Genomic DNA, 143673 nt, shown 5'->3' with positions numbered 1-143673 from the left:
AAAACATAATAGCACAAATAGCAATAATGTTGGCAGCCGTCTTCTGCAAACCAGAGAGCTCAAAATAAAGACAGTACTTCATAAAAGAAAGAAACTGTCTGCAATACACGTTCCCCTTCAGCATAAGAGTGGAATTAGTTCATGTGAGGAAGAGGAAAAGGTGATACAGAAGGAGATCAGAAGAGGGAGAGAAGGAGTGTTGCAGCCATTTTACTCACATTATGATCCTGATAAAATGAATCTGTTCAAGCCTCCACTTGCTCCGTCTGTGGCTGTAACTTGACTCCACTGCCTGGGGCTGCCAGCAGAAGTTCAGCTGTTTTGACCAAACTTTTGACCTTTAACCTTCCGTCTGAGGTCACGACCAGCACGGAGGAGCAGCAGCAGATGGACACCGGTCCGACGACAAGGTGCTTCAGAGATGTTTGTGTGTATTAGTCGTTCCAAAGGATCTTTAAAAAATAATAACAACAACCTGACGGGGTCTTCAGGTCAGAAAGGTTCTTACCAAAATAAGAAAAAGTCGATGTTTATTATTTAAAAAGTCTACCTGTTAATTTATCGGTGGTCCATGAACTCCTCAAGTCAACTTTTCATCTGTCTCTGCTGCCCTCTAGTGGCTGAAAGACTGTATAGTAACTCCTGTGACGGTCAGGAAGGAGACACGTTTAATGAACGTTTTATTCTACTAAAATATCTAAAAGAGACTGACACTTTTTTTTTTGTTTGTTTGTTTCTTTGTTTCTTTGTTTGTTTTTGTTTGTTTGTTTTATAAACAGTAGGAGCTATTTTGGTTTTGCAATATGAAATTAGAACGTTTTTGAAGGGGAAATAAGGATAACCACAACTTTCATTTCCTCCTAAATATAATGTAAATCAAGTTTCTTCTCTTTTTAAGATTACTCTAACAAACACATTCACACACATACATTTCAAGCTATTCCCCTATTTTGCCTAATTTAGTTTAATTTATTTCATTTTTTGAGCAGTTTACATTGATCACTTTCAAGATTTACAACAAAAAAATACATGTTGGCTCAAAAAAAAGGAGTAGGCTGAAGCTAAAGCTTATTTATGCCTACCCCCATACAACCAACCGGTGCCCCGAGCATTTCTATTACCATTAGATGATAGCATCAGACAGAATAATAACACAAGTAAAATGCAGATTAAATAAACAAAGCAGCAGACAGCATAATCTCTGGAGTTATTTGGATGTTGAATTCGGGTTGTTTAGTAAGACCTTTGGTCATTTTCTTTATTTATTACTTTATTTTTTAATTTCCTTCCTCCCCAACTTATTCTCTGGATGATTCTTTTCACAATCAATAGTCGATCCAGGCAATTTGAGAACCTTTGTTACGTCGATGAAAACACAGATCTGGGAAAATGTTTATCTTGGTAATGCAATTGAGTTAAAGCTAGGGTCGGCAATATTGGAAAACTAGCATGTAGCACAAATGTAGCATCTCCCAAGGCTCCGCCCAGCTCCCACCCCATTGGAGGAGCTCCCGTTGGCAGCGAGCACACTGGACGCGGAAGCGCCGGGAGCGCCACTCGCATGGAGTTTGTGATCGCCTCCAATGTTATTAACCTTTCTGACTGCCCGCACACAACGCGCATAGGAGCGCAGCGCGCCCGCTCCGCTTCCTTCTATTTTTCACGCGAGCCGCGAGCGCCGAGAGCTCCTTGGCAACGCGCGCGCACACTGAACCAGGGCCAGTGCACGCCATTGAAATGTACGCACAGGGGGCTGGTAGAACGGCGAAGGGATTTGATTGGTTCCTGAAGAGCGGTCCATGCCTTCCGATTGGTCGGAGTTTTTACTGCCCTTTGGCTGCTACAGTTGTCAGATTTTTTCCGCACCTTTTTCCATCCACATAATGTATTGACTTCTCCCAGGGGGCAAGGAGCATTTCACTCAGTATGACTAAAAGTGCTTTTGGACAACATCGTCTACCCTAGCTTTAAATAATATGCCTCGCCATCGCTGTGTGGTTCGTATCCTGTGGTGAAATTTGTAAGAAGTGGAAATAAATGGACATATTTCATTGACGCAAACAATCGCCTCAGCTACGTTATTCACTCCATTCAAGTGCCAGCGTGTCAGCCGAAAACTCCGGGTAGAAGCCGTAGGGGCTTCAAGCGTAGGCTTAGCCCCTACACCCTCCCTAATACACGACACAATAGCAATGTCATCAGAGAACTTCTGCATGGGGCATGTATCCGAGTTATACTGGAAGTCAGAGGTGTAAAGAGTGAAGAGGAGAGGCGACAGCACTGTGCCTTGAGGTGCTCCAATGCTGCAGGTCGGTGCTGAGGACCTGCAGCCCCCCCCATTCGGACAAACTGTGGTCTGTTAGTCAGATAATCCAAAATCCAGGTCACGAGGTGGGGGTCCACAGCCATGATGTTCAGCTTCTCCTGGAGAAGGCTGGGATGGATGGTATTGAAAGCACTAGAGAAGTTGAAGAATAGCATCCTTAAAAATAATAATGATAATAATAATAATAATAATGTAATAATAATAATAACGCACTTTACATTTGAAACCAAATCTCAAAGTGCTACAATGGGCACAGGGTTAAAAACATTACAATACAGCATACTTTAAAAGTAAAAACTTGTCATGATTGAGAAGGCGCTGGACCAAGAAAAAGCCATTTCTCTGGTCCTGAAGGCTGATAAGAAGACGAGGCACTTGGTACCAACATGGCAAGTTACTGATGTGATGGAGTCCAGAAAGGAGGCCCTCTGTCCGCTGAGAGATTTCACTGATGCACTTTCAGGGGAGGATTATGTGAGTGTCTCCTATGTTAACCTCCTTAACCTGGATAATGAGGACAGTGAGCTAACAAACACGATGAAGACAACTATCCTAAACTACCTCACAGAAAAATACCAGGATCCCACCACTGGTGCCTTGCTGGACATGGCATCGCTTCTTGATCCCAGATTCAAATCCCAATAGATTGACAGTGACAAGAAAGAGGCAGTACAAGCCAAAGCTGTGTCTGTGCTGGAGTCCATGCTGGATGCACAAAAATGAATGGTGGAGATTTCATGAAGTAAAGTTTCCGAGGGTTAGCCAACTCGCACCAAAATATCTGTGCATTCCAGCAATGAGCGCTCCCTCAGAGCGAGTCCACAGCACAGGTGGCAACATAGTAACTTGCCAGATAAAGTTGACAAGTTGGTTTTCCTGGCTAAAAATCTTTGACTGTAGTACGTCATACTAATATATTTCCTTTTTAAAAGGAGATGAAAAGCTCTAAGATGTCTGAACAAAAAATTGTTCTCAAGCAGCTGTCATTCACTCAGGTTACAGACATTAAAGTTGAATCATTTTTGTTCTAAATTGTTGCACTTAAAGAGGTAACCAGTTAAGTTTGCTTTTTTATTTACCCTTTTTAATAAGCTATTTGGTGTTTAGTTTTTCTGTTAAAAAAGTGTGCTCTATTGTTTTTCATTACTTTTTATGTTTGTGTTCATTGCGGATCTTGATAAAAAAAAAAAACAGAACTATTTAAGTTAAAACCTGTTTCTTTGCCTTAAATTGTTTTTTTTTTCCTTTAGGGCTTTACATGTTTACATATATTCTACACATTTTATATGTTTAACATTGGGAAAAAATGGTCAAACCTGCAAATTAGTCTAGAAAAATCTATATAAAAAAGAATCATGATAAAATTGTGATCGTAATTTAGATTTAAAAAAAATCGTGATATATTTTTACTAGTGCTGTCAGTTTTAATCGCATTGATCGCAATTTAATCGCATTGATCGCAATTAATCGTGATTAATTCATGGAGAACTGTCAACAATTAACTTTTTTAAAGTTGAGATTAATTGCAATGAAGAATCTAATCCTCATAAATCAGTCCCAATGTCAGCAAAAAACACTATTATCCTCTATTTCTTTTCTTTGACCCAATTGGCAGACCTCAATGGATTAATTGCGATTAAAATTGACAGCACTAATTTTTACCATATCACCCACCCCTAATAGAGCAATTAAATATAATTTCTCCCCTCTTCAATCTGTGTTTTGTAACACATGTCTGTGTCTTTTGGTGCACATCTTGATATTGCTAATAATGATAAATTTACTGTATATGATGCAGCCCTAATAAGGAGCTTTATTTCCCCAGGGAGCCTGCTAAAATGACTTTTAGCTGGTATCTCCCCATAATTTCTTATACACACTTTGCCAGCAAATTACTGCTTTACCTTCAATATTCCCAAGTAATTATTTCTTGCTTTCCAGGATAGTTGTACACACCTGCCTGCTCACCGTCGTGTTCAAGAGTTTGTACTGGACGTTATTTCCCAAAAGAGAAACTAATTTGGCCCAAGCACATTACAGAGCAACAAGTCACCAATTAACAGGGAAACCACATAATCTGTAACACTGGCAGCAAACTCATAAATCAGCTTCTTTCCACACATGTACTGAAGAAAATAATGTTCTGACTACAGCGCAATTCAGAGACTAATGCACGATCGGAGACTGGAGTGGCGTTTAATACTTACTGCTCTGTAAGTGGAGATGAGCTTAATGAATCAAGATAAAACGTGTCTTCTGCTTCTTCAGTTGTCCGGATGAGGCAGACCTGAAGTGGTTGTGCTGCCCCCTAGCGGCAAAAAATTAACACAGCAGGCCTCGTTTTCTCATGCCCCCAGACCTGATGAGGATTTATTGTCTGCCCATTTCAAAAGATTTAGATATTTCAGGACGTCTCCGTGGTGGTTGTGCAATAAAATGTATTAAAAAGAACTGATGAGAACTGATGGTCTCTCTGAAGAAGGTGCAAACTTTAATCAGGTCGTCCCATCATACATTTCCAAGCACAATAAGTGGCACAAATTCTGAATCCTTTGGTCCATCTGTTTTACTTCATTTCAAACATGACACTGCAAGTCAAGAACAGTGGAAAGAAAAAAAAACTTCAATTCTTCAAAAAACTGGCAGAAAGAGGGGCGTAACAAACGTAACAAAATCAAACAAAGTATCTACAACACTCAAAATACTGAACAATTCCTTAATGGCAAACTATGCTCTTTTTTTCTTTCTATGAAACATTTTTGTTTATTTGTTCTTTCTCAGACCAAATTAAAACAGGCTGGAGGCCCACTTTTGGGTCATAAAACTCCAGTTCTCGCTGTAGGTTTGAGCTCAGAACTCTATTTTCTTGTTGATGTATTGTTATATAATTTGTTGAGCGACAGAAGGATTTGTCCTAACAGTGATAACAATTTCATAATAACCCTCTTACTCATTTTTATGAATGAAAATCTTTCAGTGCGAACTGAAACCGGAAGTTGTTTTCTCTTTTTTTATGAATGAAAAAATCTTCGCCGGAAACCGGAAGTTGCGCTTCTCCGCATCTCGGATGTGCAGCAGTGGACACAGAATTGTATGGAAGTAAATCTGTGCCATCTGATTTTGAATTTGAATTTTTAGACCTGAATTATTTCCATCCATCCATGCATCCATCTTCAGCCGCTTATCCGGGGCCGGGTCGCGGGGGCAGCAGTCTCAGCAGGGATGCCCAGACTTCCCTGTCCCCAGACACTTCCTCCAGCTCTTCCGGGAGGATCCCAAGGCGTTCCCAGGCCAGCCGAGAGACATAGTCTCTCCAGCGTGTCCTGGGTCTTCCCCGGGGTCTCCTCCCGGTGGGACATGCCCGGAAAACCTCCCCAGGGAGGCGTCCAGGAGGCATCCTGAACAGATGCCCGAGCCACCTCAGCTGGCCCCTCTCGATGTGGAGGAGAAGCGGCTCTACTCTGAGCTCCTCCCTGGTGACTGAGCTCCTCACCCTATCTCTAAGGGAGCGCCCAGCCACCCTACGGAGGAAGCTCATTTCGGCCGCTTGTATCCGGGATCTTGTCCTTTCGGTCATGACCCAAAGTTCATGACCATAGGTGAGGGTGGGAACGTAGATTGACCGGTAAATCGAGAGCTTCGCCTTTCGGCTCAGCTCCCTCTTCACCACGACGGACCGATACAACGACTGCATCACTGCAGACGCTGCACCGATCCGCCTGTCAATCTCACGCTCCATCCGTCCCCCACTCGTGAACAAGACCCCAAGATACTTAAACTCCTCCACCTGGGCTAGGGTCTCTCCACCTACCTGGAGAGGGCAAGCCACCTTGTTCCGGTCGAGGACCATGGCCTCGGATTTGGAGGTGCTGATCCTCATTCCTGTCGCTTCACACTCGGCTGCGAACCGCCCCAGTGCATGCTGTAGGTCCTGGTTCGATGAAGCCAACAGGACAACATCATCTGCAAAAAGCAGAGATGAAATCCTGTGGTCCCCGAACCGGACCCCCTCCGACCCCTGGCTGCACCTAGAAATTCTGTCCATAAAAATGATGAACAAAACCGGTGACAAAGGGCAGCCCTGCCGGAGTCCAACATGCACCGGGAACAGGTCCGACTTACTGCCGGCAATGCGGACCAGACTCCTACTCCGGTCATACAAAGACCGGACGGCCCTTAACAAGGGGCCCCGGACTCCGTATTCCCGGAGCACCCCCCACAAGACACCACGAGGGACGCGGTCGAATGCCTTCTCCAAATCCACAAAACACATGTGGACTGGTTGGGCAAACTCCCACGAACCCTCGAGCACCCTATGGAGGGTATAGAGCTGGTCCACTGTTCCACGACCAGGACGAAAACCGCATTGTTCCTCCTGAATCCGAGGTTCAACTATCGGTCGGATCCTCCTCTCCAGTACCCTGGAATAGACTTTCCCGGGGAGGCTGAGGAGTGTGATCCCCCTATAGTTGGAGCACACCCTCCGGTCCCCCTTTTTAAACAGGGGGACCACCACCCCGGTCTGCCAATCCAGAGGCACCGTCCCCGACCGCCACGCGATGTTGCAGAGACGTGTCAACCAAGACAGTCCCTGCACATCCAGAGACTTGAGGTACTCAGGGCGAATCTCATCCACCCCCGGTGCCTTGCCACCGAGGAGCTTACCAACCACCTCGGTGACTTCAGCTTGGGTGATGGACGAGTCCACCTCTGAGACCTCAGCCTCTGCTTCCTCCACGGAAGACGTGGCGACGGGATTGAGGAGGTCCTCGAAGTATTCCTTCCACCGTCCTGTGATATCCCCAGTTGAGGTCAGCAATTCCCCACCTTCACTGTAAACAGTGTTGGCGGAGACCTGCTTTCCCCTCCTGAGGCGCCGGACGGTTTGCCAGAATTTCTTCGAGGCCGACCGATAGTCCTCCTCCATGGCCTCCCCGAACTCCTCCCAGACCCGAGTTTTTGCCTCCACAACTGCTCGGGCTGCAGTTCGCTTGGCCTGCCGGTACCCGTCAGCTGCTTCGGGAGTCCCATGAGCCAGCAAGGCTCGATAGGACTCCTTCTTCAGCTTGACGGCAGCCCTTACTTCGATGCAAAAATAATTCAGGTCTAAAAATTCAAATTCAAAATCAGATGGCACAGATTTACTTCCATAAGTATGTGGTGTGTTTTGAATATTTTACATGGTCATTATCATGAACTTTAATCCAGATAATTCTGCACTGTGACAGTCAGTTCATATGTCTGGAACATGTTTCAGTAACGGGGTCCATTATGGAAACACACTGCTGCTGAAGAGTGAAAGGTAAGGTGTGGTGCAGTGTCAGTTACATGTAGGGATCCCTACTTCTCGAAAATTCAGTATTGATGTAATCTTGCCCCATTATATCTTTATACAACTGTCACCAAATAGCCTTATAAAACAATCCTGTCATCAACCAATTCTTCTTTTGAGCTGGCCTCATGGTGACAGTAGCCGCTGTACAATTTCGAAGAGTAACAAGTGGAAACAAGGCTTTTATCTCTATTGGGGAACTACTGCGCCGTATACTGAGACGTGTGTGTGCTGTCTGGGTTTCTCACACAGGCCTGAATCACATCATTGCAGCATTATCCAGGAAACGGTTGACAGGTGGATCTTCTGCCCACTGCTCAACTACTGAAGATGGAAAAATAGACATTTATTTTGACAAACTTCCAGAGGTGGAGAGAGTTCTGAAAATTTAGTAGTGAAGTACAAATACTGCTACACTGATTAATGCTCAATTACACGTAAAAGTACTGGTGTCAGAAAAATACTTCGGAGTACAAACTATGTTTCCAGATAAACTGCTCAGAGTATTATTTCTTTAACCAATGGATGATTTACTGTGTTGTCAGGAGCAGCCATCTTATTTGATTTGTCTGATACAATACTCCGTTTAAAGCCTTTTCTCAGATGAACAATGGAAAAACTCTGCCAAGACAGTTTGTCTTGTGACCAAATGTTAATATAATCAGGAATTTATTTTTATTCAATGAATTCCCCCTTCTTAAAAACATTCATTGTTTTTGCCTTATTTTGGTTTAAATTTTTTAAATCAATATAATTTCTAGATTATTTAAATTTTTAGCTTGCAGAGTGAATCCCTCTCAGGGAATCAATCACATCAAAACCTTTCTCTTTGGTTAAAAACCTGCTTATTTTTCCTGAACTCCCTGTTCTTCCTCCGTATCTTCAAACTCTCTCTCTCTCTCTCACAGTGCATGCTCGGAGTGATTGGCAGTCGGAGTGTGAGAGAGCGTGGTGTGTGTGGCGTTGCTTTTTGCTTGTTTTTTCTGTTTGTTTAAGTTGTTAATGTTCACTGTCACTGTAGTTTATTGATCATACAGCACATTTATTTGTTTCATATCGTTTTGGGGGTTTCTTGGTGGGTTTTGCGGTCCATTTGGGGGTCTGGCTGCTGCCATGACCAACCTCGGACAGCTCACCCACAGACACGGTGACCGGGTTGTGGCCCCGCCCCCTGCGGCATGGAGGACGTGGCTGTGGAGGAGAAGGTGGGCGACGATAATCTGAAGTCGGCCGCGGGGATGAACAGCGCCGTGGTGATCTTCCTGGACCGGGTGGAGCAGGCCAACGCTGTGGTGGACTCGGGCATCACCGTCGGGGACAGGTTCGTCCCGGTCCAGCCGGCTGTCCGGGTCGTTCTGTCCAACGTCTGACGGTGAGGTGGAGGGACGGGTGGAGCAGGATCAGGGAGAGACAGTGATGGAGGAGACTAATGAGGCCGAGTGGAGGAGGGAGTGGAATTTACTTCATGCCAATAGAACTCTTCTCATCAGGCCAGATCGTTTCCACTGCTGCTCAAACATTCGACTGCTGCTCCTGCTAAACGCCTTGAAGATGGACGGAAGGAGTCTGAAACACTCGGCTTGTATTTGGTTTTATTGAAGAAGAGAGATATGAATCGGGAGCCTTTTTTTGAGGCACCTCCAAAAGCTGACCCATTTATTTATTCAGAATACAAAAATACACATCTCAGTAACAAATCGTAATAAGTGGTTAACCATGCATTCTAAGCATAAAAAGGCACAGAAAACAGTCACTTAGTAGTCATAAAAATGATCAACTATTTTACCAAAAATCATCCACATAGTAATACAGGTGAGGACCGTAACATTATATTCCAAATGTGAGAACACAAAACAAATGAAACTGTGTCATTGTAAACGTAATGTAAACAAATGAAACTCACTTTTCTCCCATAGATTCAGGACTACATGCCAGCTCGCCGGTCTCCCTAAAGGTCGTTGCATGGGTTCTCCCGGGGTTCTGGAGAACCAGGCAGTTTGCAGCATTATGTACAGTCCACTGAAAAGACACGGCGAGGGGGGGAGGCGGCCAAACACACCCAGACAATTCACACACACACACACACACACACACACACACACACACACACACACACACACACACACACACACACACGCTGAGGAGCAGCATCTCGGTCACCGTTCAAGCACAAACCAGCACGAAGAGATGGAGACAGAACCAGAATCCGAAATGTTCAGTCTGATCTGACGAGACGAAAACACCTTCAGTCAGGAGCCACGAATCAGGAAACGTCTTTTGATTGACAGACTGTCCATTTCTGAGAACCAAGAGAGGAAGATCCCGTTTACACGACGACGATTCAGGTGAAAACGCAAAGTTTTAGCTTATTTGTTTCAGGAAAGTTTGATGTTGACACGGAAACGCTGAAAACGGCGTGGCTAACCGTTATCATCTCCGCCCAAACGTAGAGTAACAGTAGTGAGTTTGAGGGGTTTTTATATACTGTTTGAAATAAAAAATCAGCAAATCAAGCTGCTCGGATCTCCTCTGATTTTGAGGAAACAATCAATTTAAAACGCGTCATGGAGGTTTGGTATGAACACCGTCAGCTCACCTGGCTCCACCCTGTGTCGCTCCGTCGCTGCTGTCGCTCTGGCCTCCCTTCGTCTCTGCACGTGTTCTGATTCAACAAAAGAGAGAAACCATAAAGAAATAAATTTTACACACAATTTGAGAGAAAAAAAAAGGTTTTTCTTCCATGATGAGTTTCCTGAGCTCAGGAGGAGACCTTACCAGAGTCGCCAGCTACAGACCATCCACGACATCCCTGAGCCCAGAACTCCAGACCCTGAGGGCACAGGTGGATGTCTTCATCCAAAGGGTCTGGTTTGGGGCCGGCGGCCTGGGAAACTCTTGATTCTGCAAGAGATCAATCAAGGAAAAGCCTCATTATCACCATTCAGATGCAGCAGAACATCACAAAAAAAGACAGAAATTAATTGATTTCAATAATACGATGAAAACTGACAAAAAGGAAAAGGCGAAAGCTGAAGTGTACCAGCTTCAGTGTTACATGTAAGGGTCCTGAAATCTGGAATGAGCTTGATAAATCCATCCAAGAATCCACAAGTCTACATGTATTTAAAAAGAAACCAAAAGCAGAATTACTTCAGAAATATGTGTGATCCAAACCCCAGGTGGCTGATGAACTTCATTAGGTTTGTAAGTTTTTTTTTGCTTTGTTTTTTTTTTTTTTTTTGCTTTTTCTTTCCTTGTCGTCTTTTTTTTTTCTAATGGATGTGGGATTCAATTTGTGCAAATCTTAAATGTGAAGGGGTAGATTTAATAAGTTCTTCGAACTTCTCCCTGCTCCTTTTTGAGCACAGTTCAAATATTACTGAACTACTACTACTATAAATGGACAATTGATGCTATTATTGTTGCTCAAATAAAGAGATTGATTGATTGATTAATGCATTCTCAATTGTCCATCCTGTGTTAGTCCATGCTGATCGGAGCCTTAACCTGTCATTTTCCTCTCTTCGAGGCTCTTGCTCGCTTCTCTCCCCCTCCCCTCGGGTCTCGTCTGCATCCAGTAAATGTGTACCGCACGTTTAATGTCCTCATGTTAGTTGCAAAGCTGCAAGCCGCTCAGCTTTTACTTGATCCAAATTAATTCATATGGATCACGAACCAATCGTGATCCATTTTAATGGATGAACGCGGAGACACTGACGGGGGCCTTCCTCTTCTCGCTGGAGTCTCAGACCGCCATCGGCTACGGCTTCTGCTGCATCTCCGAGGAGTGCCCGCTGGCCATCTTCACCCTGGTGGCCCAGCTCGTCATCACCGGCCTGGCTGAGATCTTCGTCACCGGTGCCTTCCTGGCCAAGCTGGCGCGGCCCAAGAAGCGGGCGGAGACCATCAAGTTCAGCCAGTCGGCGGCGGTGTGCCGGCGCCGGGGCCAGCTGTGCCTGATGCTGAAGGTGGCCAACATGTGCGGCTACGAGTTCAAGCCGGTGCTGTTCAGCACGCCCAGCGGCCGCTACGTGGCCGACTTCAAGTTCTTCCACAAAGTGCAGGCGAGCAACGACACGGTTCGTCAGCAACAACACAGAGAAGCTGAAACTGGAGGAGGACTACAAGAAGAAGTAAACCGTTTATCAGGAAGGCAATAAAATGTTTTTTAGGTAACAAAGAGACTGAATACAAAACATGTAAAATACAGGAGAAATTCGTAGCAGCTTGACCAGTGAAATGTGATTTGCTGTTTCATGGAATTATAAGATAAAGTGATATAAAACTACAAAACAGCGTCAGTGGAGTTCACAGAATAGGATCCTGTTGGACGCTTCTCTGCAGAAGAAGACATAGATGTGAAAGGGAATGTATTTAATGTGTTCAGCAACTTTAATCATTGCAAAAACCACACAAATTTACACACCTTTACCACAAAAATGTGTGAGAAATAGAAAAGTTTAAGTTAATCCACCAGAGTTCACGTCTTAAATTTAAATCTCTGCATTTGTGTTTTTTTCTACCTTGAAATAAAAACCCAGTTACAGTCTGATCCAGTCATTTCAGTTGGTACCTGTTTCAGAATGTTGATCATCCTATCATTAAACGTGAAATCAATACCGTATTGGCCCGAATATAAGACGACTCTGAATATAACACGACCCCTATTTTTCAAATATCATTTTGTGAAAATAAAAATATGTTGAAGACAATAAGGTTACTCATGAGAGAACTTATTTTTGTACAATTATTTAAACTCAAAAACTCACAACAGAGATAATATTTCACGTGATTTAAGATTAAAAGAAATATTACTGCAGTATTAAATAAAAATATATTCTCTTTCTCAAAAAAAGCAACAATAAGCTACAATTAAGAACCTCAAAGATAATCATGTAAATAACTTTATAACCATCAAATTCAAGTTCTGTTCAGCTTCATGAACATTAACAATTCAGCCTCCGTGAATGTTGGGTTCAGATTGGCCTGTGGAGAACAGTTCTTCAGAAAGAAAGCAGGAGATTTCAGCTGGTCTGAGCTTTTATTATTTTCTCCTGAAGACACTGTAAAACTGAAACACACCAGATATACACAGAAGTGAACAAATACACAAGATGCATCACAACATACATCACTGTCGAAAAACAGAACAAGTCAGTATTTAAAATCAAAGCCGCTAGCTCAATGCTAACTAATAATGGAAACGCCATTAACATGCTAACGGAATTAGCATCTCCGTTGAAACTTCAAAACAAACTGACAAACTCACAAGTTTCACCTCTATCCTGAACATCAACTAAGTATACTCGAGTACTTACAAGCAGATATTTTTGATGCGCTGTTTGAAATGAACCTTAGAAAAACACACAGCAGCCACACTGCTCAGTCTTCTTCTCACACTGCTGCAGGCTGACACTCTGTCCAGCTCACTAGCTCCCCCTGACGGGGCGGCTGAGTCACTGCATGCAAGCAGAGGCAGTGCAGGTCACCGGGACTTTGGCTCCATCTAGTCCTCGATTATAACACGACCCCATTTTTGAGAATACCATTCCTGGAAAAAATATCGTCTTATATTCGGGCCAATACGGTAATTCATTCAACTGAATTTGCCAAATGTCACAATACAGATTGTGCTTCTTGCCTTTCAATAAACTCAAGTGATTTCAGCTCCTTGATCACGCAGGGGGTTTTGAATGAATGGGTTTGCTCTGCACAGATTAAAAGCAGAAGCCTCTTCAAGGACAAAACTCGTTCCTCCTGCAGCTCGGCTGTTCAGGCTTTCAGGGTTTGTTATGGAAACATGGTGGAGCAACCAGCAAACTGGAGACCACTGTTTCTGATCCAAACAACATCTGATCTTTTCCTGTCAGAGACAATAAACTAAATTTAGTAATAATTCTGTTGTTATTTTGATATGGAACAACTTTCTTTGTTGCTTTTCTATCAGCAGCTACACATCCGATATTTTCTCTGATGGACTGGAGCGACACCAGTGTTGCCAGCTTAGCGACTTTGTCGCTATATTTAGCGACTTTTCAGACCCCTCCAGCGACTTTTTCTTAAAAAAGCGACTAGCGACAAATTTAGCGACTTTTCCTGGTGCTCTGGAGACATGACAGGACGTCTCGTTGCCGTCCTCAATGAGCAGCGGGTGCTGCTGTAAGCCCCTCCCCCATCCCAAAGCACTCACAAGCGGTCAGTCTCAGCAGCGCCCCCTGCTGCAGTCAGAGCAGAGAGGAGACCCACACCGCTCCGCCTCCACACTTCAAATGAATCGAGTGTGCGCAAATCCACCGCTGCTCCCGTCCTGGGTCACAGAGCGGGATGGACATGTTAAATGTTTCTTCACTGTCACACTTTTGTCAGTTCATTTGTAGTTCTAAACATATTTAGGGTGTTTTTAACTCACTGTTTGCTTCTCCCACGACGTTATACCTCTCTCCTACAGCGTCCATTACAATTACATGCAAGTTGCCATTATGCAAATTAGGTGATGACGTCATCTAGCAACTTCTAGCGACTTTTAGGACAGCCAATAGCGACTTTCCTTACTGGGGAGTTGGCAACACTGAGCGACATACACATTCTCACTGTAATTAATGAACGGGTGCAGGAAGCTTTTGGTTTTGTCTGTCAGACTGTACAACTCTACTGTATATGGAGAATATGAGCAACAACCCTGGACAAAATATCCTGCAATCTTGGTCAATTTATAATGTTCCTTTTTTTATTCTTTTTTATCAATGCACAAACACAAACACACACACAAACACACACACACACATACACACACACACACCCATTGTGACATAAAGTCCATTCCTCTTCTTTTCCAGCGTTGCTGTTCCTTAATAAAAGACACTTTTTTTAAACCTATTTGTGCCTTTTTTTTCTTTTTTGGGGGGTTTCATTGAAGTGTGCTGAGATATTAGCTCTTTTTTTGTTTTGGTTTAACCGAATTATGCCTGGAATGTAGCCCTCTTTTTGTCTTTTTTATCCTAAATTTGTTCTGAATTTTTTCTTCTTTCCCTCTGTCTTCTTTATCCCCGTCCCCAGTTTCCTTTCGATTTCCAAATTTCTGTCCAGCTGAGCGAACTGGACAGAAATCACTTCTTCCACCTCTTCCGGCTCTTCCCGCTGAAACAGCTGAACAGTGTCCTCCACCACCTCCACCGGCTCAACTTTTTAACCGGCTCCACCGGCTCTACTGTCTCTACCGGCTCCACCGGCTGTAATGTCTCTACCGGCTCTTCTGGTTCCACCGGCTCTTCTGTCTCCACCGGCTGTAATGTCTCTACCGGCTCTTCTGTCTCCACCGGCTCTTCTGGTTCCATCGGCTCTAGTGTCTCCACCGGCTCCACCGGCTCTTCTGGTTCCACCGGCTGTAATGTCTCTACTGGCTCTTCTGTCTCCACCGGCTCAAATGTCTCTACCGGCTTCACCGGCTCTACCGGCTCTTCTGGTTCCACCGGCTCTAATGTCTCTACCGGCTCCACCGGCTCTTCTGGTTCCACCGGCTCTTCTGTCTCTACCGGCTCTTCTGTCTCCACCGGCTCTAATGTCTCCACCGGCTCCACCGGCTCCACCGGCTCTTCTGTTTCTCCCGGCTCAACTGGCTCTTCTGTCTCCACCGGCTCTTCTGTCTCCACCGGCTCTTCTGGTTCCACCGGCTGTAATGTCTCTACCGGCTTCACCGGCTCTTCTGTCTCCACCGGCTCTTCTGTCTCCACCGGCTCAAATGTCTCTACCGGCTTCACCGGCTCTACCGGCTCTTCTGGTTCCACCGGCTCTACTGTCTCTCCCGGCTCCACCGGCTCTTCTGTCTCTACCGGCTCTACCGGCTCCACCGGCTCTTCTGTCTCCACCGGCTCTAATGTCTCCACTGGCTCCACCGGCTCTACTGTCTCTCCCGATTCTACCGTCTCTACCGGCTCCACCGGCTCTTCTGTCTCCACTGTCTCTACCGGCTCCACCGGCTCTTCTGGTTTCACCGGCTCCACCGGCTCTTCTGGGTCCACCGGCTCTACTGTCTCTCCCGGCTGTAATGTCTCTACCGGCTCAACTGGCTCTTCTGGTTCCACCGGCTCTTCTGTTTCCACCGGCTCGTCTGTCTCCACCGGCTCTTCTGTTTCCACCGGCTCTTCTGTCTCCAAAGGCTCTAATGTCTCTACCGGCTTCACCGGCTCTTCTGTCTCCACCGGCTCTTCTGTCTCCACCGGCTCAAATGTCTCTACCGGCTTCACCGGCTCTACCGGCTCTTCTGGTTCCACCGGCTCTACTGTCTCTCCCGGCTCCACCGGCTCTTCTGTCTCTACCGGCTCTACCGGCTCCACCGGCTCTTCTGTCTCCACCGGCTCTAATGTCTCCACTGGCTCCACCGGCTCTACTGTCTCTCCCGATTCTACCGTCTCCACCGGCTCCACCGGCTCTTCTGTCTCCACTGTCTCTACCGGCTCCACCGGCTCTTCTGGGTCCACCGGCTCTACTGTCTCTCCCGGCTGTAATGTCTCTACCGGCTCAACTGGCTCTTCTGGTTCCACCGGCTCTTCTGTTTCCACCGGCTCGTCTGTCTCCACCGGCTCTTCTGTTTCCACCGGCTCTTCTGTCTCCAAAGGCTCTAATGTCTCTACCGGCTTCACCGGCTCTCCTGGTTCCACCGGCTGTAAAGTCTCTACCGGCTCCACCGGCTCTTCTGGTTCCACCGGCTCTTCTGTCTCCACCGGCTTTAATGTCTCTACCGGCTCAACCGGCACTACTGTCTCTCCCGGCTCTACTGGCTCCACCGGCTCTTCTGGTTCCACCGGCTGTAATGTCTCTACCGGCTTCACCGGCTCGTCTGGTTCCACTGGCTCTTCTGTCTCCACCGGCTCTAATGTCTCTACCGGCTCCACCGGCTTTTCTGTCTCCAATGGTTCCACCAGTTCAACGGGCTCTATGGGCTCCAGAGGCACCACTGGTTCTGCAGACTCCATCTGTGGCGCTGGTACCAATGGCTGCACCGGTTCCACGTGCTTCACCGGCTGAACCACTTTCCCTGTCAACAGAAAATGTAGAGTCACAGTCGTGAGTTTGTTGGGTTTTATACACTGTTTAAAATAATAATCAGCAAATCAGGCTGCTCTGATCTGCTCTGATTCTGAGGAAACAATCAATTTAAAATGAGTGTTTGCATCATGCAGGTTTGGTATGAACACCGTCAGCTCACCTGGCTCCACCCTGTGTCGCTCCGTCGCTGCCGTCGCTCTGGCCTCCCTTCGTCTCTGCACGTGTTCTGATTCAACAAAAGAGAGAAACCATAAAGAAATAAATTTTACACACAATTTGAGAGAGAAAAAAGATTTTTCTTCCATGATGAGTTTCCTTAGTTCAGGAGGACACCTTACCAGAGTCGCCAGCGACAGACCACCCACGACATCCCTGAGCCCAGAACTCCAGTCCCTGTGGGCGCAGGTGGATGTCTTCATCCACGGGGTCTGGTTTGGGGCCGGCGGCCTGGGAAACTCTTGGTTCTGCAAGAGATCAATCAAGGAAAAGCCTCATTATCACCATTCAGATGCAGCAGCACATCACAAAAAAAGACAGAAATTAATTGATTTCAATTCATGTGATTAAAACTGATAGCCCGAAATAGCATGTGTTCTGATAGCATGTGTTCTGATTCAACAAAAGAGAGAAATTGAGGAGGAGAACTTACCAGAGTCGCCAGCGAGAGTCGGTTCAACGGACTGCACCGGATCGACGGACTCCGCCGGATCAACGGGCTCGACCGGCTCCAGAGGCACCACTGGTTTTGAAGCCTCCACTGGCTCCTCTGGCTCCACCTCTGGAACCACTTTCCCTGTCAATACAAAATGTAGAGTCACAGTCGTGAGTTTGAGGGGTTTTTATACATTGTTTAAAATAACAATGAGCAAATCAAGCTGCTCTGATCTGCTCTGATTTTGAGGAAACAATCAATTTAAAATGTGTGTTTGCATCATGCAGGTTTGATATGAACACCGTCAGCTCACCTGGCTCCACCCTGTGTCGCTCCGTCCCTGCTGTCGCTCTGGCCTCCCTTCGTCTCTGCACGTGTTCTGATTCAACAAAAGAGAGAAACCATAAAGAAATAAATTTTACACACAATTTGAGAGAGAAAAAAGATTTTTCTTCCATGATGAGTTTCCTTAGTTCAGGAGGACACCTTACCAGAGTCGCCAGCGACAGACCACCCACAACATCCCTGAGCCCACAACCCCAGTCCCTGTGGGCGCAGGTGGATGGTTTCATCCACCGGGTCTGGTTTGGGGCCGGCGGCCTGGGAAACTCTTGGTTCTGCAAGAGATCAATCAAGGAAAAGCCTCATTATCACCATTCAGATGCAGCAGCACATCACAAAAAAACACAGAAATTAATTGATTTCAATTCATGTGATTAAAACTGACAGCCCGAAATAAAGCATGTGTTCTGAATTCAACAAAAGAGAGAGATTGAGGAGGAGAACTTACCAGAGTCGCCAGCAAGAGTCGGTTCAATGGACTCTACCAGATTGACGGGCTCGACCGGCTCCAGAGGCACCACTGGTTTTGAAGCCTCCACTGGCTCCTCTGGCTCCACCTCTGGAACCACTTTCCCTGTCAACACAAAATGTAGAGTCACAGTCGTGAGTTTGAGGGGTTTTTATACATTGTTTAAAATAACAATCAGCAAATCAAGCTGCTCTGATCTGCTCTGATTCTGAGGAAACAATCAAATTAAAACGTGTGTTTGCATCATGCAGGTTTGGTATGAACACCGTCAGCTCACCTGGCTCCACCCTGTGTCGCTCCGTCACTGCTGTCGCTCTGGCCTCCCTTCGTCTCTGCACGTGGTCTGTTTCAACAAAAGAGAGAAAACAAGGAAGAAATAAATTTTACATACAATTTGAGAGAAACAAAAAAGGTTTTTCTTCCATGATGAGTCTCCTGAGCTCAGGAGGACACCTTACCAGAGTCGCCAGCGACAGACCACCCACGACATCCCTGAGTCCACAACCCCAGTCCCTGTGGACGCAGGTGGATGGTTTCATCCATGGGGTCTGGTTTGGGGCCGGCGGCCTGGGAAACTCTTGGTTCTGCAAGAGATCAATCAAGGAAAAGCCTCATTATCACCATTCAGATGCAGCAGCACATCACAAAAAAAGACAGAAATTAATTGATTTCAATTCATGTGATTAAAACTGATAGCCCGAAATAAAGCATGTGTTCTGATTCAACAAAAGAGAGAAATTGAGGAGGAGAACTTACCAGAGTCGCCAGCGAGAGTCGGTTCAACGGACTGCACCGGATCGACGGACTCCGCCGGATCAACGGGCTCGACCGGCTCCAGAGGCACCACTGGTTTTGAAGCCTCCACTGGCTCCTCTGGCTCCACCTCTGGAACCACTTTCCCTGTCAACACAAAATGTAGAGTCACAGTCGTGAGTTTGAGGGGTTTTTATACATTGTTTAAAATAACAATCAGCAAATCAAGCTGCTCTGATCTGCTCTGATTCTGAGGAAACAATCAAATTAAAACGTGTGTTTGCATCATGCAGGTTTGGTATGAACACCGTCAGCTCACCTGGCTCCACCCTGTGTCGCTCCGTCGCTGCCGTCGCTCTGGCCTCCCTTCGTCTCTGAACGTGTTCTGATTCGACAAATGAGAGAAAACAAGGAAGAAATCAATTTTACATACAATTTGAGAGAAACAAAAAAGGTTTTTCTTCCATGATGAGTCTCCTGAGCTCAGGAGGACACCTTACCAGAGTCGCCAGCGACAGACCACCCACGACATCCCTGAGTCCACAAACCCAGTCCCTGTGGACGCAGGTGGATGGTTTCATCCACGGGGTCTGGTTTGGGGCCGGCGGCCTGGGAAACTCTTGGTTCTGCAAGAGATCAATCAAGGAAAAGCCTCATTATCACCATTCAGATGCAGCAGCACATCACAAAAAAAGACAGAAATTAATTGATTTCAATTCATGTGATTAAAATTGACAGCCTAGGGCTGGACAAATTTTCGAAAGGAAAATACACCGCGGTATATTTTCATTCAAAAACCTTGATATGAGTTTGAAACACATTTCCGAAATTTCGATATAGTGCAGTACAGTATGCGTTTCACAATCATTACTTGCTATTCAAGCCGAACAGAAAGCGCCACAAGAGAGTGATCACGCACTCAGCGTGCACACAACAGCTGGCCGTCCTCAGCTCATGCTACAAGCTAAGCTCCACCGCGGTAAGTCTGAGCTCCAAAATGAGAACTCGTGATGTAAACGTGACTGAACAAGCTTCCACAAGCTAGTTTGTGGCCACGAAATCATAAATTGTGGCCACGAATTGGGTCATTCACTGAACAGTCCACTAAAGTTCGCACAATATTGACAGATACAGACTTTCGGTCTCAATAACTCTTTAACAAAACGTCAGTAACATACAAAGGGCGCCTCCTTCCCACCGTTGTCAGGTGGACTACATGCTACAAGCCCATTTTTATTAAAAGTATCTGTCTATCAAGCATTGATTTCTACGAGCAGCCGGTAGTGCCGCTGGATTAAGAGACTGTCTGCAATTTACAAGATGCTGCAACAGTGAAGACAAATTCCAAAAAAAAGCTTAAAAAAAACAGTACAGGGATTCACTGCAGTGTCACCATAATCACTACAACCTTAAATAACTCTGTACTTCTGAGAACTTTTACTTTTCTTTGTGGCTGAAGAACCTTTCTTTAAATCTATAATAAAAACTGTGTTGTAGTATAAAAGTTAAAGCTATTAACATTGAAAAGGTGAGTGAATGGCAGTTATTTCAATTCCCTGTCCCAGTAATATTTATGTTTGTTATTGCTCACTCTTTTTCTGTTTGTTGCAGTAATTGTAAGCACTTTTATTTTTCTTCCTGGTTGAGGCACCTTTGTTTAAATCGATAACAATAACATAACTGTATTTAAGTGTAAAGTTTAAGCTATTTATATTGAAAAAGGTTAAACTTACGTTTATTTGACGGAGATTTATTATTTCATAAATAAAAGGTAAACATTTAATTTATTGTTGTTTTTTTTGTGCATTTTATACTGGAGGAGCTGCCTGGATAAATAATTTCTGAGGCTTTTGTATTATTTATATCGATATCGGAATTATATCGTATCGACCGAAATTAAGACCTATATCATGATAAAATTTTTGGCCATATCCTCCAGCCCTATGACAGCCTGGATTAAAGCATGTGTTCTGATTCAACAAAAGAGAGAAATTGAGGAGGAGAACTTACCAGAGTCGCCAGCGAGAGTCGGTTCAACGGACTGCACCGGATCGACGGACTCCGCCGGATCAACGGGCTCGACCGGCTCCAGAGGCACCACTGGTTTTGAAGCCTCCACTGGCTCCACCTCTGGAACCACTTTCCCTGTCAACACAAAATGTAGAGTCACAGTCGTGAGTTTGAGGGGTTTTTATACATTGTTTAAAATAACAATCAGCAAATCAAGCTGCTCTGATCTGCTCTGATTCTGAGGAAACAATCAAATTAAAACGTGTGTTTGCATCATGCAGGTTTGGTATGAACACCGTCAGCTCACCTGGCTCCACCCTGTGTCGCTCCGTCGCTGCCGTCGCTCTGGCCTCCCTTCGTCTCTGAACGTGTTCTGATTCGACAAATGAGAGAAAACAAGGAAGAAATCAATTTTACATACAATTTGAGAGAAACAAAAAAGGTTTTTCTTCCATGATGAGTCTCCTGAGCTCAGGAGGACACCTTACCAGAGTCGCCAGCGACAGACCACCCACGACATCCCTGAGTCCACAAACCCAGTCCCTGTGGACGCAGGTGGATGGTTTCATCCACGGGGTCTGGTTTGGGGCCGGCGGCCTGGGAAACTCTTGGTTCTGCAAGAGATCAATCAAGGAAAAGCCTCATTATCACCATTCAGATGCAGCAGCACATCACAAAAAAAGACAGAAATTAATTGATTTCAATTCATGTGATTAAAATTGACAGCCTAGGGCTGGACAAATTTTCGAAAGGAAAATACACCGCGGTATATTTTCATTCAAAAACCTTGATATGAGTTTGAAACACATTTCCGAAATTTCGATATAGTGCAGTACAGTATGCGTTTCACAATCATTACTTGCTATTCAAGCCGAACAGAAAGCGCCACAAGAGAGTGATCACGCACTCAGCGTGCACACAACAGCTGGCCGTCCTCAGCTCATGCTACAAGCTAAGCTCCACCGCGGTAAGTCTGAGCTCCAAAATGAGAACTCGTGATGTAAACGTGACTGAACAAGCTTCCACAAGCTAGTTTGTGGCCACGAAATCATAAATTGTGGCCACGAATTGGGTCATTCACTGAACAGTCCACTAAAGTTCGCACAATATTGACAGATACAGACTTTCGGTCTCAATAACTCTTTAACAAAACGTCAGTAACATACAAAGGGCGCCTCCTTCCCACCGTTGTCAGGTGGACTACATGCTACAAGCCCATTTTTATTAAAAGTATCTGTCTATCAAGCATTGATTTCTACGAGCAGCCGGTAGTGCCGCTGGATTAAGAGACTGTCTGCAATTTACAAGATGCTGCAACAGTGAAGACAAATTCCAAAAAAAAGCTTAAAAAAAACAGTACAGGGATTCACTGCAGTGTCACCATAATCACTACAACCTTAAATAACTCTGTACTTCTGAGAACTTTTACTTTTCTTTGTGGCTGAAGAACCTTTCTTTAAATCTATAATAAAAACTGTGTTGTAGTATAAAAGTTAAAGCTATTAACATTGAAAAGGTGAGTGAATGGCAGTTATTTCAATTCCCTGTCCCAGTAATATTTATGTTTGTTATTGCTCACTCTTTTTCTGTTTGTTCCAGTAATTGTAAGCACTTTTATTTTTCTTCCTGGTTGAGGCACCTTTGTTTAAATCGATAACAATAACATAACTGTATTTAAGTGTAAAGTTTAAGCTATTTATATTGAAAAAGGTTAAACTTACGTTTATTTGACGGAGATTTATTATTTCATAAATAAAAGGTAAACATTTAATTTATTGTTGTTTTTTTTGTGCATTTTATACTGGAGGAGCTGCCTGGATAAATAATTTCTGAGGCTTTTGTATTATTTATATCGATATCGGAATTATATCGTATCGACCGAAATTAAGACCTATATCATGATAAAATTTTTGGCCATATCCTCCAGCCCTATGACAGCCTGGATTAAAGCATGTGTTCTGATTCAACAAAAGAGAGAAATTGAGGAGGAGAACTTACCAGAGTCGCCAGCGAGAGTCGGTTCAACGGACTGCACCGGATCGACGGACTCCGCCGGATCAACGGGCTCGACCGGCTCCAGAGGCACCACTGGTTTTGAAGCCTCCACTGGCTCCACCTCTGGAACCACTTTCCCTGTCAACACAAAATGTAGAGTCACAGTCATGAGTTTGAGGGGTTTTTATACATTGTTTAAAATAACAATCAGCAAATCAAGCTGCTCTGATCTGCTCTGATTTTGAGGAAACAAGCAATTTAAAATGAGTGTTTGCATCATGCAGGTTTGGTATGAACACCGTCAGCTCACCTGGCTCCACCCTGTGTCGCTCCGCCGCTGCCGTCGCTCTGGCCTCCCTTCGTCTCTGCACGTGGTCTGATTCAACAAAAGAGAGAAAACAAGGAAGAAATAAATGTTACATACAATTTGAGAGAAACAAAAAAGGTTTTTCTTCCATGATGAGTTTCCTTAGCTCAGGAGGACACCTTACCAGAGTCGCCAGCCAGAGACCATCCACGACATCCCTTTGCCCACAAGCCCAGTCCCTGAGGGCGCAACTGGACATCGTCATCCAAACTTTTCTGCAGAGGGAAAACAGAGAGATAAATATGCATTCTGTAGTCTGGAAGAAATGTGACACTCAGAAAAAGAGTACTGGTCTCGTTTCTTCACAGACTCCATAAAGCAGTTCTCAGTTGTGTTTGTAAGAACTGAATGCTCTTGTCTTACCCGTGGCCTGTAGGCCTGGTCAGCCTGGGTGGAACTCATGTTCCGGAGAAATGAATTCTCCATAACAGCCGGAGAAAAGTCTTGAAAAGACATGAAAAATCACCAAAAGTTCGCTGCTCGACTCGCTCAATCGCTAGACGGACAGAATGAACCCTCTGATCAGAGAACCTCAGGAAGCTCTCATCTTCTGATGATGTCAACAGTCTCGTTGTCATGGAGACACCCAGCTGTTCTGCGCATGCTCCGTGCTGGGTAGCACATGCATAGATTTATCCCAATTCAAAAAGTTCTTATATGCGGTCTATGAGTGTGTGCGTGTGTGTGCACGCGCACACGCGCATATCTAAATATGCTTTCACTCACCAAAGCTGCGGACTCACTTTTAAAGAAAGGCGCACGGCGGTTCTTTATATAAATAACGACCTTCATCCATTTTGACTTCCGATTGTTAGCCTTAGCTTTAGCGTCTCCCTCTATCTGCCAATCACTAATCAGGACCGTATTACTGGCTGAGATCAGGACCCGCCTGCATCGGCAGCAGCCAATCAGCTCTCAGTTTGGAAATGACGCTGCAGTCTGAGCCCCACTTGTCCAAAAAAATAAAGAATAAAAATTGCTCTTTGTTGTTGTGCAATTTTTGGTGGAAAGAGCCAAAGATGACGAGTCCAGATGTTGACGCTGCACAAGGAGGATTTATTCAGGGTTCTAGAGGAAGCACACACAAACCAGCTGATGAGGAGGAACCACTGAAAGAGCTGCTTTTGGGTTTTTTTCAGTTTACTTTGGAGGGTTTAAAATAAGCTGAAAATTCCTGAGCTCTTTCATGTCATTTTAAAACAGACAACATGCAGGTTAACATTTTTCCAAAAAAAAATTAGACTGCCTTGCAAATACAGATTGTCTGAGTTCTTTAACCGTGAATAATCATCCTGAGGGTTTTCCTCTAACCTCTCAATGGCTCAAGCAGTGACCTCTGACCCTGCACACAGCTGGCAGTCTTGGGGAAATCTTTCCCGGACAGCATACGTACGTCTTCCCGATGTCGGCCCGACGTTCCTCGTTTCATCGCCAAGATGTCGCATGGACAGCGTTTGCTAATTGGCAAGACGTCGCCGAGACGTCGTCATTTGATCGGAAATTACCGCCGGCCGACGTTCAAACGATTATAGCAGTAGCACCATGCTGCTCGTCGCTTCTCCAAAATCAGATATGCGACCTTTATTAATTTAGGTCGGACCCTTAAAATTACGTTAAACACAATACTAACATTAAAAAAAAAAAAAAAAAAAAAATCGCTGATCAATTTCGTGTGCGAGTAATGAAAAGCCACAACCGAAGACGACACTTTTTTTTTTTAACACTTTAATAATTGCACAAGGAGAACAACACCCAGAAGAGAGAGGAGAGAATGACAATGACAATGACAATGACAGAAATTCTGAAATACAATTAAGAGGTGGTGTAAAGGCAGCCAAAAAACACAACAAACTTCAGGGGGGGAAAAAAAAAAAGTAGCATCGCAGGCTATCCGCTTGTTGTGCAGTAGGGAAGACGCTGTCCTGGATGGGAACGTTATTGAAGGGCAGCGCAGAACCTCAAAAACAAAAAACGAAAAATATATAAAAAAATAAAACAATAGGACTCTGTTCCTCCTGAGAACCTGCAAAATGGAAACAAAGACTATTAACATAATTTTAATTAACACCTCACGTCATCGTGAAATGCATCATCATTTTTTCTTGGTCAGAATGTAGCCTACTGCTTGGTATACAAGACTGTAATCTGACAGTTGGAAAAACTATGCAGCTTTAGCTTTTTCAGTATCAGACACATGTCAAAACATGCCTGACGTGTTATTGTCCCGTTATTGCTTTTACTGTTATTCATATCCGGATTTCTGCTGTTTTTATGTTGTTTCTGATGTTTTTATGTTGTTTCATCTTATGTACAGCACTTTGATTTGAAGCGCTTTATAAATAAATTTCATTAAATTATTTTAATACCTTAATTTGGATCAATTAAAGCTCGTGTCCGGAGTTTCCGTTCATTTCCAACATATGTATCATTTTTCAACAGAGCTTAAATGTGTCAGTCTGGTTCGATACTACAATATAATATTAGCATAACGCAATATAAAAATTTATTTATGAGCTCCGCCTTCGTCTCATAGACCCCCATGTTATCCGAAAAAGCGCCAGTCAGCGTCAGCCAATAGAGTTCGAGCTTCCGCATTCTCGTGCTGTCAATCAAAGTGTGCGCGCAGCCAGAGAGCACGGCCGCTCGCCCAGGCAGAGGAGAGTTAGCTCCGCAGCAGCCGCCGCGCTTACCTCGGATATATCCACTGTCTGCTGAACATCCACCGTAAACAGCTAAACATGGAGGATGCTGTAGGACTCGGGAGGCTCTTATTTTCACCCGACAAATAATTTGCATGCACAATTAAGGGGCGTGGCTTGGTCGCTCATGAAAGCAGAGGGAGGACGGAACCAGAGACGTTGGATTAAAAAAAAAGCTCTCTCTTTCAAAACTCCGGACACGAGCTTTAAGTACATCTCAATCTTAACACTTCCATCTTGAACAGAGGCATCACTAGGTGGTGAATGACCTAACATGTCAGGATGTTTGGACAGCTTACATGTCAGATAATAGAAGATACTTTAAGAGTTACCACATACACTAGAATTTCATTGGATTAATGCAGCTTTTATGTAAGATTAACATTAGTGGACACTACTGGGCAGCAGCCAAAACTAGTCTAATGGTGCGTTCACACCGGATGCGTCGTGAGCGGCGCTTTTCTATGCAAAGTCTATGTGGAGGAGCGTCGTGGAGCGGCGGGCGGCGCGTCAGGAGCGTCGCTTTTCGAGCGTCGACGCTCACGACGCTCCTGATGCCGGGGACGCGCGTCGTGAGCGTCGCTTTTTGAGAGTTGGGAAAACTGAACTTTCGACGCGCTGCCGCTGGGCGTCAACCAATCAGAGACGATCCCTCCGCTGCTACGTCACTACGAGTGATCCGAGCACCGATGCGGGCCAGCCAGTGCTGCTAACTTGATGACTTTCTCGCTAAATCTGGCGACTTTCCAAAGCCTCTTGGAGACGTTTTTTTGTCAAAAGCAACTAGCGACAAATGTAGCGACCTTTTCTGGTGCTCTGGAGACGTGACAGGACGTCTCGTTGCTGTCGTCAATGAGCAGCGGGTGCTGCCGCGAGCCCCTCCCCCATCCCAAAGCACTCACAAGCGGTCAGTCTCAGCAGCGCTCCCTGCTGCAGTCAGAGCAGAGAGGAGCAGACGAGCCAATAGCGACTTTTCCGACGACGACGCTGTCTAGCTTTATTTAACAAATAAAGCCGAGCCGCTCTCCTGATGCGATCCGCCATAGCGGGAAACAGAAATCAGCCTCCCGCGCACCGATAAACTGACGCGCGTCGCGAGCTTTGTGACCATCGCGAGCTTTGTGACCACCTGCTGTCAAGCGTCGTGCTCGAAGGGTCACAAGCGTCAGCTTCGAGGCGTCCCAAGCGTCGACGACGCCCGCGACGCGTCCGGTGTGACCGCACCATTAGTCTGCATACTTTCTAGTGGTCTGTAGTTGTAGCTGGTCTCTCCCTCCGGCGTCCTCCAACTCTGTCTTGGCTCAGCCTGAGCCAATTTTGTATGGCAGCCTCCACCTCGGCCTCAGTGGTCTTGATCTGAAGCCCGTTGTTGAGAACTGACACTGCAAGACAAAACACAAAAAAACATCAGCAACAATGGGTGGGGAGGCGGTGAAAGAGTATGCATTTGTAGCCAATGTAGCGCCTCATGTAGGACTTACACAAAATGATTTCACGCACTGGTCGTGATTGTATCCCAGTTTTGTGCCCTCTTCCACACCAATTTAGCTGGGTGGCCAATTCCGGTGCAAACACCTTACTGCAAACCCGCCACACAGTTTTTTTGACAGTGTTTCCCCCTGTCATGGACAGCTTTGTGATCTGTCATGAAACAGAACATAAAAGCAATGTTTATTACACAAAAATCCAAGTCCCACTTTTTTCACATATTCCAGTTACTTCTCACGATGAGGATAATCCAGTGTAAATATATTGAAGGGTTTTAAAGGACATACCATATGTTTCTGAAAATTGTTGTCCTGACAAAGTCTGTCATCGAAGCTGTCTCGTTCCTCCAATGTTGAAATGGGGAGGCTTCTGTCATAGTCGTTGCCCTGAGGTGTTGGATTAGGAGCTCCGTTTCCAACAATTGACTGTAGTGCAGCTGTTAAGCGGTCCACTTTAAGGTGAAGTTCACCCAGCTGTTCAAGAATGAGCCTTTCAACTGCTGTTTAAAACACAGTGAACATTACATTAGGGACCATTGTTAACAAAGCAGTTTACAGACATAAATAGAAACAAGTGAGTAAATGAACCTGTGCAATTCCTTGGGATGAGTTGATGTGTGCTTGTTAGGCGAGATCTTGAATCTAAGGTAAGCAAAAGACAGATACACCAAGATTGATTAAATACATTAACTTTCTTTTAGCAGACATTATATGTATCCCACAGACTCAAATCTCATTGGATAGCTTACGTTCAGGAGAAAATAGTCTCACGGCCGCTGTATGTTGTGCTTCCAGTTCATCTGGGCCCAGCTGATTGGTGTTCCTTGTAAATAGAAGAAAAATTATTGATTAATGTTATTGATCAAACTGTTAAGACTCCCAAAAAGTCCGGATGAGAATGGAGGATGAGTCCCAAAAAGTAATTCTGTACAAGATTAGCTCAAGTCGGCCTAATGCATAGAATTTCTGAAGGGCACTTATGTTCAATGTAAGTTGGCCCTTGATGACAGCCTGTCGGTCTTTCGTCCAGCTCCTGCTGCAAACTCGGCGCTGTGATTTGGGATAAGAAATGTATTGGTGTTAGTTACACAACTCTCAAGACACAATTGTTTTACTTGTGTCTTTGCATTACAGTTTCAGCTGTCTTACACTGAGATGAGTCCATGCCTGGTTGCCAGAGTGGATCTGGGCTTGGGCAGGAGCTGGAATGGAGGTCGTCGGGCCTGTGGATGTGCTGCTATGGATTGAAGAATATAGCACAGAAGATGGTATGCTTTTATTGCCGTTAGTCTTCTAACGAATATAGATTTCTTTAAATTGATCCAACTTTGATTCCCTCACGGTACACTGTACAGCATTGTCCCATAAACACCGTTCCTCATGATAAAGTGGGCAGTGAGTGTACACAAATTCTACAACACACCTCAAAGATCAAAGCCCTTATCCCTTGTCTGAAACTCACCAACTCCGATGACATCTTGGCCATTTTGGGTTTTGACCAGCGGTAAGGGAGGAGGAGCCGGTAACTTTTTTGGAAGAGTTCGATGGACTCTCTTTTGTTTTTGCGGCTGACGACATGCCTTTCCAAAAAGAGGCACAGGAGGGTCTTCTTCCGATGAAGGTGATGACGGTGATGGTGATCTGATCCGTTTTGGTCTATGCACGTACATAAATATAAACATGCCTCGATGGATGCCAACTGTAGGTCAACCCTTGCCCTAGATTTTCTCCTCAATGTCCAGTAGGAGGGTGCATTCGCCATACTTTGCAGGAACAAAAGCCAGAAAAAGAAAACAAAACGATACTCAAAAACTAAGCAATACACACATACACATATTGCATTTGTGTATATAACATCTGTGAACATGTGTGAACAACACAGTCATTGTAATTGAAATAACACTTACCTCAAACTAGCTGGTGAGACACCGTCTTGTCTTCGCTGCCGTTGTGTTCTTCGTCCTTCTCCCCTCTTCGCCCCCCTCCACAGGAACACAAGCTAGAAAGAGAAAACAAAATGATACTCAAAACACAAAACAATACACACATACAAACACTGTACTTGTGTACATGACATCTGCGAACATGAAAGCCAAAACCAGATTTGCTTGCTCTAAATTAGGCTCTAAATCCTCTAATAATGACCTATACTCCATTAAAAGCTCGTCTCCTTTAATGACCAGGTGCATCTTTGAAGAAAGCTCATAAAAGCCACCTCCAAACAAGTTGTTTTTTTTGTGCTTCATTTTCTCTGTGAAAGCGCTACAGCGTTGTACTGACAGTAGTCTGTGCTACAGCGCCAGTCCTCCTGGTATGGCGACTGTCTGTACGTATTACACGCGTCCGGTAAAAATGGCGGAGGGACAGAAAACATAACTCGAAGTTGAGATTTAATTTTTTCACATCGATTGAAAAAATAAATGAGCTCAGTACATTTTACTGGGTTCAAATTGACACAAAAGATCTTCCTGCTCTTTTTGAAAAATTTTAAAAGCCTCTCTGTTATACATGCCTCCTTCCATTAACAGCCTGGTGCCAGCTACAGTTGAGAGAAATAAAAGCCCCGGCTACTATAAGAGGATTTGTCCCGCCTCTGTTTTGACAATGAGAGTTTGTTCCAGTTCTTTGCGACCAGGTCACATGAGCAAACAGCGTCTGTTTGCCTGTAGCTGAGCTCGTCAGCTCAAACAGAAAGCTTCAGGCACGCCCGCAGCTAAGCTGTTGTCAGTTTAACTACAATGGTGTTAGCAGTGGCTTGTCCGCCCTAAAACCACCTCAATATCTGTGAACATGAAAGCTGAAGCCAAATGTAGCTGTAGTAAAGAAAGTAGCTTGTAAAAATGAATTTGTAATGTTCGCTCCGCCCCCGCCCCCACTGCTGCCGCTACTGCGAGTGAAGCAGAGAGGTCGTCACGCTCAGGCAGCGCTTTGTGGGGCCAGATATCCAAAACACGCTGATCAATCGCAGGGTTTCCACCAGACCTTTTCAGTCCGGGCGCCCCACCCGCGCTAAATTGTGCAGCGCCCGGACAACGGAGAGGGGGGAAATAAAGACTTCCGACAGTCCAACACCCCCAGCGTTAGCAAAGTTAGCAGCATTAGCCGTTAGCAGCGTTAGCATCGACATCACACGCTCCCCCTCCCCGGCCAAACTTTTTCCTGCAGGAAACACTGCAATGTGTGATTTTTTTTCTTCACAGAAATATAGCATGGACTTCGTAGTACATGATGTAAAAAGCATGTTTCTTGTCCTGGTTAAATTAAAATCGCGAATAGCGCCTTTAAGCTAACGTTAGCTGGATTGCCGAGGCGAGCCATAGCCTTAATGCTAGCATGTGCCGGGATATGGGCTCTTACTTGGCACATCCGTTACAAAAACTTTAATCTTCTTAAAGTATTGTAATTATGATTGAAATAACGCTTACCTCAAACTTGCTGGAGAGACACTGTATGTCGTTTTTAATCCTCTTCACTGTCGTCGTCAGCTACCTTCGCGTCTGGCTTCTTCTTCTTCTATTAGATTTCCGGCAGCGCGGACGCTTACTGGCGTATTACTGCCCCCCACAGTTCAGGACAGGATTGTCTCGTCTGGCTTCTTCTTCTTCTTCTTCCTTGGGACAATGGCGGGTGGCGACCAACAACTTAGGTGCATACCGCCACCTACTGTATCTCTGGGTAGATGTACTTCCGGTTACATTCTAATCACCGTATTCGCGAGAGAAAAAAAAAAAGGAAACCAGACCCTTATATCTTGTGGAACAGCCCTGTTCCTTTTATAAACCCCATCAATGCCCTAACGCCTTTGTGATTATCTCGTCTGGCTTGCTCGCGAGCAGGAGCTAAATGTACCACGCCGGATATGGTAGGGCGGGACTTGAACACCCCTGTCCACTGATTGGTCCGTGACAATTGCCAGTCAAGCTAGCCCCGCGAAGCAGCAGCCCAACTCGTGTTTATTACTTAAGCTGAAGGGGCAGCATTGTGCTAAACAAGTGTACAGCCTGCCGGAAATCATTAGAAGAAGAAGGAGAAGAATAAGAAGAAGAAGAAGAAGAAGAAGAAGGAGAAGGAGAAGGAGAAGAAGAAGAAGAAGAAGAAGAAGAAGAAGAAGGAGAAGGATAAGGAGAAGAAGAAGAAGAAGAAGAAGAAGAAGAAGAAGAAGAAGAAGAAGAAGAAGAAGAAGAGAAGAAGAAGAAGAATATTGAGTCCATTCAGCCTCCATTTGAGGGTATAAATATCAGAACAATTCAATAATCCTTTCTGGACAGTTTTATCTTTATAAAGAGATACTCCGTAAAAACTGACTCAAATCAGTCAAAACAAGAGATTCCATTCACACAAATTTATGGATCTTAACTGAAATTTAGCCGTGGTGTAGATTTGGCTGTACCATAAACTGAAATGCCTGGTTTTAGGTTTCAAGTTAACCATTTGTTCCGTCACACTGTTGCCACACAGGTGTAAGATTCAGACAAACCAGCTGACATCAACCTTTATTAGGCTCTGTCTGACATCTTTGAGGTGAAAATCAAAATATCTACAAAAATGATTTACATTCAGGCATTTGTCTGAGACTGTCCTATAAAAATTAACATTACCTGATGATGGTTTGACCTTTCCAAAAAAGCTTAGCACACATGGATCTTGAATGTTACTTCAGTATTAAAGAATGCCACAGCTGAGCACAGCAGTGTAAGTGAAGCATATACAATGGAATAATGGATTTTTTCTTTTAGAAACTGTGGATATTTGTGAAGCATAGTTGGACTTAGAGGACATGCAAACATCCCACATTAAAATTAAACACATTTATTTGTTCCAAGGCATCCATGGAATAATTCATACAAACACCGTAAAAAGAGACAATCAGAAAACAGGTGTGTATAAAACACTGGAAATGGAAGTGTGCTCAACACAGTAGGCTACATTTTTTTAACAATAGCTGTTGTGAGAACAGTTTTGGTAGGTGGGGGTTAATCTGACTCTGACAGCCGTGCTCTCATTAAAACCTCAGCTGTCTGTACAGTCTGGTTACCAGCAGCCTTATGACCTGCCTCAAGATTCACTTTGTTCATGACCACAAGGCAGAGCTGGTGAAGATCTGGATCACAGACAAAGTCAGGTTTCCAAAGACAGATGTCCTCCAAGACAATGTTCCCTCTGTCCACTGGCTGGAGGTCGTCCTGTGCTTGGTGAAGTTCTGGTACATGATACAGAGGAAAGGTTTTCCATGGAACCACATCGTGTCCTTTAGTGCCTGGCTGGATCCCCTGGGTGTTCCACATTCTCATCACGACATCCAGCTCCTTCTGTAAAATAAAAAAGACACAAGACATCGGTCAATAAACATGAATGTGTGAGTAAATGAAAGTGAGTTAGTGAGCATGTGAGTGAATGAGTTAATGCAATTAGATGACACCTTTATGACATTAACAAAGCAGAACTGGACATGATATTCAAACTATTACTATTTTCTTTCTTATCATTATCAGTGTTCTGTGCATGTTGTGTGTACATGTATGTGCATATATGTGTCTTTTGGTGCAGGTCTACCAGGTGTGAATGGGTGTGTTTGTGTTTTGAGCTATGTTCTTATGCTATCGTTTTTTTTTTTTTGTTTTTTTCTAACCTTTCCTTATGAAACATGTAAATCAAAAGTATCGGGGGAAAAAAAACAAAAGAAAGCAGAACTGAAGGAAACCTTTGTCAACCATGTCTCCACTGAAGTTTAACACTGATTAGAACTCCTGGAACAAGTTTCTCCAGTAGTTTGCTTGCTGTCTTTGATATAGTCACCATCAGCTTTTAAATCACTGCTCAACTATTTTTCTCGCGTGTCCCACATCTGTCTGCATGTATCAAACAGCATGGAAACAGCAGTATTTACATAAAGCTACCTGGTGAATGTGGTGAGGTTGTTGCCGTTCTTTGGAAGGCTGCAGCTCGTCCTGCTCTAAAACACAGATAGCAGCAAGAGAACACACAGGTCCGTGTATTAGGAGGCAAAACATGGCTACTGCACTGTGCAGATTCTGGACAGATAGTTTTGATTTGCGTGCATCATATAAGTTATTGAAAGGGCAACAGCACAAAATAACTCATTAACAGCGCAAACTCAGCTCTGTCTGCGGTCCGGGGCAGCGGAGCGTCGCTGTCTGGCGAAAGCCTGTGATTTCCGGTTCGCGGAAAAAAAAAAGATCAATCTTGTCCTTTTAGGGCTTCCGTAGGGACGTAGTTACCCGGATGTTGCCTGCGAATTTCTGACTCCGAATTTTGGACACTGAATTTGAGACGTCGAATTTTTTTACACCGAATTTTTCGAGACGTCGAATTTTTTTGCACTGAATTTTTTTAGACATTGAATTTTTTTGCAATGAATTTTTTTACACAGTTAAAAGAAATCAGTGCTGGAAATTCAAACGCTTTTAAAACTCAAAGTCAGATTTCGATGCAAAAATAATTCAGGTCTAAAAATTCAAATTCAAAATCAGATGGCACAGATTTACTTCCATAGAATTGACACATTTCATTCTGTAAGTATGTCATTCTGGTGTCACTGCACTTGCTTTATTTTTCGTTCTTGTTTTATTTGAACACGATGGCGTGGATTGGCGTTATAGGCGGAAGCGATTCCCGTGGTTTAGACTTTTATCAGCATCCTTCATTATCATCATCGATGTCTACAAACACTCCAGAACTACTGAGCTGCTCTCTTTAAACCCGTTTCACCTGCTACATTCTCAAGAAACCCACTGTGATGTAATCTGCTTGGTTTATGAAGCCACTGCATTTGTGTTTTTTTATGTAACCAGATAATATTAGATCATAGAGTAGCTATGAATCCACAAATGACTGATGTATCCCCCCCCCCCCCCCCCCCCCCCTTTCACAGGATGAGCCCACTTGATTGTGCAAAATCACATAAAATGTGAACAGCAGCAGAGATGGAGGCTGCTGCTTCCCCGTGAGCTGCCTGTTGGACCCTAAGCATCCACTCAGTCAAAAGTGTGGAGTCCTGATAGAGTGATCTAACAGAGTTTGAAAGATGCCAGATAGTTGCTGCTCGTCTGTCAGGTGCATCCGTCACAAAAACTGCCCAGCTGTTCAATGTGGCAAGAGGAACAGTCTCCAGAGTCATGACCGTGTACGTGAAGCATGGGCGGACTGCATCAGCCAAGAAGAACAGCGGGCGCAACACCAAGCTCGCCGCCGGCGACCGACAGACACTCCTCAGGATGGTGGACGAGCACCCGGAGTACACAGCCTCAAAGATCACCTCGGAGCTGAACACACACCTCTCCCACAGCATCTCCGTTAAGATGGTACGACGAGAGCTGCACAAAGCCGGTATCATCAGAGGAGCATCCAGTCAGAAGTCAGAAACAGAGACACAGGGGTACAAGGCTGAGTCTGAGAAAGGAAGTGAAGCTCAGAGGACGGGACCTGTGCTGCAGACAGCTGCCACAGACTGTCCCACAAACCCCTGTGAGACATGATGCAGGTCATGAGAACAGGCCACGTGTGCAGGACTGCGTTACAAAAAGATGTGAACCCACAATGCTTGATTAATTTACAGTAAGAGGAGAGGACTATGGGACACAGAAAAAGGTGAAAACCGTCACGTCGTAAAGATCCAGGTCCTGAAAACAAATAACATGAGTTTATTTTTTTTAAATTGGATCACATTTTGTTATGTGAAATCACAAAAATTTTCCCCTTTTTATGTTAATAGCACTTCCATATTTCCAGGTGTATTATTCATCATAAGCATTGTACAATAAACTGTCTTATCACATTCCAATGTGAATTTAATTTACTTAAACATTACCATAATACAGTAAATTACACATATGGTTGGTAAATGATTCTCATCTGATTTTGTTCCGTAAAGTATGGATTGCAAGCATGATTCAAACTTACTGTGATCAAACTGTAGAACCAATGGACAATGGTATTTTTAAAATGTGTTCAGTAGTTTCTCATTAATTTCATTAAGGTTTTTTTTTCCCCCAAAAGCCCTTTCTGCTTTCTTCTGAGTGAATTAGCCCACAGCACATGAGATTCTCAGCATTGTCTGGTGGCCACATGTACCTTAAGTCATATAATTAAAAATTGCACTGCTTGGAAGTAGTAAGATAAGGTGTCAAGAACCACATGGCACATTTAAACTGCTCGTAAGGACATTACAATAATTGGGTAAATCCGTGCACACAGCCTGAACAGGTTCATGGTACGGGTGCTGCTGAGGGACTCCCAGTTCACACATTCACTGACATTTCAAAAAGTGAACTTCAGTAAGTAGTTAAATTAGGTGTTAACCAATTAACCAAGTTATCCACAGTGCATTTAATTGAGGCACACAACATTTTGCACAATTTTGCAACAGTCATTCTTGAATTTGTGTCAGCACTGTGTAAAAATGTTTTAAAAGGCTGGTTTGGATAGGTGCTCTAAGATCTCAGCTTTACTAGTGTCATCAATGTAGCAATACTTGGTCTTTATCTTCACCTTCCCACCAATCTGAACATTAGTCAATGGGTTAGTCATTAGTCAATGGGTTTCCATACAACGTTAGATAAATACAGTTAAACCAAACATCCTCAAGACAAAACTGCTGGCAACTTCAATCATCATCCACCTTGTGCTGATCAAAGACTTTGCAAACTATTGGAGAAAAATACTTAGACAGATTTGTTGGAAAGCTCAGACTACCTCTATATAAAAACAATGCATTATTATTTATTATTATTACCTCTCAGAGAAGTTAAGTCTTCTTGTTTTCTGCTGCCAGTGTGTCATTGATCACAGGCCTTCACAGGTGTTCTGCTCTGACCAGTGATTGGTCAGATGCTGTCACAAACCAACCTGATTGTACTTGACAGGTGTGTGTCTTCTGCAGTAGTTTGTGATGAATTTCCATCAACACTTGTTTACAAATCTCCATGCCAGAAGCAGATCTCACCTTCCCAATGGATGTCACATAGTCCCTCTCTAAAGTACTTTGTGGGGCCTGAGAATACCACATGCGCTATGTTTAATGAGGATCATCGCTGATTGAAAGAGTGTGAGCATATAACAACATATTTAATATATTCTTGAGGAACTTAAAAATACAACTACATAATTGAAAAAAAAAAAAAAAAAACAAGCGCAAAAATCCTTCAAATAATGGCAGTCTCTCTGTGTGGAGTTTGCTTGTTCTCCCTGTATACTCACATTCCCTCCCACTGCTGAAAATCATGTGAGGTTCATTTGAGATCCTACAGTTTCCCCTAGGTCTGTGTGGTTATCTTGGCCCTGTGATGGAGTGGTGACCTGTCCAGAGTGTATCCTGCACTTCTGCATAGTCATCTGGGATTGGCTGCAGCACATCAAGCACAGGGGTAAAGTCTAGAAGGGTGGATTACTTTTGGAAAGTTAAATTATTTTAGTGTATTATTTAGTGTATTCTAAAGATTCCTCATTACTTGAATATATTAAGCATTTTCTCAGTTGATCCTGTCTATTTTTTTTTAATTGAATGTCTTCCATCATTTGATTTTTTTTTTTTTTTTTTTGTAGGTTTCTTTTAACGGGGACTGCGCATGCGTGCATGACGCAAGACCAAAGCCGGAAGTGTATCCGTAAACACAGCTGTTGTGGCCGTGTTGTCAAAGATGGTGTACGTGTCCAACGGTGAGTGCTGTGTCTTGTTTTTCCGTCTTTTTATTGTTAGAAAACGTGTTATACATTTCCAGTTGGTTTGACTGTATGTCGAAGTGTTCGGTAAACGGCTCACTTGGAACGTGTAACGAAAACAGCGAGGCTGCGTTTAGCCAGTTAGCTTGTGGCTGAATCTGCGTGACAGGAAATCCACCTGATAACCACATAACTTGGAAAAGTGAGCGATCGAAATGAGATCACAGAAGGCGTCAGATGTCTAATTGTGTCTCACCTGTCCCTCTCAGGTCAGGTCCTGGACAACAGGTTACAGTCCCCATGGAGGCTGTCCCTGCTGGTCGACCTGTTCTGGGGAGCAGTGGAGTTCATCGGCCTGTTGTAAGTCACCCACTTCTCACCGACACATCAGGGCCAGTCTCCTCTTGAGCTGTGTGAACTTTATCTTCTGAGGTTTGTGGAGTACTGGCACTCCGAGGTTCAGAGCTCCTCCACCATGGTCAGAAAACATGTTTTTTTTTATGTGAGGAATGTTTTAGAGGTTATTTTTCACATAATTAATCTGATTATACTGATTTTGTGGCAGCTTGTCAGTTAATCTTGCATGTGTTGCTTGAAGGGCAAAGTAACACATTGCTCGGTGGATTTGTGTGATGATTTTAAAGTACTTTGGCAGAGTCACAACACACTAAATCACACATTCTGTGCACCACAAATAAGTCACACAACTATACTGACATACATCTATGAACCTACTGGCATATTGCACTATTTTTTGTTGCATAGTTCTATTTGTTTCTTACATTCTATTCATTTGCACTGTGGGAGGAGCAGCTCTTAAATTTTTCATTGTACGATGATGAAAAACAGTTTGTACTCTGTCTACTAACTTTTGAAACCCCATCAGCCTTTATTTGTAATGGAGACCTGTGATAACTTTGTTTAAGATTATCAGTATCCTTTAACACACTCATCTAACAGTGACAACCAAATGTTAGTTTCTCAAACCTTCTTGTTGGTCACATTTTTACTGTCAAGTTTTGAAAATAAAATCCTGTAATTAGGAGGGGTAAATCTACAGCTGTTAACATCCTTTATTTTTCTGTCTGTCAGTTTTAAAACGCTGGTTCATCCTGATTTGACGAAAGATGGACAGAGTGGTACGTCACGCTTCAGTGACGGGAGAGGGTAAGTCCCTAAAACACTCATTTCACGACTGGTAGCAACCCACTGGAGACACCACTGACACGTCCCCTTTATCTTTAACGCTGGAAGTAACTCAATCTGATGGCAGGAGCAGTCTCAACGGTGGCTTGTAACTTTCTCAGGGGAAAAGAACGAGTACAATAGTTCCATCGGGGTATCACGTTCAACTGTGACAAAAAAGAGATGCTTTGTTTGAGATTCACCAGTAATGATAACCTTTTTTTATGTGATCATAAGAGTTTCTTTTTTATTTTCAGTGGCAGACTCAAGTATTAGAGTTATTGTTCATGATCATACATTTCTGTTGCAGCCCTCCTGGGCCACCTGGTGGCAGAAGGCGGATGGGGAGAATAACCCACGGTGCGGGCCCCAATGCTCCACCAATGGGTGGAGGAGGATGAGGAAGGTAAGACTGTTTGTTTGTTTTTTTAACCCCCTGTGATCACTAGAGCTTCTATTACAGATTTTTTTTTAAACAAATTTAATAATATTAAGACTTCATTAATGTCATAAGTCACTTTGCAGCCACACACCGTCTCCACCTGGTACTTGTTAATTTCCCATTGAAACATTTCCATGATAGGCTTCAGTGTTGTATCATTTTCAAGATGAACATTTTTTCAAGAATTGAAAGAAAAATTATGTGACTGCTGTTGAATTCTCTCCAGGTAAACGCCTACACGTTGAGTGTAGGCACGGGGCTTTAAACAGCGCCTGTCGCAGTGCTGAAGCCCCTCCTCACCAGCTGCCGCTGCCACGAGCAGTTTCATGACGCCTTTCTGGGAATTCCTACACGTAGGGGCCAGAACGGCCGATACAGCAGCCACCGCATCACTTCCTTTTTCCTCACTTCTGCCCTTCCAACTAAAAGTCGCTGGAGTCTTTTGGATTGAAGTTCCACCGAATGGTTACATCCAGTCTTCCCTCCTGGGAATGATTACCTTGTTTCTTTGATTTGAACCCTTCTGTTTCAATAAAAATTTAACACCAAATTTGTGTTGTTCTGTAATTATGACTTGATATGGAGTTATACACCACTCACTTTAATCATCTGTATCACAGCCACCGCCATTCATCTGACATAGATAATCTGGTATCTGAAAAGTCAGACATTGGAAGAGCAGTGAGGCACATTTGTATTCATTTACCCTCTGCTGCAGATGAAAAACCTGATTTATGCTGCATGTAACTGTATAAATTCAGTGCTGTTATCATCCTGATGGATTTTACCTACCAAAGTGAGAGAGGTTTATTTACAGTGCCAGACATACCTGAAGATAGTGGGGTGTGAAATACTGCCTGCACAATAACCAGACCTGGCAGTTAAAAACAACGCATTGACCTTAATGCTGCAAAGGGAAAGTTCAGAGCATGGATTTAATACAGCTAAAATAGTCTTTTATACATAAAATCTGTTGGGGAAAAATGTTTCTTTTCCATGAGGTGAAACAATTCAAACACCGATGACTTTCTGCAGTCCGCTTCACCAGACGAAGGCCGCTCTCTCTCGGAGCATTCGGACGCCGAAGCGCTGCCACTCCCTGTGGTGGATCCACATCTCCTGGGTGGTGTCAAGACAGGCTAACACTGCTCCACCCTTCCACGAGATCAGCCGCGGGTCCATGTCCTGCAGCATGTCAGACGATTAAGGTCAACGAGAGCTGCTGTGAATTTTTTTTTCCTGAATTTCTCAAACTTCGGAAAAGATTCCGGGTTACCTTTGGACGCGTGATAACTTCCACGTTGTCGACGAGCCTTCTGAAAGAGGGAGGCATCTTGTTGATGATACGGTGAAGCAAAAACTCCTGAACACCATGAAACATCAGCCCTCCTCCCACCACCAGGATGGAGCTGTACATCTTCCGTTTGGTTTCGTCTGACGCTGTAACAAAAAAAGAAATTGAAGTTAAAAAAAAAAAAAAAACATCTCGAAGCAGCTGTCCTCCTCCATGTCCTTTTTTCCCTCTGCTGTTATGTCGCGATGCGGTGGTTGGAAACCTCAGGCACAGGAGCCACAGCGGACACATTGGAAAACAGCCAGTATTGCATTTTGTTTAAAATCAGCCGTCAATGAGCTGGTGAGTTTTTCATATTTTAATGGTGTAAATACCTCTTTCCATAACAGGAGTGATTGCACCAGTGGGAATCAACCAGGTCTCTACTTACTTTTCCTCATTTTGTTTCATTTGCTGGTGATCAAGGCACACTCACTGAGAAGAGTGTGACAGACTGACAGTTTTACTTCAACTCTGGATTCCAAAATGACTTTCTTACCGCAGCAGTCGATGCTGTGCAGGATGGCCTTGTCCAGTCCGAGTGCTTTGCTCTCAAACTGGTTCATGATGGCAGTCTTCCTGGAGAGGTGAGCAGACAGGGGTTCCTCCACCTCTCCAGCCCCCATCAGACACTCCGCCTGTGCAGGCCCGAGCTCCATCTCGCCCTGGCTCCCTCCTCCTCCTCCTAAACTGCCGCCACCGATGCCGCTCCCGCAGCCCCGGGGCAGGTCTGACAGATCCCCCATCCCTCCCTGGCTGCTCATCTCACCGTCCAAACCTCCACCTGGTCTGGAAATGGCCTTCCGGTCTGCAGTGGATTTGGAAGACTGTTGGAGAAAAAGAGATTTTTAGCCAATAAAATAGAGAAAGACCAGAAGTCACACTTTCAAAGTGTGTGTCTGTATCTGTCACCTGATCCTGTTTGCTCTGCGTGGCCAGCAGGTAGTGCTCATCGTGAGGGTCCTCTGAATCGCCTTGTGAACGGTACTGAAGCGACGTCATTTTTTGGCCAACGATACCAAACGTGGTCGGGTAGAAGAGACCCATGGGCGCCTGACGAGGGGAAACCGCTTTTCAGCTTCAGTCGGAAACAATACGATCATTCGCTACTCTTTAGGAACAAGTACCTGTAACTTCTCATCTCCCAATCGAACCTGGTACAGAAGAGCCGGGGCTTCTGGGAAACGTGTCTGAAATTCATGATCCTGTAGTCCTGAGATATCCTGGAAATGATACGCATTCTGCTATCAGTCTAGGCAGAAACTATTTTCCACGGACTCAAAATGCACAAGTACCGTCCCATAATACAAATAACCCACTTGATTCAGGTGGCAGAAGGTTTCCTTGAGCTGCTGTAAGAGCTGACAGTCCAGTCTGTTGGACAGCTGACAGTCTCTGTAGGGAAATCCTGCTCTTTGCAGGAGCCAGAAGAAAGTGCGAGTCACATCTGAACCGCCGTACGCCAAACACAACCTGAAGAAATAAAGACAGAACTGAACCGTGGAAATCCTTCACTTAAAAAAAAATACTTTTATGTGTCCAGTTTAGTTTTCTCAGCTGTACCTGGAGTTTCGATGGGAAACTCCGTCCTCGACACAGCAGAGGCTGGTCTTCTGGTCGCCTACGTCCACAACGCATGCACTGCTCAGGCCGCTGCCAAAGGTAGCACACACAGATTCCTGGTGCACAATGATAGCTACACACACACACACACACACACACACACACACACCCGCGCAAAAGAGAAGTTGATGGTAGATTATAATCATAAACCCTCCGTCAGAGCTGAAGCATGGAGTCAGTCCATACAGGCTGTTTTCCTGTGTGAAGCTGAACATGTCTGTATGTGTATTACCTGAGAAGTTCATATTGAGCAGCAGCATGTTGACAACCTCTTTGATGTGCTGTCTGTTGTAAATGTCAGGGACCAGAAGAATACACCTGTAATACTAGCAAGAAGAGGTTAAAAGAAAAAAAAGTAAGTTTAATTGTGAATTTCCTCCGTCTGTGCACTTTAATCTCACTGCTGGTTTAATATTCTCGTTGCCTTTCAGACAATAGAAATGAGATGTAAGATGTCGCTCACCTTTAAGTCCTTGAGGGGGATTTCCAGATGCTTCTGAATAACATAGCTCCAGATGGTCTCCAGGTCAGCCAGGACGGCGCTCAGCGAGCCTCCAGGGCCGGCGTGCACATTGAGCTGACCTCTGACCACTGGCCAGTGGATGTTGTAGCAGTCGGATGGATTCACATAGAGAGCCTGGCAGAATGGAGGCGGGTCGGTCAAAGAAGTTAGAAAACCGAACACCAGCGTCAAAACCTCTTTTATCCATAGAGATCTGAAGAGATTCAGACACCAGCACTGACCTCCTCTCCCACCAGGTACGGAGGATGGTGGCCTGTGTTGGTCCACTTCACTCTGGAGCTGCTGTCGAGCACTGCAGGACGGATCTGACAGTTGTACGCTCTGGCCTGATTCACACACAACAAAGCAGATGCATTGATCGTCACTGATATCTGCTGTTTGTGAGGTTTGCACACTTAAATATCCACACCAGGTCTGTTTCTTGAGTAAACCGACCTGTTCAGAGGAGACGGGTGTTCTCCTCACTCCATTTGACATCTTCTTAGACCAGATGGCTTGGTCGACCATTTTGAGTCCATTCTGCCTCTGCTCATTGCTCTCTGGTTTCTGTCAGCAAACACAAAATGATGGCATCGTGAGCTTGATTAGCAAACAGTAGAACGCACACTAACTGAATGAATGCATACCGGCTGCGTCGGACTGTGTGAATCTTACATTTAAGCCTCCTCTCAGAAGCCATGCGTCTTCATATCTAGCCTGCCCGCTTTGCTTGTGTCTGCGTGCGATCACATGGGGGACAGTCACCGGCAGAGTGTCTGTGGCTCGACCGATGCGCAGCGTCCTCGAACCCGGGTGGATGACGACCACAAAGTTGCTTTGTATTTGCTGTAAAAAGCAAATACAAGTGAGAAACGTGTCAAAATGAGGACATCATTGTATGAACCGAGAACACACTGGATCCCTTAAAGTCATATGCATGGAGACATGTGGGGCTCTTTTTTTTTTTTTTTTTAGAACTGATTCAGATTGATAGATCTGAAAGATGGAAGCCACCAGCCGCTTGAAAGACTGACCTGGGTGATAATATTGCATCTTCTCTGTCAGGCCATCTGAGAAATTCTGCAGAGCTTGAGGAGATTTTAGCTCAAGAATAAAAAAAAGTTGAGCTCAAAAGCTACCAAGCGCCCAAATATTCACAGGCAAAATAAATTATTATCTGCAGTTTGGCAGAATATGGAACATGGGACATTTATTGAGTGTTTTCTAATTTCTTTAAGACCGGGGTCACTCTGAAGCACTGTGTTTGACAGGATGCCCCAGCTTCTTACATCTTTTTCAAAGTTCCGACAAAGGGACAGACGGGAGCATCGTGCGGGCCGGTTTTGGCTCACGGACCTGATGTTTGAAACCCCAGTTCTGAGCAGTTCTGTGGCTTTCGGCAGAACCACATCTGTCTGGCTGTGTCAAAAAATGTAAAGTGAAAGATGAGTTTATTCAGTGAGTAAAGAGCCTGACCTCCTGCTGGGGCTCCGGGATGACCGGAGGGGCGATGGGTCTCTTCACGCCGCGCTGCTGCTCCTTCTCTTTCTCCTTCTCTCGATCCTTCTCTTTCTCTTTTCCGTTATCCTGCTCCTTCTCAGCCTGGGTCATCTTCGCTGCCCAAAACCCCGCTGACGATTTTTCAGTTCAGGTATCAAAGCCGTAAAGTCTGAAAAAGACGAAGTTTCTCCTCTGTATGGAGAGCTGCAGCACGCAGACAGCGGCCGACGACACTTCCGTGTTTTGGTCACGTGTCATGAAACGATGATTTCTATTCGTCAAACGGATTTTTGGTGTTTCCTTGTTTTTTGTCCGAAGTGCACAATCTGACGAAAGAGGAATCTTAAGAAAGTATTAAATATTGTCCTTTTGAAAACGAATAAGTATTGAACAGCAAGAAAATAACACTAGTTTATTCAAAACAAAAAGTCTCTGGCCACAGGTCTGTTAACACTTACAGATCCTGAAAAAAACAAAACATGAATTTACATTATAATAATAGTAGTAATCATAGTGTCAATGTAAATATTATTATAATAATAATTGTAAATGGCCATAATGTTATTTTATTGTGTTTCAATTTGTATTAAATGGAAAACGAAACGGGTAAAAAGACAAAGGGCTGGACAAATATGGATTTGAATATTGTTGAGTAATGTGTGATTCATTTTGTATATTTTATATTCTTTGCATTTGAAAAGACGACCCGGAAGTTACCTGCGCGCGAACTTTAAATGCGTCCGCTCAGCTGTCAGCTGTTTTGTTTGACACAGCCGTCAGGCAGCCGCTGCTGCTGGCGGCTTCACTCGGACTTCGCATTCCTTGGAGAGCGCAGCGAGGTACAATCGGGGAACTTATAATTGTGAAACGTTTAATATCTGATTGCACTGTGAAATGTTGATTTAAAATGTTTATCTTTTTTTTGTTTTGTCTGCATACATGTTTTAAAATACAGTTTCACGGTGCCGCAAGCAACGCATCTTCAGTGAAATAAAGAACCTTGCGCATCAGTACGAGCTCACGCCTCATCAATCCAAGGTCTGCTACAGTGAAACTCGACGCTGAAGTGAACTTCATCACTACAAAGTGAGATTCAACGCTACACCTGTGTCTTCTGCCGCGCTGCTGATCTACACGCTGCTGTCATCACAATCTCCGGACGCCGACGTGCTCCTTGTTGATCTGCAGGATCACAGGCAAGATGGAACAACAGCAATCTGAACGGAGGCGGCAGGCGCAGTGAGAGACTGTGGTAAATTTATTTACCAAAACGAGCTGAGGTACTGACTTCATCGTCCTGAAACGGACTGAGTTGCTGCACGCCATGATGTCGTTCAAGTCATTTCCGGTTTCAATGATTGTGAAACAAGCCAAAGGTGCCTGAAACTTTGATCAACTTTAAGGTTAAACTCAGTCTGAAGGTTTGGACATAAATTTTATTTAATGATCTTGTTTAGTTACCTCTTTGGGAGTTTTTCTTGTGAAGCCGATCTGATTAATCTAAGTTGTAAAATATTTCACCTCACTCATGGTGGCTTGTGGAAGTGATACTCAAAGGTTGAAGCATAGTCTGGTGCGTATTATTGTAATCAGCCATATCACAGATTCATCCAAGCATAAAATTGAACAAAATGTCAGCATCAGAAAGGGTGAAAGAAAGTCTTAATGAAAATCAGGAAGACATTCCCTGTAGGGATGTTCGTGAGCGGCAACTTACAGAAAAGGGGAAACAAATGCGGGATGAAGCAGCTAAAAAACATTTAAAGAGCTTCATTAAGGCTTATGAATCCTGGAAGGTGATCGCCAGAGACTCTAGAACAAGACTAAAGAATTTCTGTGGAACTGAGGATTTGGAGAAGATGAACAAACAAATTCAAACTGCATATGATCATGTGAATCAAAATTATGAGCCACTCCAACGCCACTCCTTAAATAATGATAATGTTGTGCAGAAAATGGACGCTTGTAATACTCTCACAACAGAAATATGTGATCTTGTCAGTAAACGGCTGGAAGTGGAGCCAGATAAAACCACCTTTAAAGCTGAAGTTGAAAAGCAAAGAGTGCGCATGATGTTAAACCGTGACGAATATGCTTCAATATTTGGTGGTACAGACACAGATACTGTTCTCTCTGAAAACTCGGACAACTCGTCAGCCATCTCCAAAACCTCAAGTAAGCGAGCAGATGCAGAAGCTGATCTTGCAGCTAAATTAGAACAAATAAGGTCCATGCAGGAGATAGAAGCTCAGAAAACTAAACTCAGTAAGCTTGAAACTGACTGGAAGCTGCATGAATCACAAATGATGGTTCAAATGAAGCAAAGGCAAGCTGAAGTTGACATGAAATTAGAGGAAGAGAAAACAAAACTAAAAATGCTGGAAGCACAGATGGATGTCAACGTGGCTGCTGCTCGTGTTCGAACTTACAATCAGATTGAAGGTGGTGCAGGAGGGGAGTGCAATATCTCGGCCCGTGCTGTCAAGACAACCCCACCCATGGATTTGAATGGACAATGCAGCACAGTAGCCATGTTACCCCAGTCACAGGAGTCTGCACAGAATCTAACAGCCAGCTTAGCTGAAGCAATTGCAAGCTCTCTTACTTTAAATCGTCTGCCCGTTCCCGAACCAACTATGTTTGCTGGTGACCCATTAAAGTTTCTAGATTTCAAAACGTCATTCACCACGCTAATTGACAGAAAGCCCATTCCTGCATGTGAAAAAATGCTGTATCTGAAAAGTTACCTCACAGGAGAAGCTCGTAAAGCTGTTGAGGGATTCTTCTACCGGAGCTCTGAAGACGCTTATGAAGGGGCTTGGTCTGTTTTAAAGGACAGATATGGGAATCCCTTCGTGGTTCAGAAGGCCTTTCGAGATAAGCTCATGAAGTGGCCTAAGATTGATCCAAATGACACTCTTGCACTCAGGGATTTTGCAGATTTCTTGAAGAGCTGTGCAGAGGCTATGCCTCACGTCAAAGGTCTGTCTATTCTGAATGATTGTGAAGAAAATCATAAACTTTTGAGAAAATTACCGGACTGGGTTGTACGCAAGTGGAGTAGGATTGTTGTGGAAGAACTTGATGCATCCGGGGAGTATCCCACCTTTGATTGCTTTACTGAGTTTGTGCAGAAGGAGGCTCGTATAGCCTGCAATCCTATTGCTTCTCCGTGGCTGTTTCATTCCAGATCTTATGAGGATAAATACTCCAAGAGAGCAAAGGCTCTCAGTACCAATGCTAAAGATCATACATCAGAAAGTCCTGTTCAGAGGCCAAAACTGCCATGTCTCATCTGCGCAAACGAGCTTCATGGCATAGCTAAGTGTCCAGTCTTTGCTTCCAAGTCAATGGGAGATAAAAGAACATTTATACATCAGCACCGTTTGTGCTTCAGCTGTCTACGCAAAGGACATATGACGAAGGACTGCAGAACCAAACATATCTGTGGAGAGTGTGGCCGCCGCCATCCCACATGTCTGCATGAGGAAAGGGAGTCTGAAAGTGTGACAAACAGAATCCCTGCCCCTACAGAAGGAGAAACAGGGCAGGAGATCCACAGAGCCTTGTCGCATGCACTGGTTCATCAAGCCTCTGCTACCTCCAGTATTGTTCCAGTTTTCGTGTCATCTGATAAAGAACCTCAGAAGGAAATTCTCACATATGCCCTTCTTGACACTCAGAGCGATTCAACCTTTGTCTTGGAAAGCCTTGCCAGAGAGCTGGAGGTTGTGACTCGACCTTTGCAGTTGAAACTTAGCACAATGACCGCTGTTGACACCATAATATCTAGTGAAAGTGTGTGTGGTTTGCGTGTTAGAAGTTTTTATTGCGAGAATCGCATACCGCTACTGCAAGCATACACCCGTGACTTCATTCCTGTTGACATGTCCTGCATTCCAACTAAGACCACAGCCTTGCAGTGGCCTCACCTTAAACATCTTGCAAATAAGTTACCACCACTTCAAGATTGTGATGTGGGACTATTAATTGGGTACAACTGTCCTTCAGCTTTAGCCCCACTCGAAGTCATCAGAGGCAGTGATAATGAGCCGTTTGCACAGAAGACTGAGTTGGGATGGAGTATAATAGGCGCTGCAAATCCTCATCTTGACAGACAGGGGAGCCAACGATATGTGCACAGAGTCGCGGTGCGAGAGTTGTCAGCTCCATCAGCCTCAGATGTCTTGAAGGTTCTTGAATCAGACTTCAGTGAGAAAAATTATGAAGGCAAATATGTTTCGCAAGAGGATGTGCGTTTCATTCAGCTTGTCAGTGAGAACATTCATTGGAGAGAGGATGGTCATCTAGAAATGCCCCTTCCATTTAAGGGCTGTAGTCAGCCCATACTGCCCAACAATAAAAGGTTGGCAACCATTCGCTTGCAACATCTAAAGAAAAGGCTTAAGGCCGATCAGCAATTTCTTGATCATTACAAGGCCTTTATGGATGACGTGATCAGTAAAGGGGACGCTGAACCCGTTCCTGAAGCTTCCCCTGGAGAGATTGTTTGGTACATACCACATCATGGTGTGTACCACCCAAGGAAGCCTAGCAAGCTGAGAGTCGTTTTTGATTGTTCAGCTAAATTCTGTGGCATCTCCTTGAATGACACCTTGCTGACGGGCCCTGACCTCATTAATTCCTTGATAGGAGTTCTGTGCCGTTTTAGGAAAGACGCAGTGGCTGTCATCTGTGATATTGAAAGGATGTTCCATCAGTTTTTTGTGACACCTGAGCATCGCACCTACCTGAGGTTCTTATGGTGGGAGCACGGAGACCTTGATTCTGAGCCCAGAGAGTATCAGATGGCAGTTCATCTCTTTGGAGCCGCTTCTTCGCCAGGGTGTGCTAATTTCGGCCTTAAATATCTGGCACAGCAGTATGCATCAGACTATCCAGCAGCAGCAGCATTTGTTCAAAATAGCTTCTATGTCGATGATGGGCTTGTGAGTGTCTCCACAGTCAAGGAGGCTTCGGATTTGATCATGGAAGCGCAAGAGTTATGCAAAAGGGGAGGTCTGAGACTTCATAAGTTTAACACAAACGTGAGCGATGTCCTTTTCTGTGTGCATGCATCTGAAAGAGCAGGAAATGTAGAATGCCTCGACATAAACTCAGATTCAGCCTCGGTAGAACACGCACTGGGTGTCCGGTGGCTGATTGGAAGTGATAGCTTTAGCTTCAACATAATCTTGAAAGGCAAGCCAGACACACGTCGAGGAATTCTGTCCCTCATAGCTTCCTTGTATGACCCACTGGGATTTGTAGCTCCATTTATTCTGGGTGGAAAGCGTATTTTGCAGGAGCTGTGTCGCAGAAATGTTGGGTGGGATGAGCTGCTGCCTGAAGACTTGCGTCCACAGTGGGAGGAATGGAAGATTGGTTTGACGAACCTGAGAGGAGTCTCAATACCCAGATGTTACTACCCACAAGACTTCGGCAAGGTTGTAGGAGTAGAATTGCACCACTTCTCTGATGCCAGCAGTGTGGGTTATGGTGCATGCTCCTATTTGAGGTACAAGAATGATGAAAACAAGGTTCATTGCAGTCTAGTAATGGCTAAGACCAGAGTTGCTCCAACAAAGATCGCTACCATTCCTCGTTTGGAACTGTCTGCTGCTGTAACTGCGACGAGGTTGAGTGTCCTGCTGAAATCAGAACTCCAGATGAAAATTGACAAGGAGTTTTTCTGGACAGATTCTCAAGTCACTCTGGCATACATCAACAATGATGCACGGAGATTTCATGTGTTTGTGGCAAATCGTGTTCAACTGATAAGAGAACATACTCGACCAGATCAATGGCATTATGTTGATTCAGCTGAAAACCCAGCTGACCATGCCTCTAGAGGACTCAGAGCCTCTGACATCCTTTCAACAAACTGGCTACAGGGTCCTGGCTTCTTATGGAAAGAGAACATTGAAGAAGAACTCAGACCATCATCAGACCTGATGGTTGGCGACCCAGAGGTCAAAAACATCCAGACCTTCGCCACAGCAATCTGTGAGTGTACAGATATTCTCGATCGCTTATCAAGATTTTCTTCCTGGGTTACACTTCTTAAGGTGGTGGCAAGAATTAAGAGACTGTCTTCAAAACAGAAATGTCACACGAGTGTTGTGACTGTCAAGGAGCGTGAAGCCGCTGCTGAAGAAGTGATAAGGCTTGTCCAAAACCAGGCATTCAACAGGGAGATGAAGTTACTTGAAGCGGGAGAAAATCTTCCTTCCTCTAGCTCTCTCTTTCACCTTAATCCATTTGTGAAGGAGGGCCTGTTGCGTGTTGGTGGGAGACTTAAGTATTCTTCTCTCAGTGAAGAGTTCAAGCATCCGTTAATTCTCCCAAAGGACAGTCATGTCACTCAACTCATTATATCTCACTATCATCTTCGAGTGTGCCACCAAGGCAGAAGCCAAACTCAGATGGAGCTCAGGTCAAATGGGTTTTGGATTGTTGCCTGCAGCAAGCTGGTTGCAAGGTTGATTCATAAGTGTGTGGAATGCAGGAAACTGAGGCGTCCAGTTGAAGAACAGCGGATGGCAGAACTTCCACAGGAGCGTGTTGAAGCATCTGCTCCATTCACATATTGCGGAATGGACTGTTTTGGGCCGTTTGTTGTTAAGAGGAATCGTAAAGAATATAAGAGGTACGGACTGATATTTACCTGTCTTTATTCTCGAGCCGTCCATCTTGAAATGTTAGAGGATCTGTCCACCGATTCGTTCATCAACTCATTACGCTGCCTCATCAGCTTGAGAGGGGCTGTGCGCCAACTTTATTGTGACCAAGGCCGGAATTTCATAGGAGCAAAAAATGAACTAAAGGAATCACTCCAGCAATGTGATTTTCAAGCGCTGCAAATGTTTTTGGCAGATCGACAGTGCGAATTTGTATTGAATGCTCCATCAGCAAGCCATGCTGGTGGAGTCTGGGAACGTCAGATACGCACTATACGAAATGTGCTGAATGTCACCTTAACTCAAAGCGCAGGACGAATGGATGATGCCTCCTTGAGAACACTGTTTTATGAGGCCATGGCTATTGTTAATAGCCGTCCCTTAAGTGTGAATGGATTGAACGATCCCAACTCTATTGAGCCTTTAACGCCTAATCATCTCATTCAGATGAAATCTAAGACAGCTCTGCCACCTCCAGGGGAATTTGTGAAGGAGGACGTGTATGGTACGAAGCGCTGGCGTCGTGTGCAATACTTAATCGAACAATTCTGGAACCGATGGAAGCGAGAGTACCTTCTGAATATCTCCACCAGACAGAAGTGGCATGTGGCTCGTCGCAATCTTAGGGTGAATGACGTGGTCATCATAAAGGAAGATATCCTCCCACGCAGCCAATGGCAATTGGGACGGGTAGTGGAAACAACTGTAGATGGCGATGGCCTGGTGCGAAGAGTGAAGCTACAAGTTGGATTAAAGGATTCAGGAAAGCTTGGGACAAAACCTACAATCATAGAAAGACCAGTTCAAAAATTAGTGCTGCTTCTTGAGAGTCAATAATAAAAGCACATATGCACTTTACATTTTAAATGTCTAGCCCCGCATATTATGTAATCTATAGCGCGAGTTGCACAATTTGAAGATTTTAAGGGCCTTCTTTTTCTTTTTGTCCTTTTCATTTTGGGTTAGAATCATTCATAAATGTATTGGCTGTTATGAATGATTGGTGGGAGTGTAAATGGCCATAATGTTATTTTATTGTGTTTCAATTTGTATTAAATGGAAAACGAAACGGGTAAAAAGACAAAGGGCTGGACAAATATGGATTTGAATATTGTTGAGTAATGTGTGATTCATTTTGTATATTTTATATTCTTTGCATTTGAAAAGACGACCCGGAAGTTACCTGCGCGCGAACTTTAAATGCGTCCGCTCAGCTGTCAGCTGTTTTGTTTGACACAGCCGTCAGGCAGCCGCTGCTGCTGGCGGCTTCACTCGGACTTCGCATTCCTTGGAGAGCGCAGCGAGGTACAATCGGGGAACTTATAATTGTGAAACGTTTAATATCTGATTGCACTGTGAAATGTTGATTTAAAATGTTTATCTTTTTTTTGTTTTGTCTGCATACATGTTTTAAAATACAGTTTCACGGTGCCGCAAGCAACGCATCTTCAGTGAAATAAAGAACCTTGCGCATCAGTACGAGCTCACGCCTCATCAATCCAAGGTCTGCTACAATAATAATTAGTAGTAGTAGCAGTAGTTATAGTAGTAGTAGTATGAGTTATATTAGTTTTAGTAGTATTATTAGTATTATTAATATTTATATTATTATTGATAAGAACTGCAAATCATGATCATTGTGATCTGATCAAACTGTTTTAACCACGCGCGCGCGCACACACACACACACGCACACACACACACACACACACACACACACTTGTTGCCAAGATCACACACTAATACATGTTACAATGACTTTATGAGCTGCACAGTGTACTGATGACTGTCACAATGTGACATAACAGAAGTATAATGTAATAATTAAAACAAAATTCATTCATGTATTCATTTTTTTAGACGGGGGCTGGAGCCAATCCCAGCTTCATATGGGTGAGGGCGGGATAGGCTACACCATGGACAGTTCGCCAGTCTGTTGCAGGGCCAACACGTTGAGACGGACAACCATGCACTCTCACATTCTCACCTCGGGGCAACTTAGAGTCATCAATTAACCTGATGTACATGTTTTTGGATAGTGGGAGGAAGCAGAGTACCCAGAGGGAACCCACCCACACACGGGGACAACATACAAACTCAAAAAGAACAAAGTTTAGATAACAGAAAACACTTTATGTCAGATTTGCTGAGCAGAATCCCCCCCATTAGCTTTTGCACTCTATTAAAGGTCACAGATTCTCACAGAGTAACTTACATTTGTTGTTAGATGCTGAGTCGCAAATAAGTTCACATTTAATAATTTCAGGCACCATAAACTCGACTGAATATTTTACAGCTATAAAAGAGCAGTGTGGGAGTGTTCACACCACCTGTGTGTTTTGTTGTGCTGCTGTGGTGAAGCACTTCAGAACATTTCATTTGAACAATAAAACAAGGATAAATACTGATAAGCCATATTTTACATTCAGGAAGAACACGTTACAGGTGAAGGTGTCTTTTTACACTAACATGGGATATGCATAAACAGAAATCAAAATTTTTCTTTTAGCATAGATAGGTCTTTACAACCAGGCTCTACAATATCTGTATGAAGCTGCTTGTCTCAAACGTCCACTGGACTCTCAGGGTTAAAAAAGCAAACTGGGAAGCAGAGTTTTTATCTCTCAGGCTCCACTCAGTGAAAGCAGCTCCCAGCTTCAGTTATGTTACCAAAACAGCTTGTACTTGGAGATAAGGCTTAAAACTTTCCAATCTGATAAAACATTTTCTAGTGAGGCTGTTCTCGGTCTAGAATGCCAGGAGACTTTGTTCAGTGCATCGAGCTTCTATCTTTGTCTCACTTTCCATTCTGGCACCCACTGAAAGTCGCTGACTTGTTGAGTCTCCCCCCTGTAGTCTGAGCTCTCGCTTCCCGGTCCAGCCTCTCCAGACCTTCCAGCAGGAGCTCTGATCCTGCACAGCAAATTTTCCAGTGTTGAATTAACTCTGAAAGTGTTAAAGAGCGGTCTCATATAAACACTTTTGTAGTGTTAAAATCTCAACATTGACCAGTGTTAATTCTTAGAATGAACACTTTAAAGTGTATATTTTAACACTTACATTTAACACTACAACAGTGTATATATGAGACCACTCTTTAACACTTTCAGAGTTAATTCAACACTGGAACGTTTGCTGTGTGTAACGGAAGTCTGTCGTCTGCGTCGTCAGACCTGGCGTGGCTGGATTCGCCTGTGGTCTGATGACAGTGTTTTTGACTGCCGTCTGTTTTTGTTCTGTCCTCTCTTCTTCTACTATCCAACACATGTTCCTTCTCAGCTTTATCAAGGTTTTTACATTAGATTTAGTTTGTTAATCTGACCTATTTTGGCCCTGACAACTGATCTGGATCTCAGTTTAGAGCGCTTCAGGAAATACAGTGTGAAAGACAACGTGATGGACACAACTTCACAACATGTTTTCTCAGTCACTGGGTGAGCCATATTAAATGTATAGCTTTTTAAAATGCCCTTTAAACAACTGTAACGCTGGCCACTTCAAACATTGTGAACCCCAGATTTCAGTGTTTGATGCTGACCAAGCTTTTCTACAGCCTCTCTTAGCTTCTCTGTACTCTTTTCATTATAGGAAACTCTTGGTTTGAATATCAGGCTAACTCTGCTTTTGCTTTTCTCCTTCCTGGCATGAAGACTGTTACTCAGTTTGTTCAAGTCCTCCATCAGGCAAAATGTCTTGCAGGCCCTCAGCTCCGACGGCAGCATAAACGTGCTCTTCTTGGCCCGGGCAGCCAGCTGCACCACGTAGAACTTCGACAGCTGACTGGCGCTCTTCGCATGGCTTCCCACCATGTTGAGAATCAGAGGGTAAAGGTCATACGCCGCAGCTGGGACTGAAGGTGCAGGGAGGCCGCGGTGAGGGGGAGCAGGGCCGGGCTGAGAGAGACAAGACAAGACAAGACGAGATGGGAACATACGCCAACATAAATACATTTGATAACTGTTACAGTCTGTAACAACGGTTGAGCCGGTGGCTCCAAACTGTGACGATGTGCGGAGACTTGAGGCGGTTTGTACCTGCGGGGACACGACGATCACCCGTTCTGCAGACTTGACCTGCTCCGCCAGCCATCGCATCGGTCCCAGCTCTGCAATCTTTCCCTGCTGCCACATGTCCAGGGCCACGCTGCAGCCGCTGCGCCACTGCAGGAACTCCGCCAGCGCCAGCACGGCCTGCTGGAAGGCGGAGTCTTCGGCCGGGTACACCACAAGAACAGGGACTGTGGAGGCCGACTCCACGTGGTGGAAACCCAGAGGCGCACCGGTGCTGCACCTGAAGACTTTATCCAAGACGGGATAAAAAAAAAAAAAAAAGGAGGGGTTAGCAGAGAGTTCAACTGAAGCAGGACGACACAAATTCAACAGTAGTTAAAGGCACACAGAGAAAAGCTAGACTCAGCTTTACTCCTGAATTAAAAATACTTATATCACAGCTTTGTGCTTTTCGAAACCACTGAGTAAGAAGAACAACCAGCAAATATGAATATCTTTGCCCAAATATTGTAGTTCTCCGCAATAAATTTTGAAATACGAACATATTATTCAACATGTTCTTGCAGAATCCTGTTAATAAGTATCCTATGTTTTTATTCATAAGGACTTAATTTTGTTTAATTTATTATTGTTGGCGTGTTTTTTGTTGTTTTTCGGGAGGATTGGTGGTCACACTGGTGGTCATCTAAGCTGCTTTGGGAGATATCAGTAATCTGATTATTCTTTCAAATAATCATATCCAGTGATTTTCTTTGAATTCAGATGTTTTTCAATACCAGGTAGCCAATAGGCTCTCTGTGAGCTCACAAGGAAGGTCATCGCAAAGTGCACGCAAAGAAGAAGACAACAGTCTGTCCTCTTCGTATGAAATGAATCATAAAGTTTTGCACTCACACAGCACGTAGCAGGAACTCAGCAACATCAAACCGGCCAGTCCTCCAAAAATGATGAGAGTGACGTCTTGAACTGTCAGGGCTGCACGGACAAACACAGACACGTAAAACATTTGTTTTCTAACTTGATGAGTTTTAGGAATGTATGTCAGTGTGCGTGGAGTTCATGCTGCATTGAGTCTCACCTGAAGCAGTGGGTTCAGCAATGAGCGCCGCTGAGAACAACAACCAACACCGATGGTTACAAACAGAATAACAGACGTTTGTCAAGCTTATTTGTGAATTTCATACAGCATACAGTGACCTTGCACTTGACATGTGTGTGTGTTTGTCGTGATGGATTTTGTTGTGACTCCAATGACTTGAAACAACACCCATTTGACAGCACAGCAGAACAAACCGTCTCTTCTCATTGTTCAAATTGTTTCACTGTTCATTTGCAGTGTAATTTATAGTTTGAATAAGAATGGTGAGAGGACAACGGTGTTTCAGAAAAGCCACACAGGTTGATACAAATGCATTTCCAAAGAGAACATCTGTATTCTCTCGTTTTCTTAGGAAATGCTTGAACATCCCATGAATAGAAATCCATAATCAAAGAAAGAAAGGACGATGGATGGATGTTACCTGTAGTCGTGGGAGGAGCTTCTGTTGATGATTTTGCTAAAAAATTTAAAAAAAAATTTAAAAAAACCATGAGAACATATAACCAATCTCATATATAAATAGGATGAAATAGGTATAAAAACAGTAGTAAAATCTTATACATCTATGATATCAAAGCTGATATGTGTAATTGTGAGTCCTATTCCGTGAGTGATTTTGAAGAAATTGAGCTCATTGCAGAGACCTGCGAGTATCGCACATTTCTAACATGGGTAGGTATTCAGATCAAGTGATCTTATAAAAAAAAAAAAAAAGTGCAGAAACAGTCACTAATGGCATATTTTCTATTGATTCTACAGACATGCAATCAAAATAAACCTTCATGTTCTGGTGCTAAAATTCTTTCTGAGAAGTGGAAGTGCAGTGGAGCGATAAGTAAATTACAAAATTTACACTTCAACAGCAAAAACGAGTTGGCGGAATTGAAGAACTGACTTACATTTCAGGATGACAATGGCAGTGTCTATGTAAGATTGGCCACTGCCCAGCAGAGGCAGCGGGATATTGGAAGCCAGGATGACATTGTAGCCGTAAGACGCCTCCACCAGGAAATGAAACCATTTCTGAATGTAGGATAGAAAATGTAAGTAGATCATTTTCTTGAATTTAACAACACGGGTAGGTTTTTAAAGTGGGTTCTACTTGATCTGATCCAGTCAGCTTTGCTTTGCTCAGATGTGGTTGGTATTCACAGTAATATGGTTCTCCGTTGATTTGTATGTGAGTTCCTTCCAGAGATGCAATACTGCCTGCAGAGGTGAAACCAAAGGTGAAATTCGGAATGGTCAGTCGGTGTCCTTTACAGGGATCTTTTTGGATTAAACTTTGAAACTGCAATGCAAGTCAAGTATTAATGCTTTTTACGGTACATAAGGTTTTCCTTTTTTTTTTAAATCTGTGGTTTATTTAGTTGTCTTTAGGACTTCTCTTTGTTGGTGCTTATATTTGAATGATGAGAATAATCTGCTATCTCTGTTAAAGGGCAGTAAAAAGATAAAATAAGACAATGCAAAGTCTCCTACCATCAATATTGATGGCCCAGGTGATGTTCAGCATGTCGTCTCCTCCCACTGTCACCTTCAAGTCTGCCAGCTGAGACGGCGCTCGACTGCTCAAAGGCGGAAGATCTGAAGCAGAGAGACAACAGTGGAGCTCAGCTGTTATGTAATAACACACAGGCAACGTGTGAAGGATCGTCTTTGCTCATTTAGTAGCCAAAGTTACGCAAATTGTCTGACTGTCTGATGCCAGTCACGTACAAGGATATTAATGCAATAAAGGAAATGTTTCTGAGATTTATTTAAGGGAAATAAACTGTGTGAAAACTGAATGTTTAATGTTCCTTCTTTTGCAGTATATTTTCTTGCTTTCCAAAGAATAATAGTAAATTTTCCTTTCTCCATCTTTTTTTTTTGAAACTCTATTCCATCTTACCATAGAATATGAAATGTGGCTGTAGTGAGAGGGGAAAAATATAAAAAAGTTTCAGGGCTATTACTTGAATCGGGGGTCATACAAGTCACAAGACAACATAAGAAAACTGGGAATCCACCAGAGAAAAGATTAAAATGACTTCAATCAAAAGCAAGCATAATGGAGAAAGCAAAAGTGTGAGAGTGAAGCAAACTGAAAGTGTGATCAGCGTCTGGGCAAAAACAGGAAATGAGATCAAAGCAGACAATGGTCAAAACAACACTTTCTAAAATGTACAAGTTCTGTGCTCGCTGTCATATTTTTCTTAGTGTTTTTGAAATAGACTGTAATTGTTGGTTAAGGAGAATTTCTCCTTAGTGTTCTTTTGTTATTCCATCCATCCATTTTCTTGCAAATCCCACCAGAGACAACCACTCACTCACACCTATAGGGGCAATTTAGAGTCACCAGTTAAGGTGTGGTCCTTCATCATTTCTCACAAAAAAAAGAAAAAGAAAAGAAACATCAACAGACAACTAAGTTACTGTAAAGAGAATGAAATGTCTGAGAGGTCAATGACAAATGATGGTTAAGAAAGTGAGGGATTTTTAAATCTTTTGAAAGCAAAGTGCTGCATGGGCAATTAGAATTTCAAATTGAAGTGACATTTTACTGTTTTGAGGAACAAAAAAAAGACTAAAAGTACCTGAAAATGTCAATGGCGCAACCATAAAATAAAAGTAACAACGTTAACCATAAATTGAAATTGTCATTCTCGAAGTTTAAAAGATTGGCATGCTCTTTTACACACAAATATATTTTTTTGTCAATGAGTAAATCTGTACTGGGTTACTCAACAGCAGAGTTGGTCCAACATTATCTAATAAAGCAGTTAATGAGCAGATCCATGGATCAAATAATCAATATTTATTCTGATGTTGGTTTTTCAGTGTTTTTCCAAATTCCTGCTACATTCAGGTTTATAATTTATATGAAACTGTATATTCACAATTTTCAACTTCAAAACCAATTTCAAAAATCTTAAAGCTATGTACAGGAACAGGATGAAACTGACCAGCTATTTTATAAATCAATGTTTTTTATTCATATAAACATATACAGACAACATATCAGATGGCAAAAGGAATTTAAGTCAACATCATTGTATAAATAATGTTATTTCTAAATCTCAAATAGGCTTTTATCAACATTTTCAGCTTTTGAATCATATATTCATGCTTAGAAAGAAATGCTCAACAAAAACACAAGCTGTGGGGTTTGGTTATGTCTGATGGATCATCTTAAGACAGGTTTGTGAAAGGTTGATGATCACTATTGATCACAAACGTTTGTAATGACATGCAATCAAAGGTATCACCCACAAAATGACTAGCATGACTTACCATCAGATTCATAGCATTCCACTTTCTGGAAATGACAAAAACAGAAGAAAAACTTAGCAGAAACAAACAAACCACAAGAAAAACGCCACAGATCTGAATCACTTTACAGTAATATGTTTAAAGCAATCAGACATGTGACTGTAACACACTGTCAAAATTTTGTATACATATATTTTCCCTACAGTATAGCTACAGTTTATTTATCATAGTGTAAATATAGTTTTATTGCTAATACATCTCTTCTACATTTTCTTATATTAATATTCATAAAACGTATTATTCGTTAATATCCTTATTTTCTTCTCTGTACATTGTAGAGCTGCTTTCATGGCTGAAGTTTGTCGTGTATATTTCATATGGATAGATAGATCGATAGATAGATATGCTTTGAAATGAAATTTCACATGAAAAATTACAATAACTTACAATTTCCTGTGATGCCACTTGAGAAAGGAGCGACCAGAAAAAGATCAGAGCGACTCCCTGCATCATGAAACAACGATCGTCCTGTAGCAGGTCTAAAAAAATACATCAGAACTCAATGAGAAAAACCACAGACAGGTCAGTGTTCGACTGGCTGTAATGTTGTCTTGAATGAATGAACTCGTGGAAAGCTCATAGTTAAATAGGAGCCACTCAGGCCCCGCCCACCGCCGAGCCCCTAGCCCCGCCCACCGCTCGAGCGCAGGCCCCGCCCACTCCAGTCTCACAGCCTCAGGCTCGGCTCAGTCCAGTCTCCCGTTACAGTCCAAAAATAAAGGTAAGACACCCGTTATTCACTTTTTTATTACAGCACTTCGCCCTGCATCTCCACGTCTTCGTCATCAAACTGATCGAGCACCGCTTGGAGTCACGGCTGGTGAAGTTTTATTTGGAGTTACAGCAGATTTGAATAAAGTTTTGCACGAAGTCCCGTGCGCAGCTAACCACTCAGTAGCTCCCAAATAATCACAACCCCGAACAAATGCGGGGTTTAACACTAGACTAATGTCTCTGCAGCGCTGCCACCTTTAGCTGGAGTTCTTTAAAGACGGTGAGCGGAGTCTTTCTGGTGGTTTGAAGCGTTTCCAAAGCGTTTTCAGTGCAGCAGACGCGCAGTTTGACCTCTCGACCATAAAGACGGGGTGGAAATGTTCAACAGACACTGCAGAAAATTAAACACCTTAAAGATTCCGAACAAGTGTCGCATCTCGAGATGGGTACTTTTATCTGTGGAGAGGATATTAAACACTTTATATTTACATTGCAGACTTATTGCTTATGCTCTGCAGTGAACTGATAGTAAACAACTGACCTGACCTAGATTCATACTGCACTGGAGTCATGACAACAGGTTTACATTTTCTCCTTTACTTTGAACTATACTCTCATTGTGGATAAAGTTCGAGAGCCGAGCAGGTTATTGGAGTTCAGTTAACACACACACACACACACACACACACACACACACACACACACTCAAACCAGATTTATCCTCCACGTTATGTAGTTGTTTATTATTTGAGTGAAGCTGACTCAGTGTTTCTGCAACAGTCTTATCAGTGAAATACAATCTAATCTTCAACAACTGTTTCTCCAAAAGACAAACACAAACACACACCTCAGATATTATCAGCAGCTTGGAGTCATTTACTGACCTTTTGCTGATTTAGAAACTTCTGAGACTTTTAAGTTCCATACACATTTGGACAGTGCAGGTTTCCTTTTCACTTTTCACTTCTTCTGTTATTTTTAGCCACCCATGTTCCTGAGATACTGAACTTTTACTTGCTACAAACTTCCCAAATAATTAGAGCGATAAATCATGTTGTTTGTAGTGACTCTTTTTTAAAACACTCCCTGTTTTACTCGAAAAAGGCAGTGCGGCTCACGTTGTAGTTCTTCATCTGATGTATCTTTTATTGTTCTGTGTTTTGTTCTCTTATTCAGTCACAAAGGAAAAACTTTCCCAGAATGATGTCCTTGGCCACGCTTGGCCAAACTGGAGCCCGACAAGCTCTGTCATGGACCCGGGGCCGATTCATGAAGAAAGAAATGCACTTCTATTCCAGAACGTCTCTCTTTTTGTGTTCCCCATCCTCCTCCTCCTCCTCCAGCTTCCTCAGACACTTCAGTGTCTCCCATCGGAACGCTTCCCCTCCGACGGGGAATAAAGCGCCGTCCTACAGCTATGTTATCGTGGGCGCGGGCTCAGCGGGCTGTGTACTTGCAAACCGCCTGTCTGAGGACGCCCATGAGTCTGTGCTGCTGCTGGAGGCCGGACCCAAGGACCTGTGGCTGGGCAGCAAGCGTCTCACATGGAAGATCCACATGCCAGCCGCCCTGACCTACAACCTCTGTGATGACAAGTGTGGCATTTTCTCTAAAAATAATTTTCATATATTCTTTTCACACCAGATTCCTAAAGTGACGTGTTGTTAAGCTGCTATTACCGTGTTGACGTCCATCTTTTCTGCTCAGGGTGAACTGGTTCTACCACACTTTACCTCAGGCCCACATGAACAACCGGGTGATGTACTGGCCCAGGGGCCGCGTCTGGGGGGGGTCCTCGTCGCTTAATGCCATGGTGTACATCCGCGGCCACGCTGAGGATTACAACCGCTGGCAGAGAGAGGGCGCTGAGGGCTGGGATTACGACCACTGCCTGCCGTACTTCAGAAAAGCTCAGTGTCACGAGCTGGGAGAAAACAGGTAGCTGAGAGACATGGAGCAAAACTTTCAGAAGGGAGATCTTTAAAAAGTATGTGTCAGAATTGTGTGTGTAACATCTTTCAGTCTGGTATTTTGTACTGCATATTCCAGGAATGGAAAATGTGTATTTGCTTTGTTATTGAATGTATTAGAATGTAATCATGCAAAACTAACATGACAGTCATTCTGTGCTGTCGAATTGATGCATTTTGAGAAGAATCCTAAGTTTTGTTATTGTTCTTATTCTAAAATCTGGTATTAATCAGTGAATCAGTGATATCTACGTCTCAGGATGCTCATCTGTCAGCAGTGACATTCAAACCTGCAAACTTCCAAACCCCAAACCTGCTTTTCCAACCTCTGTTTCACTTCAAGTGGAACCGCCTTCGTCTTTGTTTGTGTTGCAGGTATCGAGGTGGGGACGGACCTCTACATGTTTCCAGAGGGAAAACCAACCATCCCCTTCACGCTGCGTTCATCGAGGCGGGGCAGCAGGCGGGATACCCCTTCACCGACGACATGAACGGATACCAGCAGGAAGGCCTGGGCTGGATGGACATGACCATTAATAAAGGTTTGGAAAACAAAGAACGGGTGCTGAAAGGCAGTTTTCACAGGCTTCTCAGCACAAACACTCTTTTCAGAGCCTAAAGAATAGAAAGTGTATTACTGTCCGAATGGTGTCTTATATAAATCAGCTTTTCTACGTCACTGACCACATCTGTGCAGGACAGAGGTGGAGCACCGCCAGCGCCTACCTGAGGCCTGCCCTGAGCCGACCCAACCTGCAGGCAGAAGTGCGCTGTCTGACCACCAAGATACTGTTTGAGGGCAGCCGAGCTGTGGGAGTTGAATACACACAGAACGGAGAAAGCAAGAAGGTGAGACGGATATTGACATTAGTTCATGATGTAATTCTGGCATCTTCTACTCATATTTATCTTGAACTGTGCCCGATCTGGGAGCTGAGGTGAAGTTTGTGTCATGTTCAGGTCTTCGCAGAGAAAGAGGTGATCCTGAGTGGAGGGGCAATTAACTCTCCTCAACTTCTCATGCTGTCCGGGGTCGGAAACGCAGATGATCTGAAGCAACACAGCATCCCTGTGATCCAGCACTTACCAGGTGCAGTGTGTGTGTGTGTGTGTGTGTGTGTGTGTGTGTGTGTGTGTGTGTGTTATGCTTAAAAGGGCTGGAAAGAGCTAAAACAAGCAGGAGACAAAGTAACCAACATATCTAAAAACAACTCAATTGTTAAAACAATCACCTACAAGCAGTAAAACAGACAAAATAGCTGAAACAAATTTGGATTAGCTGCCCAAGGCAGCTAAAATTGTTTAAAAAAGAAAATACTAGCTGAAACCACTCTAAAGGCAAACAACTGTGGGCACCGAAAATTTCTAAAGATGGACAAGGTTAAAAAGCTCAATGACAACTAAAATCATTGGAATTAATCAAATAAATTTAACTACTAGATCAGGTTAAAGGAAAAAAAATAACTCAAATGACTGAAACAGGTTAGTCCATTCGGAAGATAAAAACCATTGAAAGAAGCTAAAATAATTCCTGAAATATTCAAAATTATAGTTGAGAAATTCTATAAATTCCACCTTGAACAGAGTTTTTGTATCTGCTGCAGATCAATGAGCTGTATCCTCATTTTAAAGATCCAGATGGATTTTATCTGGTGGACAAAACGTCTTTTTTGGTTTCAGACGTCTGCTCCAGATGAATCTGTTTCATAAAGTTAATACTGTGAACACCTTTGTCAGTTAAGCGATCGCTTCTTTCTCTTCACTGTGAACCGCTGGTCCTCTCCTTGCCGCCGCCGTCTCTCAGGCGTTGGCAGTAACCTGCAGGACCACCTGGAGCTGTACGTGCAGCAGCAGTGCACCAAGCCCATCACCCTGTACAAGGCCCAGAAACCCTTCCGGATGATAAAGATCGGCCTGGAGTGGCTCACGATGTTCACAGGTAACCACGGGGCGTGTGCCAGATCTTCACGGACGCCCGGCCTGACAGGTTGCGTCACGCCGTCTCTCTTTCATCGACCCCGCAGGCTATGGAGCCACGGCCCACCTGGAGAGCGGAGGCTTCATCCGCAGCCGGCCTCATGTCGCCCACCCCGACATCCAGTTTCACTTCCTGCCCTCACAAGTCATCGACCACGGGCGAGTTCCCTCCAAGATCGAGGCTTATCAGGTACCCGGCGCTGCTGTTCAGGAGAGCTCTGGTGTGAATGGATGGTGAGAATTTTATTGCATGTGCCGCCGCCACTCTGTTACGACTGTTCCGCTACCTGGGAGGGAAAAACCTGCTAAGACACTCCGGAGAAATCCAGTTTATGTGCAGTTAATTCCACTGAGCCTGATAAGGACGTCACGTGGTGCACGTTTGCCAGGGGAGTACCTGCAGAGCTGCACGTACACTTAATGTAATATTTAATATAAAAACGATCACGAGTGATCGAGAATTACCAGATAAACCTCAGACATCCTCTCGAGTTGCTCTGTGTGAACTTGATCCAGGGGCTTCCCGCAGGGCTGCAGGCCTCACATTATTCAGGAGAATTCACTCTTTGTATTTTATGGCCACTGAACTCGTCAAGATGGTTATAAAAGAATCATCGTGTCCCAGTGACTCACCTCAGGGCCAGACTATGTGTCATTCACCCACCTGTAGTGTTTGAGTTGCTGGAGATACAAACATCACACTGAGTGCAAAACATTCAACAGTGATTACACAACCAACGATCTTAATCATAACCAGTATTTGTGTATCACTTTTTAAAGTGCTTCACGTAACAGAATCTTTGTTGCAGGTAGAATTTAAACCAGTAGCACTGAAATGCTGAATTTAGAAAGAATTTTATTAGACAAGCCTGAATTTAGAGGATAAATGCAGCAAAAACTGAATAAACAAATATTAACTAATTTCGTTTTGATAACGCAGCAGCCTGAATAGACTCCAGCTAACCAAAGCTGATTGTTATTAACAAAAAAAAACAAACAAAAAGAAATTCTTGACTCAGTATAATGTTGCTCACATTTCCACATTTCGGAGAACGGTGAGGGTGGAAATCATTCAAGGTTAATCTGAAGCTTCACAAATCGGGTCAAAAGGTCAAAGATGGTCAAAAGGAATTTAGTTACTTCAAACTCTACAAAGAAATGCTTCCAAATATCAGTGTGAGGGAACCGCTGCACCGCTGCAGGGCCTGCTAATAATTGCAAATTGACTGTATTGACTGATTGACTTCCTGCAATCTTACTGGACATCATGATGTATATATAATCAGAAGCATTGATCACAAGGATAGGTAGATTTTATCTCCTGGGTATTTTTCTCATGAAACAGGATGATGTTGGGATTGAACGGTTGCTGTTGCAGGTTCATGTCGGACCAATGAGAAGCACCAGTGTCGGCTGGATGAAGCTGAAGAGCGCAAACCCTCTGGACCATCCCATCCTGCAGCCGAACTACCTCTCCACCGGTAAGCTGCGTCTCTCTGAATACCTGAACACCTTTAAAGCCGCTCTGGTCACCGTCACCTGATCCCCCCTCAGAGATCGATGTGTGGGAGTTCAGGCAGAGCGTGAAGCTCTCCAGAGAGATCTTCGCCCAGAAGGCCTTCGATCCGTTCCGTGGCGCCGAAGTCCAGCCGGGCCCTCAGGTCCAGTCCGACGCCGACATCGACGCCTTCGTCCGGCAGAAGGCCGACAGCGCCTACCACCCGTCCTGCACCTGCAAGATGGGCTCGCCGTCCGACCCCGCGGCCGTGGTGGACTCTAGCACGCGCGTGCTGGGGCTGGAGCGGCTGCGCGTGGTCGACGCCTCCATCATGCCCAGCGTCGTCAGCGGCAACCTGAACGCCCCCACCATCATGATGGCCGAGAAGGCGGCGGACATCATCAGAGGACGGCCCCCTCTGGTGGACCCGGGCGTCCCCGTGTACCGACCCCCGACGCTCGAAACGCAGAGATGAACCGCATGAAGGGAAAGCAGTGAAGGAGGAGGAGCTCGCCGGTCAGAAAATAATCAGTCGCCTCTAATCTGAACCTCATTCACTTACAGGTAGCTCATGGCCAACTGGCCTCTGATTGCAAAACTGCCACTTGATTCAAATCGTAAAGATTCGCTAATTTTCAGGTTTAGTAGCTTTGATAACCATCTAAATTTTTACATCGACATGAAATCCTCAAACATCAAAGTATCTTTTTTTTCAAGCTAATGGATCCCAACAATGAGAAAAAATGAGTCAGTAATAGTTATTCCACAGCTGCGTTGGCCGCGCTTTCTGTCAGCAGATCAGTCTCTCAACGCACTGAATGACGTTACGGTCACGACTTCTTGCCTGTTTTTAAATTGGTCAATTTTATCCAGTTTTGGTTATTTTCTTCATTAGCACTTTTACATGGCAGTAGTCCAGGATGAATCCAATTTGAGACGAACAATTCATAGTTCTAACATAAGGTGGAAAAAGAGTTAGACTCGCTGTGGTTTTGTTGTATTTTTTTTTCTTTCTTTTTTTTTTGCCAAAGATTTTAAAAAATTTAGCTTTGAAACAGCTGCATTGTTAAACATTTCTCAGTCTGCTGTTTCATGACATTTAGCAACAAAAGCATCTAATGATTTATCCACAAAAGAGGAGAGTAAACGTTCTGCCTCCACTTGCAAAATGCTTTAGCGGAAAAATGTGTTCACTATTTAAATTTCTCAAAGAGATTAGATGAAGAAAGACACGACAGAATTCCGTTACTGAAGATTTAATACGGCCTCGGAGAGTGACGCATTCGTCTTTATCAGATACTTCATTATATTGTAACTTAAAAGTGATACTCTGATGAACTTTGACAACATTTACACTATTTATCATGGATTTAACAAAAAGCATCTGAATGCAATTGCAATTGCCTAAAAGTTGGCACGTTGCCTTTTAATGTACCTTGAAAACCAGATGCAATGCTTTGTAATCCTCATAAACCTTTTTATTCCCAACAGAGTAACAGATTAGGTGTTGAAACTTTTAGTATTCAGTGGTGAGTATGAGTTCATTTTGAAACTGAGGAACGCCTCCTGAAAGCGCGGGGACAGGATCGTGTTACCTTTGAATCCTTGTGTTTGTAAATGTGTGTAAAGCCAGCACATGCAGCGGAGAGGCACGGCGGCTCTCTGAAACGCTCCTTGTCGTGCAGTCATGTAACGGCCTGTTCGGACAGAGGCGGAGAACGCCGTCGGAATGTGTCGGGAAGGTGTCTTGACAAAAGCTTTCTTGCCCGAACAGAAGACAGATGATTAATAATAGAAACCTGTTGTCTGGTTTGCATGAATGCCCAGTTTAGTGCCTCTAAACTGACGGCAGTCTCATTTCTTGTCAGCAGCCGTTATTTCCCGACAGACGATAATACTCATTTAAAATAGCGATAAATATAAATATAACTGACATCCACCCCGATCCCAGCTGACGATGGGTGAGAATCCTCAAACACTCACATTCACACCTACCTGTAGTTTAGAGTCATGAAAAACATGTTTTTGGACCGAAGTTTCTACCTGTGTGAACAAACAGGGAACATGAGCCTCGGGACTCGGACTGGGATCCTCTCACTGTGAGGGGGCAGTGCCAACCACTACACCACTGTGCAGCCTGAAGTGCCGTAACACTACAGGTCCCATCTTTCTATTGGGAACTAAATCTGTTCAAGGGTGCAATTCGTTCACGGAAACCTTTCAAACCAGATTTTAGATTAAATGTGATAATGAGAGGATATTCCGGTGTCAGAAATGACTTCTCTCCCCCTGTACCCTGTTAAACCAGTCCGGCCTGTCGGCTGCCAGCTGCTCACGTCTGATTTAAACTCTAATCTGGCTCCCAGCCGCATTCTGAGATAACGTTTTCCTGTTCAGATTTAATGTTTACGTCCGTTCCAACCTGTTTGCAGCATCATCTCTTTTACCGACACATGTGAAATCTGTCCGAGAGGATTAGATCTGATTCTTAATGTTTTTTGGAAATCTTTTTTTTTTTTTAATGTTTACAGGAAGAGTTTTGAAGATAACTTTGACGCATTACACCGTTGTTGCCTTTAAGCTGACTGTCGTCTGTGCTGGTTGCAATATAATTGTATACATTACATGAATTAAGCATGTTTCAGTGTAATCCAGTCAGAAACAAGTTCAATGTGAAGATTTTTAAAATGCAGTATTAATTAAATAATCTTACAGTGATGTTTTATTGAGCTTTGCACTACGCTGTAGAGTTGAATTACTGTGATAAATGATGTTTACGTGCTGAAGCAGTCTTACATGAAGGGACCCAGCGTGTTCAACGGGCCGTCCTGACCTTGTCCTCGTCACTTTATTCAGCTGTCATTACAAAAAAAAAATCCACAGGTTTATTGTCTCATCAGGCAAAAATCCAAATGTACAAAACAAGAGTTTCGTTTTCCATTGGTAGAAAATCTAGAAGGTACTCGTACTTCTGCTACAAAGTAGATAGAGCTATGCTTTATAAGTTTCATACAACAAATGGGTACAAAACAGAAGTCTGTAAGATCATCTCTTACTTTTTTTACAAACACTGTACAGATTTTATACATTGTCGTAAAGCAGTGGAACAGTCCAAAAAAAAAAAAAATAAAATAAAGCTGTGTTGCACAACAAAGCGTCCTGCTCTCTGTTTCTGCGTCTCTCTGCTGATAAAAATCTGAAATTCGACGGATTTGAAGCGTAGATCTGAGTGTAGATCTGTGTTTTGTCTTCATGGGCCGAGAGGCTGCAGGCTAAATCTGAACTTTTCAAACCCATCTCCCAGATATTACTTTGTGTGTTTGGGCTTGTTGATTGTAATATTTGCAGGGAAATCATTTGCTTGTTCCCATAAAACAGTACAAAACGTTTGCAGGCTCTAATACCTTCTTCAGAAATACATACGGAACGGTTCCATCTAACCTTGACGCACATCTGTGTGACTGACTGTGGAGAATTAAACCTGGAACACGTCAACGTTTTTAACTGATGAAGAATAAACACATGGAACGAGAACATTAGCATTTTGTCATCATGGGTTTTTGAACAATAACAATTGTAAATTCGATCACTGATGGCAGTAATTTGAAATAATGTGTTCCTCCTTCCCCTGCCTGCCTCATCACTCAAGCTCGCCGGAGTGGGAGAACGGAGAACCTTTCAAATCTACATTTTGAGGCCTGGTTTTGATTTTCTCCACCATCCAATCAGGAGTCTGGGGCAGGAATGTTTTGCTTTCTTTTTCCTTTTTGTGTAAAGCTGACTTTTTCACAGCTTCCATAACAGAGCTGTATTCATCATGAGCTGTTATTATAACCTGTAATAACCATAAAAAAAACTCATAACAGTGGACAGTTTTACTCCAAACAGCAGTTGTAAAGATCCGACACGTCCCGTATAATCACTGATGTTTTGGTTTTAAATCTGAAGAAGCCCTTGAAACCCTTTCAGTCAAGAAAAAATAAAAACAAGGTTTGGCAGCAGTGACACAGCTTTTCTCTCTTGGCATGGTTCACGTCAAGATGTCACAGCCGCGGGCAGTGTGTGTGTGTGTGTGTGTGTGTGTTTGTGTGTGTGTGTGTGTGTGTGTGTGTGTGTGTGTGTGTGGTTTTGTTGGGGGGGGGTTTCTGAGGTGTTTCATCTCTTCTGGGTTTTTGCTGACTGGCGGGTTTGTGAGTCACGGAGCTGCTTTTCAGAAATGTTGATGATTCAATGAAAAGAAATGAATGAAGGTGGCGTGATTAATGATGGGCAGTGGGCAGTTTTTGTTTTCAAGCAGCATGACTTCTCGTGAGAAAAAAAAAGAGGTGAAAAGGGAGTAAGGTAAGGGTGAAGGTGATTCGTCAACTGAATTTTTTACATTTTCTTTTACAAAATGTAAATTAAAGGTCATGTAAGACCAAAACTTACAGTCAGTGACTCATGCCCAAAGTAGAAATGACAAAAATTACTCATTTAATTACTGATTACTATGAGTGTGTGCAGTATGAAAATGTTAACAGCCTCACGTATTGAAATACAAATGCTTGATGCGTTTCATTGTGCTGGTTCAAAGTAATTTTAACAACTGTGAGGAGAAACGGTCGTTTCCACCCTCTGGCACACAGGCCAGATGGGGGTGTAACGATAACAGCCTTCCTGTTGTGTTGCGAACGTCTTATCTTTGCCCTTTATCTGATTTATCGTGAAACGGACGCTGTGCTTTTCTCGAGAAATTTGCTGAACTCAGTGAGCAACACGTGAAGAGGGGAGGAGGAGGAGGAGGAGGAGGAGGAGGAGGAGGAATCAAACGGGTGATCCTGTCAGCGTGCCATTCATCAGTCCTCTCAGGTTATTCATTTATTCAGTTTAAAGTACCTGATCTGCAGATCTAGTGGTGACACTTTGAAATATTCATGCTTTCAAAGAGATCAAAACGTGGCACCAGTGTAATTTCAGTGTGTAGATTTTGTGTCTTTAGCACTGACGTGTGTGTAAATGGCTTACAGTGTGTGTCAGTCTGCACATGAAGGATATGCCTGAGGACAAAGTCTTTTTCTCCTTTGATATGTGATTTCATTTTCAAGTTAAAAACAGAGACGGGCAGTGTTGAGCCCTGAAATCCAGAACCTGAACCTGAACCTGAACCCGGAGCAGCTTCATTTGAACAGACGAGCTGTGATGGCTTTGGAGCGGCCCGATCGTAAGGAGCTGAAACACACCAGTAAAACCAAACAAAAAAGATTCCCATAATTATATCAAGGTTGTTTTTTTTTTTTTTTTTCTTCCATAGGTTGAATCACGGAGGTGAACTGGCCTCTGTTATTCTGGCCAATGAAAAGGTTAAAATCACACATCATCTATACACAAAATTCAACTGAATACAGGGAGTCTGGGAGCTGCTGGACGGCCGGAGACATTTTGCAGCAGGAAAAATAACTTTGCAAAGTCAGCTCACACGTTTCAGTCATGTTGCTCGCTGGGCTGTCGCTGGGTGTTTGCATCAGACGTCGGAGTGGAGAAGCAAACGCTGCAATGTTGATTTTAACTATAATTTAAATAAAAGAGAAGGACTCAGTCTATTGTAGGACTTTACTAAAGTGTGTTGTATTTACTCAACGTCACATATTAAAACAAAGTTTCTGAGTTTTTCAGGAGGTGACTTTTTGACTGGAGGGTGAGGGTTCAAATCTCACCGCTGGTGGGTCACTGTCAGTTCCTCAACCCCAAAATGCTAACTTACTCCCAAACACAGAGAACCAGTTTCAGTCTACTACAAGGAAAAGATCCTGTTAAAGTTTGCTTTGCAGTCATGCCGGTTTTCCTTTTCCCACAACACACCATGTTGCTTCTTCCACAGCGAGGCTGGGCGCTGCACTAAATGCAAGGCACATTCACGACTCTCGCTGGTGGAATCTGTCCAGCTCTGTTTGGCTCAATCACAGCTTCCCGGACCGAGATCTATGTTTAAAGCTGTTTGTTTGAGGTGCTACAGGGGGTGGACGGCGGCCGTCACTCTTCCATGAAATGACTGCACGGAAGCGTTTATCAAGGTTTCTTACAACACGAACGTTACGAGACCTGGAGCTGCTGAACTGAGCGCTAAGGAATTATTTCATCAAGAGTCAGCCAGTTGATCAGCTATGTCTTTAAATGCATGTGGTTTTACACTTTGGATCATTGCAAAGATGGTTTATTGACCTTTTCCCTGCATTGCTGTTTTTGGAAACTGTCTCAAGGCTGCAAAAAATAAAACAAAACAAAAAGCCATGTGCTCCGAGTTACCAGTTCTCCATGTCTGCAACACATGGCTGACACGTGGCGCGGCCTGCTTTTTATAGATTTGTGGTTGGGATCGCATCCAGATCCCCGCAACCCTCACTGTAGACAGTTTTTCAGTGTTTTGCCGTTTATCCATCCTCTATTGCACTTTATCCATCCGAGGGATGCAGGATCTCAGCGGACGATGAGTGAAGGACAAACTCTCATATTCTGGGTCACCAATCAGCCTCATGGTGTTTTTCAACTGTACCAATTCTTTTGGGGTTTTTTTCCAATGAAAAATGTCTCAGTAACTTCTTTTTACTGTATGTCAGTGTAATGTGCTTCTCTAATACAAAACGCTTTGTAACAGTTTGGTTCCCCTGGTAGTCTACATCAAGAACGCTCAAAGGTTTGCCTTCAGTAGTTCAACAGGCCGACCGTCCCAACGTTGTTCACCCACGACTGTGCAGATGCAAACACCCTCATAACTGAAACCAAGCTCCCAATATCAAAGAAGAAAAAACCACAATTTCCAGATTGTGTCTTAAATTTCTCCAAAGTGACAGACCAGCTGGCAGGCTGCTTGCTTTACAGGTTGTTTTTTTTTTTTTATATTTACTGATTTCATCTTCATTTCAACACACACCTTTTCTGCTCTCCACTCACACAAAGAGAAAACAAGGCACTTCGCTCTCTTGTCCGTCCCTGTTTCACGTCGTGTCTCTCCCGCAGGATGCCGCTGAGCGGAGGCGCCGCCTCGCCGCCACACAGTAGTGAAAGTTTAATTGGAAAAACCTAAAAGTAATCCAGTGTCGGCCACTGCTATAGGGATGTAATGCATATCATCTCGTCTGTTAGGTCCTCCTCACACCGGACGGCCACGTACGGCTCCTCGTCGCTGTAGTCCCGGATGCTATTGTCTCTCAGGTGCGCGTCGTCGTGCGAGTTGGAGCCGGCGTTCTCCGCCTCCCCGGCGCTGCCGTTGCCCATGCTCCCGTTCAGCAGGTTGCTGGCGGCGCTTTCCATTTCGTCGATGGTCATCTCGCAGGCGTCTGCGATCTCCTGCTTGGTCGCCGACACAAACTTGGGGTCGCGGGCGTATCTCCCCAGACCCTCGGAGATCAGCACCTGTGCGGAACAGGAGAAAATTGTGAAATCCAAAAAAAAAAGAGCACAAAAAAAAAAAAAAAAAGATTCAGGCCGTCCTTGTTGGTGCTGGAGTGATTCAGTGCGCACAACTGGTTTTCACTACTCCGTCACTTCTCTGGTATGTTTTCTTTTTTCTGGACCAGAGCAAAGCGGATAACAAAGAGAACAGAGCTCCAGTTGAGTTTACATTTGCACAGACATTTTTGTCAATAAATTAAAACAAAATAAAGAAAAGACTTTGTTTGTTGTGTTGGTGTTTTTACCAGCTGTGAACTCAGTAACAGCTCATAAAATGTAAAAAGGCCTCATTACAGTTCCTCCACCAGACACATTATTCTGCTTTAAAAATGCTTCATCATTTTTTAACTGACTTGCACTTCATCCATTTAGAGATCTTTGGTCCAAACTGTGTTCAAACTTCGACTGAACTCACTTTTCAAGAAAACGCTGTTAGTGTTGAGAAGTTCACATCAACTGACCACATTAAAGAAGCAAATATAAAAATGATGAGCACGCCGTCATCATAATACTATGGAAAGAAGCAAGAAAATCCTATCAAACGAGGCCGGTCTTCCTGATTTCCACTTACAGCCTCCACCAAGCTGCTGGCGCTGCCTCTCTTTTGAAGGAAGTGTGAGCAGCTGTCCGCAGGCAGCTGCAGGCGTGACGGAGACTGGCTGCGGCTGGCAGGTCCGTCCAGCTGATCCGTGTACCACGAGCTCCTCTTCACCGCTCCGGGGAGGCTGCTCACGCTGCCCGAGCTGCGCCAGTCCACCTGAGTGCAGAGAGATGCACGTCTGATATCCGATCGCCACATAACAAACCATTTACGGGAATGATTTACGTCTACAACCGTGTATTATTGGATATCAGTTAATTGTTATTGCAAGATTGAGATACTGACCTGTATAAGCGGCGTGTAGCAGGGGGAGCAGTCCCGGGTGATGGGGGAGGCGGGGGGCGTGGCCCAGGAGCGCAGCGACCTCGTCGGAGACAGTCGATGAAGTCTGCTGGCATCGAGGCCGGCCACGGCCATCACCTGAGGAAACACAGGGCGTTCTTACAGGTGATATTCCTACTATTGAGAGTGTGTGTGTGTGTGTGTGTGTGTGTACCTGCTGCTGCACCAGGTGCAGTGGAAGCGCCGTGCATGACGGAGAAGGCGGAGACTCATCCTCACTGCTTCTTCTGCGAAGACACTCAAAGCTGAACGTGGGTCTGTTGGCGGCTGAGAAAACAAGAAGAGAGTCAAACTGCTGGGTTAGAAAGAATTTAAGCCTTCATGCTTCATCCCGACAGCGGGAACCTGCAGCTGACCTTGAGGCGAGGGTAAAAACCATCTTCGGGGCGAGCGCCTGCTGTCCTGGCAGATGGGCTGCTGGTCATCGTCACAGAAACTATCAGACTGCCGCTCCGTCCTGGAGATCTCAAGATCAAAATCTGCCTCTGCGTCATGCTGGCAGTCTTTACTGGGCAACCTTTGAGATTAAAAATTAAAAAAAAAAAAAACAATCAAAGTGGTCGTTATGGATAAAACGCTGAGATCATTGCGTTCAGGAGGGATTAATCGTGTCTCTACCTGTCCTTCGTCAGCATGATGTCGTCTTCATGGAACTCCTCCCCGCTGTAGTACTCCCCTGAACCGGGGTCGTCGTCGCTGTCCACGCCTCCCTGCTCCTCCCGACGGATGGTGGGGTAAAGACCCCCGCCACTCTCTGACCTGACATCCCAGGAAAAAGACAAGACATGGTCACGTCATTACCAACACACTGCACTGTGGAACTGGCTCAGAAAAGATGTAAACACTGATACTGCGAGCAGGTAAGAAGCTCCGACTCTGTTTTGTTTTTCAGATTGTTGACACTGCGAGGTGAAGCTCGGCTCAGCTGGAACATCGTGCACGTACCTAATATAGGCCTCATAGTAACGCGTCCTGCTTCAGGGGGACATGGATCAGCCAGACAGGCAGGCGAGCAGGAGACGAGCGGGAAGAGGGGGTCATGCAATCACAAAACACAAGAGGATTTAATTAAAATGGTTTATACGAGCTGGGAAGTGAATGTTTCATCATGAGAATTTGGCAGCATAGTCCAGAGTATAACAGGGAAGTTGCTTTTTTAATGCTAAATCCGAGAATGTACAGAAATTCACCAGCTTTTCACTAAACTCAGAGAGGAAATACCTCCAAAGACCACAGGATCAGGTGTAAAACAGGAATGATGTTCTAGAATCAGTTAGCATTAATTAGCAGCCTAAAAAAATCGATTCTGAATTCAACAGGTGAAATTATCTCTGGGACGACCACAAAAATCCAAGGCTAATACATGCATATGAAGGAAGCAGTGCATGCTGGGTACTTTCAGGGTCAGGATATCAGACATGCCTCTCTTCAATCACTCTGTTTTTTTTTCAGTTTGACATGTTGTGAAGGCTTTCTGATTTAATAAACTGTGCAATGGTTGAATTTTTTCAAGGAATATCCTCATAATATGGTAAAATGGTAAATGGTCTACACTTATATAGCGCTTTTACACTGCATTGACAGAGCCCAAAGCGCTTTACACTGCATTAGCATTCACCCATTCACACTCACATTCACACACCAGTGGAGGCGGCTGCCATGCAAGGCGCTCAGTCCACCCACTGGGGGCAATTTAGGGTTCAGTGTCTTGCCCAAGGACACTTCGACATGCAGACAGGGGGAGACAGGAATCGAACTAACAACCTCATGACTGCAAGACGACTGCTCTCCCCACTGAACCACAGCCGCCCCCAATATGTCAAATTAATGAGTCTAAAACATGACAAACTCAACAGCAGCTGTTTTGATTATCTGTTTTTCACCATTTTCTTTAGTTCTTAGTCCACCAGAGTTTTCAGAACTTCTGAGGTGTATTAACAGATGTGGAGACGACATTCTCCTCCACCACCGTGAACAAGGAGCTGATTCGGATTCCTGGAGCCGCTCCGAGCAGTTTGCGGACTGACCTTAAGGAGTTTGACTTCCTGGGCTTGTCGTGAACTCCTTTACTGTTCGCGGTCGCTGAGGATCCATTTTTAATGGAGGACGGGCGACTCCGCCTCAACAAGCACTTCTGCGGCCTCCCGACGGTCATGGAGAGAAGCGAGGGCACGTTGGCGTTGTTGAGGTTGGCGTTGGAGGGGATTGGCGATTGAAGACCAGTGGAGTTGCAGTGAGGGGGGTTGTAGGGATGAGCGGCGTGATGATGATGATGGTGATGATGGTTGTACTGGATGGGCGAGGAGTTCATCTCCGCCTCTCCGTCTCCGTCGACGCTGCTGGCTCTCCGGCTGACCTGCGACGGTTCGACGGAGGCGCTGCAGGAGAAGGGCAGGATCTGCAGGGGGCGCTGCGTGGCGGTGGTGGGGTGGGACGAGCCCTGCTGCTCCCCGCCGACGTGGTTGACGTGGTTTCCAAAAAGGCCGCCGTTACGCTGCAGGGCGCCAGAAAGACAAGCGACGGCATCGAAACAGTGAATGTCTGCAGACGCACCGGTCGGTGTGTAACGGTGTCAGTTCAGTTCCACGTTTGAACGAGTGAAACTTTACGGCGGTTACCCTGTAGATTTCCTCCTCTTCCTCGCCGTTTGCATCCACCAAACCCTCGTCCTGTAGGTCACACGATATCGCTCGGCGGATCTCCGGTCCGATGTCATGCAGCGTGCGCAGGCCAGCCTGCAGACAGAGCGCCGATAAAACCCAACCTGAAAGCTTCATTCACAGCTCAGCCTCACGCTCTGCGCGTGAGACGTCAGGACTGCTGAGCTGAGATCGAGAGTGTCCAGGTCTGTCCAGATTTCTACAAACACACTAACACAAAGAGCATTCAATAATACTTTTGAATAATGATTTGAAAACTATGACAAATTTCATTATTGGTTTGTTTTAAAGTTGTGCAAATTTCTTTTGAGCGCAGCTGTTCAGTGTGGGTTCCTCTGTGTAATCCTTGACGCAGTTCCAGATGTTTGTACAGTCGTTCCCATGCTTCCTGCAGAGAGAGTCACTGCTCCATAATCTGACATGCAGAAACATCTGATTGCACTGACATCCAGGTGTTAATTGGGACTTTAAAGGAAATTTAGTGCATAGATTAAATAGTAGAAAATTATCTATTGTAAAGAATATTTTGCAATAGTTTACAGATATTTACATTTTGAACCATTTCAAAGCTTTGACTTTAGATATTTTGAGCATTGCGATACTTTCTAATTATTTCAATACATATAAAATGCATAATATAGTTTTACAAAATGAAATTTCCAACTATTTCAGAAGATCTACAAGGATTAACATAAGAATTAACCAAACCTTTCCATAGACTGAACAAATGCAAGGACTTTTTCAAGGACTCTTTTGCAGTCAGTAAATGACATGTCTAATCCCAATCTGTGTGCTCACTGGATCAATACTCGGCTATGAAGTGGAACATTAGATGGAATCTATGACACTAACTCCACTCACCTGCAGAGCCAAGGTAGTGTTCAGCTTTTCCCATGAGCGCCTGCCCACCAAGCCTTGCTCTTTGCGCCTCTTGAACTTTCTGAAGTAGTCCTGTATCAGGAATGTGGCATAGAACTTCCCCACTGTTACCTCGTCATCTGAGTGAACAGACCAGACACACCGAAGCCTCCCAGATCAACACCGGATCAACACCGAAGCACCGCTGCACCCAAACCCACGGCCAGAACATAAACCTGCTCTGTGCAGGACAGGTTCATCGACAGTGTCAAAAACAGATCACAACACTAAAGAATTTAAAATCCCCGTCAGGTTAGGAAAAAAAACAAAAACGAAAAATTAAACATTATTCTTCAATACTACTCAAACTACTCAACAAAATCCAAACACACACAACCTATGCAGCATGAAATTACAACTCTACCTACAACTACAATCTAGCTTCATTTCTGTGTCACTCAGGAAAAAAAACAAAATTATCATTACAATAAAGCAAAAATGTGTAAAAAGTCCGGTAACACTTTACTTGAAGCCCCCCTGCATAACACATTATAAGTACATTCATAAAGCATTATAATACCATTATTATAACACGTGTAGCTACAGTTATGAACATTCATAGATGATCACAATGCCAGGACCAAACCCTGACCCTAATCCTATGCTGTATAGTGCTGTATAGTGAGTTATAAAGCATTGTGATCATGTATTAGTGCTTATAACTACTTATAATGTGTTATAAAGGGGGGCTTCAAGTAAAGTGTTACCAAAATTCCTTTTACACAACTGCATTTTTTGACTTGAAATAGAGACAAACTCGTGGTTAATTCAAACAGGTTCCATTTCTGACACACACCATCATTTAACTACAGTAATACACAGATTGCAGAACCATTTGTTCGCAGAAAGACAAAGCAGAAGAGCCTCAGAAAGTCCCACAACAACACGACCTGCGATAAGCAAGAAGCACATGCAAGAAAGCAGCTGAGCAAAAAAAAAGTCAAAGAGGCGAGAGTCAGATCTAAAGATCCTCTATTCACACAACACACACACTCACACACACACACACGGCATACAGCCAGACAGGAAGCTGCAGCTACACACTATCTGCCATGCAGGAGGCTATAAGCAGGTCTGATTGCCTCAGATTAGCGGTTTGCTGAAGCAGACTGGGGAGAAAAGCTACATTAAGAAAGAGAGACAGCTGAATCGTGACGTGTTGGAAATGTGATTTTGATTCTTTGAAGGCCCTCTTTCCTCGACTCACTGCAGCTGCAGCTGAGTCGGTTAAAGACGACACACATGAGCTGGAAGGACGCCTCAAGACAAAAACATCATTTCTTAAATGGATATGACCTGAACTTAACACAGTTCAGCCTGAAAGATTGTCACACATTTCCCAACATCACCAGAGGCAGCTGAGGATAATCTATAACAGGCAACTGTTCAGAAAGAAACATCAGCATCTTTAATTCTAACAAGCTGAGAGCAAAATGTCTGCGAATGTGTAAGAATCTGTCTGTGTATGTGTGTGTGTGTGTGTGTGTGTGTGTGTGTGTGTGTGTGTGTGTGTGTATATTTACTTGTGTCTGTTTTCAGCTTATATTTATCCAATTAACTTTATATAATAAGCTATTTATGCCCATGGCCAATGCAGCAATAATTCTGCCCAAACGACTGTGTTCATTACAGAAAACTGCTCATCGGGGCTGGAAAATACGAGACATTATTATTATTATTATAGTCATCATCATTATTATCATCATCATCACCACCATCATCATAAAATAGACTGATGAATTCAAACTATATGAGTGTTCAGTAATATGAACCTTTTAGACTTACTGTATGAGTGTTCACAGCAGGGACTAAATTAGCTTAAACTTCCTTTTTTGTGCATGTGGAAACATTCAGAGAAAACAGATGACCTTTCATTTGTGTTTTGCTGTTCAGAATGAATAAACACATTATAGTGGTTTGACTCAAGTGTCTCACTTGTTTAAACATGTTTCCTTCCAGGAACTGGGCGCTAGTTACGGGGTGTTTCGTCAGCGGCGGGATCTCAATCGACCAATTTCCCCGAAATATTCAGCCCTGCTGCTCCTTTATGTGCTTCATCAGTGAAAAATGCCACAAATAGCCGGTGAAGTTTCTCTTCTTTAGTAATATATTAAATAATCGGATGTATTTTGGTGCATTTTGTCCTAAAGCTAAGTCTTCTTTTTGTTTAGTTTTCTTTCTGAACAGAGTCTGATGGAGTTTTCTAAATCGAGGTGTCAGTAGTTTCATGCCAGCAGACTAAAACAGAACTGCTCCAAAGAGCTTAGGACGGCAGAAAGAGAAGACGAGGCGGCCAGCGACCGAGAGCAGAGCGAGCTGTGGCAGAAAACACTCAGACAAAAGAGGGTTAGCGAATAAATGCACACAGAGACATGCAGCACTAAAAGAAAGAACCAGCTGAAGCACGTCAGGACTCTCGCTACGAGAAGAAAACAAGAAAAGGCAACACAAGGACACACAAAGAGAAAAGCCCCTAATCATGAAGATAAGCACTCTGGGGAATCTCTACATTTACCAGGTGTGTTTGTCTGGTTTGTCCTCTTGCCGTTAGCAAAATACTGTTCTTGAAATATTCATATTTACTGTTTTTGTGAGTATTAAACTGTATAAATGCTCCACTATAATAAAATAGCTGTAATTTTATATGAAACACGTGCAACTCTTTTCTCCTGCCATATAAAGCCAGTATCAGTGAAACCAGGCAGGGTTTTACCTGGAATCATCACATCAGCACATTACTAATGATGAGTTTAGTATCAAGACAGAGAGAAGTGTCAAGCCAAGGGCATCTTAAATCGGATCATTTTCAAAATGAAACACTTGATGCTGAGACTCTATTTCACATGATTCATTAATGTGGCTTCACGCCAGATTAAACTGAAGTGTGACTAAAAGGAGTCTGACAGCTCGACACTTCCTAAATCTTGTAAATAAGAAGTACCATGTGTTCACATCACATAAATCCTTGAGATGCAAAGGAATGTGTGTGAAGCAGCGTCTGCAGGAGTGTGAAGACTGACCGCCTGCAGGAGGCACCACTTGGTCCAGCAGCTTCATGCTGGTCCTCTTCCAGATCTTCTTGATCACAGCCCGAAGCTCCTCGTTGGCTTGTTCGAGGTTACCTGAGACCAGGCGGCAACATTTTAAGCATCACTGATGTTACAAGTGAAAAAATACTCTGGATTAAACAATTCGAACCGTATCTGATGGATGAACTCAGTGTACAAAGTTGGGATTATTAATAAAATGCAAATTAACAACACAGTGTTTATTTTTAAACTTTTAACAAACTGGAAAAATAACTAGGATTAAATTGCACCTGTGATAAGATGTTGATAAGAGCTTTGTTTTACCATGAGATTCTGAGGAGAGACTGGTTATTGAACAGCTCCCTCTTGTGGTGAAATGTGTCAAAAGAATTACATTTTTCTGACCTCAAGTTTTAAACTGTGAGAAAGCTGTAGTTAAATTAAAAATAATTTAATAACACATCACCTGTGTTTCAGCAAATGAGACAGTCATTTATGCATGAGGACTGCTTCATTATACCTCTCCTTTGATCAAATAAACAATATGATTTTTTTAATGATATTAATATCAATAACACCATACCAGTACCCCTGAGAATGGATGCGATGGTACTGAACATGTAAACACCCACTGTGCACACTCACCCTCAGTCTTGATCTTGAGAGCGGTGCGAACCAAAGCAAACAGAGTGGCGTTGAACATGACGGTGCCGTCGCTGTTCAGAGGCATGTTCATGGCCACCAGCCGCTGCAACAGAATTCAGGAAGCAGGTTCACAATGAAATCCAGCACAAACAGCAGCGAGCGTGAGGCAGAAACGCTGTAATATTCATCCTAACAGAGCTTGATTCTTGCTCTGCGGAGGCGAGTGTCTCGCCGCTCTGCTGAAACTCACCTTACAAGCCACTCTGTGGGGGCAGAGTTTGCCAAAGCCCAGAGGAGGCTGGATCCGTCTCAGCAGGGTCACCACATCCAGATGCTTTATTCTGCCCCTGACAACAGGAAGAGACCGTGAGCGCCGTCCTCGCTTCACCCGATCCATCCCTCTACGGAGCAATCAGGACGGCTGAACACGGTCTCTCACGGAGCGGATCAGCGTGTCCTCAGTACTCACTTGGCTTCTGGGTCGTACTCTGACCAGATCCGTTTGAACTCATCCAGGTGATGCGGCCCAAGAATGGACCAATCACGAGTCAGATAGTCAAAGTTATCCATGATGACGGCGACAAACAGGTTGATGATCTGAAACCAGAACGCGACACGGGGATGTGAGAGCTGAACGTCTGCGTCTCGCTCGGCTCGTCCGGATGAGCGAACTGTACCAGAAAAGCACAGAGCATGTAGAAGCTGATGAAGTAGATGATGGCAAAGCCGCTGCCGCAGGTTCTCTCCTCGCCCGGGTTGTAGTCCGACTCTGAATCGCACAGTTTTCCGGGCAGACAGGCCAGCATGATCTCCTGCCAGGCCTCCCCGGTGGCACACCTGGAAAAAAGCACACAAGAACATGAAGACAGCTGATTTTGTTCATTCATGTAGCTTTGAAGCTTCGTGGGTGTTTGTGAACAACAGCTGTAAACGTGTGCAGACCTGAAGAGCATGAGGACGGCCTGGGGAAACGTCTGAAAGTTGTTGTTGCGGTTGATTTGGGTCCCATCCACCATTGCTATTTTCCCAAACACCTGAAAAAAAAAAAGACATGAATCATCGAGAAAGTGAACAAATGAATCACTGATGGCCACAAACTGCAAGAGAAAGCACTTATGTATATGGTTTAATATGTTATTACTGCATTGTTCGAATGTAAGATCTTAAGATCTACTTAAAAATAGAGATCTGTGTAGAAATAGGCCAAAGCTGCCCGTACGTCTGCCTGTATGTGTGACCTTGTCTTGTCTTCAAAATATCAACAGATGTTTTAATTTCATGTCTTTTCTTGATGTTTTCACAAAAAACAGAACTGGCCAAGAAAACCTTTTTTATAAAAACGACCCGATGCAATAAGAGTCACATTCGTTTTATATTTGGTCCGATTTAGTTGATGAGAGAAATTTCCTCACCTGCATTCCAATAACAGCGTAGATGAAGAACAGCATGGCGATCAGGAGGGCGACGTACGGAAGAGCCTAGGTGGGGAAACAAAGAAGATAAAATATCACTACACTGTTTAAATGCACTTCAATCATCAGTATATAATTCATAAAAACACAGAGTCATATTAAAGTTATAGTCTGATCCACTGGTTTGATTAAATACTTTGAATATCACATGGTTTCAAACTCTTTTCATCACTGTTTTGAACGTAAACACTGCTAACACCGATGGCACGCTGAAAAGGTTTGGTTCGATGTTTGTGGCAACAAAATGTAACATGATGGAACAGTGCCTGAGCATGCTGGGTTACAGCATCGTGCTGCGCTCTCACCTGGAAGGACTTAATGAAGGTCCACAGCAGCGTGCGGATTCCCTCGCCTCTGCTCAGCAGCTTGACCAGCCGCATCACCCTGAACAGGCGGAAGAAGGTGATGGAGATGCGAGCGCTGTCCTCCGTGTTCTGACGTGAAGGAGCAGTGAAACGTTCATGAGAGAAAAAGAAAAAGCCGCACTGTCTCTCTTGTTTGTTCATGCAGTCGAGCAGACATGCGATCTTTCTCACAATAAAGACGTCTGAGTTCAAGCAACACGGACGAAGAAATCCTTTTGAATATCGTGGCGTCTGTGAACCTCCTGTATCTTCACAGTGACAACAGTCGACGGCCATGCAGACTGACTGTGCAACACACCATACACCATGCCACACAGCACACTTCACTGTGCACGACTTATTCAGAAACAGACGACAGACAGAAGCGCCCAGTGGCAGAAGAATCCAAACAGTTTTACACCGAATACAAACACGAAGGTCGTCTTTTCACAGGAAATACCAACGTCGACTGTAGACTTTAGTAAATCTACATTAAAATGAGGAGGGAGCTGAGAACATTCAGTGTTATCACATCCGCTGCGTCATGCCATGCGCTGGGACAGGACGAATGATGTCAACAAATTCAAACTGGTACCAAACCAGGCGGATTCAGAACAGGACTTTGACGAACATGAAGAATTCAAACACCTTAAACTCGGACGGATAAATGAAAAGCATCCCAGTGTTACAACACAGATGTGTGGATGCTTTGGTTCTGGATGACCACAGACAGGTGTGGGGGTCTGAACAGAACAGGCGGGGCTTCTTCTTACCCCTGGCTCCACTATCACCTTGACAACAGGGATGGCTGCCGACTTAAAACCAAAAGCCCAAAGTTAATGGGAGTCAAACAGACCAGCCGCACGGCCCCAAACTATCCACGGGTCAGTGCTGCTGCGAACATCACAAATCAGCGTCACCTCAGCCTCATTCAACACCCAGTAACACGGAAACGCACGCGGGAGCGCCCCTCCTTCACAGCAGCACGCCGTCCAACACGAACATCAGCAGCAGCGTGAATCCTGTCATGCAGAAGCTTCATTCTTATATTCTCAGATATAAGAGGCATGCACACAAAGCCGATGGAAAATAAACTTAAACTACTACTGCTGGTAGTAACTTCACTGAGTTAATCTCTAACATTGGGATTCAGTGTGTTTCTCGCTGACAGCTTTCAGTGAAATTATAGTTACGAGATTGCTTTTTGTTACCGAGAAATACCGACCAGCTTTTACCGTCATGTGCTGATATGCCTCGATAAATATTTAAATCCTGCCTAACTCAATTCATCATATTCACCCAACTACATGAGTTTTAAATTATATTATCATTTTGGGGATTTTAACCAACAGAGACTGGGCATGCTTCACTTCAATACCTCCAGGCAGTTCAGGACAAATATGCATTTAGAGATGAAAAAGCTGGAATAAAAAATGAAATCGGAATGCGGTGGTACAGCAAGCTCTGCTGGGAAAAATGACAAAGTGGAAATTTGACAATATACAAAACAAAACAACTAAATAAGAAGCATTCAAAACATCCACCTTACCATTTTACTATTTTACTATTTTTACAGTACATAAAAAACATTACTGACTTAACTTCTGCAATTTTATTCCTAAACTGCTTGAAATAGCATCGAAATAATTCAACATCAGTGATATTTTAACATATTTGAGCCCCTCAGCCTTACCAACCACTTCAGGTAGAAAAATTATTAAAGTTGATTAAATCTGAATTCTGAAATCTCAAACCGATATCTTAGACCTGACGCTGAAATCATTGCGTTTAAAAAGGCCTTAAAAACAATCTGATCTATGAAATAAAAGCTTGAATAACATTATTTTATCCCATCAGCATCTTGTCCCATCAAAATCAATTAGCTGGATTTGTGTAGAAAAACAAAAGGGAAATAAAAAGTTGCGAGCTTGAGAGCAACTAAGACACTAAAGCAAGGCACATAAAGGCAGGTGTGATAAATGACTACTTACATTGATCTCAGTGATGGCAATGTCAACCACGCTACCCACAACAATTAAGGCATCAAACGTGTTCCATGCATCAGCAAAATAGTTCTGCGAGCACAAGCGACAAAGACACACAGAAAAGAGGAAGAGAGACAACAAAGCAAGAAATGAAACGGAAGGAAGAGGTAAAACAAAAAGAGAGAAAGAAAGATAGAAAGAGAAGAACATCAAAAGTTCGATACAACAGAGTGAGGCTGAAAGTTAAATCCTTCCTTCCACAGTTTGTGGGATGATGAATTCATATTGCTGATCAATAAATGGTAAATTGTCAATTTTAGTTATTTTTTATTCAAATAGGTTAAAAAGCAGCTCCAGTAGACATTCATCCCGATGATGGAGCGACTTCTTGAAGTAACACATTAAGAGCTGTTCATTTTGACTCTGAACTATTCACCAGACTTCCCTCTGAAACTGGAGCTGGCCGACACAAAATTAGGACAGGAAGGAAAGGAGGAAGGGAGGAAAATCTGGAGAGAGTGGCGGCAGCAGTGGGAGCAGAGGGAGAGGGAGTGACAGGTCGGTACATACTGACGTCTCTCTACCTGGCTGAGTATGATGTCGACTACACTGCCAATCACCACCAGAGCGTCGAAGACGTTCCAGGCGTCCCCGACATAGCCCTGAATGTGGCGGCACACGCAGCCAGCAGGAGGAGGAGGAGGAGGAGGAGGAGGAGGAGGAGGGGAGGCGGGAAATGTTATGGAGAAAAGGAGGGTGAGTCACAGTGAGAATCAGATCGAGGGGGAGTCGGAAAGCAAGCAAACAGTCGAAACAGGGAGGTCAGAGGAACAATTAGGGCCGGGATACGGGGAAGGGAAGGATTTGGTTCGAGGGCGTTGTGCACCTTTGCACATGTCAGAATATAATTTGCTTGAATGTCTGCAGGAGGAGATGAGAGGAGGGGGGGGGGGGGGGGGGGGGGGTCGCAGATTTGAGACTCACTCTGGGTTTGAAGGCGATGAGCTTGAGGATCATCTCGACGGTGAAGACGCCGGTGAACACCATGTTGAGAATGTCCATGGCGTAGTTAAACAGGTGGGACTGTCCGTGGTGCTGAAGGGACAGGGAGATGGAGTGGATGAACACGTTTAAGAAGAAATGCATTCATGTGTCTTTCACACGCTCATCAGAAGAGGGTGAATCTTTCTCACACATCGACACGACAGTTCATAGAACCCAACGTGTTTTTGAGTTTGCAGATTCACTTTTAGCAGAGCTGTTGACACCAAGATGATCTACCTCCCCGTTCAGTTACACAATTGTGTTATTTGATGGCCAAAAAAGTCTACTTAATGTTATTTCACACACTTGCTGACACTCAAATGTAGCCGTTACCGATTTTAGGAGGTGTGACAAACTAAAAGTACATTTATCTCACAGCTTCTGGGCAAATAATAACATGAATCTGTATTTCATAACTGCACAAATAAGAGAGAGGCTGAGCGGAGCCCCTACCTGAATGGCCAGACACAGAGTGTTGAGGATGATCAGGACGAACATGACGTACTCGAAGCCGGTGGAGTTGACCACATACCAGAACTTGTACTGATACGGGTTTTTGGGAATGTAGCGTCGCAGGGGCCGGGCTTTCAGAGCGTACTCCACACACTGGCGCTGCGGTGGTGTTGAGAGCCACGTTTCAGATGTAACGAAGAAAAGAGAGAAACAAATGCAGTACGTCCACTCGAAGAGAAAGCCTCGGGCCTCGCCCCAAACAAACCAGAGCTCTATTGATGTGCTTCATCACAAACCATGATTAAAAAGACAATCGCTACCTGGTTTTTATCCAGCTCACAGTTTTTATACTCTTTCTCTCCTTGCTCCTGGAACGTGACGATGACGAAACCGACAAAGATGTTCATCATGAAGAAGGCGATGATGATGATGTAGATGATGAAGAAGATGGAGATCTCGATGCGGTAGTTGTAGATGGGGCCCATGTTCTCCCTGTTGGAGTCAATGGCTTTGTACAGCAAACTGCAAGGACACAGAAGAAGCCGAGTGATTATTTGAATATGAGATTTAAACCTACAGCTTGTCTTCAGATCAACAATATTCAGCCATCCTCTACACTGACTTCAGCAGCTGGGATCCTTCTATCACTCCTGAAACCAATCCTCATCCCCTCCTCACCTGTTTCATTCACTCCACTGTTTTTTGAGCACTCAAGAAATTGCTTTGAAGCAATAAATAACTCCTCATATCAGACTGGATGCGGTACTTACGTGGGCCATCCCTCAAAGGTGGAGACGGTGAAGAGAGCCATCATGGCCATGAGGACGTTGTCGAAGTTGAAGTCACTGTTGTACCAGATCCTTTCCTTCACCATGGGCAGAGCTGTGTCCCCGTTGTTATAGAGAATATATGTGCCTCTAAGATTTAAGGACAGTGTTAGATAAAGAGCTGCGAGAGATAAAGGCCGTAAGCAGGAAGTAGGAATCAGGAAGAACTTACTTGCACTCGTCTGGGCTGGACTTGGCGTCATCTGTGCATCTATAGAATTTTCCCTTTTTAAAGAATAATGAGAATGTCAGAGGTGCATATTATATAAAGCCTTTCTTCTGCTGATCAGGTGAGTCTGCAGGGGCTGCTCTCTACTCTGGTACCTTGAAGAGCTGCACTCCGATGCAGGCAAACATGAACTGCAGCAGCGTGGTGACGATCATGATGTTGCCGATTGTCCTGATGGCAACAAACACACACTGGACCACATGCTGCAAGAGACACGGGTGGAAACGATGAGGGGAATTACACAGCAGGCACTATCTGAGATCATACTTAACTTTACAAGAGAGCACAAACCAGATCTGCTCATTCAAAGTGTTTCATTCTCACCTTGAGGCCCTTGGCCCTGTTGATGGCTCTCAGTGGACGAAGCACTCGCAAAACACGCAGAATCTTCACCACAGAGATGGCAGACGACCTACAGAGAACAGAAAAAACATTTTGGTAGGAAGCTCAAGATTCTGCTAGCACCAGTGTTTTCAGTGTTTTCAGCACAGGGAATGTTTACCGTATGAGACAAAATGAAATTGAATGACGTCGCTTTAAAATCACGACTTCATTTCAGTAGCGATACGTACTGAATGCCAAAAGACACCAGAGACACGCCGACCACCAGCAGGTCTAACAGGTTGAAGTAGTTTCTGCAGAAGGCCCCTTTATGAAGGAAGGCTCCAAATGCCGTCATCTGGACAAAACAGAGGAAACTTTCACACAATAAACCCACAGAGGGGGAGCAGCCTTTAAGAAAGACCGAAAAGACTGTGAAGAAAAGCTCTTTGTAGGATTACAGCGTAATTCTTTCTAATGTGTCTCAGAAAAAATCATTTGAAAATAAACAAAAGTGGAATTTAATTTACAGTAACATACACGTAATAAGCACAGTGTAGCTGAAAACAAACAGTTTCTGAATGCAGACACACACTGTAGATGACAGACCATGTCAAACATATTTAGACACCTCACAGTACGTTATATTCAATAAACTACTTTAAAACCAGTGCAGCCTGAAACATACATTTGCAGTGCAGCACACACACACACACACACACATACACACACACACATACACACGCACATATCTATACATATAAATGATATAAACAACATTCCATGGAACATCATAAACTGGGTCATTAATGTTTTCATTAGTTGGTCTTAAACTGTGAAACATGAAAATTACCTGGTGCAGACATGCAACAAGCAATGGAGTCACGAATTAATGATGAAATTCAAACTGTCGTAGTTATGCAATATTTTTCAAGAACCTTTTGTGTCTGATTTAAACAAAACATAAATGTCTTCTTGCGTGTCAGATCGAGGACAATAAAAGTTATCGTGGTCGAGGGGATCTGAAAGTGTGGGAGGAGGAACAACCTTCACCGAACTTAAACCATTAGTTTCATCTACTTTTGTCTCATAATTACAGAAAATCTCTGGAATGCAAGACTTCGCAACTGCAACAGCTGCGACACTTATGGGTTCGCACTAAAGTTTATTTTACCATTTAATTTGTGTGTTATACAAATTCTGCAAAAAAAAAAAAAAAAAAAAAAAAAAAGTGTATCAAGAAAAAAATTCCTACAAATCCTTTCAGGAAAAGTTTACAATCTGACTTGGAGATTCATCCTTCTGCTGCAGCCTCTTTAAACTCTCTGGCGCCCCCTGTAGGAGCCTCGCTGCACACTTTGAGAACTGTTGCCTGGAGGTACGTATGCACATCACATACTAATCAGAAAGTTGCAGTGTGATTTTTTTATTGATTTATTTTTTTAAATAACAGACTCGACTAGTTCAGATTCATCATTTAGAGAAATAATTCAAAAATTCAAAAATTCTAAAGATAGACGAAAAAGAGGAGCTGTCGTTGAAATTTGACTGCTTCAAAGGGAACGGACCGCAACAAAAAGTAACGAACAGACAAAAATTAAAAAAAAAAACATCTAACGCAGACGCATGATTTCCATGTTGGCAGACTGGCTACAGGACAGGCAGGGAGGCCAATTGGACCAAACATCATCCAGACAAAAAAATGGAGGGGGGGGGGGGGGAGATGTATGCGGCAAGCTTGGAAGTGTTGGGTTGTTGCTGTGGCAACGCAGCAATTTTTGTTTACCTTTATAAGGATCTCAAATGTAAACATACTAGTGAAGACATAGTCTGCATAGCCTAGGATCTGAGGAGGCAATCAGAGCGACACAAGCACGCAGGGTTACTAAAGCTCTACCCGGCACAGCACAGCACAGCACGCAGCGGACATTTACCTTCAACAGGATCTCAACAGTAAAGATTGCGGTGAAAGCATAGTCAAAATAACCAAGAATCTGCAAAAGGCAATGCACAAATTCAAGTCATTTCAGGATAAACGGCACAGTATTTATTGTCTTTATCATACATGCAGTTAGCACATCGCTCATGTATGTTATTATGAAGATTCTCCCGTTTAAATTTAGTTCAGTTTCTTACCCAGTGAGAATCACAAAGTACCAAAAACAAGAGTAAAGCTAAAGCCCTGTTCGAAGAGATTCAACCTGAGGCTAAAACACAGGCGGAGAGGTGGAGACTCGCCGTGCAGACCTTCTCAGATCGATCATACCTGGACGTAATCGACTGTTTCATGTTAAATGGCTGCGGTGAAAAAGCATGTCACCACAGCTTGGTGCAGCTGAAGGTACCGGGGCTACCGCAGTGAGTCAGTGCATGATGCGACATTATATAATGTTCATGAAATGATCCCTTTACTGGAATGACCATAAGAGTTCAGTTATATTAAAAAACGCCACATAAAGAGAAGCATGGACTGACAGCGAACAAAACGAAAAACGCCAGTTACAAAAAGCATGACTTTGTTTCCCTCAGTTTTGCTCCTGTTTAATTGTCGTTAACTGGAATTTCTTCGAAAACCGTTTGAGTATCGGCAGCATCACTTTACTGAAAAATAACAGATTGCTACCATATCCACGTCAGTCATGAGAGTGAATCAGCACTTTACACACACATAAAAGTCAGAAACAGCTTCTGTTTTTTATATATCCCTCTAATTGATGCATATTCTGGACACAGATTATATTTACTGCAACGTAAAAGTGTAATGTTAGTCATTTGCATCATAACTTCATTTTTACATATTTAATGTATGTGCTGTGTCCAAATCAAGTTTCTCTGCTCGAGCAAGAAGGAATATTACTTTAAATTTGCTTCAAGCAGTGTGAGGGGTTAATGTCTCTACAAAGAGACAAATATGTATCTCTGGAAATAGATCGGATGCCTGGAGTTAAACTCTCGGAGGCTGTTTACGTACGATGTTGCGGGCGGAGAAGTTGCGGATGGGGTCCTCGGCAGCCAGAGACACGGAGCTCAGCATGATGAAGACCAGGATGAGGTTGGTGAAGATCTGATGGTTGATCAGCTTGTGGCAGAACACTCGGACCCTGCAGGAAACGTCGGTGAACGTGAGAATGCTGACGGGATGCAGGGCTGATTTTTAACCTGTTGTTTTCGTCAGCCTGGGTTCAGACTCACGGGTTGGTGCTGCTGAAGATGAAGAAGGCGCTGCCCTCCGGGATGGGCGGCGTCTTCTCTTTGATGGTGAGTTCAGAGAGCCGCTGAGGTCGAGGACCCGAGGGGGCTTCTGGGAGGTGGAGGACAGGACATCATCATTATGAGACATTTCAGACATCTGTTCTGTTTGAAGGCTACTGCTGCTTATATCATACACACACTCAAATGAATCTACTTTTGTAGATTCAGTCTGGATAATAGCTGTTACTGTAACCAGTCAGGAAGAAGAATGCACGATAAATAAAGCACAAACGCCTAAACCGTACACCCGAAAGTTGTAGTCATTATAATGACCATAAAACTGTGATAACCATTTATTTCTGTCGGGTAAAGTTTCGGACAAGTCACTTTACCTGGAGAGTCAAGGGCAGGATATAACTCTTTGTCTTCCTCCAAATCCTCTGCTGGCACCTGCACAGAGCCATCAGTAATTACTGCATACACTGCTGTGTGTTTACTGAGATTAACACTGAATCTGCAGTGAAATTCGGCACCCAGACGGCCACAGCGGGCCCGATCTCTGAAGAACAGCGCTCACCTTGGTCTCACCGTCGTTCACTTCAATTATTTCAATCCTCTTCTTCTCCAAGCTTATTTCCCTTTGGGGACAATGAAAACAGTGCAGAACTCATTAATACGCTGTCTTATCCTGCAAAAGGAAAATGTAATAAATGTATAAAGGAAAAAAAAAAAACTAAAAATCTGCCACAGCTTTATCAGTACTTGGCACTATTCTTCCTCTTCTTGGCCTCTTCTTCCTCCTTCTGTGCTGTGTTGAGACTCTCTGCATCTGCCAGGTTGTCAACGGCAATGGCCAAGAAGACATTCAGCAGGATGTCTGGTCCAGAGATTTAAGGAGAAAACACTACGAACCTGATGCAATGTGACGATCACACACCTACCTGTGATTTAAAAACAGAGTACGAGCATTAATGGTTATCTGAAACTGAGCGTGTGTGTGTTTGTGTGTGTGTGTGTTCGTGGCTGTTAGGATACAGTTTCCACAGATGAAGAGGATGATGAAGTAAATGCAGACCACCATTCCAGAGGAGGCCGGCCCGCCGTACGCCATGATTCCGTCGTACATCACTGTGTTCCAGTCTTCTCCTGTCAAAATCTGGTCAACGCAGCGAGGAGGAGGAGGAGGAGACGATGGTCGTAATTCCTGTAAATATTCAGCTGAACTAACCCGAAGCTGTGATCGCAAACCTGGAAGACGGTGAGCAGAGCCTGGGGGAAGTTATCAAACGTGCTCCGTTTGGTCACGGTCTCGTCGAAGTTGAACTTCCCCCCGAAGAGCTGCATGCCGAGCAGGGAGAAGATGATGATGAAGAGGAAGAGCAGCAGCAGCAGGGAGGCGATGGACTTCATGGAGTTGAGCAGAGAGGCCACCAAGTTACTGAGAGACGCCCAGTGGCTGGAGGACAGAGAACAGGCACGTGAAAAGAGGGTGAAGCTAATGTAGCAGTTTGTGTTTAATATATGATGTATGTGACGACGTGAAAGTGAAGGAAGCAGCGATCGAGGCTCGTATTAATGCTCACCGGGTGACCTTAAAGATTCTGAGAAGCCGAACGCAGCGGAAGACGGAGATGCCCAGCGGAGACATGATGGCCAGCTCCACCAGGATGGTCTCCACGATGCCTCCACACACCACGAAGCAGTCAAAGCGGTTAAACAGCGACACAAAGTAAGCCTGCAGGCCCAGACTGTACATTTTCACCAGCATCTCCAACGTGAACAAGGCCAGCAGAACTTTGTTGGCTGCGTCTGTTAAGAAAAAAAAAAAGGAATCGCATAAAATACACAGACTAACATCACCAGGTTTCAGTTTTTCCAGAAATGCAGAACGTGGATACCCTGGACTTCAGTGAGCCAGTCCGGCTGGTTGTAGTGCTCGGAGGCGATGGTGAGAGTGTTGAGAAACACCAAGATGATGACCAGCCAGTAAAACGTCACCGATTTAACGGCTGCACGGCATTTCCTCCGGCAGAAACGGTTCCACCGTCTCCACTGACGACTGACAAAAAGACAAACAAACAATTTCAGAATCTTAAACTTTAACAAACCGGTTTAAGTGTAAATGCCACAAACAATTAAACATTCAGAGAAATGGAAGAATGAATGAAGGTCAGAGCAGGAGTTCATGATTTCAGCTGTGGAGAAGCTGAGTCAAGTGGATTCCAGGTGTCAAGAAGGAAAAAAAACTGGGATTGGAACGATGCAAATGCAAGACAAAGTTAACCGGTCATGCAGGATATACGGAGTAATGTGAATGAAGAAGGTCCGGCATGCGATGTCACAACAGAGTACTAACCTGCACTTTGATTTAGTAATTTTTTGACTGGAGAGAGTAAAAAAAAAAGACATTAAATAAAAGAAGCTGGGTAACATATAATTGTGTGCTGTTATGTTTGAATCGGTGTCTGCCGGATATGTCTGCGCACTGTTTCACTCACCACAGAGGCCCACAGCAGGGGGATTTATCTTCATCGCCATTGTGATTGTCTGTGTTCACCGACTCCGTCTCACTCGTGGGCATGCTCGCTGCGGGATCACACACAGACACACACACACACTCGTCAGTACTTGAAAAAGTTGAGTCGATGAGCGTTCTGTGTCCTGAAAGAAGCCAGTTCCTTCAAACAACATCGATTTAATTCATTATGACTGATTCTCCTGATAATCAGAGACATGCAGCGTTTGGTTTGGCTTGGTTCAAAAATCACAAAATGTTCCTTCAATCAATTGTAATTTTCAGAATCTGAAGAAAAAAAGACCCATTTATGCTCGAGACTATAATGCACTGAGTTATTGTCCAAAGTCAAGAAATAAAAATAAAAGGTAGATTTTAACTGGTGGTTACTATATACTCTATGTCAAGGGATTACTCATTGTTCTGCAGACCAAGCCAAAACCCAGGGAAAGAAAATGAAGCTGTCAATATTACCATGATGGCTCACAAAAAAATCCCCCCCATTGAAAAAAAAATACAAAATTAGATTACAATTTGTTTCTCCAAGAAAAAGACACTATAATAAACCAACATGTCTTGTTTCTGGATCTCTGCTGATTTTCTGCTTTCTCGATAAACCAAATCACAGTGAACACATAATGAATCTGATCTGAATCAAAATCAATTATCTCTGTCATTATAAAAGAAGAACCGTCATCAGTTTTATTCCCAATGCCATAAAAATGCCCATTAAGCACCCTTAACAAACCAGGTGGAATGTATTTCCCTACTTATTTAACTCTTTGCTCTGTGTTCTGTAATAAGTTTTTTAAGCAGAGGTTGCAACATGAGATAAAAAGCTAATGATAAAATTTCATAAAACACATGCAGAAAATAGTTTATTGACAGATGAAAGGGATTTAAATGGCGATGACTGGATGAAGGACACAAACACTGGAAATTCACTTTATTTCTGATTCAATTTACACATGAATAAATGTCAAATTTGTTTCTTTTAACCGACTGTGAATCTGTGTATCTTTAAACACCAAGAAACACACCTAATCGTAACATTTCAGCCTGAACTATCTGAGGAAATACTGTTGGCATTTCTTGGTATATGTTTCATGAAATTAATGTGACTGTGTAAATTCTAAATAATGTCAATATTAATAAGCCAATAATGCTGGAGGGAAGAAAAACCTGATCCGAAACACAGACACAGTTTGAGTTATTTTGGTCGTGAGCCACTGAGTACAGAAACAAAACACATTTGACATTTTTGTGGTGAATCCCTTGTAAAACTTTGTGTTTTGTCATTTAATTGTTAATTACTGTGTCTAGGCTTTTTTAATCCATGAACAAAGTCAGTTTTGTGGCTCGTGAGTCACAGTATATTAACCTGTTACCAGTTTGATGTCAGTCTGAGGTCATTTGCGATGCCCGTCACAAAACGGGACAAAGTGAGGACACACACGATGGCGGTGAAGAGGATCGGCTGCTGAATCATGACAGGATGCGCATGCCAAGAGCAAAGCTGATGCAGACAGACACACCCACCGGGATGAGGATGAGCTGCTCTCATGAAGACACACACTTTCAGGCACTCGCAGACACACACACACACATTTACCCTGTGTCTCTGTTGACTGGGTGAACCAGCCAAACTTCCCTTTCTTCTTCTCAGTGAGGTCAGCCAGTGTGACCCCTTGGTGTTACAACATGCAGTTCACACAGCCAGACAGCAGAGGAAGCAGTGAGTCAGTACACAGCAGAACAGGAGAAGGAAAGACAGCTGCAGTACAAGCTACTGGGACAGCTACCATGTCCAGAGAAGACTGAGAAACACATACAGGACATCCACATTCCAGACTTATCTCATATATATATATATATATAAAAGATGCTGCTACAGAATATTTACATGGACTAACAGGATAAAATCAATCCTCACATTTGCTGGTGACAATGAATTAAAATGAGGTTTTCATGCTCTTGAAACCAGTCTGCAGTTTACAGTTTACGGAGGATTTACACATAACTCTTGATATCTTACAAGCACAATCAGTTTCTGATGAACAAAACTGTTTGATATTTATCAGCTTGGTTTATACTGTCATGGCTTGTGGGTGTATTAGTCATTATGTAAGCCAATATAGAAATGTCAGAATATTTTGGAGGTAGTTTTGAAACTGTGTTATTATTACATTTTCCAACCAAAACCATAAAAAGTTATTCTCCATTCAAATGAATGAAGATCAAGTCTCTCTCACAGTAAATCTGCTGGCTGTATGAATTCTGGACAAAGTAACTGCATAATACACTGTAAGACTGGGGAATTATTAACATCAACATAAAACAAAGTAGGATAGAAGAGAAGAATTATTAGCTACAAGTATAAAGACAGCGAAAGGAAAAGAGGAAAAGCCTACAGAGAGCTGTAGGAAGGCACACACACACACACACACACACACACTGCAGGATTCAAGGAGAAAAAGTTAGTGTGTTTTAATCCTGCTGTGGTCAAAGCAGGGCGACTACTGGGGAACAAAGAAAACAGACAGACTGATAGACTGACGGCACTGTGGAGGATTATAAGGCACTGCAGGCTCCAAACAGGCAGATGGCTTCCCAACCACATCCATACCCATTCTGAACAAAATTACTACAGTCCTGGAATTCAGCTTCAGCAGGTAAGAAGTTAAGGCAGCAATGGCAGGAACAAAACCCGGTGAAGCCGATGGACTCACGATTCCTCTTGCCCTCCTCGTCTCCCTCCTCCTCGTTCTCGGGGTCGATGTCCTCTGCCTGCGTGATCCAGTCCAGGTAGCCCTTCAGGTCTTCTTCCAGCTGCTGCTTCTCACGCAGTTTCTGAAAATCCCCGCGAGCCTTGGCCTTCTCTCGCTCTTTGGAAAACTCTCTGGAGAAAGACGAGCACAGCGTCAATTCCTGATTACAAAAAATACACACTCTGATTAGAGGGTATACACACAAAGTTATCAGATACTTTTTTCTACATCTGGAACATTCTGTCAAATATTCAAATTACTCAATGCAGAAACACAGAACTTACCCACTCAAGACTCCCAAAACCAGGTTGAGGACAAAGAAGGATCCAAAGATGACCAGACTGACGAAGTAGACCCACGGCAGCTCAAAGCCCATCGCATCGTTCATCTAGACGAAGACACGCGAAAAAAAAACACACAAGTCAAGTTATAATTTAAGGAGTGAGAACCAGAAGAGCATTTTGAGCTGCATTACCAAATTAGAATGTTACTATAGATTATGTTTCCAGTTAAAACAGGATTCAGTGGCCTCGCTTCTGACTGTCAGTTTCTTTAAAAACTGGAAAGTTAATGAAATGTTGCAATCATCTTGGTTCTATTATCATATTCCACTATTTTGCAAGCATTTATGAACAGGTTCACTACAAAAAAATGTGATTCTCTATGGCTTGTGTAAAGTTGACCTGCAGATTTCTCTGTTTACTGATTCAGTTCTCTTCACACAGAGTAAAATAGTGTGTCTTTAGTAATCTGGAGTTCAGACCGTGACCAGTCGAGAGAACCATGTGAGAAAGAAGCTGAGGAGCTCTGAGGAAGAGGAAGTGTTTCCACGAGTGAATCTCAGCGACGATGCTGTGAAAAACGACCACATGGCAGAAGAGGAGAGAGACACTTTCTCCGTTTATAACAATGTGTGTCTCCAAAGTCTGACTCTATTATGTCCCATTCGCAACCTGGAAATGATTTCTGCATTTGTCGCATCGCTTTTGATGTTGCTGGTGTCTCCTTTACTTATGTACAATATTGCAATCCTGGTAATGTAGCACAATAAACAGGAAGGTCAAAGGTCACATTTAAATCATCCATCTATATAATTATTTATCCTCCTGTCCTTTCAGGTTTGTCTGCTCTCCTCCCTCCACTTCCACACAGCAGGATCATCACTGCATTGCCATGGCAACACATCCATGCATAAGAGCAGCGAGCAGTGTGTGTGTGTGTGTGTGTGTGTGTGTGTGTGAATGATGTTCTCCATGTGGGTAGACTGAGATGTAAACTCATTCTCGATGCTGAGTGTTTGAGATAATTAAAGCTGCTGGTGGCTGTTGCTCATGAGCAGCCGCTCAGGGTTTTTGGACCAAAAGACGGTGACGGTTCACCTGAAAGCTCTCAATCAGAAAAGACATCCCATAGCTTGAATTTAACGGTTGATGAGGCGAATGAGCTCCCGCTTCTTGGTGACCAAGATTTCAGTGGTTACCCAGTAGAGGACGTCGGTCCAGCCCTCCATGGTGATGCACTGGAACACGGTGAGCATGGCGAACAGGAAGTTGTCGAAGTTGGTGATGCCGTTGTTGGGGCCCTGCCAGCCCTCCCGGCACGCCGTGCCGTTGAGCAGGCAGTGGCGGCCGTGGCCCGATACCGCACACGGCGTGGGCTCCTCCTCTGCCAGGGCGCCTGGAGGGGCGGACAGACATGATACTGCTAATTGAAAAAAACAGCAAACAGCAGAAGCAGGGCTTTTTTTTTTTCTCCATTGTTCAATTGAAGCTTTTCAATAAACTACCAGACTTAAATTGGTACTTCTCTGTGTGGTACACTGATCCACGAATCCCCCACATTCCTTTTGAGAGTGGAGAAAATCTATTCCTCCCCTCATAATGATCAAAGCTCCTTCACCAGTTGACCAGACAAAACTCCTCAAATGAAAGCTTTTCACAAACTCTGCCGAGCCCTCACCTCTCAGCCATCAAGAGGGAAACTCTACACTCGCTAAATGCATTTTGTCTGCCTCACAATGAGGAGCACACTTTGTTTAAGTGCAGAACTTCCTGTACTTCCACTGATAAAGTTATTGTTACTAACAGCTTCTCCTCAGGCAGTGAACGGCCGTTTACGCCTGGTGCTCAGGGAAAGTTATAGAAAGCAAAGGAATCCCACTTCATTATATCTTTTTTCAACTATTTTTACTGCCACAATAAGTTCAAAATCTTTGTGTTTTGTTTATAACTAAAGTACATGTCAGTCTAAAATGAAGCAAAGTGCCTTAAAGCAAGGAAGCAGGACTGATTGGGATTAAAAGCAGCTCCCATCATGACCCCCTGACTGAAGTGTAAAATGAGTTTCCTGACATCGAAAAGAAAACACACAAGAAGGACCAGGAGGAGATTAGGTAAACTGGCTGTGGAGGAGAGAGAGATAACAGAGAGGTTGATCCTCGATGATAATTGCTGTTTGAAGCCCGACAGGCTCTGTGATTTAAGCTGCTTTGCTCTCCTCAGTAAGCCTTTTAAGAATATGGATGTGGTTTTACATATTGCACACACACACACACACATACACAAGGTATACATACTCCACATTTACGACTAACAATGTCTCTCAACTGATCTTTACTTCTTGAATATTTGTACCACGCAGAAAGCAAAACGAAGAGTAAAGGTTGAGCTTGTTTACACAATAGCCAGAAATTAGTCATTCAATCTCGGGACTTAATCCGCCATCTGTTGTTCTGTCCTGTTTTCAGCAGCTTGTTAGCGTTCGCTGACAAGGTACATGTGTTCATTTATTCCCAGGGATTAAAATTGTATCCCTGCTCAGCATAAATCTGTGGCTGTTCGCAGCGAAGGCCATTTGTGGGACTCTATTTAAAACAAGCTTAAAAAAAAAAATCTCTCACAAAAACAAATGTTCAAAGTCAGACGCAGTCTGTCAGGGAAGTATTATGACTAAATCACAAGGGAAACACTGTTTGACCCTCTTTGAGTGATTTTACCTGTTTGTATGACGTAGCACGTGGCGTGCATTTTGCCAATGAAGAGCTCCAGACCGATGATTGCGTAGATAATAATTACAAAGAGAACCAGCAGAGCGATGTGGAGCAGAGGGACCATGGCTTTAATAATGGAGTTCAAAACCACCTGTAAACCTGCAAACAAACACACCAGACAAAGTCACACATCAAAGTGATTCCATTCAATAATTATTTGATGAAGTGTCTTTTATTCTGATTAAGAAGATTTAACACATCATTCCTGAACCAGTCAGAGCTGCAGCCAGAGACCGCGACAGGGATCAATCAGGGCCAATAATGCAGTTTTTAAAATCCAATAAAGCCGATAACTTTTCAATAATGTACAGTAATATATGAACACAGCTTTTCATCTCAAGGAAATGTGGCTGTGTGCAGCCATTTTATTTTTTTTCTAATCAGCTTTTCACATATTCATACAGTCAATTATGTTTATGTTGATCTATATTTTCTTTTGACAATGTTATATATTTGTGATATCGAATGCTGTATTGTTTCAGTAATAATATGAAATGAATACATGTAGACTGACTGGACATTTCCTCAACAGTTAATAAATATTCTAATAACTGTCAATTATAAATATATAAAATGAATCTTCTTGCAATATTGATTTTCATATCTTATTACATTATTTTCTCGATTACATTTAAAATGGCTCAAGTATCACGTTATCGATTGCCACAGAGCATTATGGTCTTACAGTGATTAAGAAGTTCAACATTGAAACACTTGAGCTAAACTGAAGCTGTCAAACATTAAAGACTGCAGAAATCAGACTTATTACAATAATGTCAAAACTAAAACATTTACGTTCACTTTGGACCAGGAGGCATAATTAAATAATACCATAATGTTGAAACTGTATTTATATGTCTTCAATGATTTGAACCAATGTACTTAAAGGAGTATTTCTGTTTTGTCTTGTTGAGATAAAATTCAACCCCATAAATAGAATTTGTCCATTAGTGTTTTGAACAGGAGATTTCACCAATTTGAAAAACTCAAAATAAATCCCCACAGAAGCTTCATAGTATCTGTGAATAACGCCTACAGGTTTTCCTGTTCAGTGTCAGTAATCAATACGAAGTATCACAGCCAAATTAAAATGTGCATACCATTCTAAAGTAAACCAGAAGAGATGTGAAAATGTCATTACAGCTCCGTAAAACTTTTCTCCTCCTTAAGACCTGCGGATGGTGCGTTGCCATGGAAACTCAAAGGATGCAGACGCATTAGGGCATGTGTTGATGCGAGGTCAAATGTGTGCTGAAAACAGAAACAGTGAAGGAAGAAATCTCTCCCGGGTGGAGAAGGAGCTGGAGAGACCAGCAGGGAATCTACAGATGTGTTTTTGGCAGCAGGTTTTTTTTTTTTTTTAAGCGATAATTATTATAATTATATCTCTCTGACCGTGAAAAACTTAGAGCTGAAAAATGTAGACTACATACCAGTTGTGTCTCTCTTTGGCAGCAAGTGTTGCATGAATATTTATCTGTCAGACCATCGCAACTTAACTAATAGCTGAAGTTTATTATTTGTCATCCATCAGTAACAAGGCTGCATTGCATTAAAAGCAATACAACATCTATTTTTTTCAGGAACACGATTCAATTGTCGGGAGGGGAGATGATTGGGGCAAAAGCACCGACTTCAGAGAATCAAGAGGCTCAAATGGCTTCAGTGAGTGACTCAGAGGAATCAAAGCCCAGAAAATGAACTGAGCTGACCACATTTACACAGCAGTGAAGTCTTGAGAGCTCCCATAACCTGAACACAAAGCTGTAGTTCTCTGTCTGTGGTAGTTTTTGATACTTCTAGAAATCTATAATCTATATGGATTGTATCAATAAAGCCTATAAGTTATGATTATAAGCGTGCAGGTCTGTCTTGCTCCTCTCACTTTGTTTGTTGGACTCTCCCAGAACAACACTTAGTCTCCAAAACAAGAAGAAAACGCACTATTTTTAGTTCTTGGGAGGAGTTGATGTAGGTTTTCATCAGTTCAGTTGCCATGACAGAAAATTGCCAATTAAAACCAGAAAGTAGAGCCAACAGCTAAATGCTTCAACCTGTGGCTGCTTCCTCTGGTAAATTCACTTCTTCCAATATATGCAACATGAAAAGACCAAATGATGACATAGAAATTATTTTTTTCAGTTATTTACTCAATGTTTCATGAAATAAATGGTCATTTTGCAGGATATTTTTGTGCATCACATGATAAATATAAAGCATCCTGGAGAAATTCACTTGTTTCAAAGACAAGTTTTTATATTCTTCATACTCCAGATCCAGATTCGTTTCAGCACTCCTGCTTCTGATTCCAGGCGGTTCAAATCCAATCCACTGATAGAGATTTTAGTCTAATTTAAAACCACTGCTCGCCCTCTCCAGCCTCGCTGCCCACAGCATCCATTCACCAGCCTCACATACTGTATATTAACACGGACCAGAACAAACATTTCATTTCAAGGACAGCTACTTCACAGGAGCTAAAACATCTTTGAGCTTGGATATTTTAAAGTTGTCATAGTAACTGAGTTTGCACTGAAGTTTCTGACTGTGGCTGAATAAAGAAAAATAACATTATCACACCACAGAAGACCTATTCACAAAAAACACTCTGTCACATTGAATATATAAAACACATCAAGTATAATAGTTATCTAGCTCCTTTTTATCTGTCTTCAATTGACTTAACCTTTTTAGAAACAAAATGTCAAATTCTAAATTTATCATCAAATTTTACAATCTCTCCTGTTTAGGTGACTTCTTAATTTACAGGACTGAATGAGATTTACATGCAACATGTGTTATCAATCATCCCTTTCTGTGACCCAGCTGGTTTCTGGAGTATGGTCATTTATTCGCTCGATGTTCAGGTTGTATATTACTGTTACTGAGGTTCTCCTGTTCAGCTTCCACATCATCAGTTTTATCTTAGTGGCAGAGTTTTCTGTCTCTCACTTTAAGTGAATAAATGATCATATGTAAATCAAGAAATGAAAAATCACACATCAGGTTAAACTGGATTAAAAACACCCACACAGCTGTTTTTTTTTTTTCTTTATGTCTCCAACTGTCACTTCATTCTCAAAGCTGCGTGGAAACACACTCGCCGGACTTTTACTTACTGTACTGTTGATTATACACCAGTGAATGTCAGAAAGTATAGTATGGAGCTTTTTTTTATAAGGTAAAACATCTGATCTCATGAAGTGCTGGAATATTTTGGGACGTTGTGTGTTTGATGTGTTTGATGTTTAGTTAACGTGGAATGTATCTCAACTGTTTGAAAATGAAGGTAACAATGAACTTTTACATTCTGTATTAATTCTTTCAAATCCACTTGTATATAATTAAGTAATATCAAGAGATCAGAGAACTGATATCTGGCGTGTGTGTGTGTGTGTGTGTGTGTGGAGTTCTTAAATTAAGTCAGAAAAAGGTTAAAATGGCTTGACTGAATTGCTTCACGTTGATTAAAGAGAAATATTTCTTGCTGGACTCACTGGGAACTCCAGAGACAAGGCGAAGGGGGCGGAGCACGCGGAAGGCTCGCAGGGCCTTGACGTCAAACGCCCCGGGTTTGCCTCCAGACTGGCCGCCAGAGTCAGCGTCTTTGGTTATCATCTCCAGAACCACACTGAACAGCCTGCAGAGCAGCGACGGAGGGGAGTTCAGAAACATTTTCATATCTATCCATCATCGTCATCTGTCTACTGGACTTGATTCATTTTATAAAGTGTGAACATTTTCCTCTTTTGAAGGATTGTTATTGAAAAAATTCCAAACTGAACATTAAGAGGAGATGTAATTGACTGTAAACTCACCCCACTATGACAATGACAAAGTCCAGCATGTTCCAGCCGTTTCTGACGTAAGAGTTTTGGTGCATGACCAGGCCGTAGGCAATAATCTTCAGAAATGTCTCTATAGTGAAAATGATGAGGAAGGCATATTCTACTGTTTCCTACAAAGAGAGAGAGAGAAGACAAAGAAAGTTTCGTAAAGTTATTTAAACTTCATAACACTCAATGTCAAACTCAATTCCAGTGCAGTGATATCAAACCAAATTCAGCTTTATTGTCATTAAACATTGCGTATGACTGTAGTGCAGAGAAAATGAGGCGGCGTTTCTCTCCAAGAGGCTGGGATGCAGCTGGGATTGGATTCAGCACATCACGACCCAACCCGACCCACAGAGGCAGATTTTTTAAGCAATTACTGAAACTGGGAATGAAGAAGTTGAAATAAAATATATAAAATAGAAAAATAAGATAAGTAGGAAAATAAATATGAACCACTTAAAGGTGTAGCGGACGATGTTCTTAGCCTATGGGATGCGTGACGTGAATCTCAACTATTGGTCCTCAAACATGTCAATCACGCTGGAGAAATGCTTCCGTCAAGCGCGCTCGTTCCCGTGATCTGCGCATGCGCATTCAGAGTGTTTATGTGGCCCGTGAGCTTCGGTTTCAGCCAGTACTTACCGATGGCGAGTCTGACATAATGAAACTGTGACTGTCTCGGAAAATAAGCTTTATGAGCGAAGCCGATCGCAGAAACTGTAAACAGAGCCGTGCACGCCCGGGGAAGATGAGCTCGCACTCGCACGCTTCCGACATTGATAGGCGTTTCCTCGGGAGGAGCAGCAGAGCGGGTACGATGGTCTGGAGCATGCACGTTATTCAAAAAGCGAGTCGTTTGGCTTCGACTTTTGAGAAAATCGTCCACTACACCTTTAACGTTTTTTGAGTCAACAGTTAATATTTCTTATTTCGATTTAAGGAAAAGGTTTTGAATGGAATGCTTGCTGCTACCATCTGCATTCTGCTGTTATATCTGGGCCAAGATCTATATTTCCAAATGTTTGTATAATGGAGAAAACACACCTCAGGATTGGAAAGGCCCTTTTTTCTAACTTCATCTAGAAACACATTTGTACAATCAAATATGTGCCTCTCCTCCTCCCACACTTTGAAAACCTCTATTTTAAAAGGAAAAAAAAAATCCTTTTTTTTTGGTTCTACTGACATTTTCAAAGAAAAACACGCATTTAAATCTTCAGAAAAACTTAAAACAGTGATGGCTGTCACTTTGAAAACAAAAACACACAAAGAGCCTTGTGGAGGCTTTCATCCAGCACCGAGGACTGTGAAACGTGTAACACTGGCTTTATGAGAGGAGACATGACTGTGGGTGGAAAACACTCACTGGGCCACGTAATGAGACATTCAGGTGACCCTCGGCTCATCAGCACAGCAGAGGAGGGAACGCTTTTCATCTGGCTTTCACCGTTCACATTCAAATGATCCAAAAAAAAAAAAATCATTTAAAAGTCATAGTATTTATAGATTAATGGTTCTGATACTAATATCCAAAAGCATTAAAAAATGAATAAATAAATAAAATGAAAATAGGCGTCATCTGACAGATGAAAACTCTTGAGTCATACTCGCTGCATCATCCGCATGTTTCTATGGAAACTAAATAGCTGGTAATGCAAACATGTCCCTGATATTGGATGTTTCCATCTATTTATTGTGCCTACACAATATTCCACTTCTTTTTTTTTTCTTATTTCAAGCTTTCTTTCACTCCCCTACATATCTCACTTCTCTCTCTCCCACACACCAGCTTTTTTGCTTCTCTCTCTCTCTCTCTCTCTCTCTCTCCCTCCAATTCATGAAGCGAAAGGTTAGTGAGTTGGCAGGTTTTAAAGCCCATCACGCTAAGCGCTTCTCGTGTCCATTTAGAGGATAGAAACATCACAAAGCGCCGCTCGGATGGCGCACACAAAGCGGCGCAGTCAGTGAAAGACACTGACGATACCGGCGACGTGTACTTACAGACTTCACACCCACACACACGCAGATAAACCTCCGCTGGTGCACAGTCTCTAACCACGCTTCTGAACGGCAGCGGGCCGCCCAGACACACTGCTTCACTGGGGGATTACAGAAACGCCTGGCGACAGAAAGTACAGGAAGGTGCTTCCTCCACAGCAACCAGCATGGAGGGACTCTTTGTTGCACTGTTTTTCTATGAATGTCACCTATTAATTAAAATCACTGCTTTGGCATTGTGTGTATACTGTCGAACAGCTCACTAAATGCTGGTGTAAAGTGAGAGTGTGTGACTCGGTGACGACCTCTTAAGGTCAACAAGCTCCATGAATCAGAGGTGTTTCTCACTGATGAGAGCCCAGACGGAAACACACCTGCCCCCCCATCCACTTCCACATCCTGGGTCTTCTGCTCACTGAACAGTATTTCTGACTCCTCCTGCTCTTCGAGGACATGAAACAGGTTTGTGCAGTTTGAGAAGGTCAACTCTGTGAGGACGGTGATCTCCAGAGAGCTCATAAAACACTCTTGCTTCATGTATGTTTATGTCTTTTCAGAAGATGTAAAGCTGTTCCCATGCATGATTTGTTCTGACTTGAGTTAGTCAAAAGTCCTAATAAGGACCTTTTGTTCAGATCGTTTTGGTCTTGAGATGGCTGGACCTGTGAAACGGCACCATGACAATCTTTAGATTCTAACTTTTCTTTGCTGTGGCAGGACGTAAACAAGATGGAAATGTCTTTATTTTCACAAAACCAAACAATTACTATGGAAAATTAGTAAAAAAATAAATGTTAATGATACATTGTGGTGTGAAATACAGTGAAATATGAAAAAAATAACCTTCCCCTTTAGCTGTAACATTATGTTTTTACAAACGAGCATCATGGCAGCATCAGCGACATCTCAGCTCAGGTCTCAGTGTTTTGTTGTGTCTGGTTTAAAGAAATTTGTTTGAAAATCACTGGTTCCTTTGAAACTTTTACAATTTACTGAGCAGTTTGGCTGGATTTGAGTCTCTTGTGGGTCAGTTTTGGCTCATGGACCTTATGTTTGACATTCCTGCATAAGAAAAGAGACAGAATTGGGTTAAAATAAGGGGGTTTGTATCAAATTAACACACAAAAGTTGTCTAAACAGACACACAGGGAAGCACGGCCACACTAACAGCATGTCTTTGCTTGAAAAGGATCATTCAGATTTACAAAGTTGCATCTGCATGCATTGGATTTTGTGGTTCATTCATGTCGAGTCCAAAACACCTAAAAGCTGTTAACATCGTTTAAAGTGCATAAAGACCTACTCAGATCTCAGCTTAAAAATTAGCCTATCGTTCAGGATTAAGGACGATACGAGGAATAGACACGCTCTGATCATGTAACTTCTTCATTTCCTCGTTGGGTTTAGGAATGGACCGAATAAATTCAGGCAGAAAAGTAAAAGTCTTTGACCTTTGCCCCGTCACATGCCTCGCCAGCCCTATAATACATACGACATGGTGTTACATAAATCATATTTAATCTATTTTATTTTGGAGGTGGGGGGGGGATTCCTGGATAGTACGTAAAGTAACACATCGGAACAAGAACAATGACCATCAGCAGAGAGAGTGACGGCGGGGGGGGGGGCACAACATTCAGTTAATCCTCTGCTCTGATTCACCTTTTCATCATTCCAACCTGAGAGGAAAAACCTGTTAATCTGAAGACCAGGAGCGAGCTGCTGGGCTTGGTTCACTGTGGCATTATGTAAACTTTTCTTTTTTTTTTTTTTCTTTTCTGAGAATGATGGAGTCCCCCCCGTTCTGCTTTCCTGTGTCCAAGCTGAGTGAATATCACTCCTTCTGTGTCCATAGTAGGGAGAGCGTCGCTATGGAAACCAGGCTTGTTTCAAGTGTGGGAAGAGACGAGAGACCTGAAGAGTGAGGGATACTCAAGACAACTGCCTCGCTGGTTCAGACCGAGAAGAAGAAACTCCATTAACCAGATAAATGGCTGTCCTTCAGAAGATCGAAGTGACGCTTGAAGATGGTGAAGCTATGAGATCTAACATCCTGGGCTCGAGTTCTTCCTGGCCGCAGTCCACAAACACGTTAACTGGTGGCTCTGATTTGACTGTGGATGTGAATGAATGGCGGCGTGTGCGGTAATCTGCCTCTCTGAGCTCCATCACCCGCTAACCCCACCCGCAGCCCTGAGTGGGACGAACAGGAAGAGAAAATAGACAAACGAAGGAGCAATCAAACTATAAAGACAGCTTTCACACTTTTCTTAGGGAATTTCATTTGCTACGAAAACAGGAACAAACGTTAAAAACGTAGCTTAAGGTCTTTTGAAGTTCATATTTAATGTGATAATAATTATATCTGTGCTTCAGATCTGATTATTGTTGTTAAAGCTTCACCTACAGTGTGCGCACACACATTTTCCAGCGAGATGAAAAAAACAAAACACCAAAAACTCTGCAGACAGACAATGTTAATTCCCAAATTTAAATCCCCTTGGAAACCATCGTGAAATTCCAGGAAAACCATAAATACTCTGCTGTTTCATCACTCTAAGATATATTTCCTCTGCACAGAGCTCAGCAGAACAGAGGCTCGGGCTCTCAAAGTGAAGCAGATTAATTGATTTAAGGAGGAGCACTGCGTCCTGTAAGCTTCAAAATCCCTGCTTTTGGGAGCGGGACAAGAAATTCGGGTAAGTTGAGATCAAGCCAAAAGAGCTGCCAGTCTGTGTGCAGAGGCTGAACAAAATGTCCTGGATGAGGTTTTTTTCAGTTTCATATTTTCCGTTTCAGGACATTTCAGGGTTAAGAATACTCGGCTTGAGCTGTGCTGTTACAGTGAAAGCATTCCGAATGTTTCGGCTTCATGTGGACTCCCTGATTGCTACGGCACGGACAGATCACCTTGAAAACATCAAGTGATTCGAACCAGATATGAGTGACGGACTCTGCTGCTCTCGGCTGGACGTGCTCCTGCTTTTAACCGCGTCCTGGAGACACCGAGTTCTCCTCCACTGTCACACAAAACGCACTGAAGATGAGAGACGGCCGTAAACGCGCTGAATCATTCTCCAGACTGATGATGTTCATTCTCTCCACTGTCTCCAAACCAGCAGTGTTTCACATTCACTTCATTTGTTCGCTTTATTGACAACGCCTTAGCAGCATAGCTTCACATGCAGCAGAGACGGAGCTGTACGAGTCCTTGAACTCGGCCATAAACTAATGATGAGAGCCACAAGGCATAACCAGCCTGTGCAGGGGTATCCCCCATTACTAATGTAGTCTTAAAAAAAAGACAACAAGAACAAAACAGCTTCTATTTTAGTGAGTGAGTGTTGTGTGAGCGCATGATGACTCAATGTAACGCTGTGCTGCATGAGTGATTTCCCCTCCTACAATAGTCGTCATTTGATCTAATCAAGTTCATATTTTAATCTTAAAATGTGAAAAACCTCTGCTCTGCATGTGAACAGTCAGTCTGAGCTGAATCACTTCAGTGTGTGTTTGTATTCAAACAAAATCCCATCTTTTCCACACATTTAAAATTATTACAAATTTTAAAAATCGTGAATCTAGAAGTTTTAATCCAGCAATTTAAACATCCTAAAAATAAAAACTTAACATGATCTGGATGAGAAAAAACAACTTGTAGGAGCAGTTTGCTGGGTGTAACTAACCGCCTGAGTGAAGCAGGTAGGAGTGACAGAGTCTATGTCTGAACCGCTCATGTGGAAGAAATCCCATAGCCGAGATAAAAGCTGTCACACACACACACACACACACACACACACACACACACACAAAATCAGTGACTGGCCTGGTGGCACATCATTTAGTGATCAGCCAATCACAAAATGGGGTCAGTAAATGTCACTTTAAAAAAGACACACACAAACTGTGTTTGTCGAGGACAATCCTTCCGGCAATCAGAAAAACTTATTCATTATATAAATACTGCATAAAAAGCTTCAAGCAATGTCTCTCTTTGAATGTCTGATAAATTACAAAATATCAGAGGAGCGAAATGAGGAAGAATGAAAGAGATAGAAAACAGATCTGTAAATAGGGTCCTTTAAGTAATAATCAGAAATATTTTGTTTCTGAACCCTCAAAGTATCAATCATGAAATCAAGTAAATAAATTAAATTCCTGCACAGGCATATTAAACTCCTTTAAAACCAGCTGATCAACAAACAATATTTTCAAACTTGTGCAATAAACAATCAAATCCTTCACCAAAATTCTAATGACATTTGTAAATGAAAACACCAGAAACCACTTTTAGCTGTTTAGTGTAAGTATTCACATTTATAACCGAGTAGAGGTAGCAGTACTTACAGTATACATGAGTAAAAAAAGACTTTTGTAAAACTCAATGAACTGATTTCACTATTTTACTCAAGCAAAAGTAAAAATTACACCAGTTTAACAAATGTAAGAACAATTACAACAAAATGCTTTGTTACTTACTGCCTCTGTTCAATACCGTATCCATACATTTAGTGGCTGAGCTATTAAACTACCACAAACGTCATATTTTGCTCTGTAGCACACACACACTGGTCGCAGCAGTGGCGAGTTGGCTGTCCTGTACTTTGCAAGTGTCACATTATGTTGTGTGAATCCTTGCAGTTATACTTGCAAGTAACTTTTTTTGCGCCCTCCCAGCACACATGACCACCTAATTAATGAAATGATAGTCCTACTGAACTCCAACACTGCAGGATTGGTCGGATTGGTCGGATTGGCTTGATAAGTACAATCCGATTGATCTCAGGGATCAATTATAAAGAAATCATTTCTATTCATGTAATAATCCACATTGACAAAGCCAGTATTCACAATACTAATATTTTATGTCATCACTAAACACAGACATGGGGGGTTGGGAAGGCGGCATTTGGTCGCAGCGCTGCCAGACGTCATGGATTTCTAGTACTGCTGGAAGAAGCAGCTGAACCACTGGATTTATGAATCTCTTCAACCTTCTTTAACAGCAGTAACCTCCATGAAGCTGCTGCTGCAGCTTCCTATCAGAGCAGCACCGTGTCCACGAGGCATTTTATCTCTGTCGAACCCAGTTTCACAGGCACACTCCAAATAATGGCTTTATTAAAGGTGCTGTAGGCAGGATTCGGCATCTCCGCCATCTTGCTTAGGCTTACCTAAGCAAGATGGCGATTTGACCCATCTAAGATGGCGATATGAAACCCAGCACAGCCAATCCTGTCCTGTTTTCTCTGACATCACGCCTTCACGCAAGTTAAGCCCCTCCCACAAGAACGTGCGACGAACGCCCCTCGACCAATCACGGTTAGAGCCTCAGGGGCTCTTCTGATTGGTCAAAGATACCTGGAGCTGTCGAGATTCCTTTTCAGCTCAGAACAGAGAGATGAAAACGCTGCGCCCTCGCGGTAGTGCAATTATGCCACACTCCTAAGAGATTATCAATGGATACTCTAACATTTAATCCAAAGAAAACACAGAAAAATTAGCATTGACTAGCAAAATCCTGCCTACAGCACTTTTAAGGCTATGCTCTTGTAGATTTTATGCTCAGGATAAGTCTTTTCTTGCATCTCATATCTTCCTCTTGACTTCAACTTGCAGAACCACCTGGATATTACTCAGCAGTATTACTTCATAAACTCGAAAATTCCTTTGCCCTTTAAGTAAGACAGCGAATCAGCCCAATATCATGATGCAGCCGCCAGTGAAATTCATTAAGGGAGCATGTTCTATACATTTTCCACGGTCATATTCACAGCAAAACAAGAGACACATCTGGCCAAATCAGGGACAGAGTTCATCGACATGAGGTCAGGTAAGAAGACCACACAGACATGCTGACGGATGAGAGGAGAATGAGACACAGGTTTGACCAGACAAGAGCAGACAGCCGCCGTCCGGCTGTCCTGTTGTTCCCCGTGAGCTGCACCGTGCACGGCGCTCAATCACGTTAAGTGAGAGTCCAAACCGTAGGGAGGGGAAAAAAATGTTTTCAGTTCAAAGGAAATGAAGAGAAGAGGTGAACAACAGTGCATCACTTCACAGGAAGGAGACGAGTGAGAATACTCATCAGCCACCTGGGCCTCAGAACAGAAGAGGGAAAATGGAGCAGCAGCAACACAAAATCCCCGAGGAGTTCATGAGTCCTGGCTCAAACGCTTCACACTGACTCTTGAGGAAAAAAACAGTATTTTTAAAGGTGGTTCTACATTTTACCGAATAAGGAGAAAAGCCCTGCCATCTGTCACTCTATTTTCACAGTTTTCTTTAATAATGTGACAAAATTTTGCTACAAGACTGCTTTATTTTATTTTATTTTACCAAAATAACACAAAAGACTGTTCAGTTTGAATTGTCTCCCTTAATTGATTGTGGGACTGTTCATTTCAATAATATCTCTCACCTCACTTTGGAAATAAGAATGATATCAGTATTTTAACTACACTAACATAAATATCCATCCATTCATCTTTTATTAGCCTGGCATGCCAGACTGACCTCATATGTTACACACAGAGACACACGTATCTCCGTGTATCCCTGAGCATGGACAGACAGTCTGGCGTGCCAGGCTAATCTTTTATACCACTTAAACCAATTCATGGGGGTGTGGAGAAGGAGCTGGCCCAGCTGACAATAGCCAATGGCACATTACACCACATCACAGGGCAAATGCAGAGAGACAGACAGTCTCAGTCTCACACACTCACATTCACACCTACTGGCAGCTCAGAGTCACCAATTTACCTCAAGTGCATGTTTTTTTAAACTGTAGGAGAAAAATCCCGGTCATGCACAAGGAGAACATGCACAGTCCACAATGGAAGCGCCACACTACGCTCCAACTGTGGATGTTCTTCTGAGAATGAAGCACTAACTGCTAAATCACCGTGCAGCCGAAATATAGAGCAACACAGATCCAGCCGTCCAATTACCAGAAAGCTGCAAATAATGTGACAATCCGGGCTGCCAGGAGATACAGTAATGTGAGAGTGAATGATTGGAGGTGACAGGGGGTGGAGGCGCCAACTGTGTAATCGCCCAGCAAAACAAGCAACAAACCTGCAGTTTGGTCTCATGTCCGACCGCTCACACTGCGAATACAGTGGGGATCTCTCACTCTGCATATATTACTATGAAAACACTTTCTTTTTTTTTTAGCCTGCAACACACCACAGCAGCCTCAAACACACAGACTCAGGAAGAACTGTCTTCAGCGACCAGATCGATGAGATGGAGCGACCCTCATCGAGCCTTCAACACAGTATTGCGGCTTAAACGGAGAGAGAGGAGGAATTCACGACCAGCTGGATCCACTGAGGACTTATCTGACATGTATCATGTAAAATCTGACTGAAACAACTGAAATGAGACTATTGTTGCATTAAAGAATAATAATAATCACCCTGAGCACTCAGTCAGAAAAAAAATGTATTTATTTCCATTTTCAGCAGTTATAATTAAGGCACATTTCGATTTGTTATGTGTGTGTGCGAGTGTGTGTTTGTGTGCGCTTATATTGATCGGAATGAGGGGCTGGCCCAGCACCACCATCAAGCCTGACCTGTCTAACAAATCAGCTGGGAGCCACACACACACAAACACACACACACACAGGTTCAGTCGATGTCACTTCCCTCTGTGAGGATAACATGAGCTGACATAACACTCGATGCCGTGCGGCCCGGGCGTCTCTGTTTCTGGTTATCCCCCCTCCAGCAGGTAGTGCGGTATCCCCTGTGTTGATGTCAGTTTGGAACTAGATGTCCTAAAATGATAACATGCGTACACGTTTTTTGATTGTTTGGCAAGAAGAAGCTGTGGACTGCATAACTGTGAGGAGCCTAAAGTCGACACAGATCTGAATTTCTATAGGATGTGCATGAAGATGAAGAAGGTTGAACTCTGATCTTTGATTCTGCGTCGACCTCATTCAGCTCTCTTGACCTCTGAATCATTTTTCTGTTTCTCTTGACACTCTATACTGCACTTCCAGGAAAAATACAAAGGCAGACACCATAAACCTTAACATATACCACGCTGAGAGAGAAGCATTTATCATTTTTGAGTAAACATGGCTAAATATATCATCATCTGGACCTGATGGATGAGCGAGGCTCCTTAAAGAAGAGAAAACTATCTACGGTTATAGTTTTAAGTTTGACATTTGCCAGCGATGCCTGGATGTTTCTGAGAAACATGCAGCGTCGACTCCAACTCAGGCACGCAAAATATTCTTTGGCAAATACAGTACCACCTCTGCGAACCAACTTTATGAGAGTGTTTATGCTGGGGAATTTTTTTGCGGATGTCTGTGTATACTCTTAGATGAGAGCAAAGAGCAAAAGTGTTTTAACAGGATTCTGTCAGTGTGTGAGCGTGCATGGCGTGCGGGTGCGTGCGTGTGTGTGTGTGTGTGTGTGTGTGTGTGACCATGATGTGTATGTGGGTGAATCAGCCAGTGAGCCAGACACAGGCTAATCAGCTCCTATTAGCCTGTGTACTCTTTGGTCTTAATGAGATTAATGAGGGCCAGAAAGGCTGAGCATGTGATGCTCATTGCTTCAGAACACAGCCTCTCATATCACAGCTGCTCTCTCACAGCAAGATCAATGCTTTTCTTCAACACAGAATATTATTTCTCCAATCTGAATTGATATTTGTTGATGCTTTCTTTAGGGGAAAAAAAGAAAACTAAGATATTAAGTAAGATGGTATTAACATGGAAAGACGTTACACTGCTGTGCAGACGACCGTCGTTCTCTCTGCATGTTATATTCATAAGAAAACCTGGACAGCTTGTGTAACGGATGCTTGAATGGACCATTAATTATTTTCACTTTTTGTGTCTTTCTGTGGCAGGTGGAGGCGACACAGGCTTGGCTGAAAGATTTCTTGCATAAACAGTTGCAAAACCCTTTTTAGTGTAGTGGTTTGTTTTGTTTTTAATAAAGACACTGATAGAGACGGACAGGGACGCCGCCCGTCTGAGGTGCTGCTCTTTTGGGTTTAACCTACATGTCAAATACGAGGACTATAAGCTTGTCACCTCTTCTCTGTAACCTTTTGCTAAACATTAGCAGAAAAGGAAGCTGGGACGCTTGCGAAAAACCCCGCTTTGACCTGCAGCGCAGACTGGAACAGTAGTAGAGAAACACACGGATGTGATTTATCGTGTCAACCTCCCACCTCCCCTCTGCAGCGTGTTCCCATCCCTCAAGTCTCTTTCACTTTAATGTTCCTTCTCCTCTGGCTGCCTGTCTTTTTTTCCTCTCCTTTTGTCTTTCTTTCCTTTGGTCGTCTCCCACAGATCTCTCATCTCCAGAAATAGAGGTCCGTCATGTGGTATCATGTCAGGTTTGGATGACACAGGATGTGAAGACTTGGAGCTTAGTAATTTCTGCTTGCTAATAATTTCAGGCCTGATGGTCTTTCCGAGTGCAACTGGGAAAGACTGAATATCAATCCACGGATTCTTTTTTTTTAAGACGGCTTTTCCAAACTTGTCTATTGATGGGTGATCGGTCCAGCAAAGGACAAATACAGACAGGCGGACAACCCAACCCAGAAGAAAAACCCCTTCTGAACAGGAAATTTCGCACAGAACAGTCCTAAAGCTCAGCATTTATCCAGGGAAACTCCTGCTATGAGGCAACTGCACTCCGCCATGCGACCCAGAATAGTATATACCGCCACCTACGTATTACCTGTGATAACACCCAACTCCAACAACTTGGCCTACATTACACTGGAACTCGAAGCCGAGTTTAATCCAGTAAGAAGACGAGCAGCAGGCAGGAGAGGTGAGTTCAGGAGAAGTTCAACCAAGGCCAGGCCAAGAAATGTGCTTCAGAATCAGTGTTGAATCGTTTCAATGAAAAGTAATACTTTCAAGTCAATCAGGAAGAAATCTGGAGGTTTTTACAGCAAAATGATGAAACAATATTAAAAGGGAGCAAAATCATCAATTTCTCAATTAGTTATGGCATTTCTTCCTCCTCATCATAAATCAATTTGGAGTCTTTGGTGTTCTGAGAGCAAGAAAGAAAGACAATATATACAACTAAAGAGCCTTCAGGGAAGTTACTCACAGCATTTAGATTTTACATGCAGCTTACAAGTCACATTTCAAACTGGAGGGTTGTACTTAGAAACGCCTCCAACTAATCAAGATATCGTATCATACGAGTAAACATGTATGGATTTAGGACTTCCTGTTTCTGAACTGAATTCCTCCCCTCACTGCAGACACTGCGCCCGGCTCCAGGTCCACTTCATTGAAGAGGTGCTGGACGGAGCTGGAGCCGCAGCTGTCTGCCTGTCAGCCAGTCCAGTTATTCCATAACAAACTGTCCGCACATACTTTATAGACCTCTCGCTTTGTGTACTGCGGCACTTTCCGACTGGAAAATGACTTTCGCCAAGCGCTTCCTACAAGAGCTGGCAGCATGAGTGCGAGAGGATAAACCATCTTTCCTCCGCCAGCCGATGCAGCCGATGCTCACAGGAAGTCTGCAGTAATCCAGCGTAACGTTTGACACTGCATCTCACTCGGTAATCCTACTGTCTAACTTCACCTATTGCATGATTGAACATAGAAACACTTCATAAAGACACCAAATTCACTGACCAGGAGGAAACCGGTCACGTACAAGAGTATATCTTGTTCTCATGATAATGTAACCGACATGATATTATAACTTTATTAAATGTCATTAAATCACATTGGTCATGATATTAAAACTTGCTTCAAAGAGATTGAAAGTTGTCTTCACAAGATTATAAATTGTTACAACAACCTTTTACCTCGTTCAAACAATATTATAGCTTTTTTCATAGAGTGCAGAAAGATTTTGTTAAGAGAAAATGTGAGAAATATTCACAAAAGGAAATTTTATTGAGCTTTTAAGGGCTTCCTAATCTCACTTGAAAATTTAAATAGTAAGTATAAACACTAAACTATAAATTTTGAACCGTGTTTCTTTTAAATTCAGATCTAAATCTATACTGGCAGATGCAAAAAGACAAATACAATCAAGTAAAACTCAGCAGCTGAATTCAGCCCCTGGCTTCCTGTCCCCTCTACCAGTTTTTTAATCAAGCCCATACAATTGGAGCTATAATCTATTTTTAGACGTGGATATTCATAATCCAGATGTCAAAAGAGCGAGCGTGGCCACCAACGCAGTCAAAACAGCCAGCGCTGGCACTGGACGACCGCCAAATGCTAAGTACTAATCCAAAGTTAAGACGGCTGCAGAGATCCGTCTCACTACAACACGTGAACGGCCACATGTGCGCATGATCTGATTCCCGTCTCCACTGGGGACCACACCATAAAAAACTATGCTGTTTCTTATCAAAGCAGCTTTAACTTCATAATCAGAGGAGTAAGTCAAGTCAGTAAATCCCACTTCTCAGTCAGAACGATGAGGAAGAGAAGTTTCTTAATTTTTGTTCTTTAGTTTCCCTCCATCTTGCTCCAGTTCTGATTCCATCCATTTCATCTCATTACCTCTTCTCAATATCATCCTCTGCTCTCCACCTTGGCCATTTTGTCTTGTTCTCATTAGCTCCTCCTTGACCTCGCCGCCCTCTCCTCCCTTCTTTTGTTCAGATGTCACCTTCTCTGGACCACTTTCCTGCTCCCTCTGCTCTTTTCTCCATTTCCTCCCCCTCTTCCTCCTCTTCCTCCTCTCACTTTCCTGTCGAGAGCCTCCTCCTCTTTACATCTTCCACAGATCTCCATGGTCACAGTTGTCACGGCAGCAGGCCGTACTGTGTGTGTAACGAGGTAAAGGAGGAACCCGATGAGTATTAACACCCAGCGAGTTATCTTACATTTATGCAAAGCACATGCGAGGAAACCTGGGACATTCAGATCATGCATGATGGAAAGACATTTAGCTGTCTTGTACAATAAAAACAACCAAACTTAAGAACTTTTTTGGATTAAAAAAACTGACTACACGGCATCCTCACTGCCGGGGTCACTCATGTGTCTTCAAACCAAATCCAGCAGGTTCCTCTGGTTTCTGAGCCCCCATTCCCGTCTTTATGCAAAACTTGACCAAAAGTGAAACTTCCTGATCTATGTTGAGCTCACTAAGACCGAAGAGTAGGTATTTTTACTTCCTTTAGTTCATATCACAAGCCAAGAAAAGACTAGTGAAAGTAATCAGAGTAGCATTCAGGCAGTGTAGTGAGTTCAGTCAAACAGCCACGGCGCAGATCAGAGGTGGTTCAACGCCTGCAAAAGTGAAAACTGGCTGAAAAACCGGGAGAAACCGGGTGAACAGGGTAGATTTAAGTTCTCATTTATCCCACCAGCCATAAACCTGCTTAGCTGTAACAGATAATCTCTTCATCACATTTCGTGGTCATTCAAACCACCGACACTTCCATCATTTATGTCAATAAATCAGTTTTCATTTGACAAATCTGGCGAATTACCACAAGTAAACAAAAAAAATATGTAGAGCTTCTTTTTCCAAAGAAGAGACATGAGAAAAATGCATCACAGTTGCAACAATTAAATTGACTTCATAATGGATTTGATGTGAACGGCAGTGCATTCATGACACCTTGATTTTCCTTCACTGACATTGGTTTATTTGTTATTTAATTCATTTAGAGTGTTCTGTGGATGTACACAAAACAAATTGATTATTATCTGATTTTTTGCTTTACGTTCAGATCGGATGTGAGGAACTGACACTCAGCAGACAGATATTTGGGTCAAGTGAAGCAGAACACTGTGTTTTGTCTGGTGTGCACGGCTTAACGGCGCATTCATTAAGCGTGCTCCGCTCCGCGGCTCACGTCTGGGGGGGGAGAAAAAAAAAAGTGTCGTGTTGTAGCGCAAAGAATTAAGACAGGCGTGTGTGTTTGTGGGAGGGAGAAAGAGGGAGTGTGTGTCTGCGCCTCGTATTCCCTGCAGCGTATTTGCTCCCTGGGCCTTTGGGTGCTAAGCATTCAGCTGAACAGGCCTCCTGACATCTGGGCATCTCTTCATCCTACGGCCTGAAAAAACCCCTAAAGCCCCTGGGCTCCTTTTAAAACGCACAAACACTTGCATAACACTCAGACTCACTAGCCACAGAGGCTTCATTACAATTTCGATTACATCGATAGAAATATCAAACTAAAGGGGCACATTTAGAGTATCAATGACCATAAAATGATGTGAAATGCTCCCTGTTTCCCACCATTAGTGTTTAACGAAACATCATTGTCCCACTGTCACCCTGACTTTCCATTTTGTTGAGCTTAATAGCACATTTTGGAGGGAGCTAGCTATATTTAACACACGGTAACGATGAAGAGGAGTGACAGCCTCGAGGAAGAATGAAATGACTCACAATGATGGAGCTGCTCTCTAATAAAGCTCCATGATCAGAGATATCTGGAGGCAACGTCGCATATCGTAATAAAGGTGAAACAGTCTGATAAGTCACCAGATAACGGGACGCTGATAGTTTAAATTTTGTTTCCATAACTTATAGAAATATGACCACAAGCATACTTTTTACACCAGGATGAGTGAAATCTGCCTTTCAGACTCACTCTCTTTAGACATTTGACAGTACAATATTTTATGCATGTAAAACAAAGAATTGCAGCAACTAATAAGCAGCAAAAATAAGAGAACTTCAACCCACCAGCCTTCAGGCAGAGTTATAATCAATTACAGCAGTTTCTTCAAGTGAAGACTTCATGCACAAAGAAACTAAAGCCAAGACATGAGCACAACACTCGAGCAACGAAAAATATCAAATCATGAAGATTAAAACAAATATTCATAGAAAATGTGTTGTTTTTTTTAACAGTTGAAGAACTACTGATAAACTTAACGTCAAACGTTTAAGTGACGTTTTAAACAGAGATGCAACAGGAATGTAGAATCTACTAACAGGAGGCAACCTTGATATAGAGTTCAGATTTAGAAACAGGACTAAAATGCTGCCTTTCATTGTGTTGGTGTCCCGTTTCTGTCATTTTGTCCATTCCCACCAGATCTGATTTGATTCGGCAGCATTCCCTTGTAAGGAAGGTAAAATCGCCTGTCAGTGAAAACAGACAATTAAATTACGCCTGTCCCACAAAACCATCATTGTCTGAAATAAATCTGAATTAATTTACAATTTATTAAAATCTGACAACAATAATCCATCCCACAACCCACAAAACACAACCTGACACCTTCAGATTTCTTTGTTGTTTTCTCAGTGATCAATCCACTTTGAAAGCTTTTTGCTTTTGACTGCAAAGAGAAGAGATGTAGAAGAGCTGAGTTACTGGAGGAATAAAAACAACAACATGCAGACACAGACGGATAACCTTGTACATGTTGCAGCTCCTCTGTTAACACACAAAGGTTATGAAACACGTTTGTACAAGATTCACGCATGAACCCTGCTTCCTGCTCAGGGTGTTACAGTCCAGTAAACAACACTTTGCTTCTGCCTGGCAATGCACCCTTTAAGAAGATGCACGCACACACACACACACACACACACACACACACACACACACACACCCGTAAGCATGGAACTGCTGTTGACATTTTATCAGACACACACGTGGACAGGGAGTGAGCCTGAACAGAGTGTAAACCAACAGGCTAAATGGAGCTTTAAGAACAATCACTCCGGTTCTCTTTCATCTTGCCTTTAATCTCTGAGCACCAACGATCGGTGACAAAATCACAGGTGACGACTCCTGTGAACTGACTGATTAAAATTAATAATCAAAGTGATGATGAATATAAACCAACTTTTCGGAGCCTCACTGTACTAGAAGATGCTACGAATCTAAGGAAAAGCCGTACTGAGGGAAAGGCCGGCGTGTGGGCAGTGTGATGGCTCGAGATCTGATCGCAGTGCAGTAAACACAGCCTGTTGTTCCATGGACTTTACGGGTACAAGTGCAACAGGGGTGCAAAGGAGGATGGAGCAACATGGACAAGAAAACATGGAGGATAACGAGACTTCAGCAATGCTTCATACAACACACAGCCTCATGCTGAAATTCACTGTTGAACAAGTCAATATCAACAGTCAGAGCAACAACTTGTGTTCTTATTAACAATGATGGGAAGAAAGAAACAAGCTGGATAATAGAGGAGGGAAGCTTTTATAATCTTTCTCGTCTTATTTTTTGAAAACACACCTTAAACTGACAGTGTATTTCAGAGGCATCACTTTGGTAATGAAGGTAAACTAAGAGTCTGCAAAAGCATGCTGGACTGGAAGTTCACACCAGATCACGTTCCCGTTTCGCAGGTGATTTACTAAGAATGACAGCGTGCAGGACTTCAGACACACACAGAGGTATTTAAATAGAGGGTCTTTAATACGTTAAGCCTTGTTTACATGAGAACAATCAGCTGGAAACCCGATCACAGCCCCAGCCTCCCGCCAGCAGAAACATGTGGAGTTAGAGATTTACAGTAAACAACTATAAATGTGACACACACACACACAGACACAGACACAGACACACACACACACAGACACACACACAGACACAGACACAGACACAGACACACACAGACACACAGACACACAGACACACACACAGTATTGGCGATGATCTGTTACAAAGTCAAAAAATGAGGCACAACACAACAAATAGCAGCAAACCAAAGTTGTGGCAAATCAAAATAACAGCCACAGTCAAACACAGTAAATCAGAATTCACTCGGTACATGAATAACTGAGGCCTTTTTCTAACCTCATCAGACCTATAGTGTCTTTACAATTTATACTGGCCCCAGAAGTCTTCACCTTGCAGATTACTTTTGATTTTCTGAGATATGAGGATGAATTTAATGGAGGATATTTAGAAAAATACTGCAGGAAATGGTAGCTGGAATATTTGCTCGCAGTTGGGATAATATTAGTCTGTTCAATCATAGCAGGTGTACGGTGTATATCTGATTGTAAATGCTTGAATCTAAATTCTGCCCTCGGGCTCGACCTCGCCAGGTCACTCGCAGCCTGCATCCTATACGATCAACTGATCTCTTCTCTTCTCTTCTCTCAAGCCAGCTGTTTATATACCGTGATTCTCCAACATGGTAGCGACTCATGCCTCTCGACTGATCTGGGTGTTGTCCCTTTCTGCAGAAATAGCATGTTCTCGATGTAACTGGTCGCCATAGTGACGGTAATGACCGCTAGCGCTCCACAATGTATGAGCTGAGGATGAATTCCAATAAAAATATATTATTTTGCACTTGTTCTACAAAATAGAGCATTTAAGTCGACTATTATAACATTAAAGTTTCTCAAATTGTCGATTTTTTGTTATTAAGTGAGATGTTGAACAATGAAAAACTGTTTTTAATCAAGTAATGTAATTGTTTCCTGAATTTTTAATCTTATTTAAACAAAAAAAAGAGTAATTTTGTCAAGTGATGCTACTATGACAGAACTCTGCTCAGCCACTGAAGTCAGTAATACACACACTGCTTGAACACACACACACACACTCAGACGACACACCCCCTCACACACAGAGGCTCACGTGCTTGATGCACTGCTTAGTGTGAGTCTCATTTCCTCTCCTCTCTAAACCTTTAATCCCTGACTGAGGAAAAAAAAAGAAATGACGCAATCTGACATTCTGTTCTCAAACCTGCAGCTGAACACGCAAAAACTTATAAAACAATGAGCGCACGGCATGCACGGCTGTCTTTGTGCACGCAGACCCTGCGCATGAGCAACATCTTCTGACTCTTGTTCGGTGGATTTAATGCTCCAAGTCTGAAGCAACGAGATATTTTGGCAATTTAACAATGTATTCGTTTAACAAGCCGGACCCTGGGTGATCGTGGAAGAACCGAACACAACGAAGAGCCCGACACCTCCTCCTCACGGCAGACACCAGCCTGCTCACATTCTGCAAGCAGCCATCATCCACCGTGAAAAAATACACCCAAAACAATCCAACTAATGTTCAATGAGGTTAATACGGAGACTGCTGGCAGCCTGTTTTCACCCAGAGTGAACGGCAGAAAATGCCGTTTGGCACGAAAGATTGAGATAACTTCTCACAAGCGCTCCCACAAATGTGTGTTAATGTGGCACGATTTTAAAAGGACATTACAATTTATTCCCAACAAACATTGTTACACCAAAAGACGGTGCACCGAACACAAACTGCCTTTCTGTTTTATGGTTTACAATCTACCATTAGTTTAAAAGTATTCATGCTTGCTTCAATAATTCTGAATTAATAAATACAATATTTAAATCCTAATGATTCAATCTTTTCAACTGAATTAATTCCATGGTTGTACAGAAAAACAAAGATAAAGAAAAGTGCTTTAAGATCAGATTTTTTCATTTGACTGAAAAACTGAATGAAATTCAAGTGGTACTGGGATGTGCTCTGCTTTGCGCTTTGACTTACCGGTGAAACACCACTGCTGCAGCGTCCAGCCGAGGTTTTCATCATATAAATTATGCTTCCTGTTACCATGGTTTTAACTTTAATATCCCACTGTGCATTATCCAAAAGCTTATTTACCCTCTGATCTCTGACTCATGCTGTTCACCCACATGCAGGTGAAAGAGACGGCTATATCGAGGACAAACTGAATAAACAGCCAGTCAGGTCAAATGGACATGAGCTCATGGTGCAGATCATTACAAAGTACAGAACAAAGAACAAACATGAATCTGCATTTACACACTTGTTCCAGAGCTCATTGTCACATCTGCTGCCTTCATTTCATGGCAGCTTTCTGAACAGGTGCTCAGATGCAGCAAAGGAATGAGTCAACATCTTCCTTCCATAAGAGCAAATCTGCTCACTTCATAGAAAAACAGAATAAAGCAGAGTGTAGAGAAAAGGACAATGGAAAGTAATTAACTTCGCACGACTACAGACAAAAGTCATCGAGGCACCGTGAGAAAAGAGCAGCCTTCCTCCTCAACAGTCACACCTTCCAATGGCTCCAAACAACGATTAGTCAACGACAAAGATGTATATTATCGTCATTCTTTTTTTTTTTTTTCCTCTTTGGAATTAGTAATGGAAGCTTTGCAGCACTTTAATGGATCTACTGATGTGATCGGACAAGACCCGTGATCTGATAATATTGGTTTAATTGCTGGATCCGGAGAGGAACTCACTGAGCTTCCAAGTCGCTTCGACGCTGTAAAGAGTTGTGGCGGGAAATCATTAGCAAGAAGAGCAAAGTGACAAGCATTTCTAAAAGGGATGAGAATGGAGCTGAGCCGGTCGTGACCATAGACGACCGAAGTCTTGGAGAGGAGAGAAACTTTCCAATAGCTTGGGTTTCTCATTGCTGAGGAAGTAATATCGAACAATGAAAACACCTGGACAGCTGACGAAACTCAACACATTAATGCAGACCCAAAACATGTCTCTTCACACCACAGTCAGGTTCTTAAGATCATTCAGTGATTGTTTTATATACATGAACACATAATTCTACACTTCAAAAGGCATCATGGCTTTCGGAATGCGCTGCTATGGACAACTTATTGAAATAACTTGGAAGCAGCGTATCAGCAGTTAACTAATCAAAGACGATCTCCACTGAAATCAATGACATCTTGGTTAACTACCATTAAAAGAATGGAGCGTAGAGAGCATTGCCACTGTGTCAGAGAAGCTGATGATCAAATGAAGTAGTGGAGAACGGCGCAGCTATCAAAGTGTCCCAGCGATCGGAGGACTATGGGAATGACATGACATGACTTTATATAACTTGCTTGATCTTGCACCAACTAAAAAGTTATATCTATAACATAAAAAATGTCCTTTTTAATCCAAGAAGTGCTGAAGGCCTCCTCTCTGCTTAAAGAACGTCATGCGACTTGAAGATGTTCAGTTTCTGATTTGACCAATTCTTATGGTAACAGATAGTTGTATCTAGAATGCCTTATCACCGTTTCCTTTGAGATACGTAAAAATAATTTTGGCAGCCTCGGTGCAGCGCATTAGGCCTTGTCTGGGATCTCAAGGTCCTGAACGCAGTTTTAAGTAGAATCCGCCTTATTTTCAATTAGACAGGAGCAACACATGGAAACAACATGACAGCCGAATCTAAAGAGGCACATTAAAAGAATGTTCCAAAAGACACACACACACACACACACGCACACGCACACACAGAGGGGGTAAGATGTGAATTCAAACATTAAACCTCTGAGAATCGGCAGTATGACGGGGGGTTCAGACATTGATCGGTACAGTTGTAAATAAAACATGAAATTGTGGGTTTTGAGATGTTCTCTCATTATAAAGATGCTTCAGCTTCTATGAAGCGCTGGGAGGTCGAGACACATCATGTTCTATTCCTGTACTGTGTATTTATGGGCATGTCATACATGACACAGGGTGGAATATGGTTACTGTAACCCATTAAGCAGCTTTTCTGACCTTTGGTGACGTAACGAAGTGCAATTTAATTTATTGGCAACAGGGTTTTTTTTTATCATTTTTTATTTTTTTATTTTATTCTGTGGTGAGAGGAATATTATGTTTTGACATATAACATGGAAACATTAACAGATGCTTTCTCCACTGATAGAGTTAAACAGTCCCACCAAAGCTTCTCAGTTCAAATCAAACTCACATATCACTGGAATAACAGTGACTTGTTTACATGTGCCCATTATTTTGGACAGGTCTGTATTCCTGCACATGGCATCGGGAAAATCAGTTCTCCATCATATCTGTGGAGTCCAGTGACTCATCTCAGCATTACCGGTACACACACTCTCACACAGTATGTTCATATAGGACTCTTATGGGATTATGAGATGATCAGATGTGTATGTTGGTCAGCTGGCGGTCAAAGGGGCCGTCATAAGTCCGCTAAATCACTAACCGGCTCAATAAGATATTAACCATTTTCCGCTCAGTGAGGCTGAGGACAGGCGACGTGGTTGGATGAATGAAAGACAGAGGAAGTGAACGTGTGAAGATAACCGGGGTGAAACGGAGGCACCTGACAGGCTGACATATTTAATAATCCGTGTGAGATGAAGGGGAGAGAGTCGAGTCATGAGTAGAAACAAACAAGACAAAGATATGAAATGACTGAGCAAACAGTCGGACCGTGGGCCATCCTGCCCACTTTCAAATGGCCATCTGATTGTTGAATTTGATTTGACTTCTGATATCTTTGCGGTTACGTAATGCTTGTGTAATGTCAACACGGGACGACAGCGATGCCAGAAGGTTTGCTATCCTTATATCACCTTTTCCAGTTGTGTGCTGCAGTCCTGCTGATGGCAGTCCTGACTAAGAACACAAGAAGATGAATTAACACGGTTCTGTTTTTCAATACATGAAAAAAAAAAAAAAAGTTGGATTCACCACTTAACCCTTATTGTTTTATCTCATCAGAAAATCACATGGCAGCAATTCAAGATATGTAGACGTAGAGATGAAATCCACCCCAGACTCAGACAGCAGATTGATGAAGGTGGTTGATTCATGTGACTTTAAATGGAACTTCTTCAGCAGATCACCTGAGAACTTAATACATACAAGAGAAAATCTCAGGACGAGCTCGTCTCCTTCCGCCTCCATTCAGCCTCTTTTCCCTGCTTAAAGGACAAAACCCTCGTCTGTCTCGGTTTCTCACTGAGATGGCTCGCTGAAGCACCCATTCCTCATCCTGCCCGTTCTGCTCACTCCGTCAACCTGGCTGGAACCATTTTATCACAGATCACGTCCGACACTCATCCCCGTCCAGTCCACCCTGTCTCCGCTCTCTTCTCCATCTTTCTTTCACACCTTCCACTACCTTCATTTCAACTCCTGAGCTCCATCTCCTACCTGCATTCCTTCCTTTACTGATATTACTTTTACTTATTAAACAGTCATTTCTTGTCAGGAAAATGTATTTTAATCATATTTCAAAGACTTAATAAACTTCATAAAACCTTTATGTTTTAGTATATTACGTTTTTGGACAGTGGTGGACAAGAGGTTACAGAAGTGGACGAATGATTCACAGGTTTGAATCCCTCCCTTGGCCCCGCAGCTCCCCGGATGCTGCTCATATAATATGATTACGGTTCACTGTGAATAGAAATATGCAATGTCTTTATAAAAAGTCATGATTCCAATCATTTCTTACAACTGGACTGAAATAAAGTGAGCCGGTCACATGTCAGCGTTCATCTAAAGCTCCTTCGTGTCACAGGACCCTCCCACTTGTAAGCTCCCACCCGACATCTCGCTGCAGCCCATCCATTCATCCGTCTCTCTCTCTCTCTCTTTCCCTCTGCAACCTCCCTTCATTTAGTGACGAGTAATCCGTTGCCCAGCTTAATCCCTCAACCTGCTCACACACACGCACACACTTTCGCTCTCCTCCTGCTCACTCGTACTGCCACAAAACACAACTCAAACACACCGTTACATAAATCCCTGCACACGGTGACATTTCCTCACTGGAAACACTCACACCTCTAATCCTAATGATATGCATCCCCCTTTACTTTATTCTTAATATATATAAATATATCAATCACGCAGACGTTAAACCCAGCCTGAAAATCGACACACTGGTAGAATCATTTCCAGGCTGCAGCTTGTGAAATTGAATAAACTAAGCCTGAGCAAACACCACAATCCACAGCTGACTTCTAAATCTGGAGTTACTGAAGCGTAACGCAAACCACTTTAACTGCATCTGGATCTGGATACATGCTGGGGAACGGTTAGAAAACTTCTTTCAGTGTGTTTTCACACCGGGTTCACATGAGGTCCCACTTCGGCTTCAGCGCTGCCGTGTTCCCTTCCCTCCATCCTTTGCCATGAAGGAGCCGATCAAACGACACCTACACGCTCTCTAAAAAAGGATGAAGCTGGAGTTGTGGAAATACTACAGCGGTGAGAGCGGCAGCCCGAGTTCCCAGAACTTGAATGGAAATAGAGCATCTTTGCCTTTTTCAGCATGTGGCTCTACATGCAGTGATGCCTGGCAGCAAATACAGTGAGTCCCTGACACTCCGTACAGCAAGAGCTGCAGATGCTCAAACAAGCACAGTTTGGTGAGATTCTGTTTAATGATGGCGCCGCAAAGTGTTTGGATCGATCAAAGGAGGAATCCGTAACACTGCACAGAGGAGTCACTTGTCAAAGCAATGAATTACTGAGGCCAGAGGTCAAATACACTGCTTCCCTTATTCACTCAAATCCACCGGTGAATGCTTCGAGTATTTCTCACAGACTCTTGTTTTTTTTTTTCTCTCTCTCTCTCATTGTATTCCCACCACGACATCCACACATTAAACAACCACAGTTTGAAGGTTTTAACCAAGAGTTTCCATGTTCTTCCTGTGTGTGCACCAGCTTCCTCCTGGTTCTCCTTTTTCCTCCTGCAGTCCATAAACATGCTTTTTATTTTCACTGATGTCTCTAAATCACTAAATCCCCCTTCAGTGTGAGTTTGAGTCTTTTTGATGTCTGTCTCTCTGTGTTTTCCCTGCGAATTAATGGATGGATGGATGGATTCCTTAAAGATATTCTTCTGAGGTACATATGTGATTTTTTTTTTGTATTGAGTGAGTTACATTTAGTTAAAACATATTGTTTTCACAATTATTCTACTTCTACTTTGTTCTTTTCTACTTGCAGCGTCAGCAACAGTTGTGTATCCCCCCCCTTGAGTCACTCATTCATTCACTCATTCTCTTCGACAGACCTTCTTCTTCTTCAAACACACACTCTGTGCATTGTGCAGTGAGAGAAGAGCATGGACTTGAGAAGCGTGAATAATCCCCATCTGTTGATGGAGCAGGCTTCGCTTCTGTGTCCGTCTCTCACTAGCTCGCACACGTGTAGACACACACAACACACACACACAAAAACAGAGACACACACACACACGGACACAATTCCCCATGAAGCAAAGAAGGTCGTCTGCCAGCCTCCAAGGAAAAAGGAAAACAAATGTTTGCTCTGCATGAAAAGTTCAGTGAGGACACTGCAGACCTGAGCTTCGATCAAAAACATGAGCCGCTCCTTCTGGCAGTAAAGAATGAGGTGAAAACAGTTTCAGCAAAGGAAAATGAACAAACACATGAATTCACATGGGTGAAGCGATCCTTGACGATGCCTCTGATCCCTGTTTGGAGCTGCCATGATCTTAACTGAAGTTAACAGTGTTTCACACACTAACAATTAAATACAATAAATGAGATTAGTTGATTTTTTTTATCTGGATTTTCCATCAGTTTGTCTAAAATATTCACACTCAAACTCTTCCAAGTCGCCTTCATGTGGAGCGAAGCTCGAACCAAGTCAGACTGATCTGGGCAACCAGACGCCCGAGGTTTATATATCATCAAAAACAAGTCGCACAGAGCGGGAAAAGTCACAGCGAGGAGCCCGGCTGTCAGCGTTGGAAAGATTAAACCAGACACTGACAGTGGTGGTGGACGTGGAATCTGTTGGTGCTCCTTCACCTTCTTTACATATCGTCCCTCGGGTTCGCTGGGCTGGACACTGATTCACTCAGGTCACTGTTTCTATTATGGAGTCGATCCAGGAGCTCAATTCTGAGACAAGCTTGTGATAAACGATGAGTTTATGCAAAAATTATGAATATCAATTCTGGCATTCCAATATTTTTGCACACATTTTTGAACAAAAGTATAAAAAGCTAATATATGAACTCATTATATGAATGATCATGCTTTATATATTACATGGCTTTTTGTACTTTTGGTCGAAGACGAGGTAATTCAAGCATTCTCTGATGCTTCTCTGAAAAATGCCCAGGAACTGTTTCAGTCTTTTGCATTTTGTTTATGTCTGCAGTTATGAGCTCTTCTTCATAATGGAATAGGATCTGGTGCGATATGAGAGCATTTGGAACAATTTACCCATCATAACCTTCATTTCATAACAACATGAGATATTGCATGAATATTGAAACTTATCCAGATCAACTGCTTGTCAACATTTGTATTTTTCCAACATAATTCTGATTTAAACCGTCAAGCTGATGTGTACAACAACTCCCATGCACTCTCACGCCTCCGTACGAATCACCACTTAACCTGACAGAGCCAAAACACACACTCACACAGGGGAGAACACACACACACTCCACACACGAGCTTGAATTCAGATCTCTGTGATGAGTGTGTTAATCACTGCTTTACTGAGCATCTCATACCAGCCACAAAAAGCACATTGCTTTATACAGGAGGCCAAACTGTAACAATGGCTCCAGCATGATTAGAGAGAAGCAGACACTGGACCACACTGGTGGCACACTGGACACAATCCAGCTGATCTACTGAGTCCTTTGTCACAACTCACCAGTTCTTGGTTGGTAGAATTGGAGTCGTCTCCAGGAAAGGGGATGTAGATGGCTAAGGCCACACAGTTAGCAAAAATAGACAGAAGTATAAAGATATCAAAGGGTCTGAAAAGCAATGGTTAAGGAAAAAGAACGATCACAGAGAGATGAAGGTAAAAACTGACACAAAATAAGATTCCTGAAGTTAGAAAACGTCACTATAATGACAGATGTGCTGATTTCAAATTCCTGAATGTGTAATTTAATCTAATAATCACTGGTGACAATCAGAAAAGATGATTTAAAAGTCATGAATACCTACTGAGAGCTTAAAGTTAAAGCTTCTTCATCTGCCTGGAAATTGTACGTGCTTGCTCATGTTATCAATATCCTCATTCGTTTGACCATCTATCCGTTCACCCGTCAGCAACCAATCATCGAGAATTTGATTTTTCTCCGAGTGAGCTTTTAAACAAGCCTACTTTCTATTTATAGCGCGGCGTTCGCAGCCTACACGCAGCGTCCGATCCAAAAATGAAGTTCAGGTTCACTATTTCACCGACTGACTCACTCCCTCTCTCCCAGCCATTCACCAACTAATCTGTGGGAAAATCTTTCCATACAAAAACCACACAGAGGCACCTGTTTCTCCAGCCATCCAACCCGTGTGTGTGTGTGTGTGGGTGTGTGTTTCACGGGTAAAGGATACTTCCACTCCACCAGGCTGATGCAGGCCCTGCGAATGGGGTTGTTGAGAGTGAGGCAGAACAGCGCTCTGGGCGGCCTGCTGTTGGTGGATCCTCCCTGCTTCTTGCTCTTGGCGTACTGCTGCCTCTTCCTCTGCGCCAGCGAGCCGACGGGAGCCGGTCCAGCGGTGCAGACGGAGGGCCGCGAACTCATCTCGGGCTTCTCGGTGTCGCCCTGCGCTTGGCGAGCGGCGCTGATGGCAGCGTGCCAGGCCAGGACCGGGCTGACCCCAGAGCCGGGGCCGCCGGGGCCCTGAGCGCCGCCGCCGCCGCCGCCACCGCCGCTGGCCCCCAGGAGGCCATGGCAGGAGCCCACGGGCTTGCCGGTGCTGGCCGGAGCCTGCAGGGGATCCGGTGCGTGGAGCTGGTGCAGACGGGTGTGGCTTTCTGACCAGAGCGCCGAGGTGTTGGCGGAGGGAGAGGTCCTTCTGTTGCTGGCATACTGTGCCCCTGGGGAGGCAGGAGGACAGAGAGCTCAGCAACGCAACAGAAAGGGACAGCAACACAACACACCTGTGCAGATTGTATCCGTCTTACAAGAGGTGGGATTTGTACAAACAGCAAGACATTTTACAACCTAGTCTTTCAGCAGAAATCAGTGATCAATATAAAGACATAATGCAGAGCAAGTTAAATGCCAGACTCGCTGTGGAGTTTCATTTTGAAGTGACACCCTCTAACCAGGACCCATCAACAGAGGTACCTTAATGAATACTATCTGTCATTCAAAATGATAAATCATGTGTTGGAAATCTAAAATTTGACCAAAACATAGTGTTTGTTGTGATAAAAAATATGTGAGTTTCAACATTAACTGAGAGTTTGCGTCTCCTTTCTGACTGCTCTGCTTTAGACATTTTAAAACAACTTTTCCTGATGTGTTTTGTTCCACTGACAGATGAAGCAGCTTTTTTTGATATACTAGTAAAATTCACTTGTCTACACGAAACCAACAAACAGCATTTCATTGTTTTCACACATATTGCTTCCCTCTTGAAGAATCTCTCTAAATAGAAATAACAATAAGTTGAGATCTTTGAAGGGACGTCTGCTGCAGTGCAACACCGGGACACAAGGTTACACGAGGGCAGCAGTATAAGCAAGAAAGTCAACAATATTATATTGAGCACGAGCAGATGCTGTTAAAAAAGAGAGCAAAAGTTGAGTTTGGGAAGAATGGATGTGTCCTGAGCTGAGGTTCGATTTTACAGTCGAAAAATAAACCCTGTCAGTGTTCTCAGCAGAGAAACTTATGTAACGCAGTTCTTTTCAAATGCCTCAACTATGTCGTCTTTATTTCTGTTCAACACTTTCTTGTAACTTCTCAGACAACATGCCACGACACAGGAATTAATCAGGCATGACTCAAAATGAGCCGGTGACAGCAGCCATATTGACACCGTCCATCCTGCATCAGCATCTTCCATGGGTTAGTTAGTCTATTAATACCACTGTACAAACACCATTCACACCAGATTTAATGTAGTTGGTCATGTTAGAATCAGCAGAGTCTCTCATGAGATTATTCATTCAATTTATTTCAGTTTATAACAAACTGATCTGTGTGGAAATGTTCATTTCACAAGTTTGTTTTTTTTTTTTCATTTTGATTGATGTATTAAAAAACTATGACGCCCATCAATGAGGCCATGGATTCTGACATGCAGGAAAGGTAGGAGAGAGAGAGAGAGAGAGAGAGAGAGAGAGAGAGAGAGAGAGAGAGAGAGAGCAGGACAGCCTGCATGAATGGGAGCAACAGAGAGAGTCATTAAAATCAATGCAGACTATGAGTGAAAACGACAGTGCCCTTGACACAGTCACTTTGATCCAGTGCAGCTCTGCTACAGACTCACATCAAACACTGCAGTCCACAAATTACTGACCAGAGTTCAGCGTGCTGTGCTGCACAGCTCTCACACTGTTCTCTAACAGCAACACAAGTGACTGTATGTGAGCACTGCCAGCATGGGAAACACACACAAGCAAACAAATGCCACGGAAAAGTTATTGGAAAGAGTCTGATGAGGGATCGTTATAGAAAATTGGCATGAGATCCTAACTGGTTCACAGTTATCAAGACTGTGACAAGAAAAAAAATACAGATTTCCAGGAGTATTGATCCTCTGTTTGAAAGATGGAGATGCCATGCTATAGACATCAAAAAGGTCACAAGTGAATTCCTCTTTATCCAGCTTTCCCTATGTTTAACTTGAACTTTATCCGATGACACAAAATGAAGATTAATCACAATTTCAACACAAGGTCACAATTTCTGTGAAAATAAAGACAGCCACAATACCAAACTCTAACTAACAGACCTGACTGACATGTGAGCTGCTGTTCTGACACCTGTCACACGGTGTTGGGTAACTGCTGACTCCGGGCTTGCTTTAAACCACAACATCTTGTATTTGGACCACTTTCTTCAACCTAAAAGTTATATTGAAAACTGACAGAATTGTATATAAAAGTTATTAAGACTCGGCTCAATTCATCCTGGAGGGCGGAAAAACAACAACACATCCTCCACAATCTGAAAAATGCTTCTAAAACGACCACTTGATCAGAATATTAGACCTAACACGGTCATCCATTTTCGCAGAACTGGCCGCAACTCGCTTCCCAGTGGATTTTATAACTGCTGTCATCCCCCAGTGAAAAGCTTTCAGCGGGCGCTTACGGCGCTAATACACAATCTGTGCTCTGAGATAAGTTTGGGAATAAACATATTCGCCGCAGACACGACTCGGCCCGTATAATCACGGGGATTAAGCGGACATCCATCCAGAGAAGACCCCAAACGAGCGCTCCAACTCCGCGGCTGCGCTCCGGGTCCGCGCACGGTTTTTTTTTTTTTTACCTTCAGACTGTTCGTCCGCGTCTTGCATCCTCGAATCCACATCGAAAAGAGCCGCTTCAAACCCAACTCATGGTTGGAGAAACCACCCGGAGATGTCGACGGCGTTAACCTGAATTATAAAATGTTTTCCGAGCGCAGACCCTGAGAGGAGCGCCAAACATTTTCGCCACATCCGGGTGTCTGCGTGCGGATTCACGGCGCATCCGAGAGGACGCGCAGGCAGCAGCAGCAGCAGCAGGAGGAGAAGGAGCAGGAGCAGGACGAGCAGATCCCACTCTGTCAACCCACTGCTGTCAGTCACTGGAAGGACTGGAAACCAGACAGACCGCAACACTTCACCCAGAGCCGCGCGCTGGAAATGCACCTGTTGCCTGTTTTTTCTAACGGAAAACCCTGAAGGAGCGAGTCAAACATCTCCAACAGCTCCAAACTTATCCCCGACAGGATTTCCACATTTTTTCACATAAATGTCGTGAATGGCGAAAAAAAAAATCTTCACCGGTCAATCCAGCAGTTCCGTTTAGAAAGCCACGGAGAGTGTGGATGACAGCAAACAGCTGCCAGCGGGTCGGGTCGTGATTAAATCCAGTTGCATAAATTGCATTAGCAGTGTTTGTCCGGTACTAAATTAAGAACGTGACAGGGCCGTGTAAACACAATGAGAGACGCCTCCAAATGAAATCCTCCTCTTCCGAAGCTGCTCCTTGCAAATGAAGCTGCCAACAACTTGAAAGGTGTGAGACGCACGTGACATAGCGTCCACTGTGCGGGTGCTCCACTTAAGTGTCTTATTTCAGTTTTAACGCAACTGTGGGAGTTTAAGATGAGTTTGTTACATTAGTCCTTGATAAACATGTCGCTCGTGTATAACTATTTTTTATCACTGTATCTGAAGGAAAAACAGATAACAGGAAGTAGCTGACAAGAATAAGTGTATCCTGATTCTCCATTAAAAGTTAGAAGCTAATAAATTTCGAGTGTGCCCGTTTATGAAAAGTTTTTATGGCGCAAATAAAAGCAGTCACGAAAACTACATCAAAGCAGACCCAAGGAACTGCTCCGACTTTCCCTTTCGGCTCGTTCCCAGGCTGCAGGATAAACCCCGGGCCCTCGTCCAAGCCCTCCAGCCACCCCTCCTGAAGCCCCCAGCCCGGTGCACTTACCCCTCAGGGGTCTTCCCCTTATAATGAACGGCATTCTGTCACCTGGCTCTCCTCCGGGGCCTCATAGCGCCGTTTTTCTGCCCTCTCTGTGCGGCGGTTTCACAGAAAATGAGTTGGTAGAGCTGAGCTGGAAGGTTACCAGTGATTGGATTACCTGTGCCTGTATGGAGGATAACAGTTTCACAGTAGCGCGTAATCCTCCGATTATAATCCCAGCTCCAATGTTCTCTACACAGAACAGAAGCAGGTGAAACAGGCAGCTGCAGCTCTACTGGGACAGTTGATAAATAGTAATATGTATACTTCTCGTAAAAGACTTTATGTTATTTTTACCTGCCATTTTGGTGAGGTTTTGTGAACTCCAAAAGGTCAGAACTTCAACTGACCTCCAAAATCAAGTGTTTTGAAGTGTCACAAACAAGATAAACTTCAACTTGATGCGTTCAGTGGATCTGATCTACGCTGGTATGTTTGTTTGTGCAGACACGGGGTTTTCATGTATATTTTACAATAACATTAGATTCATCCAAAAACTTAAACTACAAATAGGAAGTGTTAAAAGTTTCATGCAAATTGTTTAATGTATGAGTTTGTGTTGTATATCGGACAAAGCTGAACTCCTGGACCACTAAAATAGTTGTGATTTTAAAGCACTCTAACAAATTGGAAATTATCTAAAAAGCATTTCAGATTATTACTCGAGGGGATAAAAAAAAAATCTCTCAGGAACTTTTTTTTCTTTCGCTGTTTTCCCCGGAAGTTCAAGGTGTCCGCAGAAATCGGTCCGTAGGGAAACATCGATCACAATCCAAGATGGAGAGCGCAAACGCTGGACATATGATGAGCTTAGCGGCTCTGCAAAGACAAGACCCATACATCAACAAGCTGCTCGATGTCACCGGACAGGTGGCTCTTTACAACTTCAACTCCAAAGCGAATGAGTGGGTGAGTGACACTGAATAAGACGGAATACCTGCTAGCCACTTAGCATGCTAGCTCCTCAATAAAAACAAACATCCAATGAAATTCGTCTGTGGTGTTAAAACTGGGACGTTTCGAGATTCTTTTGACATTTGTAACATTTATACACAATCGTCATTTCGTTTTTGATTCTCTACTATGATTAAGAAAGTGTCGTTGTGCTGTTCTTGCCAGTGCTAACTGGAGTTAGCAGCTTTAACGAGGGCTTGTTGTTTTCTCACTCGATGTCACTTTTCGTTCCAGGAGAAAACTGAAATCGAGGGCACCCTGTTTGTTTACGCCAGGTGAGCTCACACGAACTGCACATATTTATTTGACACGGCCACTTTGCGGTTGTTTATTTCAGTGCTGTGCGCACGTGTGAAGGCCGCGGGGATTGTAAACAAACATCACGAGCGCCTCACTCACACCTTTCGCTTTTATACCGAGTGGCTCAATCTTCAGATTTTCTCCCAGACATGATCCGTCTGGGAACTCCATGTGCTTTTATGGGACCAAATATAGAATTACCAGTTAAAATAAAAAAATAAAGATTAAAGTTGTAATTTTGTAGCGATAACTGTTAGGTGTTATGAGTTGTTTTTTCTTCACAATCACTTTATTTTTGCCCCACATTTGACCAAATTAGCGCATCTGAATCTTATCTCTTCTCACATCAGACAGTGAATGTCATCATACATGTGTCTGTAGATCCTCACACAGAGTCTGTTCTCTGAAAAGTAACTCAACCAAAGAAGCAAATCTCCTCAGAGTATTTGAGAAGTTAGAGGTACATTTGTGTAATAAATAACGGGGTCAGACTAATCCAAAACAACCCAGTACACAAGAATTTCCTACTGAATGAAATATTTGTTCATCTTTATATCCTGTTGTTAAACACACAGCTAATGTGTCTCTTTTAGGTCTGCCTCTCCTCATCATGGCTTCACCATCATGAATCGATTAAGTACAGAGAACTTGGTGGAGCCGATCAATAAAGACCTAGAGTTCCAGCTGCAGGATCCCTTCTTGCTTTACAGGAACGGCAACTGTGAGTATTTTTTGTCATTAAAAGTTTTTGAAATAATAGCATTTATAATCCTTGTCGCACACTGGGGTTATACTGTACGTACAGATGAGTCTTTCTACCTGAAGTACCTGGAATCAAACATTTTTTATAGGCTCATTCTCTCTGAGGTTAATCGTGGTCAAACAGCAAAGGCCACGAGCCACTACAGGAGTTCTTTCTATAGGTGTAGCAACCTATTTTAAAGACAATAAAAAACAGAAATTTGTTATCATATCAGCTCAAATAATCCAGTTGCTCAAACCTGCATTTCACACCACATTATGCATGATATGTCAGTGAAAACTGAAAAGCTGTGTTGCAGTTCTATCAGTTTTGTTTCCATCATATAGTCTCCTACGTCACAGTCCTTAAAGACCGATCGACTTCATTTTTTTAAAGACATGAAATATCCAATAACAGTAGATTGAACTGTTTATGTGAAACAATGTAAGCATCAAACATTGAAATCACCTTTTCTAACATTAAGTAATGTTACTTCAGTTCTAACACATTTTTTCTTTAATGCTTGTTGCAGAGTGTAAGTTACTTTTTCCACTTGAAAAACTCAGTATCGTTTGAAACACATGTCGCTGCATCGCCATACCTCTGAACACACCGAGGAAACACCTCCCCAGTGTTTTCTGGACTATCTCTCGTCCCTTCTGCTTGAAGTCATTGTGGCACCGTGGAGCACTGAGCAGGAAGGCTTTATCACTCATGGCCTCACGATGGCCCGCCGCTCAGCAACAGTCAGCAGTCTGCATCGGAGCAGCAGCGGGTGTTGTGAGATCGCTGAATAAGCACTTGAGGTGTCTAAATTGTCCAGTCCTGTGAAAATCTGCATGAAATCAGTTCAGTGTGAAAAAAGATCAAAATCCTCAAATTTTCAGAAAGTAGCTGACTGCGCTGCCCCCAAGGTAGTCTATTAGAAGTCTGAACACAAGTTTCATCAAGGCAATGAATAAGGAATTTGATTGTTTTCCCATTTGTTTGCTGATGAGAAAAAAGAGCATAGCCAGAGTCAAGGTCAGAGTGGACTGCTCCCCTTTCGGGCTGGGTTTGCCCATCAGCCTGCCTGGAATGGAAGACATGATGCGATGTCTGGTCGGCCTTCAGGAACGAGCTGCGTCTCCTGGTGCGTCACTCTTCGCTGGGAGCTGCTGCTTTCATCCTTTTGAAGCAGCAGGATGTTGAGTTGCAGATCAAATGATGAGTGGAAGGAGGTGGCGGCGTCCCTCAGCAAGACGATGACGTTTGATGTTCACTTTTCCAGGTTTTCTTCAGTCCATTCGTTTCTTCCCGTGAGGTGTGGAAGTGTGAGGATCCAGTGAGATGCAGTTGAAAGTTTCCCTGTTGATGTTAAGAAAACCGTTTGTACCAGATGATTCGAAGAGTCGTCTCCATTTGAGGGAAATGTTGAAAACTGCAGAAAGAAGTTTCAATGTGGAGCAAAGAGTCCAGCGCAGGGAGGTCGGCTTCCTCTGAGAGATTCCAGTAATTAACAGCTATTTGGGTTGTTTGAGTACCGATGTGCTCACTGCCTAAGGCTGACGGATGCTCGGAGTTAAAGAGCGCTGTCGGAGAGAGATGTGCCCTCAGACACACACACACACACACACACACACACACACACACACACACACACACACTTGTTTACACCGCTTCATATTCCCGGTGGTCGCAGGAGACGCAGCAGGGAGGCAAACACTCTGGTTGCTAGGTTACCGCTGCCTCTTGAGGGACCCTGAATACGCCAGTATTTAATCACAGCGACGCAGAGCGATGTCGACCAGCATCATTTTAGCTGAAGAACGTTTGTTTGTTTTATATTTTACGGAATTTCTGTTGATGAGTTTTGTGTTTAAAAAAAAGTTTTCTACTTTGGTTTTGGCTCAGTGTTTCTAGTTTATATATTTCTTAATCAACCATTTGAGCTGCAAACACACCTAAAAGTCTGACAGCTTTAGTTCTGATACTTTGACATCTGCGTAATTTTTTTATTTATCAATTTAATTTAAAAGAAGTTTGCTTTTCAGAATAATGCAGAGTTCCCCAGTATGATGGAATCAACTCATGACCATGTGGTCAATTTACAAAATTGTAGTTTTAAGTAATCACTCCCAAATTTTCAGGTAAAGTTGTCCCATTGCTTCATGTTTCATGTGTGTCAAGACGCTGGTCTCATGATGCTGTTTCTGTGACACAGATAATGCAAGGTGTAAAGCACAGCGTGTGTGTTTGTGTTTTTCTTCCAGTGGGTATTTATAGCATTTGGTTCTACGACAAGAGAGACTGTCAACGCATCGCTCAGCTGATGGTCAAGTAAGTAACTAAACTGGTTAATTCTATGACTAACTTGCCAAGTAATTCTAAATTTGATGAAGTTTTGTTTTTTATTTAGCTGAGCAAATTTTGTTTCTCTGATTTCACTAAAACTTTTGAAAACTTGTTTTGTTTAAAGAGGCTGGTTAAAAGAATTCAGGTTGAATCAGTGTGGTCGATGTGAAAAGTCCTCAGATCGTCTGGGTCTGATGTAAATTATTTAAGCTTATTTTAAAGACTCTGGGTCCTGGTGTTGTTTTAAAAGACATAGTCAAGTACAGACAGTTTAGATCTGTTTAAAAATAGATTCCAGGTGTGGTTTGATGAGCTTATTTCTTAGACTCTAAGTCTTTTTGAAATAATATTTCCCTACTTTTGTTCATGAAGCAGCTAAGTTCTGTCAGATGGGGTCTATGTTTTCTTCCAGACATGTTAAAGAGTTAAAATTTAGAAATTTGAGGCGCCAAATACTGTATGTCATGTTTGAACTGGTGCTTTAACAGAATTGTAAAGCAAGAAGCGGACCACGCTCAGAGAAAGTCACCTGAGAGAACAGAGCCGGGCAGAACCAACGGCCTGGCAGAACCCAGGTCCATCGACATCCTGGAGCTGCTCAGCAAGGCCAAGGAGGAGTACCAGAGAGTGAGTGAGGAGCCAGACACTCTCACTTAATCCACACACTCATCTGATATTTAGTTTCTCAGATGAGTGTTTTATAAGACGTGGAAAGTTTTTCAATTCTTCACTGAAAAGGAGAAACATTTTAATCAAATGTAAAAAGAACACATTGAGAACATTGTTCTAAAATCTATCACTGCACTTTGAAAACAACAGGCTATTTCCCATGATTCCTTCCATTAGAATGTTTTATTTAAAGTCGCCCACCAGGGTGTGTGTGTGTGTGTGTGTTTCCAGTCTCAGACCGGTGAACCTGACGTGTCAGCAGGACATCATGTGAAAGCAGCTCTTGGCGCTGCAGAGCGCGTCCACGGCTCGTCTCAGCCTGAGAGGGTTTGTTCTCCACACCGACATGTTAGCAGGAAGGCAGAGCAGCTTCACTTCACCAGCAGCCTCTGTTGACACTCGTTCACTCAAAAAGTAGAGATTCTTGTTTTAAAATCTGCTACATGTCAGTTCTCTGAACACATTATTGAATTTTGGTAGCTGGAATAGCGGAGAACTGTACGTCGGTTTCCCTTGTTTCTGTTCAGATGGTTTCTTTATGTTTCTGCTGTTTTCAACCCGAACTTCATCCAAAGCTTCAGCGACTCTTCTCGCAGTTGATTTATAGGGAATGTTTGATTCCGTGCAGAGCTCTCAGCCGGGGGTGAAGCAGATCACTGTCGAGGAGCTGTTTGGCACGTCCCTCCCGAAGGAGCCGCCTGCTCACAGCGGCTCCGCCCCTCGAGACCCCGCCTCCGCCGCTTACATCCAGAAACCGCCGTATCCCGCCGCGGCGCACCAGAGCCCCCGTTTCATCCCCCAGGACTCGGCCCCCGGCCTGCTGCCGGCCCCCTTCGCCGTCCACCCCGGAGCCGTGTTCCGCCCGGGGGCCCCCTTGCCGGACCCCCGCTGCTCCGCCTCGCCGCTCATGGCCGCTCCGGAGCAGCGCCCCCCGCCCGCAGGGCCTCCGGCGGCCTTTCTGGGACAGGAGATCCTCAACACGCTCAAACAGGCGGCGCCGCCCACAAACGCAGACGTCGGCAAACCAATCCTGGCGCCCAGTTTCCTGCCGAGCACACTGGTTCCACCCCACAGCTTCCACGAGCCCATGGGCAAACCCCTTGTCCCGCACGGCAAGGAGATGGATGTTTTCTCTCAGCCTTCGAGCCTGATCAAAACTATTCCTGTGAGTGTGCTGCTCATTGATCAAACCCCCCAGGTAGACTGGAACGGAGCTGACTGTCTGTGTTTTTCAGGCCGCCGCCATGAGTCCAGCTCTCACTGTTCCAGGGTCAGAGGTCTCCTTGCTCCTCTCCCCCAGTGCCTTCCAGCAGTCCATCACTAAGGCAGCGGCAGCGGCGGCAGCCCCCCCTCCCGCCCCCTCCGAGCCCCCCTACCCCTCCGCAGGAGGCGTGGAGCCTCCAGCGGCCCCCTGCAGTAAAACCCAGCTGCAGGAGACTCTGATCCACCTCATTAAGGTAACTGAGTCCTTCATGTCGTCTCGTTCGGTCAGCAGTGACTCGCCTCATCTCCTCCTCTCTCTCTCTCTCTCTCTCTCTCTCTGTCCAGAATGATGCAAACTTCCTCAGTGCCATCCACGACGCCTACCTGCAGAGTCTGTCCAAAGACTTCAGCAGCATGAAGCTGTAGTCCTCCTTCCACCGCTGGAACCAGGAGCACCACGTAGAAGCGAGGCACTGAAGTGGGTCTGGAGAGCTCCACACGCCGCAGCTCCTCTGAACCAGCGTTCTCATATGCATGGCATTATTAACTCCCGATGCTGAACCAGGACCAGATCCTCTGCTGAGAGCGACCCACTTCTCCCACCTCGGCCTTGAACGCTGTTGAGCTACAGACTGCGTGTTGGCAGAGTTCAGCTGTGGGAATGGTTTTATTCTCTGGAGGACGGGACCACCGAGGAGCAGCCGCCCCGACCCCGACCCTGACCCCGACCCCGACCCCGGCCCTCAGAGTGACCAGGTTTTAGTTTGCGGGGTTCGCAGCTCGTCTGCTGGCAGAGAGGGACCACAGAGAAAACACCGACTGCCCAGAAAGACCGAGACGTCCAGGCCGAGGACCTCGCTGTCCTTTCAGCGTCACGTTGAAATTAACTCAGTATTTTCCGTTTTGCTCGTTTTTCATTTATGGAACCTCAAGCTGAAGCCTGGATATTTCCGGTGAAGCCACGGAGAAGCCGAGGAGTCGTTACTTTTTGTGTTTGGGAGAAGTGTTGTCAAGGTTTTTTTTTTGTTTTGTTTTTGTTTTTTTTTTTGTCTGCCCTCATTGTGGGAGAATAACTTGTAATTCTTTTGAGAAGCACTTGCAGCGAAGAACCTGGACCCTCCAGTCCGCCCTCTCAGCTGCCTCTTTCTTTTTAAATTATTGTTACAGACTGTGACACATTTATACTGACTTACAGATGCACAGAGCAGCTTCTTTGCTACCTTTCCCCCGTCTCCGTCGCCGGCCGTCGCCTCGTCCTTCGCCTCCTCCTGTGTGTCGTCGTGTCTCTTCCCGCCAGCCGAGCTCGCCGTAATGTTCTCGGAGGTGAATGTGCAATAGACGACAGTCGCAAAGCCTTTAGGGTAAACCAGCATTTTTGGGATATTTTAGGATGGTACTAATAAAGCTGTGTTTATGTAAACCTGCAGTTCATCTTTAATTTGAATATCATGAGCAAAGAAAAAGCAAAATTTCTTTTCATTCTGGATTCTTGTTTACATTTGGTCCTTTTAATATCAGAAGGTCTGAATATTTAGCCGTCGAGCTTTTTGCTGCAGTCGCCTGGACGGATGAAGTCTGCACTACCTCCACTCTCAATCTCTCAAACATCAGTTTAGTTCTGAGTTTCGAGTTTAGACTTCAGTCGGGTTTATTTTCAGTAAAACGCCACTGCAGCACATTAACTGTGAACCCAGCTGTCAGCAGAGGGACGACGAGCGGCTTGTTTCATCATGTTTGCAGCACTGAGTGGCCCAAGGTTTTTTTTTTATCACGTTTTAATGTTTTGAAGTGGCACTAAGTTTCAGCGGCTTAAAGACTTGATGAGAGTATCTTAAACTGTCTGGGAGGAAACAAGTTGTTCAGCTGTGTGCACTTAAATAAAAAGGCAAGCCGGCGTGTTTCATCTTGTTTACTGCATCATACAGCTTCCTTTACTTCACTGTTAAAGCTCTTCAGATACCAAACTAGAATGAGATTCTCTATAAATCCTTATTTAAATTGTGCCATCAACACTTAGTATTTGCTCCTGTGGTTTGAATGTATCTGTGATCAGTCGCAGTCTTTCTTTCTTTTTTTCTTTTTTTTGTGTAATTCTCTGCATAATTTCATCTTCCACACATGTTCAGTATTTTTTTGGTTAAATTGACATGTTTGCAGCCAGAGAGTAGATTTATCTATCTCTCCATGTAATAATCCATCCTTTCTTTGACTTTTTTTTTTTTTTTTTTTTTAATCTTGGTCGCATATTTAAGCTTTTAGGGTTATTTTATGCTTTTGGTTTAATTTATCCTTTGGGCCAGTCAAATGATTTTGGGACAGTCTTAGCAAATAACGTTTTTGTAAGATTGTTGTCACTGCGTGTAATTTGGTTTATGAATATTTTGTGATATTAAAGATTTGCAATCCAGTTTTCTGCTTCTGTTTGCTCCTGAGAAAAATCGTGGAAGTTTGTTTTTGTTACCACTAAAGGATTTTCCCTCATTCAATTAATATTCACTCATTTTTATTCCAAGCTTGTGGCGGTGTATGTTAAATCAACAGAAGTGGAAGTAATGAAGCACAAATACTTTTTTGGACTCATTTAGGATTATTTTTAAATTGAAATTGTTTGTTCTTAGAATTTATACCCTCTATTTCCTTACTTTTGTAGACAGTATTCACTTTTTACACCTAAACTTACTAAATAAATTAGTGTTATTTTTATATTTTTATAGTTACTCATTTGGCATTTCATGGCTATAAATGGAATCAAGCAACTGTTTTTGACAAGGTGAACTTAAAAGATTGCCCAATGCTTTCAATATCTAATTGGTTGTTTTATTAAAAAAAATATTTATAATATATATATAATATATTTATAAATTTTCTATAAAATTTTACCCATGATTAACAGTACTTTTGCATTAGATTAAGTGCAGAGTGTCTCAAAACTTGCACTCAAGTACCAATATCTGTCATTTTTTCGTGTGTCTGCGCGCGCGCGCGTGTGTGTGCACGCGTTCGTCAGTGGCGCGCACTTGTTCAGGTGAGAGATGCAGTTCAGCAGTTTGACCACTAGATGGCAGCCTCTGCTTGGCCCTGGTTCCCACCACCAGTCAGTCCAGAGCGACACTTTCACTAACATCAGTTAATACAGTGAAAGAGGAAACTCTCGCATAAAATCTGATACAGAACAAGTTCAAATGAATTTTCAAGGATTTTTAAGCTCTTTTTTTCCTTCCGTATGATCGTCTGCAGCTGGACATTAATGTTAAAAACTCATTCTCTCCACCATGCATTATACATCCTTTACGATGTGCGGGAGGAAATGAAATTACTTGTGAAGCGGGAACTCGTCAAGTAATAAGGTCATTCTGTCACATTTCTTCCGCGCTTCACTGAAACGCCTCAACGTGGAAGATAAATATGCATGATGTGTTTTATTTAAAGGTGCAGTTTTAGAGCAAATGAAGTTCAGCCACTTTTCTCCATCAGGCTTGGCAGATTTGACTGTACAGCTCCAGCCTGCAACTGCTTTACAAGGTGGGATTCAGTTTGTTTTACTGTAAGTCCAACTGCTCTGAAATTGTGTCTTTTTGTTGTCCATCCATCTTCTGTGTGTCTTTGTCCAACTTAGAACATCAGAGTCAATTCAAAATGAGTATCGGTGAAGGAAGGATATAGTCTGCTGGACCTCTCTCTC

The 143673-nt window shown here is 43.4% G+C and overlaps 6 protein-coding genes and 2 long non-coding RNA genes across 8 annotated transcripts; 4 read left to right on the top strand and 4 right to left on the bottom strand.

Annotated features, from left to right (window-relative positions):
* Positions 1-27816: 27816 nt before the first annotated feature.
* Positions 27817-28310, bottom strand: LOC115407992 (uncharacterized). The gene is made up of 3 exons (XR_003933723.1): positions 28227-28310; positions 28066-28119; positions 27817-27977 (listed from the first exon to the last, which is right to left on the bottom strand). It is a non-coding gene; the product is annotated as an uncharacterized LOC115407992 (long non-coding RNA).
* An 8766-nt stretch (positions 28311-37076) lies between these two features.
* Positions 37077-38750, top strand: selenok (selenoprotein K). Its single transcript, XM_030118557.1, has 4 exons — positions 37077-37152; positions 37425-37515; positions 38248-38322; positions 38651-38750. The coding sequence occupies exons 1-4, from the start codon at positions 37134-37136 to the stop codon at positions 38748-38750; spliced, it is 285 nt and encodes a 94-aa protein (XP_029974417.1). The 5' UTR covers positions 37077-37133.
* A 948-nt stretch (positions 38751-39698) lies between these two features.
* actr8 (actin related protein 8) lies at positions 39699-43996 on the bottom strand. The gene is made up of 13 exons (XM_030118484.1): positions 43717-43996; positions 42916-43086; positions 42697-42807; positions 42483-42587; positions 42202-42375; positions 41971-42064; positions 41679-41811; positions 41435-41588; positions 41243-41338; positions 41028-41168; positions 40615-40942; positions 40059-40222; positions 39699-39967 (listed from the first exon to the last, which is right to left on the bottom strand). Exons 1-13 carry the CDS (start codon positions 43849-43851, stop codon positions 39824-39826), a joined length of 1950 nt encoding a protein of 649 aa, XP_029974344.1. The 5' UTR covers positions 43852-43996; the 3' UTR covers positions 39699-39823.
* Positions 43997-52150: 8154 nt separating this feature from the next.
* On the bottom strand, positions 52151-59387 carry il17rb (interleukin 17 receptor B). The gene is made up of 10 exons (XM_030118516.1): positions 59232-59387; positions 58806-58830; positions 57012-57116; positions 56632-56738; positions 56429-56552; positions 55951-55986; positions 55509-55538; positions 55325-55405; positions 54455-54717; positions 52151-54313 (listed from the first exon to the last, which is right to left on the bottom strand). The coding sequence occupies exons 1-10, from the start codon at positions 59295-59297 to the stop codon at positions 53918-53920; spliced, it is 1233 nt and encodes a 410-aa protein (XP_029974376.1). The 5' UTR covers positions 59298-59387; the 3' UTR covers positions 52151-53917.
* Positions 59388-59550: 163 nt separating this feature from the next.
* chdh (choline dehydrogenase) lies at positions 59551-67910 on the top strand. Its single transcript, XM_030118486.1, has 10 exons — positions 59551-59565; positions 60735-61153; positions 61266-61496; positions 61904-62070; positions 62226-62377; positions 62489-62618; positions 63333-63467; positions 63553-63695; positions 64884-64986; positions 65060-67910. The coding sequence occupies exons 2-10, from the start codon at positions 60759-60761 to the stop codon at positions 65476-65478; spliced, it is 1875 nt and encodes a 624-aa protein (XP_029974346.1). The 5' UTR covers positions 59551-59565; positions 60735-60758; the 3' UTR covers positions 65479-67910.
* Positions 67911-72055: 4145 nt separating this feature from the next.
* Positions 72056-133787, bottom strand: cacna1db (calcium channel, voltage-dependent, L type, alpha 1D subunit, b). The gene is made up of 51 exons (XM_030118450.1): positions 133754-133787; positions 129694-130180; positions 129005-129110; positions 102644-102783; positions 102323-102465; positions 98772-98924; positions 97257-97453; positions 96061-96164; positions 95738-95907; positions 94621-94695; positions 92992-93079; positions 92850-92876; positions 92392-92552; positions 92077-92302; positions 91742-91949; positions 91529-91649; positions 91256-91370; positions 91071-91131; positions 90886-90943; positions 90494-90602; positions 90273-90402; positions 89236-89295; positions 89088-89147; positions 87553-87659; positions 87305-87392; positions 87076-87183; positions 86924-86976; positions 86695-86841; positions 86245-86446; positions 85925-86083; positions 85412-85522; positions 85012-85089; positions 83216-83257; positions 82404-82532; positions 82039-82104; positions 81569-81660; positions 81304-81463; positions 81096-81223; positions 80877-80973; positions 80627-80729; positions 79973-80074; positions 76896-77032; positions 75993-76109; positions 75402-75868; positions 74320-74349; positions 73993-74133; positions 73731-73891; positions 73529-73641; positions 73318-73452; positions 73003-73188; positions 72056-72392 (listed from the first exon to the last, which is right to left on the bottom strand). Exons 1-51 carry the CDS (start codon positions 133785-133787, stop codon positions 72087-72089), a joined length of 6798 nt encoding a protein of 2265 aa, XP_029974310.1. The 3' UTR covers positions 72056-72086.
* LOC115407991 (uncharacterized) lies at positions 73896-79237 on the top strand. Its single transcript, XR_003933722.1, has 3 exons — positions 73896-74234; positions 78912-79035; positions 79124-79237. It is a non-coding gene; the product is annotated as an uncharacterized LOC115407991 (long non-coding RNA).
* Positions 133788-134539: 752 nt separating the features above from the next.
* On the top strand, positions 134540-141103 carry dcp1a (decapping mRNA 1A). Its single transcript, XM_030118498.1, has 9 exons — positions 134540-134698; positions 134978-135018; positions 135637-135764; positions 138038-138104; positions 138608-138746; positions 139020-139115; positions 139417-139953; positions 140024-140245; positions 140337-141103. Exons 1-9 carry the CDS (start codon positions 134567-134569, stop codon positions 140415-140417), a joined length of 1443 nt encoding a protein of 480 aa, XP_029974358.1. The 5' UTR covers positions 134540-134566; the 3' UTR covers positions 140418-141103.
* Positions 141104-143673: the final 2570 nt, after the last annotated feature.

The sequence above is a fragment of the Salarias fasciatus genome, chromosome 20, assembly GCF_902148845.1.
Source record: "Salarias fasciatus chromosome 20, fSalaFa1.1, whole genome shotgun sequence".
NCBI lineage: Eukaryota > Metazoa > Chordata > Actinopteri > Blenniiformes > Blenniidae > Salarias > Salarias fasciatus.
Note: the sequence above shows the minus strand (reverse complement) of the source record. Positions and strands in the feature narration are given on the sequence as shown.

Excerpts from the sequence above, each read along its gene's own strand:
- actr8 (XM_030118484.1), bottom strand. The coding sequence starts at position 43,851 with ATGACCCAGGCTGAGAAGGAGCAGGATAACGGAAAAGAGAAAGAGAAG. Across the intron at positions 42,376-42,482 it reads CGTACCTGGTGGGAGAGGAG|GCTCTCTATGTGAATCCATC; the intron begins GTCAGTGCTGGT and ends CCATTCTGCCAG. Across the intron at positions 41,812-41,970 it reads GCTCAATATGAACTTCTCAG|CTATCATTGTGCACCAGGAA; the intron begins GTAATACACATA and ends GTGTGTGTGTAG.
- il17rb (XM_030118516.1), bottom strand. The coding sequence starts at position 59,297 with ATGATGCAGGGAGTCGCTCTGATCTTTTTCTGGTCGCTCCTTTCTCAA. Across the intron at positions 56,739-57,011 it reads CTGGGCCATCAATATTGATG|GCAGTATTGCATCTCTGGAA; the intron begins GTAGGAGACTTT and ends TCACCTCTGCAG. Across the intron at positions 56,553-56,631 it reads AGCTGACTGGATCAGATCAA|AAATGGTTTCATTTCCTGGT; the intron begins GTAGAACCCACT and ends TCCTACATTCAG.
- chdh (XM_030118486.1), top strand. The coding sequence starts at position 60,759 with ATGATGTCCTTGGCCACGCTTGGCCAAACTGGAGCCCGACAAGCTCTG. Across the intron at positions 62,071-62,225 it reads GGACATGACCATTAATAAAG|GACAGAGGTGGAGCACCGCC; the intron begins GTTTGGAAAACA and ends ACATCTGTGCAG. Across the intron at positions 63,696-64,883 it reads CCAAGATCGAGGCTTATCAG|GTTCATGTCGGACCAATGAG; the intron begins GTACCCGGCGCT and ends TTGCTGTTGCAG.
- cacna1db (XM_030118450.1), bottom strand. The coding sequence starts at position 133,787 with ATGCCGTTCATTATAAGGGGAAGACCCCTGAGGG. Across the intron at positions 97,454-98,771 it reads GTGCTACGTCATACAAACAG|GCGCCCTGGCAGAGGAGGAG; the intron begins GTAAAATCACTC and ends CCGCCCCTCCAG. Across the intron at positions 81,224-81,303 it reads ACATGCTCTGTGCTTTTCTG|ATCATCAACCTGTTTGTCGC; the intron begins GTACAGTTCGCT and ends TTCTGGTTTCAG.
- dcp1a (XM_030118498.1), top strand. The coding sequence starts at position 134,567 with ATGGAGAGCGCAAACGCTGGACATATGATGAGCTTAGCGGCTCTGCAA. Across the intron at positions 135,019-135,636 it reads ACCCTGTTTGTTTACGCCAG|GTCTGCCTCTCCTCATCATG; the intron begins GTGAGCTCACAC and ends TGTCTCTTTTAG. Across the intron at positions 139,954-140,023 it reads GCCTGATCAAAACTATTCCT|GCCGCCGCCATGAGTCCAGC; the intron begins GTGAGTGTGCTG and ends TGTGTTTTTCAG.